Consider the following 144,179-nt stretch of genomic DNA (forward strand, 5'->3'; position numbering starts at 1 on the left):
TCACTGGTAGGACATGTGCTGGAAGCCTCAAAATTTCATACCAAGCACCATGTTAATAGCAAGGGTTTAAAGAAAAAAAAGTATCACTTGGCAATAAGTCAAGTAATTATAAGGACATGTCCTAATTGTTCTTTGTTTAGCCAAATTCCAGTACTTACAGGAAATGTACTCAAAGAAATGAAATTTTGCAAATGAAAGTGTTTCATTTTGCATAGTTTAGAAAATTAAAGTATGTACACAATAGCATAGATACATATTAAGGATTTCAATGGGCAACTGCTTCGATTTCTGAAAAGGCTGATTCTGTAATCATTCATTTATTAGACATTATGGCAATATGGAAATACCTGTACAAATTAAGACTATCAATATTCCAGCATATGCTTCTAGTAAAATTAAACACTTTTGCATATTACATCATAAAGCATATTATAGGTATACCATACAGACATTCAGGACAAAGAATTATAGAAAGATCTAATGGCACTATAAATGTAGGTCTAATAAACAGAAAGGGATGAAAAAGACTCCCCAGAGATATATTGCACAATCTTCTATAAGCTTTAAATTTTTAAATGCTAATCAGAAAGGAACAACAGCTGTGGAGAGACATTTGCTAATAGAAAAAAGCCACTGAACTAAATAAACCTGTATACTTTAAGGATGTGTTGATCTCAGAATGGAAACCAGGATACGTGTTACTCTGAGAAAGAGGTTTTGTTTTTTTTTTTTTTTTTTCTTTCCATATAAGAAGAAAAGCTATGGATACCATAAAGAATGATAAAGATTAGATTTGAACAAGAGAGGTGTCTTGATTAGGAGAGGTGACCATCAAACAGCTTGGCAATTCAGCCTGCCAAAAAAAGGAAAACTCTTGAAGTTAGGGTTGTGGCAGGGTTTTGTTTTGTCTTTCCAGGAGAAAGTATCCAACTAAGGAATTTGAAACCATTTGGACAAATGAAGTATCAGAAGAAGACAGGAGAATCATCCAGAGAAAATAAACCAAGAAAAGGAGGAAATTGTCATAATGGTATAGCACAATTCCAACAGGATAAAATCTCATAAATCTTTCAAAAAGTTTTGTTCTGCTGTTCTTTACAGACATGTTAGAAAGGTGGTCATATTGTAGTCCCAACTCAATTAAAAATTAAACCTGACTTTGGAGTTGAAGCATGGCTTCTACTTTAAACCCAAGAATGCTTGTGAAAAGAAAATCCATAATCTCTGTCTCATGTCAGAAGAGCCACCTGGTATAAGATTGAAGAAATCCAAAATAAGGAATTATCCTCTTCTCATTAATCTCATAATCCCTCCAATTTATTTTTACCCTAAAAGTTTTCTTAAGGTATAAATATTACCTCAAAATTTATAAAATTAATATATGTATATAAACTTTCTATTGTGATATTAATGGCCATATAGAGTACTAATTAATTTAAGATTTAGGCTTCATCTAGCTCCTCTATTGACTTCAGGATTGAGTCTAAAGCAAATAATTAGCAATTGAGTCTGTGTTTTTTAGTTTTCTTTAATAGATTATGGTCATGGTCTTATAACCTCCCTGAAATCTGCTGCATATGTCATTTAAAAGGTTTATGTTTTCTGCAGTGAAACATGATCATTCCTTTCAGTGACATTTGAAGTCTCCCAAAATTTGATGGGGTGCTATAGCAACAAATTCACCTGGATTGTGGTTATGCCTATAAGCTGACACACACCATCCAAAGATTAACTTTGGACTACACACTGCTCAGAAAGGTTTCAAGTTGCTTATCTAAGATGGTCTAGATAAATAACAATAAACTACTAAAGCTAGGACTTTAGATAACACTCATGTTATCACACCACACTGAAATTGGACAATAGCAGGTGTCTCTGTACTTGACTATTATCTTAAGTTTTTGAGGGTTGTCTAAGACAACCAACCCTTAGACAACAGAAAATAATTTTAAGAACAAAGCACCCACATTCCCAAGAGGTGGGGTGGACAGTTTTTGTTCCATAGGTGGGTTATGGATGTTTATTTTGGTTTAAGGGAGTAAGATACAAGTTGTTATTGGTCATGGTCAGGGAGGAAACTAAGCAAGGGAGGTTAGATACAAGGATCTCTTTCTGAAAAGAAAAAAAAAGGGGGACATAGGAATGAGGGGATAAAAGGTCAGGTTATAGGTTATTCAATATGCTTTAAACTAAAAAGCAAATACTAATCTCAAATATAGCACATTGTTATGGATTTTTATGTACTGATACAAATTTAAGGTTATTTTTATCAAAACATTATATATGTTTCTACTCTTGTTTATGATATTTTTGTGTTGTTAAAAGTTTAAAGTTACTTTTGTTATACTGAATTATATTTTTCTATTTTTGTTTAAAATATTATACCTATGCAGCTCGTTTATAAATGTAGTTTTGGTTCTTGAAAGCAATTTAGGATGATAAAGAAATATGTTAGTAGTTAGTCATCAATAACAATCAAGTTTATAGTCATGTTAGGTGCATTTTCAAGGTCAATCAGAAACATTTTAAATAGTTGGTATTCAAACACTTCAGAGACCTACAGAATATGGCATTTTAATGTTTTAATAACAGAAGGCATTTCATGACAGTGAGACCACCTGCCCCTGGCAGGTCCAATTTACTCCAAACGGAGATGACAAGCATTGAAAATCCTCCATATGGATTTTTCTTTCATTTGTGAGAACGTTAGCCACAGGGAAAAGAAATTGCCTTTGCTTTAACTGATGACAGTACTCTGGACAAATTGGACAAGCAGGACACAAAATAGGTACCTGCTGAACTTTGGGAAAACAAGGTGGGACAGTTCTTCAAAATTCCTCCCTTAGAGAAAAGTCTGTCTGGTGTTCTAAACCTGTAAGCTGAAGATGTGTGCCCCAACATTACATTGGAACCTTGGATGGATGTTCAAGCAGCCAGCTAATACTGTCACTTCCCATAGTTTTGGAAGTTGCTTGCTCTACACTTCCTGTTTACTCAGGTAATATTACATTCTTCTATGTCTTTGATGGAGTTGAGGACAGATAGCTATAGTTACAGCTTTATTTAGTCATGATCTAAAGTAAATTATGGGCAAAATTTTGGACTCATCAAGATAGGTTGGATAATGGAGTATTTTCTCTGAATTTGCCAAATAGAAATCGACTGGACATTGTCATTGTAATTCTTACTTGATAATTGTTCATATTGTATATAGTTTCATTTGCTAAAGTTAATATCTCTCTTTCTATTTAGACAATACCTGGTAATTGTTTTTATTGTTTACTGTTTTACTGTGTCAGAGTTGAAACCTTTCCTTTTTATTTAGACAATAAGGGGGAAATGGTGGGAGAGATCTGTTTGTGTTGCATGCTCCAAGACCATAAATAGAGTTCAACCTTATTTCAGAGAGTGGAGTCCACATTCAGCTAGACAGGATGAACCAAAGCGTTTCTGGTGGGCTCTGAAGGAGATAGAAGGACACATTGGGGAGAAAGAAGAAGAGCAAAGGTGTTGTGTTGACTGATTGATCTGGGGAGTAGAAAGGAAGGATCATGTTTTGCTCACTCTTTGGATCACTCAGGTATATTCCCCAATGTTTATCCTGAGTTTTATTTTTTAATAAAGTGATAAAAAGAATATCAATACACTGAACTCTCTCAGGATGCAGTTATGTAGATAGGAAACAGTATTGATTAAGATTATATATGACAGTAGAAGTTTTGAAAGAGAAATGGTCTCAGTTTCTATAAGAGATACAACATGAACTGTGAGGGTATTGGTTTTATAAAAATAAAAACTGGTAAGAAAATCTTGTTTTAGTAATTTGAGGATGGGATATATATTCAGAACAAAGGTTGTGCAAAGTACAGGTGTTCAGAGGAATGAAATAGTTTACTATCATACATTGTAAGTTTGGTAGTCAGAATTAACTAATAAATGAATTAGGTAAGAAGTTCAACTGAAGAAGAAACTAGGTTGTGAATATATGAGGAACTTCTCAATATCAATGCCTCAGATGGTAAGAGTGAACTTTTCTATGCAGGCATTGTACAGGTTGTAAAAGTAAGTGCTTAATGGGGGAGGATCAATTCTCTTCTTAAAAGATGAAGGTAAAATGGAAAGAAGATAAAGTTTGGAAGATAAATAGAATATGCCTAATAAATATTATTTAAGAAACACAAAATAGAAAGAACATGACTCAGGCTTATGAATATCATATACTTCAAATTTATAGACAATATTGTACTAAACAGTAAAAACCTCAAAGCATTTCCATTAATTAGGAACAGGACAATGGTTACTACTTTTCAACTGTTATTAAATATTGTGCTGCAAGTTATAGTGAGGACAATGAGATAAGAGAAAAAAGCAGAGGACATATTTAGGAAAGGAAGAAGTTAAAATAATCTCTTTTGTGTGGGCATTATCTGATTCTATACATGAGACCCTAAATAGTCCAGCAAAAAACTCTTAAGACTTTATAAACACTTTCAGCTATGCCAATATACAAAATTCATATACAAAATTAAGTAACCTCTCTATAGATCAATAAGAAACTGGCTGAAGAATAAAACAAGGAAATAATGTGATTCACCTTGGGATACGCTTAATCAATTCTACTACAGAGATGTAGTATCAATAATAGTATAATACTACCCCAGAAATAAATACATCTACATTAGTATAAGAGAATAGAATATCTAGACATAAATGTATGCAGATATAGCAATTTGAGTTTTGAAAACAACATTGGGCTGGTCAATTTTTTCCAACTTGACAAAAGTTACAGTTATTTGGGTAGGGAAATCTCCAATGTGGAAAAACTTCTATTAGATTCCCAGTAAGAAAGTATGGAGGCTATTCTGTTTCTTTTAGGTTTTCCAGTTTTGTGGAGTAGAGGTTTTTGAAATATGACCTTATAATTCTCTGGATTTCCTCAATGTCTGTTGTTATGTTGCTGTGGGATGGTCTGTATGTCAAATTGCTCTGATTGGTCAATAAATAAAACACTGATTGGCCAGTGGCCAGGCAGGAAGTAGGTGGGACAAGGAGAGAGGAGAATTGTGGGAAGCAGAAGGCTGAGGCGGAGAGACACTGCAGCCGCCGCCATGACCAGCAGCATGTGAAGATGCTGGTAAGCCTCCAGCCACGTGGCAAGGTATAGATTTATGGAAATGGATTAATTTAAGATAAAAGAACAGTTAGCAAGAAGCCTGCCACGGCCATACAGTTTGTAAGCAATATAAGTCTCTGTGTTTACTTGGTTGGGTCTGAGCGGCTGTGGGACTGGTGGGTGACAAAGATTTGTCCTGACTGTGGGCAAGGCAGGAAAACTCCAGCTACAAATGGCACCCAACGTGTTGGCAAGAGTTTCCACCTAAAACCTGAGAAAAGATTCTAAAACAGAACTAAAAACAGCTTCCTAATTGTCTCTCTCAAATGAGTGGCAGCCTGCCGGTTTGAGCTACTGGCAGGTTCCTAGCAAGCAAGCTCGATCTGCAGTATGGCAGGAATGAGGTCTCTGCAAGTGGCACATTAAGCTGCATGGTGGATTTAGCCTTTGCTAGTACAAAAAAAAGAGGTTTCTGGGCTACATGCTGCTTGGATAAAAGCACAGACCCACGATGGCTCCCAGAGCTGGCGGAAAACGTACCACCGCCATGTTGGGAAGCTGAAGTGGGTGGAGCCAGCAGCCACAGCGCCATTTCAGGCTTAAAAGGCTGAAGTTTAAAGCAATAGGCTCAAGGTAATATAAAACATAAGCCACATAAAGATGGCTACCACACAGAGAATCTGGATTATGTTCTCTTTGATATTTGTAACTGAAGAAAAACATTTGATTGCAAAAGCTGTTGAGTTATGCCAAAATGTGTGTTTTAAAGGTACCTTAACTTCAAAATTTGGATGTAAGGATATGTTGCTTTGGAAAGGAGGCTCTGCTTTTGTTTCCACAGAAAGCCAGAGGCTATGGTTTGTTCCAGATTAAGATACATCAGGTTTGACCAGCCAAGACCACCTGAAATGTCTCCAATGACACCATGGCCCAGATGATCCAACATCCAGAATCATTTCAAGGCAACTGGCTCAGAGGATACTGTCTCACGGACTACTCCATGATCCTAAAATTTTCTTTGTGTCCCCATAAGATACAGCGCCCCCCTCCAGCAGGAAGTAGTAAGAGAAGCTACGCCCAAATTCCCAAATATACCAAGCTGACTTTGGAGATGTGTAAAAGTTAAAACCTTCCTTTTAAAAAAAAGAAAGGGGAAGTGCTGTGGGACGGTCTGTATGTCAAATTGCTCTGATTGGTCAATAAATAAAACACTGATTGGCCAGTGGCCAGGCAGGAAGTAGCTGGGACAAGGAGAGAGGAGAATTGTGGGAAGCAGAAGGCTGAGGCGGAGAGACACTGCAGCCGCCGCCATGACCAGCAGCATGTGAAGATGCTGGTAAGCCACCAGCCACGTGGCAAGGTATAGATTTATGGAAATGGATAAATTTAAGATAAAAGAACAGTTAGCAAGAAGCCTGCCACGGCCATACAGTTTGTAAGCAATATAAGTCCCTGTGTTTACTTGGTTGGGTCTGAGAGGCTGTGGGACTGGCGGGTGACAAAGATTTGTCCTGACTGTGGGCAAGGCAGGAAAACTCCAGCTACATTATGTCCCACTTTTCATTTCTGATTTTGTTGATTTGGATTCTCTCTCTCTGTCTTTTGGTTAGTTTGGATAAAGCCTTGTCTATCTTGTTGATTTTCTCAAAGAACCAACTCTTTGTTTCATTAATTTTTTGTATTATTCTCTAGTTTCTAATTTATTAATTTCACCTCTCACTTTGATAATTTTCTGGCATCTATTCTTCCTGGGAGACTTTGCTTCTTCTTGTTCTAGAGCTTTCAGGTATGCTGTTAAGTCACTAGTGTGGGATTTCTCCAACTTCTTTATGTGGGCATTTAGTGCTATGAATTTCCCTCTTAACACTGCTTTCATAGTGTCCCATAAGTTTGGGTATGTGGTGTCTTCATTTTCATTGATCTCTAGGAAGTCTTTAATTTCTTTCTTTATTTCTTCCTTAACCCATTGGTGATTCAGTTGAGCATTATTCAGTTCCCATGAGATTGTAGGTTTTCTGTAGTTTTTGTTGTTGTTGAAATCTAACTTTAAACCATGGTGGTCTGATAGAACACAGGAGGTTATTCTAATTGTTTTGTATCTGTTGAGATTTGCTTTGTGGCCAAGTATGTGGTCGATTTTAGAGAAAGTTCCATGGGGTGCTGAGAAGAAGGTATATTCTTTCTTGTTAGGATGGAATGTTCTGTAGATATCTATTAGGTCCAATTGGGTCATGACATCAGTTAAGTCCTTTATTTCTCTGTTAAGTTTCGATTTGGCAGATCTGAACAGTGGTGAAAGTGGGGTGTTGAGATCTCCCACTATTAATGTGTGGGGTTTTATATGTGGTTTAAGCTTTAGTAATGTTTCTTTTACATATGTGGGTGCCCTTGTGTTTGGGGCATAAATGTTCAGAATTGAAACTTCATCTTGGTGGATCTTTCCTGTGATGAGTATGTAATGTCCTTCTTGATCTCTTTTGATTGATTTTAGTTTGAAGTCTATTTTGTTGGATATCAGGATGGCTACCCCTGCTTGTTTCTTAAGACCATTTGATTGGAAAGTCTTTTCCCAGCCTTTTATTCTTAGGTAGTGTCTGTCTTTGAATTTGAGATGTGTTTCTTGTATGCTTTCTTGTATGTTTTTTGGTCCTGCTTTCGTATCCATTCTGTAAGTCTATGTCTTTTTATAGGTGAATTAAGTCCGTTGATATTAAGGGATATTAATGACCAGTGATTGTTCATTCCTGTTATATTTTTGGTGGTAGTGTGTGTGTACTTCTCTTCTTTGGGGTTTACTTTTGTGGCGTTATCTATTGCCTGTGTTTTCGAGTGTGAATCTGACTTCCCTCGGTTGGAATTTTCCTTCTAGTGCTTTCTGTAGGGTTGGATTTGTGGATAGGTATTGTTTAAATCTGGCTTTGTCTTCAAATGTCTTGTTCCTTCCGTCTATGATGATTGAAAGTTTTGCTGGGTATATTAATCTGCGCTGACATCCATGGTCTCTTAGTGTCTGCATTTCATCTGTCTAGGTCCTTCTGGCTTTCAAAGTCTCCATTGAGAAATCGGGTGTTATTCTGATGGGTTTACCTTTATAGGTCACTTGGACTTTTTCCTTGGCTGCACTTAATATTCTTTCTTTATTCTGTACATTTAGTTGTTTAATTATTATGTTTCGAGGGGACTTTTTTTGGGGGTCTAGTCTGTTTGGTGTTCTATAGGCTTCTTGTATCTTCATAGGCATTTCCTTCTTTAAGTTGGGAAAGTTTTCTTCTATAATTTTGTTGAATATATTTTTGTGCCTTTGAGTAGGTATTCTTCACCTTCTTCTATCCCTATAATTCATAGGTTTGGTCTTTTCATGGTGTCCCAAATTTCTTGGACATTTTGGTTCATGACTTTGTTGGCTTTAGTGTTTCCTTCGACTGATGAAACTATTTCTTCTACTGTATCTTCAATGCCAGAAATCCTCTCTTCCATCTCTTGCATTCTGTTGGTTATACTTGCATCTGAAGTTCCCAATCTTTTACTCAGGTTTTCTATTTCCAGCATTCCCTCTGTTTGTGTCTTCTTTATTTTTTCAATTTCCCTTTTCAGTTCTTGGTCTGTTTCCTTTGTTTGTTTCATTGCTTTTTCATGATTTTCTTTCAGTGCTTTATTGTTTTCTTGTAGCACTTTATTGTTTTCTTCCAGGACTTTATTGTTTTCTTGGAGGGCTTTATTGTTTTCTTCTAATTTGTTTGCCCTTTCCTCTAGTTGTTTACAGCGTTCTTCCAATTTTCTTGTCTTTACCTCTACACAAGCCTCTACCTTCTTCGTGAAGTTACTCATAAGGCTACTTTCTTCTGCTTCTTCCAATTTTTGGTGTTTAGGTCTAGTTGTTGGAGGTGGGCTAGGTTCTGGTGATGCTGTATTGCTCTTCATTTTGTTGTATGTACTTCTGCCTTGATGTCTGCCCATCTCCTTGTGGTTCCTTCTTGGTCTTATCAATGTACTTGTTTCAGAAAGAGCTGACAGATTCAGGAAGTCTCTCTCTCTCTCTTGTCCAAAAGGGAGTTCTCTTGTCCAACTCTGGTCCAGAAGGGAAGTCAGGGGCAGGATGGGAGCTGGTGGCCGGTCTCTAAGTCTCAGGAAGTGGCTGGGGTCTCGGGCAGATGGGCGTGGGGGCAGGGCGCAGAGATTGCAGGGGCTGTGGGGGGCTTGGAAAAGGGGATCCCTCCCGGTGGGGCTAGAAGGGGACCTGCCCGTTGGCCAGAACCTGGGGCCAAGTTGGGCAGGTCTTCCCGGAGTGGCTGGTGCCCAGGGATGGGGTCCGGGTTGGAGCCAGATACTCACCTCGAGTCCAGAAGGGAAGTCGGGGGCAGGATGGGAGCTGGGGGCCGGTCTCTAAGTCTCAGGACATGGCTGGGGTCTCGGGCAGATGGGTGTGGGGGCAGGGCGCGGAGATTGCAGGGGCTGCCGGGGGGCTTGGAAAAGGGGATCCCTCCCGGTGGGGCTAGAAGGGGACCTGCCTGGTGGCCAGAACCTGGGGAAGATGGACAGGTCTTCCCGGAGTGGCTGGTGCCCAGGGATGGGGTCCGGTTGGACCCGGATACTCACCTCTCGTCCAGAAGGCGATAACTAATATTTATAATACACAGAGATTTCAAATTAAACACTAAAAAACCTAAACAAATTGTGGGTTAAGGAGCAACATTAAGAGATGGTCTCAAAAGAAGAAATACAAATGAACGAGGTATATTTTGTAAGGTGTTTAGCATCATTTTGTTATCAGGAAAACACATTAAAAATACTTCAAGGTCCCATCCTACCCCTATCAGAATTGCTGTTGTAAATAAATATGAAATAACAAAAATGTTTTGAAGACACCACACATTTTGATTGCAGAATACAGAAAAATGAAGCTAGGACTGAGATGGATGCTCTCTTCCTGTTAAATGGTGTTCATAGGGCAAGGAGATGCTATCCAAACTCATGACAGATAAGTCATCAACAGCATTATCTAGCTAAGAATATTGTGTTCTGTAACAGTAACCTGCTAGACAAGGTAATTCCCCTGACATGACTTCTGTGTGGTGGTATTGTGTTCCCCCAAATCTTGTGCATGCTAATAAACTTATCTGGGGTCAGAGAACAGGATAGCCACAATATTAAACATAGAGGATAGGCAGTGATAGCACATGCCTTTAATCCTAGCAGTCCAGATGCAGAGATCTACCTGGATCTCTGTGTGTTTAAGGATACAGCCAAGCATGGTGACTCATGCCTTTAATCCCAGAAAGTGAGCCTTTAATCCCAGGGAGTGATGGTAGGAAGCAGAAAGGTATATAAGGCGTGAAGACCAGAAACTAGAAGCAATTAGCTGGTTAAGCTTTTAGGCTTTTGAGCAGCACAGTTCAGCTGAGAGACACCCAATCTGAGGAAACAGGATCACCTGGGAATTGGCGAGGTGAGGAACCTGTGGCCTGTCTGTCTCTCTGATCTTCCAGCATTCACTCCAATAACTGGCCTCAGGCTTGATTTTATTAATAAGAACTTTGAAGATTCCTGCTACACTTGTGTACAATCAACTGGTTCCTGCTTGGAGATAGAAAACTCCATAGAAGAAAATTCATGCCTGGTATTGTATAGGTGCAAAAAACTTAACAAGTCATAGAAAAGATGTGGAACCCACTTACGATTGTTTGCTAAGTGGACATGTTATTAAAATGTCTTCTAAATTCTAATGTCTAAACTCACAGATAGTGCTATTCTAGGTCTTGGTTAAATAAGCTTGTTTTTGCAGTGGTTAGTAGTTAACAAAGAGTCATGAATGGCCAAGGCTAAGAATAAATGACTGTTGAGTGCTCAGCCTTAAAACAGGTATCTTTATCATCCCCCTTCATGGCCCATGGAATATAATAGAAGAGGGAAAGAAGGTATATACGGTATATACGAGTCTAAGGATATGGAGGAGTACTGTTATGTGCTATCTTCTAAATGTAGTATGGCTGGTGAAATCATGATCAGACAGTAGTACAGGACCTTAAAGAGATAGAGGTAGTTAACATCTTGTCATGGATAAAAAGAAGATTCTAGTATCTCCCCTCTTTCTTAATGAGCTATAGGAAGTCAGTGGGTTTCTATGCGATCTTGAGTCACATTGTTCATTGGTGTAACCAGTGGTATGTTTCCCAACTCTGGTAACCTTCTTCCCACTCAGAAACTCAGTAGATAATATTTTTTTAAAGATAGAAAAATAGGATAAGAGCTAGTTGTAAACATAAGGAGATCAAGAAAAGAAAGAATGACAAGAGAGATTAATAGAAGTGAATATATCCAAAACTGTGGTATACATGTAGTAATTATCAAAGATACACTAAATACATGTAAGAAATTTTAACAAAATTAATTTAAAAAAAAATTTACTTTCCCTCACCCATATCACCCTACTTCATTTTTTTGAGGGAACTCACTAAGTCAGAGATATGCTCCTGCATCTTTGGCATAGGGCTCATATTTAAGGAGAGGCAGAACATTGTAAGAGGAAGAAAATCACAGTGTCTTGCTGTGGATATTGCTCTGTATAAATAAACACTGATTGGCCAGTGGCCGGGCAGGAAGTATAGGCGGGACTAACAGAGAGGAGAAAAGAGGAAACAGGAAGGCAGAGAAGGAGACTGCCTAGAGCTGCTGCCACGACAAGGAAGATGTAAGGTACCGGTAAGCCACGAGCCAAGTGGCAAAGTAAAGATTAATAGAAATGGACTAAATATAAGAGTAAGAGCTAGACAATGATAGGCCTAAGCTAATGGCCAAGCAGTTTAAATAATGTAAGAGTCTGTGTGTTTATTTTATAAGTGGGCTCTGGGACTGGCAGGACTTTGTAGCTGGAGCTGGGAAGAAATTCTCCAGCAACAGTGTCTTCAGGGTAACTGACTTTCCTAGAAAGGGATACATAAAGAACACCAGAATGATGACAATATCAGTAGACATGCTAACATGAAAAACTGAAATTTTGACAGGGTCTCATCCCTACATAGAGAGCTATAGACAAAAAAAATGCCTTCTGAGAAAGAAATAATTAGACTCTCATGAGGATAAATGCATGTACCAGTTATCCAATACAGAGTGCTCAGTCTTGAATCATACACAAACAATAAAAATGGAGAATAACAGAACCCATTTGAAAAAGTGCAAGAAAGCCACTGGAGTGGACAGGGAGAAGGATGGTTTGAGCTCAGGGAATTGGTGAAAGGAAAGACTGAAAAAAAAAGTTATGTATGAGAATAACATAAGAAAACCTGCCAGTTTCCTTATTAATTTTAAAACAAGCATTTTTTCTTTGTTTTCTGTAATAAATTGTAATTAGGGGGAAAATTAATTAGTACAGCCTTAAGCAACAGAAGCCATTTTCTCTTTATTTTCAATGTGAATGAATTCTAATGCTGCTTGCGGACTTGGTTTTCACCCTTCTTTACAGGCATGCTCTCAGGAACCTTCAAATTCATTACAGGGTTGGGGGAAGGGTCATCGAGGCAACAGGGCAGTAGAAGTACCTGTAGAGTCCCATCATTTCCCTGACTCAATGTTGTTTCTGTATCTAACCTGTAAACACTTGTCATTAATTTAGCCCTCCATATACATACATACATATATATATATATATATATGATTTTTAGATACATTTATCATATGACAATAGTTTACACATGTAACCTTTACTATTTAATATATCAAATATTTTAAAGGACTTTTAGTCTTGTTCTTAATTGTTCTTTAGCTTTAAATTCCATCTGTTGTATTCTTAATTCATTGCCACATTTTAATATTCTAACTGGAAAATGTGCTACTTTTGAAAATCAGAATGTTTTTTATTTGAATTCTTAACCTTGTTCATGCTGTTAGCTCATTACATGAATTAGCAAATTCCCTTAAGGCTCCCTTTCTCTCACTCTTAAAGAATATTTGATAGTTATAACCTCTCTGCTACCTTCCAAAATGACCCTTGGGCTTATATGTAGGAGTTGCTATGTAGATATATCATCTATATTGGGCTCCAGATCTCTGTGTTTTCATTGATTGTGGTTTTTTATAATGGTTGAACCAATTAACCACGAGATGCCCCTCTCCAGAGATAACAAGACCAGACCCCGGAGATGAGTTGTAAAACTCCTGACAGGGCAAACAGATAAGATAAAATAAGATAAAGTCCAGGCCCGGGAAAAACTTGACCAATCAAGGATGGACCCGTACTAACCCCCTCCCCTCTAAGAAATTTTATGGGTTTTGCCTATAAAAACCAACTTCCCCAAGAAAGAGGCACTCCTCCCTGCCTCACTGTATTGGGTGTAGGAATGAGTCCCTGTCTAGACTTGTATCTGCAGAATAAACCTTGCTGTTGCATTCTGGACATCCAAGGTCTTCGGTGGTCTCTTTGGGGGGTCACAATCTGGGCATAACAATGGGAGGTTTTTGGTTGTTTAATGAGTTATGAATATTGTCATTGTTTATGATGGTTGGTTACAAATCGTTAATTGTTAATGGTCAGGAAAAACGCTGAACAAGGAGATTAGATTCAGAGTTTTTGTTTGAAGAAAAAAGAAAAAAGAATATAGATATGAGGTAGACCATCTAATCTATTCTGAGAATAAAAGATAAAGAAATAATAGGATAAATGGGTAGATCATTGAATCTACACTGAAAAAGAAAAAGAGGAAGATATAAAAATGATAAAAGGTAGATTATTGAATCTATGATGAAAAAAAAGGGAGAATATGGATATGATAAAATAAAAGGGGAGATTATGGAATCTACTTTTAAAAAGGAACTACTTGTTTTAAATAGGATAAGTAATGATTTTTTTGTCTGAGTTTATCACATGTTACTGGACTGGACATTGTTATATATTAATGGAGTTTTTGTCTGAATCTGTCAAGTATTAATGGATTAGACATAGGTAATGTAATCTTGACTGTATATATTGTATATACTTATTATTGGATATATTTTTTCTTGTATTAGTTATAAGCTTTTTTTAAATTTTAGAACAACAAAGGGGAAATGTGGTGGCATTGTGTTCCCCAAAATATTGTGCATGCCAATAAACTTATCTGGGGTCAGAGAAGAGAACAGCCACAACATTAAACACAGAGGATAGGCAATGGTAGCACATGCCTTTAATCCTATCATTCCAGAGGCAGAAATCCTCTGGATCTCTATGAGTTCAAGGCCACATTGGAAACAGCCAGGCATGGTGACTCATGCCTTTAATCCCAGAAAGTGAGCTTTTAATCCCAGGGAGTGATGGCAGAAAGCAGAAAGATTTATAAGGTATGAGGACCAGAAACTAGAAGCTTTTAGCTGGTTAGCTTAAGCCTTTTGAGCAACAGTTCAGCTGAGATTCATTCTGGGTGAGGACTCAGAGGATTATACTCTGAGGAAACAGGATCAGCTGAGGAATTGTCAAGGTGAGGAAGCTGTGGCTTGTTCTGCTTCTCTGATCTTTTAGCATTCACCCCAATACCTGGCTCAGGTTTGTTTTTATTAATAAGACCATTTAAGATTCATGCTATATCTATGCCGAAGAAATGATCCATTCACATTGTTTTAAGTTCTTGGAGAAATTATGAGAGCACACATGAAGCTCATATAGGAAGCAGCTGATATATTAAAAACCGAATAACACCAGATATTCCTTGAGATTTGGGTTCCTCTGGAGAAATTCCTTGATTCTTCCAGGTATAGCTTTACCATATTTAGCTGAATTCTTACTATATTCATGTGGCTCATAGCATCTCCCATTTTTGTTTAGTTAAAAAAAGAGAGAGTGTTTAATTCTCTTCAGAGAACAGAATAATGTATGCAAATTTAAGTTTATGTAAGTTTGGAGATGACTGGAAAAAAGATATGTAATGGTTAATTAATATTGATATTTAATCAACATTTATATCAATAATATATATTAATAATCAATAATCTATATAGATGGAAAACTGAGAATTAGTTTAATCATCTAATATGTATAGTTGTAGATGTATATATAGCTGTATATAGCTGTATCTCTGTCCCAAAAAGGGAAGCAGAGGAATAACATAAAAATCTACAATTAGCTAGTATATCATAATATGGTCAAGTATGCCTGAATATTATGATTTTGAGTTATCAAAAAGAGATGGCTAGTTAACTCTATTAATCTCTGATTAGTGGTATTATTTGGTTAAACTGTATTTTAAAGAGGCATTGTTAGATACAGAGTTACCTGAATTAGTCATGAGCATCTGTTGAAGCACAGCTGCAGTTGAAGCTGACCTAGTAATTCAAATTTGTAATCAAGGAAATATTAAACCATTTAGCCATGAGAGGGCATTAATAACCTGTGTCAGGGTATGCATCCATTTCAGGATCATGGCCAGAATTTATGCAATAAATAATAGAACATATAAAATAATAACAGAACACACAAGCCACCACCATCATCACCAACAACAAAATACCAGGAACCAATGGTCATTGATATCTATCAATATGAACAGTTTCATTTCCTGAAGAAAAGACACAGACTAGCAGAATGGAGAAAAAATAGGATCCATCCTTCTGCTGCATCCAAGAAACTTACCTTAACATCAAGAATAGTCATTACATCAGGATAAAGGAGGTGAAATGGATACTACAAGTAAATGGACCTATCAAGCAAGCTAATATCAGGTGGTATTTGCAAATGACTTTAATACCAGTACTCCAGAAGCAGAGGCTGTTGAAACATTGAGTTCAAGGCCTCCCTGGTCTACAGAGTGAGGTCCAGGGCAGCCAGGGCCACAAAGAGAAACCTTGTCTTGAGGAGGAAAAAAAAAAAAAAGCAAGCTGTTCTAGTCACTTTAATAACTTTAATATCTAACAAAATAGATTTCAAACATGAAAAAATCAAAAGAGAAAGGGGTAGACAATACATCCTAATCAAAGGAAAAATCCACCAAGATAGCTTTTCAATTCTTAGAATATATGCCCCAAATACAAGGGCAACCAAGTTTGTAAAAGAAGCACTAGTATAGCTTAAATCACATATGAACACTCAATCACTGATAGTTCATTACCTTACTCTCACCAATGAACAGGTCATCTAGGGAAAAAAAAAAACTAAACAGAGAAATACTGGAGTAAACAAATAAACAAATAAAACAAATGGGCCTAGCAGGTGTTACAGAACATTTCATCAAAACACAAAACAATATATCTTCTTCTCAGCACATTATGGAACTTTTTCCAAAGTTCATCACATATTTGGACACAAAGCAAGTCTCCACAGACACAAGAAAGCTGAAATTTAAATATCTCCCAATTAAAACTGAAATTTTAATAACAGGAGATATTTAAATATCAGAAAACCACAGATTAACAATAGGTTTCACCAACAACAGAAATAGCAGAAAGCTTAAAAACACATGGAAACTGTACAAATCACTCTGGAAAGATGTGGTTGATACATTGTGCTTCCCAATAAACTTATCTGGGAGTCAGAGAACAGAATAGCCAGGTTAGGCAGTGGTAGCACATGCCTTTAATCCTAGCATTTGGGAGCCAGAGATCCTGGATCTCTGTGAGTTCAAAGCCACACCAGAAACAGAGCCAGTCATGGTAGCACACATCTTTAATCCAAAGACTATAGAGATTTCATGCCTTGCTTGGGAAAGATACATTCCTTTAATCCCAGGAAGTAATGGCAGGAAGCAGAATGGTATATAAGGCCTGAGGACCAGGAACTAGAGGCTTTTAAGCTTTTAGGCTTTTAGCAGCAGTTCAGCAGACATCAATTCAGATGAGGACTCAGAAGCTTCCAGTTGGAGGAAACAGGAGTGACTGAGAAGTTGGTGAGGTGAGGTTAGCTGTGGCTTGTTCTGTCTCTCCTATCTTTCTGAATTCATCCCAATATTTGGCTCTGAGATTTTAGTAATAAGACCGCTTAGCAATTCAGCTAAAGAAAGAAACATGGGTCAAGACAAAAATGGAAATAAATTAAAAACTTCTTAGAATTCAACAAAAGTGAGTATATAGCATACCAAAACTAATGAGACACAAAGAAAGAGGTGCTTAAGGGAAAGTAAGTTCAGAGTACTACGTGCCTTCATTGAGGAAAAAAAATTGGAGAGATCTCATACCATCAACTTAACAGCTCACCAGAAAATTCTAGATAAAAAAGAAATAAGAGTACCCAAGAGGCATAGCCAGAAAGAAATGATTAAACTGACGGCTGAAATAAATAATATAGAAAGAAAGATAACAATACAAAGAATTAATGAAATAAAGAGTTGGTACTTTGAGAAAACCAACAAATTAGAAAATAATTATCCAAACTAAGTAAGAGGCAGAGAGAGAATACTTAAATTATCAAAATCAGAAAGAAAAAGGGGGGCATTAACAATAAATAGTGAGGAAATACAGAGAACCATAAAGACATATGTAGCTAGAGTTTTCCTGCCTGGCCCACAGGACAAATCTCTGTCACCCTCCAGTCTGACAGCCACTCAGACCCAACCAAATAAACAGAGAGTTATATTGCTTACAAACTGTATGGCCATGGCAGGCTTCTAGGCTTCTTGCTAACTGTTCTTATATCTTAAATTAATCCATTTCTATAAATCTATACCTTGCCACGTGGCTCGTGGCTTACCAGTATCTTCACATGCTGCTTATCATGGCAGTGGCTGGCAGTGTCTCCCTAGCCTTCCTGTTCTCTCAATTCTCCTCTGTGTTAGTCCCGCCTATACTTCCTGCCTGGCCACTGGCCAACCAGTGTTTTATTTATTGACCAATCAGAGCATATACAGACCAAGCCACAGCAGACATACTTTAAAAACCTGACTCCACCAACAGGAAAATCTAAAAGAAATGAATAATTTTCTCAATACATACTACTTCCCAAAGTTAAAACAATGTCATGCAAGCAATTTAAACAGAAGTATAACCCATTGTAAATTAGGAGAATCTCTGTCTCTATGTCTGTCTTTCTGTGTCTTTGTCTGTCTGTCTGTCTGTTTCTGTCTCTGTCTCTCTCTGTCTGTCTCTCTGTCTGTTTCTCTCTCTCTCTCCCCCTCTCTCTTTCTCTCTCTCTCACACACACATAAATAAATAAATAAATAAATAAATAAATAAACAAACAAACAAACAAATAAAAATCCCAGGACCAAATAGTTTTAGCAAATAATTCTACCCTACATTCAAGGAAGAGTTAACACCAATACTCCTCAAATTATTCCACATACTAGAAACAGAAGGAACATTCCCTAATTCATTTTATGAAGCCACAGTTTCCCTAGTACACAAACCACATAAAGACTCTACATAGAAAGATCAATTTCTCTTATGAACACCAATGCAAAAATACACAAAATAATATTTGAAACCCAATCCAAAAACACACCAAAAAGATCATTCACTATGGTCAAGCAGGCTTCATCCCAGGGATGCAGGGGTGGTGATACAATATATGAAAATTAGTAAATGTAACTGACTATATAAGCAAACTGAATGAGAAAAAAAACCTGCATGATTGTCTCATTATGTGCAGAAAAGCCCTTTGACAAAAATCTAATACTCTTTTATGACAAAATTCTTAGACTGTTTAGAGCTACAAGAGACACATCTTAAAAACAGAGGCAGATTATATCAAGCCTATAATCAACATCAAATTAAATGGAGAAAAACTCGCAGCTATTCCAGTGAAATGAGAAACCTAACAAGGTTTTCTAATCTCTCCATATCTATTCAGTACAGTACTTGAAGTTTTAGCTAGAGCAATAAGATAATTGAAGGGAACAAAAAGGAAGATTTCAAAGCATTTTGATTTATGGAGGATACATGAGGAGAACAAGACACTCTGAATCAACCAAGCAAGACTGATATGAACTCACAGAGATGAAAATACCAATCACAGAGCCTACATGGGTGTATATGAGGTCCCTCAATATATATTATAGCTATGAATTTAATATTTTTAAGGAACTCCTGGCTATGAGAATGAGTACATCTCTGATTCTTTTATCTGCTCATAGAAGTCTTTTGTTCCTGTTACGATGCCTATGATAGATGTGTGCTTTGTTAGTTTTTGCATCATCTTATTATATTAGATTCGTCATGTTTTGTTTTTTTTTTTTTTTTTTTTTTTTGTTTTCTCTTAGAAGTCTGTTTTTTTCTAATGAGAGACAGAAAGGGAGTAGATCTGGGCAGAAGGGGAGGTGGAGGTGGGGAGGAACTGCTAAGAGTAGAGGGAGAAGAAACTAGAATCAGGATATATTGTATGATAAAAGAAACTAATTTCAACGAAATAGTTGGAAATGTGTTATAGCCTTGTTTCATTCTATGAGAATCAAAGAAGGTCTTTATCCTCTATGAAAATTCTCGATGCCTTCTAATAATATTAGTCAAACATAATATCCATGAACTTTAACTTAATTTTGATAAGCTATCCAATTCAATTTTGCTGTCATTGTAGTTAAAATATTAGATGTTTTGATCCATTTATGTACACTACTAATTTTATACTACATAAACTATATAAGTATAATTAGAACCTTAGCATATTAATAAAATTACAATATAGTTTGAAGATGTTATTAAATATGAAAATATAGTGGGGGAGCCAAGAAGACTGGAAGTGGGGGAACCTATGATTGAGATGCAAAAATATATGAAAATGTTAAGTGAACTTCAGTACGATGAAAAATTTATTTATTTTTGCAAATACATATAAATATAACTTGCATATATGTATATAAAGAATCTATGAATATCTGGGTTTACCCACTTATGTTTCCATAGGTCTGTGAATGCAAAATGTCAATAAAGGCTTTACTCTTAATACTTAAATGATGTAATTTTAAAAAGCTCAATTTTGCTCTCAAAAATTATTTTTTGACTCCCTGAGAAACAGATTGTTGAACAAATATGAGGATGCCAAATGCAACTGTAATTCAGTGGAGACCAGTCCATGATACTATCAAATGATACTTAAAGTACACCCATCAAACCACACAAATGCAAACAACCCAGGTGTCAAGAGAGGCAAGGCTGACCAACACCAGTGTTTTCCTTGTGAGCAGATATATTAGAAAGAACTTGAAAGAAGAACTGTGAAAAATCCTAGTTGTTCTTAAATCCATAGCTTATAATGATGGGATGTTTAAATATAGTTTTTACACTGTATTTTTTTTTCAAAAACATATGCTGTAAGAAAATTCAAGCAAATATTTGAATATAATCTAGTAATAGGTATCAGCGTGATTATGATCTTAGGCTCATTGAATTTGTAAAATCTTGTTCCAATAAAATAATAGTAATTGTGGGAAATTATTATACAAAGCTAACATTTTAATAATTGTAAAAACTTAAGTATCATTATGATGTAATAACAGAATCATTAAATTATAAATCATTCATATATAAACCATGGTATACAAATACTTCCCTTTTTTGGGGGGAGAGGGTTTTGAGACAGGGTTTCTTTGTGTAGTTTTGGTGCCTGTCCTTGATCTTGCTCTGTAGACCAGACTGGCCTTGAACTCACAGATATCCACTTGGCTCTGCCTCCCGAGTGCTGGGATTAAAGGCATGCACCACCACTGCCCAGCAAACATGATAGTTTTTGATATTTGCCTCTTGATATGTTATTGACTTCAGATCACTTTCTGTCTCTGTATCTGTCTGTCTCTCTGTCTCTGTCTCTGTCTCCCTCTCTTTATTTTTTCAAGACAGATTTGCTCTGTGTAGCTGGAACTTACTCTGTATATCAGACTGGCTTTGAACCCAGAGATTTGCTTGCCTCTGCATCCTAAGGGCTGCGATTTAAAGCATGTGCCCCCATAACTGTCTACTTCTCTTTTTAACAAGATTTAGTTATTTTATGTTTAGGGTATAAGTTTATTTCTGAATGTATGCATGTGAACTACAAACATACTTGACACCCATGGAGGTGAATAGAGCATATCTGATGCTTCAGACGTAAGTTATGGATTGCTATGTGCTGCCACATATGTGCTGTGGAACAGATCCAAATCCTCTTCAAAAACAAAACTTACAATTTGTAGGTAGAAGATTTTGTGACTGAGTTCATGCCCCAGTCCTACCACTGGAAGCCTTGCCTGCTTACAGAAGATGGTCAGTTCAGACTCTTGCATCCCTGATTACTAGGAGTCTTCACTAGGGTTACGCTTATAGATTTTAGGGATCTTACATTGCATGAGTTTTCTGCATTTCTTCCCAAGGATGCCCCCCCCAATTCCAGTCATCTCTTCCAGTACCCTCTCCCTCCACCCCCATCAAACATCTCCTGTTCCCATACTCACCCACTCTGCACATTATTCAAGTCCAAGTGGATCAAAATCTCAACATAAAACTAAATACATTGAACATGACTGGAAGAGAAAGTGAGGAATAACTTTGAAGGCATTAGGACTGGAGAAAACTTCATAGGAGAACACTGGCAACACTGTGCTATCTAGCCACTAAGATCTGCAGTTAATAAATGAGGTATCATGAAACTGAAATGTTTCTGTAAAACAAAGGACACCATCAATAGGACAGAATGTGAAAAGATTTTAACCACCTCCATATCTGACATAAGGCTAATATCCAAAATATATAAAAAGCTCAAGAAATTAGACATCAAAATGACCAACAGTCCAATTAAGAAATGGGCTATAGACCTAAACAGAATTCTCAACAGAGGAAACTCAAATGGCTGAAAGACATTTAAGGAATTGCTCAACATCCCTAATCATCAGGGAAATGCAAATCAAAACAACTCTGAGATACCACCTTATGCCTGTCAGAATGGCTAAGATCAAAAACACTGAAGACACTTTATGCTGGAGAGGATGTGGAACTCGGGGAACTCTCCCCCACTGCTGGTGGGAATGCAAGCTTGTACAACCACTTTGGAAATCAATATGGTGCTTTCTTAGAAAATTGGGAATCAATCTCCCTCACGATCCAGCTATACCACTCTTGGGCATATACCCAAGAAATGCTCAATCATACCACAAGAGTACTTGCTCAGCTATGTTCATATCAGCATTGTTTGTAATAGCCAAAACCTGGAAACAACCTAGATGCCCTTCAACTGAAGAATGGATAAATAAATTATGGCACATATACACAATGGAATACTACTCAGCAGAGAAAAACAATGACATCATGAGCTTTGCAGGCAAATGGATGGATCTAGAAAAAATCATCCTGAGTGAGGTAACCCAGACTCAGAAAGACAAATATGGTATGTACTCACTTATAGGAAGATGCTAGATGTGGAACAAGGATGACTGGACTGCTATTCACATCACCAGTGAGGCTACCTGGAAAATGGGACCCCAAAAAAGACACAGAGAAATGGATGAGATCTACATGAACAGCCTGGTCATTAGTGGGAACAATGAAGGGCGAGAGTGGAGGGAAAGAGAGTGGGAGATCCTAGCTGGATCAAGAAAAGAGAAGGAGAACAAGGAATAGGAGACCATGGTAAATGAAGACCACATGAGAAGGGGAGGAAGCAGAGAGCTAGGGAGGCCCACGGAGATCCACAAAGATACCCCCGCAAAAGACTGCTGGCAATGGTCGAGAGACGGCAGGAACTGACCTACTCTGGTGATGGGATGGCCAGACACCCTGATAGTTGTGCCATAAACCCCATCCAAGGACTGAGGAATCTGGATGCAGACATCCACAGCTGGGCCCCTGGTGGAGCACTGGGAGTCTAATTAGTGAGAAAGAAGAGGGTTTTTATGAGTGAGAATTTTGAAACCAAGGTTGGATAAAGTACAGGGACAAATAGCCAAATGAATGGAAACACATGAACTATGAACCAAAGGCTGAGGGGTCCCCAACTGGATCAGGCCCTCTGAATTGATCTCTAAAGTATTCAAAGGCCACCTGGCCAAACATCCCAATTGTCCTGCTAAAAACCCCATCCAATGACTGAGGGAACTGGATACAGAGACTCACGGTCAGGCCCCAGGTGGAGCTCCAGTCGTCCAATTGGTGAGGAAGAGGAGGGTTTGTATGAGTGAGAATTGTTGAGACCAAGGTTGGAAAAAGTATAGGGACAAATATACAGATGAGAGGAAACATATGAACTATGAACCAATAGCTGAGGAGCCCCCAACTGGATCAGGCCCTCTGGATAAATAAGACAGTTGATTAGCTTGATCTGCTTGGGAGGCATCCAGATAGTGGGACCGGGTCCTGTCCTCAGTGCATGAACTAGCAGTTTGGAGTCTGGGGCTTAAACAGGGACACTTGGCTCAGCCTGGGAGGAGGGGGCTGGACCTGCCTGGACTTAATCTACCAGGTTGAACTTAATCTTCGCGGGGGGGGGTCTTTGCCCTGGAAGAGATGGGAATGGGGGGTGGGCTAGGTGGAAGGTGGAGGTAGAGGGTGGCGGAGTGGGGGGTGGGAGGGGGGAGAACAAGGGAATCCGTGGCTGATGTGTAAAATTAAATTTAATAAATAAATTTTAAAAATGAAAAAAAAGAAACTAGAAACAAGAAAACAAATAATTCAGTTTAAAAATGGAGTATAGTTCTAAACAGGTAATTCTCAAAAAAAAAAAAAAGGAATCACAAATGGACGCGAAACACTTAAAAAAATGTTCAACATTCTTAGTCAACAGGGAAATGGAAATCAAAATGACTTTGTGATTCCACCTTACTCTTGTCAGAATGGCTAGGATCAAAATCACAATTGACAGCTCATGCTGTAGAGGTTGTTGAGCAAGGGGAACACTCCTCCATTACAGGTGGGGATTGCAAACTTGTATAGCCCCTTTGGAAATCAATATGGTCATTCCTCAGAACTTGAAAATCGATCTACTTCATGACTCAGCTATACCACTCCTGGGCATATACTCAAAGAATGTTCCATCCTACTTCAAGGACACTTTCTCAACTATGTTCACAGCATCTTTATTCCTAATAGCCAGAAAAAAATATGTGGTACATTTACACAATGGAGTATTACTCAGCTGTGAAAAACAAAGATATGATGAAATTTGCATGCAAAAGCATGGAACTATAAACAATCATCCTGAATAAGGTAACCCAGACCCAGAAGTACAAACATGGTATGTAGTCTTTTATAAGTGGATATTAGCTGTTGGGTAAAGGATAACCAGACTATAATCCAGACCCAGAGAGGCTAAATAAAAAGAAGGGCTCAAGGAGAGACACATGGGTATTCTTAGGAAAGAAAATAGAAAAGCAACAAGCACTCTTAACTATTGAGTCCTACCTCACACTCTGGTGTAAGGCATCTTGATTTTCCCTTGTAAAGAAACTATAGAAAATTGATAAAGACATTAATTTTAGATAGTATGTCTTTGTAGATGAAGAGAGTTCAAAGGCAAATTCTCCCTATAATTTCTGTATTTCAGTTGCTTTTACATTAATGCAGACAAAATTTCAAAGTGGCATATTTTTCACTTAAAACATTTCAAACTTCAATACCATGTTATCATATTATCTATGTTTTTGAAAAATTAATGATTTAAAACATGCAACTATTTGTATACCTATGTAGAATATGTCAGGATAAAATAGCACTGGAAGAACAATGTTTGTATCAACATTGTCACATAGATATTTGATAAAATATTTTATATCATACATATGTATATTCGTATAATCTTCTGTCCTATATTTCATGTCAACAATATGTCAAAGAACATTATATTCAGTAAAAATAAAGTTAAAATAAGTATGGAATTATATTATTCTTATATTTCAGAATTTGAGATGCAAGGTATTTTTATGCAAAACTGGTTGACCTGGCACTCACTATGTAGTCAAGAGTATCCTTAAAGTCACAGGAATCCTCAAGCATCAATATACTTAGTGCTACTGTTAAAGGGATGAATTAATCAAAACTTTCCCCTCAAGGGTTAGGAAGCTCTGAAGAAAAAGGCAGAAATATGTTAAGAGCCAGAAGTGATGGATCACTCCAAGAAAAGAGTGTGTTCCAACACAGCAAGACAGATCACATATGAATTCACATAGATTGTGACATGTACAGACTCTGAACAGGTTCAAATCCAATGGTGTTCCAGTGCTGAAGGAGGGAACTAGACACTGGCTCCCATCCTTAACCCAGAAGCTAAGTCCAATTGACATCTGCTTGTAAAAGAAAAATTGGTCTTCACCAAAAAAGTGTCACAGTGTGTAATAACCACATTTTTGGCCAGGTGCCATGATCAGTAGTATATGACCAATACAAACAACCTCAATGGTATTTTTGTGGACCTTTTGTCTTAAATTGTTTTGCCATTTTTTTGATATTACCAATATTGTATTTTATTGATTAGAGTGTATGTGTGTTCATGTGAATGTGTGTGTGTGTGTGTGTGTGTGTGTGTGTGTATTTTGCCTTTTAATTATGGACTGTTTGCTATTTTTATTATGTTTATTTATTTGTTTTCTAAAAAGAGAAAGGACATGGAGTTTTCAATTTGAGAAGATTTAGGAGGACTTGGGAAACATGTGATTAGAATATATTGTATGAAGAACATTTTCAACACAAAGATAATGTGCTCAGCCATTTATTTATTCTTTTTTGTTTCTAAAATTCTAATTCTATTATATTTTTGGTCATCAAATTTCATAAAAGACCAAATATCAGGTGGTATATTGCACATTTATTCAATGGAGTTCTATGTACAAAATAGCCCATGATGTTCCTGTTGGGGAAAATACTTTGCAAGTAGTATATAAAACTCAAGAAGTAATTATTTACTACTGATCACTCCAATATTTTTTTAAAAGCATTGTGATATTTTCTCAATCATAATAGTACATTTTCCAAGAGTAAAACCAATTAAGTAGCTTGAGAGAATCATAATGTAGGTTATGAGGAATGAAATACAGTTTTCTTACTAAATCTAACTTAATATAAAATATTTCTCTATTATAAAATTAGAGACCATTGTGATGTTTATTCTTGAAAACTTAGATTACAATCACCATGAAAACACTTCTAGTGTGATATTGTCAGAAAAGTTTAAGACACACTACTTCATCTGAATGTGGAGACAATCACTGAAGAAGTTGCAGGGGGTCTTCGACTGACTACAAAAGAGAAATAGTGTTGAGGCTCAGGATTCACCTCTCTCTGATTTCTGGAGTATGGATGCAATGTGGCCAGCACATGTGGCTATGCTTTTCCTACCATAATAGACTCCATTTTCAAAATGTGAGACAAAAGATCCCAGTCCTCATTGAGGTTGCCTCTGACGTGGTTCATATCACAACAACAAAAGCAATGACGCATTTTATCTTCCAAACCCCTCTGTCTCTTTCTCTTCTGGCTTCCCCTCTATGCTACCTCTTTCCAGCTTCCACTGCTAAGCCTGCCTGTTTTCCCAGCGCACTATCTCTAAAAGCATAATGCTCTCTTTTCCTTATCCATGCCCCTCTTCCCAAAAGCTGTTCAGATTCATATCTCCCTGTCCTGTTTCTTTTTTCCTGAAAAAAGCGCTAGAAATGCACCTCAGCTTTCAAATCGTTCTGAAATGAAATTACTTATCCTGACTTAAAATATTACATGTAAATATTTCCCTCAATGTTTAATGCCTGAGTGTGATAAATGAAATGTTATCTACTGCTTATGCAGAAAAATGTTAGAAATAGTATGACATTTTACTGATCTCTGTGAGTTCAAAGCCAGCCTGGGCTACCGAGTGAGTTCCAGGAAAGGCGCAAAGCTACACAGAGAAACTCTGTCTCGAAAAAAACAAAAGATAATAATAATAATAATAATAATAATAATAATAATAAAAATTAACTGTTTTTATTCATAATTTGAAAGACCATTATATTCACATATTTGTTTATTAAATTTAAATTTGAATTTAACTGTACTGGGTGATGAGGGAGAAAACTTAAAGATACATTTTATAATACTTTACCATCTAGAATGCAAAATATATAATTAGCATACACTCTTAATTAACTATATTGGATAAAAATTGAAAGCCAACCCAAGATATCAAAACAAATTTTAAGGTACATGAGATAAAAGTTAAAGATGAATATACCAGTATAAATGAAACATTTATTCAATATGTGAAAAGGAAATTCAAAGTCTGCGGGATGTAGCTCAGAAGAAGTTGAACTGCATAAAATGTACAAAACTCTAAATTAAAACTATAGTGTTGAAACCAAAAAGGAAGGAAGGAAGAGGAGAAGGGGATGAATGGAGGGAGAGAAGGAACAAGAAAGTGAAAAAACGAATAGCGAAATTGCTCAATAGTTAAAAGCTTATTTCAGCAACACAAGGGCTAGAGTTAGGATCCAGCACCCACAAAATAAATCAGGCATCTGACAAATGCCGGTAAGCAGTGCGAACACATTATTGGAGGTCAGGCAATTTAACAAACAGGTAAGGAAAGAAAATCACTAGTAATTAATGTAATTCCCTAAATTATTTTAGCAGACAGCACACAGATAAATGTATGTGTCACTATCTGTGAGAATTATAGCAAAGCGTTTATTCATATAAAATAGAATTTGCACTTTGATAAAATGCATAGGTCATAAGATTGGGCATCATATTTTTTCTTATCTTTTTGTTATTTTGTAGAAACACAAAATGAAATAATTAATATGAAAATGTTAAAATGTTCTAATATACTCCTCTTTAAAAGTAACAGTGGTTTTCATTTTGTGCTTTTAAATTCTAATGAAGCAGTTAACATAAATTTCACATAACTGAAAAAATTACTTTATTGCCCATATATTTCTCAATGATGCATGTGTTTTTATACTGTAATAATGATGTAGAAACATGAATAAGTCAAATTCATGCCAAAATAAAAGGACCCTTGGCCACAATTCTAACTAAATGTAAAAGTTGGGCTTGAATTCTTGAGCAAATTTCAACTAGTAGTTTGTTTTTACCTTAAAGTAATGGATAGAATGTTTTTATGTACATTTTCTATGTGTGAAATACTTTAGATATCCAATTTTATTAGGCAAAATTGGAGACATGGACCATTGTATAGAACTTTCAATTCCATTTTTATAGTGCACTATCCTAAAAGATTTATTTAAAGTTCTATTGAACACTGAATACATAATTAATGATATGTCAGTAAATGTTCTGTGGAAAAATGCATCAAGGTATCATAGATATGTAAAATATTTTATATTTTGGGAAGTTAAATAGAATTAATTGAAACTGGCCATCCTACTAAAATTTATTTGTAAACCTAAAATGAATAGTACTAAGTGTTTGCGATCATTTGAAGATAGGGAAAGCCAGGGATACATCTCAGTCACATCACACAAGTTTCCACTGAGGCTAAGCAGGTAAGCGCTGCCATTTTGACTCAGTTCATCTTCACAACTTGGCAGTGGACAGAGATAGTCTTAGGAAATATAGGGTCATGACACATATCAGCCAGGTTCAGTTCAAGAGAATTTCAGTCCCAATTCTCTTAGGTCTTGGTATGAGGTTGTCTCATAGAGGCTTTTGCATAAGGTTGTAGGAAATATAAAAATTAAAGGTGTTCTTGAATTCTCTTTTAAATTATATTTTTGTTTTAAATAGAATTACGTAGCTTTCCTTTCTCTATATTTTTATTTTAAGATATTTATTATTTTTTATTATGTATATTTTTAGTTAGTTATTCTCCTATCATATATTATAACCCTACCAACGTTTTCCTTTACTTCTACCAGCACCCCTCCCTTCACATTCCCTTTTCCCAAGATCCACTTCTACTTTATTTTCCTTCAGAAAAGGGAAGACATCCCAGGGATATCAACCAAACACTGTTTAACAAATTAAAATAATATCAGGCAAAACCACTCCTATCAAGGCTGGACAAGGCAACTCAATCAGGGGAAAGGGTCCTATGATTAGGCAAAAGAGTCAGAGATACCCCTCACTCTTACTATTAGGATTCCCACAAGGACACCAAGCTACACAATCAGAATCTAGAGGCAGAGGATCTAGCTCAGACCCATACAGGCTCTGTGATTGTCTCTCCAGTCTCTGGATCCACTATGCACTTTGCCTAATTGATTTTGTGGGCCACTGTCTTGTGGTGTCCTTGATCCACTTGACTCCTATAGTACTTTCTCCCCTTCTTCCTTGGGATTACCTGAGCTCACCAGAGACCATCACAGAAAACTACAACTGAACACAATGCAGAAATCAAAATATCTCAGGGAATTACTGGGGTCTTAACAATGATAGACCCTCTTTGTTTTTAACTTTTGGCAACACCTGCAAGATGAGATGGTACACCAATACCTACTTCTTTGCTGAAGGTATAGAACCAAGTGAATTTCAGGGATTTCCTAGCCAGTGAACTAACAAGGAGAGATACATCCTGAAAAGATTTTGTGCCATCAAGAACAAAACTTATCACAGGGATTCTTATCTCTTAGAAGACCTTTGATAACACTTGAAAGGAAGACAAATAAAAATTGATATTATTAGTAAGAAAATCAGTAGCTCATCCTCTGTGTTTCAGATGTTTTGAAAACAAAAATAAAAACAAAACAAAACCTAAATGCATATATGCCACGCCAAAGCTGTTTATTAATTTAAAATAAAGCAGACCTTAACTTCAACTACTTAATTAATGAGCTTGTTCATAAAACCCCATGAAATTTATTAAAAATGGACTTATTTGAAATTCTAAAATGAGACAGACCTTTAGTTCTGGCTTAATCATTCAATGGAAACCAAAGATTGACTCACTGGAGACTCTTCTTTTTCCACTATACATTGGAAACAAAGTAAAAATTGCTGCTAATACCTTGCCTTACTGTGGAGCATACAGGGTGTTTGCTCAACTATTGTTAAGAATTATCATCATAACAAATGATTAGAAATAGCTGTCTTTGATTCTTTAGCTCCCAGTTCAAGCTTGCGCCTTATCTCAATTGTTATTTATTTTAGATTCTAGACCAAAGCTGTACACACTGAAAGTCCGGGTTCCCTTTTGTCTCCTTTCCCTCCTCTGTCATCATTACAGCTTCCTTCTCTGTGCTGATATACACCACACGGAGAAGAATTTGCAATTTCTTTAGCTGTGTCTGGTCAATGCTAAATGATGCTAGTCTTGCCTTCCATTGCTATCTCACCTTTATTTGATAAGCTTGCATTTTCAAAACATAATTTCTAAACAATAAGTTATCTTAATCAGTATTTTCTTTTCTCAGGAATGTTCAATTTCATATTTTTAAATTTTTTTCTGAAATTAAAATAGAATTACGACATTGTTCTCCATATTCCTCCTCTTATTGGCCTGCAACCCTTTCTGGGCTCTTTGTCTTTAATTGTGTACACACACACATACACACACACACACACACACACAAACCTAAATACAAAAATAAAATCTGCTCAGTTAGTATACAGTTACTTGCATGTATTTTTTTTTTTTTTTTATCTTTTGATATTGAAACCTATTAGCCTTTCTTTGTCATTATCTCCTGTCATTACTGAGGATGCCCCTCTGGCTGCCCCTCTCTACTCCTTCACTATTTTCTGAATTTTCCCTGAATAGGTCTAAAATGGAAATGGCATCTGTGGTAAAGTCATTATGTTTACATCCAGGCAAATACTAAGAAGTTTTAGGAACGTGGTTCGCACACGCTACTATTTCTCACTATTTTTCAAACTGACATTTCTCTGATTGGATCTCTGGCCTTTGACTGGCTTTGGTTCTGCTTCTCTAGCTACCGGAGACTGTCTTGGACTGAATGGCCCCCTGTGGTCAGCTGAGTATAGTTATGTCCCCAAATGCTTTATGTTCCCTCAGAAAAATAATATTTTTCCATGCATTTTTCCTGCATTTGTCCTTCAGCAAACTGCCCTTATCCTCCAGTTTTCTTGGGTCAAAAACATAATGTGTCTAGCCTCCTGGAGACAGTCTGTTTTGTTAATTTTATTGTTTTTAATTTTCAGTCTTGCTATTTCCCCTCTGTGTTTGCCTCTAGGACATGAATTTCATTTTCATTGGTATGGCTTGGGTAGGCCTAGGTTTTCCTGTAATAACACTGAATCCTTGCAAAGACCTGAAAATAGAACAGTCTGTATTATAAACCTGAATTCTCCTCTGATTTATAGGATGGACCCTCCAGATTACTAAAATCTAATGCAGTATTATGTAAGTTCTTCCTACAAAACCATTTCTGTCTTATTGAATTGCAAATTTCCTCAAAGTTCTATATTCCTACTTTTTATTACATGAAGTACTAAATTGAATGAGACTCACGTAGTTCTTCATGTGTTTCATTTTCTCTAATTTTAAGAACTGTGTGTATTCAATGCACTAAAATAAATATAGAAATACAAACTCTAAAATGAAAAATATGTTATCCTATTTTAATTCACCCTTGAGGAAATAAGCTAAAGATTAAAATAGTCACATATAATTTTGCAAAATATTTTAATTTTATATATATATAATATATATATATATTTATATATATATATAACCTCTCCCAATATCATTATACTATTGCACAGTTCAATGAGGAGCCTATTATCTTTCATATATCAATAATATGAAATTATTATTAAATTGTTAAAAATAGTGCAAATTATTAAGGTGGAAAGCATAATATATTTCAGAAATAATGCTATTCTCTTTTGCAAAATGATTACTCTCAAAAAATTCATTTCTGAATAGCATGCGGAATACCTTTTAATATCAGATCAACTTGATAAATAGCCTTCAGCTAACAATCCTCCTTATTCAAACTCACAAACTGAGTTACAGGTTTACTCTATCAATCTTAACTAAAAACATACTCATTAAGACAAAAAAAATCAGTCAGAGAGATATGATAGTTTTAGTGAATGACATCAGAATTCAGATAAACAGGTATTAGTAAATTTCACTTTATGTAATTATGAAATATACAAAAATTAAGTGTAGAAGTTTTATGAAACCTACAAGAGTCATGAAGAAACTGCTATGTCATCTCTTAAAATCTTCTGACAAGATAACTAAAGAATGTATGACTAGATTTCAAGATGTATGCATAAATTTCTTCTCCCCTTCAAACATCAGCATTGAATGCTTTTGAGACTTTTAACAAACTACTAAACATTTTTTAAAGTCTTGCTGTAAAATTTGTACTCTTGGTAACAAATCATGACCTAAGTATTCATGCAATTACACAAAACTAGACTGTATCCCAGAAGTATATTTAGTTCAGTGTAAGATGACCTTAGAAATAGCCTTTCTACTTGTCACATCTTTGCTTTTTCCTTTAGCTGAGGCAAACATTTTGTATTTTTAAAATTCCAATTCTGGGTGTTGTACATATTCCAAATCTCGGTAGAAATGACTGCTGCATCCTTTTTAGAATCTCAGTCTACTTGAGTGACTTTTAAGACTTTTCTATGAACTAGATAGTATAGTTCTTTTAAAATAGCAATAAGTTCTGTTATTATTTAAAATTTTAAAAATCCAATTACTTGCAGTGTTTATGAGTCCATGACAAATATATATAATACTATGTTTTAATACTTTATTATTATTATTATTTCTCAAGGCAAGTTTTCTCTGTGTAACCAACCTGGCTTCCTGGAACTTGCTTTGCAGACCAGACTGACCTCAAACTCACAGATACCTACCTGCCTCTGCCTCCCAAGAGCTGGGGTTAAAGGCATGTGCCACCAATGCTCAGTATGTTATAGTTGTTAAAATACAATGTGGTTTTCATTATATACATCTCCTTAAATAAAATGTAATTACATATTAACTATTTACTCATATATTTTGTGACTTTTGTAGAGGAGATGTGACAAAATGTCTATTTACACAAGATTGTACACCAACATAAGACCAAAGAAATTAATCAACATAAATATATCCTAGCAAAATATTTTATTTATTGGTGGTACTTACAGAAGTATTGGTGAAACATTTCCCAGAAAAATTGGATATTCAAAGGCAGCTGCTACACTGAAAACCCTACTCAAGTCTAGGTGAAGAGTCATGAAAGCCATATCAATGGAGCTCCTTGCAGGTCTGGTAGGTAGTTCACTCAAGAGTAGCCTCTGATAGCAATTGATAATGTTTATGCATCCTCAGGAGGGGGTGTTTTGATATTGTTAGCTTTTGGAACTTCCCAGGGGCTTACAAATTGTTTGTGCTCTTTGTGGCTTGTGATTTTTATTTACTGTCTGAGTGAGCATGAATGAGAGTCTTCTAGGTGGACCATATTAGTTTAGAAGAAATTTCTACACACACCAATTGGAAATTAGAAATAGATACATGTATCAATTAACAGAAAACATTAGTCCTTTGTGACGTAAGTGGACATGCAATCTCACATTTCTTTTGGCATTTTAAGGCGGAGAGTAAATGTAAGAAAAAAAATTATGTCACTAACATTTTTATTAAGCTGCGTTATGTAAGGACTAGTTATCATTTTCCTTATATGTTTGTGAAAGCTGTTCTGAGTTAGAGAAATATTTTTATTTTAAGTTTTTGAAAATAAACTGATATCATTATCTGATTCCTCCTTCCTTTCCATCCTACTATCCTGCTCTTGTGACATCCCACTTAAAATGGTAGAAGAAATATGGGATTGCATGTCCATTTACAACACAAAGGACTAATGTTTTCTATTAATTGGCACATATATCTACTTCTAATTCTCCATTAGTGTGTGTAGAAAGGAATTACAATACTATAATATAAGCACATAATTTAAATTTTGTGTGTAGGCACTAGAGAGATTGCTCAGAGTTTAAGAGTATTGTCTGATATTGCACAAGACTTTTGCTGGATTTTCATCACACACTTGGCACTTCTGAAATCTACAGAAACTACATGAAGGTGATAACCATGCATTCATTTCCATAAAGCTAAATAAATATCTGAAAATAAGATCAATAAAACTTTATGTAGTCAAAATGTATTTTTCCATCATCATTTCTGATTTACTTAAGATAAAAAGTTGTATAAACTACATTATTTAAGGATTATGTGCAGTAAATATGTAATTAATTACTGCTGTATATCCCCCAAACCATGTGTAATTAAAATAAATACCTTTAAAAATTAAATCATTTAAGTTGAAACAGACGCTTTTTTAAATATTTCAGGATTTTATTCTATAAGATATCCCTTGACATTTTAGGGATTTTGAAGTCATATCTCTTTATTTTGTTTTAATTTATTCAGTGAGAATATCATATACAAAGTGTATACACTTCATATAACACTGAAGAACATGGTTAAGATTGATTCATCATTCTTGAATAAAATTCAGTGAAATAAAATGTGCGCATTTTAATAAAGAAAAATTACTACCAAACATCAAGACTATCAGGGCCATAATAATGGTATCCATAACTTCATAATGAAATTTTAGTGTTGTTTGGTGAAGATCTCAAATATAAATCTGTCCCCATTTTAATTTTTTGAGTTTCATGCATATTTATAGATAATTTTGATAACCTTTATCATGTCTCTCTTAATCATGCTTTGTGTTGACACTACTTTATTCTCCACAAATTCCCTCCTCCTTTCATAGCTTCTTTGTGAAGGACTCGCTGAGTTCAAGTTGCACAGTTTCAGAATTAGTCTCAGAAAAATCTGTACCATTCAACAGTTTGCTTTAGAAAAGCAACTCTCTTTTTTCTTTTTAATTGCATTTATCTGTTTATTTATTTTGTATGATATGTTTTATGCGTTGGGGAGAGGGAGCACACACTCCGTAATAGAGGACAACCAATGGATTTCAATTTTCTGCTTACATCTTGTTTCTGAGGATGTAATATAGGTCTTCAGTGTTGGTGATTCTTGCTTTTACCTACTGAGCCATCCATCCTGCCCTATGCAAAGACATATTCTAGTAAATCCCAATCATGACACAAAACAATAATAATACAAAAGGTTAATAGTGAAAATAAAACCAACTGGAAATGAAAAGAGATCACAAGAGAATGACAGATTAAGACAGAGTTGGAGGGTAGAAGAATGGCAGGAAGTGAGCAAGACGGAGATAGGTACTTACACAAGGACTTGCATGAATATATTGTATATGAATTTGTATATATTTGCTGCAGTCATCAATACAGAGCAAGTGTGAAATGTGAAATTTTCCCTTTGAAAAAAATGTGCATGTTTAGTACATGGAAGAAAAAAATATTTCTGAAATAGCAGGCCTGGAGGATGCTAAATATTCAGACATTTTGTCCTGAGAAGACACTGTCTCTGTGAGATAATTACCTTCTAAATCTGTAGTTACTTAAGTTGTAAGTGAGCTAAAATAGTTAAAGTAAGAAGACTTGACAGGGTGAGAAGTTGACTCTGCCAACAACATGCTGATGGTGCAACATGGGTGCCTGAGGTTGCTTCTGAAGCAGCCACAGAAAAACTAAGCATGGTGAAACACATCTGGGACCCGAGTGTTAGAGTAACAGAGAAAAATTGCTCCCCAATGCTCATTAGACAGCCAACCACGATCATCAGAGAGCCTTAGGTTAGTAAAGAGCTTGTTTCTAAAAGTAAGATAGAAAATCAGCCGAGGAAGTCTAAAATAATTCACTTCCATATATACTGAGCTAGGACTTACATGTACACTAATCTTTCTTCTCCACATGCAGTACAAATAAACACACAACTGTGCTCACATACTGTAAATAAATACAACAATAAAGAAATGTATTTCAAGTAATATGTAGATTCCACTATTTATTGCAATGCTGCCTCTTATTTTGTATTCACTTAAAAAATTACAATTTCTGGAATACATTTTAAATAAGAAATTACGTTTCTGTTATTTATTCTATACTTCAATATAGAAGATTGATTTAGTGGACATATGAATGGGTTGTTATTTTAGTTCTTTTTCTTGCTGTGATACAATATCATAAACAAAATATTTATAAAATATAGAACTTTTTTGTCTTATGTGTCTAGAGATATATAAATTCTTCCTAGTGTGGAGACATGGCAACAAGCAGGAACAGCCACAGGAATAGGTGGAGAGATCACATCCTAAGCCAAAGGCACAAAGCAGAGACAATGAATTCTAAGTAGGGCAATGATAAGAAATCTCAAAGCCAACTTCCAATAAACTAATTCTTCAAGAATGGCCATGCAGTCTAAACCCCCTAACAGCACTAAAACCTGAAACCAAGTGTCCAAATGCCTGAGTATATGGTGACAGTTCTCACTTAAACCACCAGAGTTGTGGCCTGTGTAAGATCTACACATTAATCATGGCTAGGTCACTTGTACTTAGGAAGCTTTATTGGGGTTGGGGATTTAGCTCAGTGGTAGAGCACTTGCCTAGCAAGCACAAGACCCAGGGTTCAGTCCCCAGCTCTGAAAAAAAAAAGAGACAAAATAACAAAAAAAGACGAACAAAAACTAGGAAGCTTTATTGAAGGAATTTAAAATCTGGATGTCAAACCCTTTATCTAGCAAAAGTATTTTAGAAATGATAAACAAGTCAAGGGTGGGTTAGCAAATTATAAGAAGTTATTTTAATATATTGTTTACTCAAATACAGTAAGTTTTCACTAATATTTTTCTCAATAGGTTTCAATTTTAAGATCCTTAAAGCCAAGAAATCTATCACTGCACTATCAAGTGTCTTCCAATCCTCAGATTTGGTAGTTACTTTGCTTATCATTATTCTTCATTTTTAAATATTGCTTTTTTTTTTTTTACTCAGTGAGTATGATTATTTGCCTGCATGCATGTAAATGTAACCATGTTCATAGCTGATGCCCACAGAGCCAGAGATGGCATTGTATCCTGGAATAGTAGGTACAGACACTTGCGAGTTATCATGTGTGTTCTGGGAAAAACATGTGAGTCCAGTTCAAGAGGAGCAAGTGCTCTGGCCCAAGCTCCCACTATACTTTGTTATGATGTAATTTTTTTCAAGTCCTTCTTGGAATCAGTATATATATATATATATATATATATATATATATATATATATATATATATATATATTCTGAGACAGGGTTTCTCTGTGTAGTGTTGGTGCCTGTCCTGGATCTCACTCTGTAGATCAGACTGGCTTCAAACTCATAGAGATCTGCCTGGCTCTTCTTCCTGAGTGTTGGGATTAAAGGCATGTGCCACTGTCACCTGGCGAAATCAGCAAATATTTTATGGTCCGATTCCAGTGATTGAAGGAAAGTTCCTTTAAAGACTCAAAATGATGTGATGTCAAATAGTGACATGATTCTGTGAAATGTAGTTAGAAATGACTGCAATCTTTCTGCATTAATACAGCCAATATCAAATATTTGATGACTAGAAGTACTTTCTCATCTAACTTAACTTAGTCCTTATTCATTTGACTGGTTAATATCTAGTTAGCTAGATATTAAAGAGAAAAATCATTCTTATATCGTACTCATTTGCATAACAAATGGGTTCTACTAAAAATGAGCTTAGAATGTAAACACTTATGATTCCATAACCTCAACAATTGTAAGGAAGTCAGACTCAATTTAGTTTACTTTGTAAAGTAAGCAACTAACTGTGCACTCGGTAACCGAGAAACTGCTCTTTGTAGATGGGGACTGCCTTCTGCTATCTGTACATTACTCTTAAACTGAGTGTTTTAGTTTTTATTTAAGAAGTGAGGCCAGCATAGTCAATTTACTATGCTCTTACAGCCAGGCATAGTAAGAATACCCTATAATTACAGTACTCTAGAGGCTAAGACAGGAAGGTAACAAGGGAGGGCGCATTGTTAACATGCAAGCCAGTGTGAGTTACATTGTAAGTTCTATGATTGTGTGAACTACTACATCAAAATGAAGCAAAATCACAATGGAAAACAAGGAGAAAGTTACAGCAGTATAAAGCAGAAATGGGAAGAGAAAGAAGAGGTACTAGATAGGTGAGAAGCAAAGAGAAGGTAACTGGAAGTCTAAAGAAAACTAGTTTGGTTACCTGAGTTCTTCAAATTTGACTCAAATGAGTCTTATATCTATCAATCATTACTAAATATCTCAAAATATAATGTAGCTGAAAGTTTTTCTGTGTCCCTCCAGGTCTTTGAAGATGTTAGAAGATGACCTAACTAACTGAAATCTATCTATGTATATATAGAAAACTTAATTTGACTATAAGTTTGACTATCATAGAATACTAATTATTAATCTGTATTTCTTAATTATCCATTACAATTTAAATGAGTTATATAAACATAATACCTTAAACGAGAGTAGAAATATGCATACAGTATAACAAAATTAACTTTAAATTTGTACCAATAAACTAAAATCCTTACCAATGTAAAACATTTTAAGCAAGTTGCTCTTTAAAAGTAGATTCAATAATCTACCATTTCATCCTATCATATCTATATCTGTATAACGTTGATACTTAGCTTTATTTTTCAATTTTATACAACAGTGAATTGCTTGAGAAGAGAGTCTTAATGAGGGACTGTTTACATTGAACCAGCATTTTAGTTTCCTTAATTAAGTTAATTGATGTAAGAACATCCATCCATTCACCACTGTGGGTGGTATCATTCCTTGGATAGTATGTGTTGAATGATATATGAATGGAGAAATTGAAAAGAACACAGGAAAGTGAGCAAGCGAAATGTAGCTTGCATTTCTCTATGTTCTTCACTGTGAATGTGCTGAGTGTCTGTTTGTAGTTCCTGCTATGATGGACTGTAACCATCAACTGTAAGCTGTACTGCATCCTTTTTTGTCCAGGCATTCTTTTTTTTTTTTTTTTAACAACAACAACAGAGTTGAAACTCCAAGAATAATGGTGAACTACAAGGATGTTAACATGGAACATATGGATCAGAGATATCAAAAACAATTCTTGAGTTTAATTGTTCACTCATTTCTATATGGTCTTGAACTAGAATTCCTCTTATTTTGAAGATTTAGATTGTTCAAATTAAATTTTGTTTTTCTTCACACAGCAGGGACCATTTCTATCACCAAACATGTTCATTTTATATGGTCCATTATTAAATAACTTTGGCAACAGTTAATAAATCAGCTCCAGAGACTCTAGAGTCTATTTACAACAATTGATGTGTATGGGATCAACTTGACAAGTATATTATAAAGATAACTTCTCTTTCTTTATATAAATATCATTTATTTTCCTGGAGTTCCTATTGAAAATATTAAAGTTGACTGCTTACCCATATTCCTTTGCATTGTGGGCCAGTTCACAGTGGAGGAGTGAAGGATGATTGGATTCCCTTCTCCTCCGATAAATCACAATTTTGTTTTTACAGTTGGTCTTTTGCTTGAGATTACAATGTAAAAGAAAACCAAGAGGGCTTCACCTAAAAAACACAAAGTACAAAATGTGGGAAAATACATGAAGCCAGAAAATCAAGTGTATAAATTTGTATTATCTGTCTATGAAATTAAAGTGTTGATCTATTTTTTCCTGACTTTACCTCTTTGTATTTTCATATCCTCAATCAACCCTAAACACATATATGAAGAGAATTTTACAACTTGTGTGAGATGATTTGGGTAAAAAGTTTCTTTACATTTGGTCCATGACAAATTAATACATATATATTTTCAAAATTTTTTCTTCAAGGAACTCCATCCATATTTTATTACTCTCCTGTAAATTTATTCAAATCTCTGCTCCTGAATTGTATACTATATATTTATACTGTAATAATGTAATGGTGGTCAAGCATACCGGGATCCCTGTTTGAAATCGCCACATATACCAGGAAATATAATACAATAAAAAGATAAAAATAGTAAACAAAATATAGGTGGAGATTAATATAGGTGATCACTTGTGCTTTGTGAGATTTAAACAGTTAGATATAATTATAAGCCCATCACTAGAGAAAATATTTTATGTAAACTGAGCAGAAACTTGCATAAGCTTCAATTTTGAATGGATAAAATTAAAGCAATGTTTTTCAATGTGAATGGAATAAAGGACGTGAAAAGAAGTAAAATGATGTGAGAAGAGGAAAGACAACTCTGTTTTTTAAATTATTATTCATGTTACATACCAACCACAGTTCCCTCTCCCATCCCTCCTTCTGCTCCAGTCCTCCCCTGACCCACCTCCTTATCCACTCCTCCAAAAGTGTAAGGCCTCCCATGGGGAGTCAACGAAACCTGGTACATTAAGTTGAGGCAGGACCAAATCTCTCCCTCCTGCACCATGGCTGAATAAATCAACCCACCATAAGGAATGAGCTCTAAAAAGGTAGCTCATGCACCAGCTTTCATTAAATTAGTTTGGTTGGATTTACTTCTACAATTGATGGCCTTTGAAGTGTTGTACACATTATGATTTCATGCCTGAATTTATCTTTTCAGAACAGAAAACAAACCGTTTCCATAAAGATATGAATGAGACATTGTGTTAAATATAGTAAAATACATCTTTCATGTCTTTATTTTGTTATGAAAGAATTATTAGTGTGACAGAGAATGAATTAGTCTATATTTTCCATGTTTATCTGATCTTAGACTTCCCATCATCACCCAATTTCATAACTCTCAAGGACTATTGTTTTCCAGTTTAATCATGGAGGAAACTAGCTATTCCTAGATATAGAAGTAGATTGAAGAAAAGAAAAATTAAATCAGAAAAATCACTATCATTTTAATCCAATGAAGCATTACTAACAGGATAAACCAATATATAGATGGAGAGATCTAAATGCAAATGGATTTGAGGGATATTAAGGATATGAGATTTCAATAGCAGAGTGCTTTTCTACAAGGATTGGCATGGGTTACTTGAAGTACCTTTCTAGATAATTTGATAACATTACAGGGATCACTGTTTAAGTTGGCTACAACTTCACATGTGCTAGGTTGTGATCTTGTCTTCTTATCTTTTGTTCCCACTTCAAGATAAGAGGAGACATCCAACAAGCCAGTCACATCTACACACATTGATGACTTCTAAATGTGGATTAAGCAGGTCTTATTCTGTCACCCATTTCTGTTTTCCAATTGAATTGCTTATCTTAGATGTCAGTAACTCCTTTCTCCTTCAGGGGAAAAGGTTTGGCTCTCACCCTGCCATTCCATACAGTTTGCCAATATAGACTGCTATAATCCAGAAACCACATAGCCAAATTACAGAGTAGCAGAAAGAGGCAATAGTCATAATGGGAAGCTGTGGCTTTTAGTCATTAAGTCACATTTTTTATTATCAAAGATTGGAGGAGGAATCTGTTAGTATCATATTAGTTTGTGATACATTCTATCACAAACTGTAGCACAGACACCTATTGACAATAAAAAGTAATGAACTTATTAAATTTTTGAATAGATAAGTAAAAGCAAGCTGTGAGAATCCTAGACCCTCCCTTCTTGAATTTGTGCTTCTTGTTTTCTATTCTTGTTGTACATGGGAAGGCTAGGTTACAGATGAAGAATGGAAAGGGGGAGATGTACATGCCAAGGCTATGACACAGATGAGTAGTGGGGTGGGAGAGATGTGCAATGTGCCTAGGGACAAATGAAGAGTAGGGTGGGAGAGATATGCATGACATGGCTAGGCGACAGATGAAAAGTTGGGTAGGTGAGATACTTTGCATGCTGATAAATATGTTAAAGTAATTTAAGTTTAATGTGTTGCTATTGCTATTCAAGCTTTAAGACATGAAATATTTTAAAAACTAAGATTCCAAATGTAAAAAAAAGGGTCTGATTTCTAAAGTAAGCAAAAATGAGGTATATTGAGGAGAATTTTAATGAAAATTTTAATATTAAAGTACTTTCAATGCTGAAAATAAGAGCCATATAAACAAGGGAAGAGGGGACGCACAAATAGGGACAGAATGCTACTAAACTCATATTTATTTTATCGATAGCTTCCTTTAGAACTGTGTTTTGTTTTAAAGTGCTCTTCAGAGTATGATTCCCTGGGAGAAATTATTCATAAATGGCACTAATGAGTGTCAAGCTGTATTTCAATGCATTTTGAAAATTGTCCTATTAATTAATGGTGTAATTAAGCTTTTGTCAGTGACATATCATATTTCTGACAGGAATAGATGGCCTGTGTAAGTCAGTGCCAGGCAGCCATCCAGACAGCTGCTGTGTATAATGGATGGTAGCAATTTAGAGCAGGTTTACAGGGAGGGGACCACCTACGTGGGGGAGGCTGGCAGCTTGCATACAAAAACACTTCTGCACACTGTACTTCAGGAAATAACTGTAGCTGAGATTGATTTGACCCCCTTCCTAGGACGACACATTAGCCTTTTACCATTAACCATAAATAGTGTTTCCCTGAGCTTTTGTGACAAAAATGTCAATTAGCTTCCAAATTTCATTTTCATTTAATTCTGTATTCTAGTTCTATCTGCATATTAATGTGAGCAGGGTAAAGACCAGCTAGATTAGGATATCTCACCAAAACTACTAGGATGCAACACACTCTCCTTGAGGAAAGTAGTTGCGCACATTTCAGTCTTGCCCCACAACCACACATCTCTTTGTGCAGGGTTTATACCATTGTCAATGCCTCACTAGTACCAGTGTGTCACATGCAACAAGGTTTAATTATCAGGACAGGGCCATAAAAGAGCTGAAATTGAAAGAGAAGAAAGCTCCAAGTTCAGCCACATCAACACAATTAAATATAAATCATTTTATTCTGGTCCTCACTCGGCAGCAGATCTCTATTAATTCTAGGATTAATAATTTACATTCTGGCTCCAACTATCAAGGTCTTAAAATTGAATCAAATTCAAATACAAGGATAGAATTTCCCTGATAGAAATATGAAGATTCTATGCTTCAAATTACTGTTTTTTAAGTTAAAAACTACATTTTTTTCTTATAAAGTTTTATATTTTCTACATTTCAATAATTAAATTTTTTTGTTATTTGAGAAGTGTTTGAAGAATAAATATAAGTTTATACTTTATCTTACATAATGTATGGGCACATTTTCCCCAGTATTTTCCTTGTTTACATGCAATGATAAAAGGGTTAGTTGGCAGTGATTCAGAAATCAATGTCACCATTCTAAAATAGTTTGAAATAAGACAGGACATTAAAGATCACTTATTTCAACCCACTTCATTTTACAGAAGAAGAAAATGAACCCTGAGAGATTATGCAATCCACACAAGGTCAGGCAACTAGAAATGTCAGGCAGGACCTGCTAGCCACAACTCGACTCAGAGGTTGTTTTCAAAGTCATCTTATTGTTTTTAAATATAACCAGCTTAGATTTAAACAGAAGTAGAATGCCAAGAGAAGGAAGGTGACAAAGTGGGAGAACATGAAGGAGAAACAAAACCAGAGACGGTTAAAGGAGAATAGAGGAAGGGAGTGGCAGGTATAAAGAAGGAAGCCGAGGAAGGAGGGAGGCAGGGCGAGAAGCGGAAGCCATGGACTCTAATGAAGATTTGTGTGACTCAAAAGGGTTCCATTCCAGTCCTCTCACAATTCCTCAATAGTTTGATGTATAAATGGTCCATTTTGGGCTTCAAGGTTGGATTTACCGCATTTTACATTAAACCTTCAAGTGATATGTTCAAGAATCTTATTTTCCAACGTTTTTTAAAGATACTTTAATCATGGTTCTGAGGTTACACAAGTATATTAGCAATACTTTTTTCCACTTCTCATATGGTGTAAACGTCCCATGTCAGAGATGCCCAAGCTGTAAAGATAAGTATGATTTTGAGGATTTGTAGTGCATTTAAGTGAGGCTGGCAAACATGGCTGTTCAGCAAAAGAAGACAACAATCACCCAGAGGCAGTTTCCTGTTAATTTGTCCCAAATGAGCTTCGGAAAAGACAAAGTGCTCCGTGAGAGCAGGAGGAGGAAGGTTAATTGCTGGTAGATTTAGTATTTTTCCAAGTGGCCAGTGTACTGCAGCTTTGTCCTGGGATGTGCTTGCTCTAATCACCAAATACAAACCCTCCATTTAATCCAACTGGTCTTGAAAAATGAGTTTAGATAAACCACTATGGCACAGTCTCTCCTTCTTTGGAGTCTATCCTATTTCAAAATAAAAACTAATGTTTTTATTTATTTGTTTATTTGTTTGTTCACTTATTTGTTAAAAAAAATTATTTATTTTGTTGCAGGACATTTCCCCTATAAAAATTTTAGAAATTAATTTAGCATTCCTTACAGCAAAAACTAAGTGATATGATTCCATGCTAGAAAAAAATTACAACTTTCTTAAATGCACAGAATCATTTCTTCTTAAAGTGATTTTCTACATACAAAGCATTAAGATTATTTTCAAGTTACAGGTACAGATAGGAAGATACAAATATTAACCCAGTTGGCCAAGACAGCAGAGATGCAGTTCCAATGACTAAGACATCCTCACTCAAAGATCCAACAGGAGATGTCAGCATTGCCTGATGGGAGAAAAAACAGACAAGTAAATACACAGGTAAATTAGAACAGATGTCAAAAATAGTCAACACTGTGGATAATGCTGACTCTGGGAAGAATAGTTTTTATTATGCAAAAATTAAACAGAAGTGTTGGGGACACTATTATGGGTAGTCCACCAGAGATAGCCTCTCAGACACAGTTTGTAGACAATTAAAATTCTATTCCAGTAAGCTGGCACCACACCCTGGTATTCAGAAAAATAGCTATGGCAGCATAGCTATTTCTCTTCCACAAACTGTCCTTTAGCCATTAAATGAGTTGTGTTATGGTCACTCCCCTCCCAATGTAATGAAATAAAAGATTGAGTGGACACTCATTTTATCTACTAGTGTACATGCAATCTCTCCACAGGAAAATACCCACATGAACACTTAGATATATGAAATATAAACGAACAGGTTTGGGATATCACTCAGTACATGAAGTACTTGCCTTTCAAACACAAGGTTGTAAGTTCAGCATCCAGTTTCCATTTAAAAATGTAGGCAGGATGGTGTACACTTGTAATTTTAGCATTAGGGATTGGAGACAAGAGAATTCTTAAGGTTGTTGGACAACTTAGTCCAGTCTACTTGGTGAGTTTATGGTCATGGAGAGACCCTGTCTTGAAACTAACAAACAAACTATTGTAAAATCTTTGGCTTTGTGTGGCATCTTAAGTAGTTTATCTATAAATCACCTTAAAAAACAATAGTTTCATTCTCACCGTGATTATTTCTCTCTGAATCAAGTTTCCTCCCACAATCAGACCCTTCCACTGGAGGTAAAACTCTAAGGATGGTTTTGTGTGTTGTTCCTTGTGTATCATCTGTTTTTATTATAAATATTTCCCAGGACTTCTTTTGTGTCTGAGACTTAATTTTTTTCCTTTCCCTGAGAGTTTGTCCCTGCCACACTTTTACACACGTCTCATTTCTTTATCATTTATTAATTATATAATTTCTTCTAAAAATCAATAGAATTATTTCTTCTGGAATATCCAAAACACCTAACATTCTGAGTAAAAAGATTTCTTGTGCTTCAAGAGTACCTTGCCTTCCCATTGGTGAATCACAGTGTGCTATGACTACATGCTCATTAGCTTCTTTCTCAATTAGATTATAAACATACCAGAGAAACAATGATATCTTACTAATCATCTCTTTCTGAGTATATTATGGCTTTTTTTTTCACTATAAAATCAAACCACTGAACCAACCATGAAAGACCACCAAGGTCATGTGATCAGTACTGAACAAGAATCTCCGCAACTCCCTACTAAACCTCCTTTATTGCTAGAATAATGCTTCATTATCAGAATATTGTCACACTTTCTTCTTTCAACAAAAATGTTTCAAGAAGATAACAAATGGATTCACAGATAAGAAATAAAAAAATATGATATAAAAATATTATCCACGAGAGATTTACATTTATTAATCTTTTATCTTGTAATTTGAGACTCAAAATAACTTTATCAGAATAAAACTCTCACAGGTAACTTTTGAGGAATTTGGTAATAATCACTTCAGTATTAGATGCATAGAAAAAGAACTCAACATTCATTTGGTTAATATCTAATATATTTAAATTAAATTGTTAACTCATTATCATGATTAAGACATAGAATTACATTGTCATAAATTATAGGTAATCTGTAGTTTCACATTAAGTCTATTACCAGTAATAGCGTTTTAATGTGGTACTTATACTTTGATAAAAGAGAAATCATGTTGCCACTAAAAAATATATAGGACATGAATAGAGAAAAAAATGGGTAAGTGCAGGAGATTAAAGATGTACTAGAGAATGAAGAATTATAAGAAAAGACATAATGACTAAAGAAATAGCAACAGGGAAAGTCAAGGGAAGGGAAAATGAATCAAAAATAGTTGTGGGATGTGCTAGAGCTATATTAAGAAGGATTGCTGCAAAATGAAGAGCAGAGAATAAGAGAATCAAAACTAGTGAGGATATTATGAAATATCCATATATCCATGAACCCCTATTATTCTGGGGAAATGAAATGATGTAAACAGAAATATAGACACTAAGTATAATATTTGCATAAGTATAAATGATAATTTTTCCCATAAGTAACAAAAATAGAAGAGAATATTAAATTTTTTTTAAATAAATTGTTAAACACCGCCAATCAGCTAGATTTATAGTCTGAACTTGAGAATCATGGTTGGAAAGTTATAATTGAGAAGAGCTCTCAAAACTGTGTGAAGACATAACATTCACCGGATCCTATCAAATTTAATTTTATAGCAGTGAAATCCAAGTCCCTTTCTTTAAGTCTTGCTAAATGCAGCAGAAATATATGTCCAAAGTCAGGGTAAGGGATAAGGAAGGGTAACACATTCATTCAATTAAATGTTAACAAAATTCTTGCATGAGCTCCACTTTATAAAAATATTTTTCTCTTTAGGAATATAATACTTTATTTTCCCTAATGACTTTTTAAAGATATATTTTATATTTCAACTCTTATACCTTTGTGATTCACGATTTGAAAATTGGTTATAGAACAAACAATATCAATAATAAAATATCAATTGTAGATTTCCAGAATCAATGTTTTGGGGGCTTATTTTGGGAAGACTAAAGAAAAGGAACTCTGAGTTATTTACTGTCCTTCTCACATGACCAATTCCATAGTGTGCAAAACTGAAAAATAAAAGTATAATCTAAAAGCATGTAAATAAATTATGATGCTGAGATAAAGAATATTCTGTATATATAAGAGAAATGGCCATTGAATGGCCTGGTGTTTGTCAAATCCTGAAACGTAAGTATTGAGTCCAATATCTATATTCAAATGGGTTCTAGGAATTAGCAGTATAAATTTGATAAAATATTGATGTATCTTACATTTTCATATTTCTGCTGGTAGCTTCATATTTTTGTATGTAATTTTAGTTCTTCTAAAAGTTTTTTTTACATTTAAAATTTCTGTTCTATTTTTCTTTTATTGAAATTTTTTTAAATCATACAATATATTCTGATATGTTTTCCCCATTTGCAACACCTTCCAGATCCTTTTCACCTCTTCTACCATCTAAATTCACACTCTCTCTTGTTAGAAAATATACAAGCATCTAAACAATAATAATAATATAATTTAAAACAAAAACAAACATAACAGATTAGGGGAAATCAAACAAACAGAAGAAAAAAAGCCAAAGAAAGAGCAAAAGAAACACATGTAGACATAAAACATTGATTTCTACACATGAAAATCACAAAACTAGAAAACGCAATGTATACATAAAAGACTTGTAAGATTACAAAAAACGAAAATACTTCCCAAGGTTGCCATTGAGTACATTTTGTGTTGGCTATTTATTGCTGGATATGGGGCCTTCACTTAAGAGTTGTTCGTATCCCTCAGTCGTTGGATGGGGTTTCTGCCAAGACTATTAGGGTGTTTGGCCATCCCATCACCAGAGTAGGTCAGTTCCAGCTGTCTCTCGACCATTGCCAGCAGTCTTTTGTGGGGGTATCTTTTTGGATTTCTGTGGGCCTCTTTAGAACTTTGTTTCTTCCTTTTCTCATGTGGTCTTCATTTACCATGGTCTCCTATTCCTTGTTCTCCTTCTCTGTTCTTGATCCAGCTGGGATCTCCCGCTCCCACAGGCTCTCTTTCCCTCCACCCTTGCCCTTCATTACTCCCACTCATGTCCAGCCCTGGGTGGAGCTCCAGGAGTCTAATTGGCGAGAAAGAGGAGGGTTTATATGAGCGAGAATTGTTGAAACCAAGGTTGGATAAAGCACAGACACAAATAAACAAATGAATAGACAAACACATGAACTATGAACCAAAGGCTGAGGGGCCGCCAACTGGATCAGGCCCTCTGAATAGGTGAGACAGTTGTTTGGCTTGATCTGTTTGTGAGGCATCTAGGCAGTGGGACCGGGTCCTGTGCCCATTGCATGTGTTGGCTGTTTGAAACCTGGGCCTATGCAGGGTCGCTTGGCTCAGTCTGGGAGGAGGGGACTGGACCTGCCTGGACTGAGTCTACCAGGTTGATCTCAGTCCTCGGGGGAGGCTTTGCCCTGGAGTAGGTGGGAATGGGGGTGGACTGGGGGAAGGGGAGGGGGGCAGGAAGGGAGAGAACAAGGGAATCTGTGGCTGTTATGTAGAACTGAATGGTATTGTAAAATAAAATAAAAGGAAAAAAATCAATGTTTCCTACAACATAAGTTTCAGGGGTTGGCTAAAAATATACTCATATTACTGTAACAACATTATATTTGTCTTTGTAATTGGAATCAAATGCTTCAGTTATACTAATATGAACCTGCAATTATGTGTTTAACACACTGAGAGAATTTGAAAAGAATTAAAATATCTTTGTGGACAAAAAAATAAAATAAAATAAAACATGTGCCCTCATGCTTCCTCAAAAAAAAGTAAATAAATAAGGAGCTGTTTGCATTCAAAATGAGAATCTATGGTAGATATGAACTTTTTATTTACAAGCAGTTATCAATTAGCAGTAGCCTTTGGGTTAGGAAACAGAGCTGGTGTCCACTTCTCTTTATAATGGGATCCGATTTGGCCCACCTGTGCAAGTCTTGTGCCTGCTCTACAGTTGCTGTGAGTTCACATGTGCTGCTGTGTTTAGACGGTTTTGTTTCCTTGGTATCCTCCATTCCTTCTGTCTCTTATATTGTTTCTTCCTCTTCTTCTGCAGCGTGTCTTGAACCCTGTGGGGGAGGCTGGAGACAACACATTTGGGACTGAGTGTTCCAAGGTATCTCATTCTCAGAACATTGTCCAGCTCTGGGTCTCTGTATTTGTTCTGTATCACATAAGATGAAGATTTTTCTGATTTATTTTTCTGAGATTACAATATAACTGCTTAAATCTTCCCTTCCCTTTCCTACATCCAAAGGCTCCCATATATCCATCCTTTCTCTCTTTGAAGCTTATGGCCTCTTTTTTTCCTTAATGTTGTCAAATACATATGTGTATAAATATATTCATATATATATGTATATATATATATGTATATATATATATATATATATATATATATATATTTCAAACTTCTCAGTCTCTATAATTTTATTTGTATGTATGTTTTTATGGATGACAATTTGGTTTCAGAAAAATAATTGATGTTCGACTCCTTGAAGAAGGACATTCCTCCTGCTCTCAGCATTCTTTAGTTGCCTGGATTTCTTTTGGTAGGGTGAAGGATTCTGGAGCCTCTCTGATGACTTCACTCTAAGTTATTTTGCTGTTTTCCTTGTTCTGATCATGTTTAGGCAATCATGACTTTGGGGACATCACTTATTACACTACTAGTAGATACAGCCACACAGAAAGCACCCCAAGTCTCTGATGCTTTAATCTTTCAAATCCTCTTCTGCAACATTTTTTAGGACTTAGGTGCAGGTGTGACTTTGTACATGTGTCTTTCGGGACTTGGCTCCATTTCACTTCATTTTGATTGGCTATATGTTTTCTGTAATGATGTTTGGATGTTACAAAGAGAAGTTTCCTTAATAAGCGGTTATGACAGCACTTGTCTATGGATATAAGGACTGATGAAATTTTTAAAAATTCATATGCATAGGAATATTGCTGTGGATATCATTCTATATAAATAAAACACTGATGGCCAGTGACCAGGCAGGAAGTAGGTGGCCAGGCAGGAAGTAGGTGGGACAAGGAGAGAGGAGAATTCTGGGAAGCGGAAGGCTGAGGGGGGAGACACTGCAGCCACCGCCAGGAGAAGCAGCATGTGAAGACGCCAGTAAGCCACCAGCCACGTGGCAAGGTATAGATTATAGAAATGGGTTAATTTAAGATATAAGAACAGTTAGCAAGAAGCCTGCCACGACCATACAGTTTATAAGTGATATAAGCGTCTGAGTGATTATTTTATAAGTGGATTGTGGGACTGCGGGGCTTGGGGAACCTGGAGAGAAGCCCTCCAGCAACAAATGGCGCCCAACAGCTCGAGTTTCCACCTTAAACCTGGGAATATTTAATAACCATTTCTAAACAGAGCCAAAACCAGGTTCCTGCTTCTTGTCTCATAAGGGCAGCTAGACGCTGCAAAATGCAGGTTTGAACACTGGCGGGTTCCTGGCGTGTGCGTTTGACCGGCAGTATGGTGGAAATGAGGCGTCTGCCAGCGGCACATTAAGCTGTGTGGTAGATTTAGTCTTTACTAGTATTTAAAAAAAAAAAAAAAAGAGGCTTCTGGGCTACACGCTGCTTTGATAAAAGCTTAGACCCACTATTTCTGAGACCTGATGACTCCCAGAGCTGGCGGAAAATGTACCACTGCCATGTTGGGAAGCTGAAGTGGGTGGAGCCAGCAGCCACTGAGCCGTTTCAGTCTTAGAATGGTACAGTTTAAAGCAATAGGCTCAAGGCTCAAGGTAATATAAAAAATAAGCCACGTAACGATGGCTACCACACAGAGAATCTGGATTATGTTGTCTTTGATATTCGTAACTGAAGAAAAACATTTGATTGCAAAAGCTGTTGAGTTATGCCAAAATGTATATTTTAAAGGTACCTTGACTTCAAAATTTGGATTTAAGGATATGTTGCTTTGGAAAAGAGGTTCTGCTTTTGTTTCCACAGAAAGCCAGAGGCTGTGGATTTGTTCCAGATTAAGATACATCAGGTTTCACCAGCCAAGACCCCCTGAAAGGTCTCCGATGACACCATGGCCCAGATGATCCAACATCCAGAGCGGTTTCAAGGCAACTGGTTCAAACAATACAGCCTCACGGACTCCCCTTCTTGGGTCTCTGAGGGAGTTGAAGATTAGTTAGTTATGGTTGAAGATTAGTTAGTTATAGTTGAAAATTAATTAGGATAGAAAGTACATTAGATACATCTTGGATTTACCAAAATAGGCTAGATAATGGAATTAATTTCTCTGATTTGTCAAATACCTCTTTAGGTATTTATTACTGTATATATTGTATATAGTTATTGTACTTTTGTATATAGTTTTTCTTTTGTTAGTTATAACCTTTTGCTTTTTTTCTTTTTATTAAAATAGAAAAGGGGAAATGTGGTGGTAATCTAATTGTACTGAAATGTGATTTTGATTGTATGTTAATAAATAAAGTTGTCCGGGGGTCAGAGCTATTAGAGCCATAGCAAGAGTGTAGCAGTGGTGGCACACGCCTTTAATCCCATAGAACTCTGTGTGTTCAGGGATACAGCCAACATTGGAGACATATACCTTTAAGACCTAGGGGGCTGTACATTCAGACAGTGACGAGGCAGTCACGTGTTTGGGTTTACAACCAATGAGAAGGCAGAACAAAATACTATAAATAGACGAACAGACAGGAAATAGGTCTCTTTCGGGAAGCTGGGACACCGCAGGCGGAAGGGTGAGATTTTAGCTCTGAGCTCTGACCTCTCGGCTTTCTCTTTTACATTGTTTCTGTGTTTCTTATTTAATAAGATGGTTAGTTACATCAATAGAATATAGTAGTTATCTCTGAACACTAAACTTCAACACATGTTTTCACATCATTAATTGATAATTCTTTAATTAATATACTTCAGTTATATAAGAAAACTCATACGTGTGTGTGTGTGTACATATTTGGGTGTGCATATGTACACTTGTGTGTATATTGGACTCATATTTTTTTTTTGACACGTAGAGATAGTTAATTGTCATTATTGATTGGACATGGAGGGAAGTATAGTTTCTCAAAAGTAATTTATGTGAATACATGCATGTATCAGGCCAAAATATTTGGTCTCATTCACATAGTCTTTTTATTCAACTTTAGGTTTGTAAATGAAAAGCTACAGGCAAATATATTTATGGATTGTACACAATGCTCTTCTTCCCATTTTCAGCCAATTAAAATAGCCTACACACCTGCATTTTCAGACAAGAATTAGACTAAATGGTACAATCTTTTTTAAATGACTCTGTCCTCCTGAGAAAGGATGGACATTAGCACATTAGCAGATAATTCACTCAAGAGACTTTTGTAGCTATAAATATTCAGGTTAGGATTAATTCTCTGACTATTCGCTTCTTTGCTATAGAATCCCTCATTAAGGTCCTTAATTGAGGAAATAAATATATCATGATATTGAGCAGGTGTACTTTCTATAGCTTTGCCTTCACCCAAAAGAATTATAACTTTTAAAATACGATGTCCTTGCAAGCTTTCCTAAGCAAATGTGCCAAGCAATCTTGCAGCATACTTTCACTTCTTATATATGCTATCTTCTAACAATGTATACATGTTATGGTTGTTACTGTAATTGTCTTTGTATTCCCAGGTGTTTAAAATCTTCCCTATATGAAATCAATTTTCTTTTGCCTATAATTAATATTGTTGCTAGATTATTTTATAAAGCAGCTGCAGAGAGAGCCAAGGTGGAGAGAAAAGAAAGCCTGGTCTAACTTAAGGAGGGACCATATTTACTCACCATGAAGGGGTATCTTGGTCACCCAATGTATATGATTGTCCACGATGTTTGCAGTCACTAAGAGAGGTATAAACAACCTCTATATTCTGCAAAGGGAAGCTGGGAAATGCAATATTTCAAGAAGAATCTATCAATTATCATTAACTCAAATTATCATTAGATGAATTTGAATGATTCACTACACTATGAGTTTTGCAAACATAAGACAATGATTTAAGTTAAAGTATTCAGGAGATAGGAATGAGAAAATAGTAAATACTTCTTCCAGATGAGAAGATCCTATTAGGACAAGAGTAGTGAGGTCACAAGATCTATGCAAATTATAACAACAGAAGATAATAAGAATTTATTGTTCACTCCGACAGCCAGATGACAATTCAGTGGGTGGAGGTTCTTGTCTCCAAGCTAAGCACTGGAGACTAATTCTCAGAAGTCACAGAGTGATAAAAAATGAGAACTTATCTGTACAAGTTTTCCTCAGATAGACATATTAATGACATAGTTTGTGGCCCCCAAAAGCCTGTAATAAAAATAAATATAAAATAATATATTAATCTCTGGCCTAAATGATAATAATGTGAGGAAGGTGTCCTGAAAATTAACCTGTACTAGCTATTTAGTAAATCTACCTCATTTTTAAAAAAAATTATTGTTCAAAAAATTATAATTTTATATCTATTATAAATACATATTGCTGTTACAGTCAATACTCATATCAGTCAGAACTAAAATATTTTGACAGTTATTTTATGTTATTCATTCTTTTTCATATTTTGTAAGTTAATATTAGGTATTTTCCAAAATTCAAGTTAAACTACAAATTTCAGTAACTGGGTCACACAATTGCTCAGCAAACAAAGACATTAGTGTTTAAGATATGTGCATGAAATTTAAACCTGAAATTCTAAAACAGCACTGTATTAATTTTCCTGCATTTCTACCAGAAATAATTGACCTTGCATGTAGAAAATTTATAACTTGATACGAGGTATGATCTTCATTTGTGCTTCTAGTCATTGTTAAATTTACATTCTTGAGAAATCCTAATTTTATTTTACTGACAGCAGTTTCAAAATATTATTCAGTGAATAAAATAGGAATGTATATATTCACCTACATGTTTGTAGATATATGTAACTTCTCATCATTGTTAAAGAAAATATGTTTTTATTGTCTTCTTAAAGTTATATTCTCATTCTATGTTGATTAGAACAAGGCTAATTAGTTCATAGTCACATAATTTATTTGTCATGCAGCAATTCCTAAGAAAGCATTTTATAGTACATGCAGGTGTTCAGTGGCACTTTAAGACATATCCATGATTAAAAAACAAATACTGAATGTGATACTGATGTGATAAAACATCTGCTCATATACTGCTTCATTCCAAGAAAAAGTAAACAGAAAAAAGCCACACACACACACACACACACACACACACACACACACACACACACACAAACACACCAGTTCTTTGAGAAAAAAGACTAACCAATTTATTTTTTTCCCATTAGAAAATCAGGGGAAAAAATGAAAGGAAGTGCTTTACATATTGCACAGGGGTCTGAGTTGTAAATACTTGTCCTTCCTCACATTCCAAATTTCAAAAAATTACACTGGCAAATAAATCAAAAAAGAAAAAATCAATAACACATACAATATCAGCTTCTTGTTGTTTGTTCAAGGACAATGTAATCAGCACAGTGCTTTCTTGTTATCTCTGGAATCCAGTGGATTAATCGCCATTAAAATGATGCATTCCTCATCACTTATGGCTCGTGGGTAGCTGTTAAAGAGCTTCATTTTTTCATGATAAAATTTGTGCCCAGGGGTTAGCATATTTGGAATTTTAAAGAGAGTAATACATACTTAAAGTGGTAACTTGATTTATAAACATATTTAAGGAACCATTGAAGCACTGATAAATGTACTTACAGGACAGAAGCTATAGAAATGTTAGCATAGTTATTGGATGATGAGAAATAGTACTAGAGTTAATTTGTGAGATCAAACATAACAACAGCCAAAATGTGAACACAGCAGTCCAAGATTACCCAAAAAGAATATCATGTCCCTTCAGAGCACTTCAGAGTACAGACATGCAATATAACATAAACACAGTGTGTGTGTGCGTGTGTGTGTGCGTGTGTGTGTGTGCGTGTGTGTGTGTGCGTGTGTGTGTGTGTGTGTGTGTGTGTGTGTGTGTGTGTATGCTGTAACTGGAGAGAGCTATTTACTGACCTTAAAAAAATAGAAGAATCGAACACTCCCCTCCATAATCTTCCCTCAGTGGTCCTCATGTGATAATTCAGAATGCCAGCCCTCCATATTACAGAAAGAATAATTAGAACTAATTATTAATTATTGTACTTTTACTCAATATACCAAAGAAGGTTTACATAGTTTATAATATTTTAAATATATCTACTATACCACTGCTAGTTTAGATATTTTTAAATAATTTTCTTCAATAGAGACATACGAATAGTTGGATGCCATATTTTCTTTATTTTTTTTCTTTTGGTTTTTTGAGACAGGGTTTCTCTGTGTAGCTTTGCGCTTTCATGGAACTCACTCTGTAGCCCAGGCTGGCCTTGAATTCATGGAGATCCACCTGTCTCTGCCGCCCAAGTGCTGGGATTAAAGGCATAAGCCACCACCTCCTGGCCATATTTTCTATAAATCAAGTCCTGTCCATATTTGTACACTGTTTAAAGTAATTTAACCAATAAACTGTGAGTATCCCCACTACATTATAAATTCCATCTCTATTATGAAATGAGCTGTTTTAACCTGAAGTTATGCCAGTTTGAACCATAGTTACTGTCTTCATATAAACAGTGAAAGGAATGTTCTGTTCTTAGTCAATTCTGTCTGGTAACCACACATTAATGCAGAAAAAAAAAATGTGACCTACACTATTATCTCAGTGTCTTTGTGTTTTTCAAGGTGCAGGGTCTTTTAAGCCTTGTTCAGTATAACTTACAATATTAAATCTCATTTTAAATGAAATTATAATAAAGCATAAAATTCAAAACTGGAAATTAAAATAAAAAATAATCATAGGTTTGAGTAATATCTTTTTGGATATCTAACCACTAAAACTACCAACCAAAATAAGCAGAGAATAGAGGTACATGTTTCTCACAGACACTCAGTAAGCAGATGTAAGAGGATCACAACTGGGACCTGTACAGTTTGGTCCTGGACTGACTGTGGAGGGGAGGGTCTAGTGACACAAGGGTAGATACACAGATGCACATACCAAAAAGCTGAGATTGGGTGGGCTGAGTTCACCCGTCTGACACAAGAACCCATTACCTCTACACTTACTGAGCAGATCACTGGAGGAAGAACTCAGTAGTTCCAGCAGGAGGTTTGTAGGGTGCAGACTCAGGCTGCAGGCACCACATAAAACAGACTCCTCAGAGATTGTTGCAATATCCCTTGTACAAATACAATTTTTCATGTCAATGTATTCTGTTCCTAAGAATTAATCTAATTAAAACATTCATTAAAATTTCATATTCCATATCCATCTAGGTAATTTTGTTTGTCATAATTTCCAATAAGATACCAAACCTGTGCAATATTGACAGTTTATTATACATTATTAATTGAGAAATGACTTAAGGCATGTATGAGAATGTGTATCGGTGTATGAAAATACTTTGGAATTTTGTGTAGGAACCTCAATCATGGCAAATTTTTATATCCCTAAGTCTCTTGGGAACATTTCCCCATGGACATCAAGAAAAAAATGATGTACTTAAAATAATTTAACTATGGATCTTGAAGAGATATGTGGATTCTTATGTTCTTTCTCAGTAGCTAAAATGTGGCCCATTTTGTCACTGGCATACGCATGTTATCCCAGCCCTTGGAGGCTGAGGGAACAAATTTCATGAGTATGAGTATGCCTAAGACTCTGACTGCTTCATAAAGCTAAACTATAGAATCAAGCTACCATGGAATTCTATTCAGTCCTAGTAGAGAGGGAAATATTTAAAACATGAAATTACTAAGCAACCTGGAGGTCATTGCTCTAACTGGTCAATTATGAAAAACTGAATACTACTAGCACTTGCTGCTGATACAAGCAGCAGAAACTGAAGTCTGAGGAAAAAGCATGTAGAGATTATTCACAAATGTAAATGTGCATTCAGTTACACAGGGTGGATAATATCTAGGTATGTGTTATACACTATTACTTTTATTTTACACTACTGTGTAAACATATTAACATGGGTTTAGAGGGTCTTTTTATTTTTCTTTCCACACTTAACCTATATTTTTATAAACACACCAACATATAAAATCTAAACATATAAAACATAGACATAGAAATGTATAAAAGCATGCAGGTCACTGAACTTCTTGGGGTCAACAATGGAGAATGTGTAACCATGTCTTTCTGTCTCTCAAAACGACATGAGCATTTGAATTGCCCTCTATTGTTTACCTTGCTACTAGGTGCTGGTAAGCTAAGACTCAAAGAATGTTCTTTCCACTCAGCATTCTTCTGCTGCTGGCCAAACCTCTCCTTTAAACAAATGAGAAATCTGTGGCAATGTGGAGGAGAACAAGCCCCAGTCCACACCACAGACCAGTCTCGAGCAGAGGCAGAGCATATTATGAAATTCATAAATATTTGAGCCACCAGAAGAAAACCAAGCATCACACCCAGGACTTCACGGGCAACACATATTCGGCTCAATATGCTACACATAAAGTTGGTGAGTAAGTGTTTTGGTTCTTGGAGGAGTTTGGGGGGAAATGTATGTGAACAAAAGACATGATGTGAATGACTCACACAACTGATAAAATAAATCACATAAACTATCCCAAGTATTCTAAGAATGGTCACTAAAATAAAACAAAAATTGAATCTCTCCTAAACTATTGAATAAACGTGGTAAAAATAGGATTCTGTTTTTGAGCTTTGAGAGTTTTTTAATTTTTTTTAATGTACATATGACTGAGGCAAACATTCTGCAATTCTACTGCAAAGAAAACGTCTGCTTACATCCAATCCTAAAATCAAGAGTACAGTTGAAAGCAAATCTCTAAGGGACAACAGCACTTCTCTCATGTGAAATATAACATGAAACATTTGAGTATGTGTTTAAGATAGTGATGCTGACTGGTGATTTCCTCACAACAGTTGCAATGGAATGCTCCTGGGAAAGAGGATGAGGAGACAACTCTCCTTCTGTGCTCATGTATCTTTCCACAAATAAAAGATGGATTTCTTTTAAGTAGCAAAAGAGAGATTAAAAGCATTTCAAAAGCTTATATATGTTTACTTAGCTGTTCCAAGCAAATGCCATATTTATGAATGTACTTTAATACAGATTAATGAAGATTTATTTTTTGTCATAAAATTTTTAGTATATTGACATAGTTATTATTTTTTTTTTCTATTGCTGGTACAAAGTACCATGACCAAGACAACTTGTGAAAGAAATCATTTTATTGGAGCTCCTGGTTCCAGAGGGCTTGAGTCCATGATCACGATGGAGAGGAGCATAGAACCTGGCAGAAAAAGCCTGGCATTGGATCAATAGCAGAGAACTTAATTCTATACAAAGGGAGGGGCGGGGCATTAGAAAGAGTGTCAGCTTTTGAAACCTCAAAGTTTACCCCCAGTTAAACACTGAAGAGACCACACCTCTTAATTTCTTCTAAACAGTTCTACCAACTGAAGACTAAGTGTTCTGATATATGAGCCTATGGAGGCAATTTTTATTAAAACTAAAAGCATATGAGTTCATTATATCACTTATCTTTTATAGATTACATTTTATTTAATTTCATCAATAAAAGACAGTATAAACATATATGAAAGATAGGAGATATATATTTACTGCCAGAATATTAAATCCTATAACTTTTAGTAGAATTTATATCAGGGTACATCTAGTATAGTTATTTTTTTCCATATCTGAGGATATTTTAAAATTCATACATGAACATACTGATTTGATTGGACTTAGTACACGTGTATTTCTAAAAAATTGTTTTTAAAATTAGGGCAATTTCTTAGTTTTCTTACTGTCTAACATTTTAAGATACAATTCTAAAATATCATACAAATATGTATAATGTCTGTTAACCTACTTTACTGCTTTAAATTTCCCTGCTCCTGCCATCTTTTGAGCCCTGCCCCCATTCCTTTCCCTATGGCATAGTTTCACTTCAAAATTAATGTCCTACATACATACAGGATTCACTGTGTTTATGAACATTAAGGAATCCCCAGTTAAAGACAAAGTCTAAAAACTTGAAAAGAGAAAAATAAATGGTGTAGGGTTAAAAAGATACAGACAAAAAAATTGTGATAGTATTATTTCCAGAGGCATCTACTTTATTATAATCAGTCAAGCTTGCCCACACACAGATGTTATTTGCACGTAAGGATTTGCTAAGTATTTCTTCAGGGTGTCAACATTCTCACAGGATCCTTGTGTTTATATACGTTTGAGCTTTTTAGACATTTCTATAACTGTGGGCTAATTGTATCATCAATCATTTCCAGCTATAAATTTCTTGGTGATATCAAACACTTATACAGGTGAAAATATTTGAACATATAACCTAATAGTGATTTTTTTCTCAAGGATCATTGGTATAAATGAGTTTCCACATATACACTCCGATATTTGAACATATGTACAAACAATTCACCCTCGGTAATAAATAATTTGAAGTATAATGAGTAGCCACAAACCATTTAGTGAACAGTGTAGATTTCCCCTACTCACACACACACACACACACACACACACACACACACACACACATTATGTATATGTGTGTATATATATATATATATATATATATATATATATATATATATAGTCTCCATTCAGTCTCAAATAAAAATATTTTGAAGGGTAAATACAAAGCAAAGATATAAATGAAAATATAATCTCATTTTAATCAAAAGATACCTATGGATACAGTCTTCACTGAACAAACACAGAAGAATATGCTGGAAGAACACATCCTCCAAGAACAAACCCCCGATTGTTAGCACTGTGAAATAAAAAGCAACAGTGTAATGCTGGCTGAACTGAACTCACAAGTGATGACTCCAGGATGCAAAAGAGAATCATTGATCACTATTGTCTGACGTCTCTGCATTTTGGAGGGAAGGTCACTTTGCCGTCGTCTATAGCTTGTAGGAAACTATCTTTAATTTTAAATGTTTGTGTTTTTTTTTTTTAATTTTTATGTGTATGGGTGTTTTTCTGTTAGTATGTCTATAAAGCACATGCCTTCCTGGTGTCCATAGAGAGCAGAAAGCAGCCTCACACATACTGGAACTGGCATTGGAGAGGGCTGTGATTGTCCTGTGGATGTTGGGAATTGAACTTGTGTCCACTGAAAGAGCAAATAGTGCTCTTAACTGCTGGCTATATCTCCAGACAGACACTGGTTTATCTATGGAACACCAAGTGTCATTAAATGGAGTTCTTTGTGTTGGAGGCTCATTCCTCACTGTCCATTCTTGGCTTCCACAACATTTAAAAGTAAGTATACACCCTGAAAAAAAAAACTGTAGAGTAATTCCACACTGAGAAACACACTAACTGGCATGGTAATACCCAGTGTGCACTGTGCTTTTCTTTTTTTTTTTTCCCCTGGGAAGTGGCTGACACTGCACAAGGAGAGCTTGTCTACCACAGTACACTGCAAGTTCAAAGATCCAATCACACACTGGGGACTCAATACTAGTACGACAGGCCACTGCAGAATGCCAGAATATTTGAGAGAAATTGCAACAATAAAATATTTAATCAGAATAAAAGGCAAAATGAAATATTTAAAAAAATGAAAAACACAAGAATTAAGAGGAAAGCTTAAAAATCATATAAAATTGGTATTTCATAATGAAATACTAGAAATTAGAAATTAAATCATTGGATTCAATCATGAGCTTGAAATACAGCAAAACGAAGACTGAAAGGTGGAAATGATATGATAATGTTAAGATCAGTGAACTAGCTAATATCACTGGGATTTCAGAAAAAAAGGAAGGCAGGACGGAAGGCAGGTTATTATCAATATAGTAATATGAGTTTTATTTCCAGGCCTGGATAATAAAAGTTTTTGGAATAAAAGAACCCAGAGAGAGCACAAGCAAAATAAATTTTAAGATGGCCTGTAACGAGACAAATCATTGTGAAATTTCGGAACAGCGGGAATAGAGAGAAAATCCTGAACGCTTCTGGAGACAAAGATTAAAAAATGTAGGTCATCAACAGAAGAGCATAAAACGAATTGCATTTTTTAATAGCCACCATAGAATCTAGATTTATGAGGGCACAATAGGCTTAAGGCTTCTATCCTGTTATTTTAGAGCCTGTATAAAATAAACATTATGGAGCAATCTGTGTATGCATGAAAGAGGTGGACTAAGTTCTGGTCCTCAACTTCTGCTATGTCAAAGGCTAAACTTACTGTTTGCTAAACACTGCTATATGTATGCATGAATCATTACCTCTTAAAGGCTAGTTTTAGGTGGATTTCTGTCATCAGGAAAAAAATATATTTTGATAAATATAAGTTCATTTATCACGAGAACATCGAAACAGGTATGTGCATATATGTGAAATATTTATCATTTATTGCATATTTAAAAATTACAAGCCGGGCGGTGGTGGCGCACGCCTTTAATCCCAGCACTCGGGAGGCAGAGCCAGGCGGATCTCTGTGAGTTCGAGGCCAGCCTGGGCTACCAAGTGAGCTCCAGGAAAGGCGCAAAGCTACACAGAGAAACCCTGTCTCGAAAAACCAAAAAAAAAAAAAAATTACAGTGTTTGTCTCATATCAACTTAAATTCACCAAGCCACCATCTTGAAACAACAAGTATGTTTCTTCAGACTGAGGTGATGGAGAGTATTTCACTGGTTACTTTGACTTTGATATGTTAATTGCTGAAGTAAACATGGAAATAACATCTCATGAAGAGACTTTCAGAAGTGGAGCCTATATCAAGTTGTTGGTAGAATGATAGTTTTTATATTAAAGGATTCCCCAAAACTTACTATTTAGAAATTTTGCCTCTAGCTTGGTACTAATGAGAGATGGAGTAATTGTTAAGAATGGAGAATTCTCTGGATATCTTCTGAACATTAGAGAATTTCCTTGAATGTCTAGTCTCCTTTTTCAGGTTTTTAAAATTTATTTTATGATATGCCTTATTACTAAAGGCTCAAATGGCATGGAGATAATTGATCAAGAACTCAAACTTCTAAAACTGTAATCAAAAACAAATTCTTTGACTTGATAAGTCGATTAACTTGGGTATTTTATGGCAGTAGTGGAAAGCTTCTCACACACTAAGCAAATGATACATTAAGAAAATTCTATTTTGATAGGAAACAGCTAGGAACTAATAATATAATATAGTAAAAATACAAATTTAGCAAGGTTGTTATCTCAGGCATGATCTTAAGATAGAAACTACTACAATTATAATGTTTGAAATGTCACAGAATTATAGCTAGAGAATTTCTCTCCAGCTCCCGCCAAGTACTGCCAGTCCCAGAGCCCACTTATAAAATAAACACACAGATGCTTATATTATTTAAGCTGTTTGGCCTAGTGGCTCAGGCTTATAGCTATCTAGCTCTTACATCTTAAATTAATCCATTTCTATAAATCTATACCTTGCCACGTGGCTCATGGCTTACTGGTATCTTCACATGCTTCTTGTCATGGCAGTAGCCGGTAGTGTCTCCCTCTGCCTTCCTGTTCTCTCAGTTCTTGTCTCTGTTAGTCCTGCCTATACTTCCTGTGAGGTCACTGGCCAATCAGTGTTTTATTTATTGACCAATCAAAGCACACATTTGACATACAGACCATCCCACAACACAGATTTTTTTTCTTACCTTTGCTAAGTTATTTTCAGATTTTTCATTTGGTAATTCACACAGAAGATATATATTTTCCAGGCACTTCTAATTTTCTGGATTTGTGTATAATGCAGGTTTAGCAGCTACAGATTTTGGCTGTTCATAAAAAGTCACCCTAAAGCCCTATGATACAAAAACATGGTAATCAAAATCACGGGAAGACCAGAAGTGGATAAGGTAAGGTATTTAATGTCTTGTGGTAGTAAGCAGTAGAAAGCCTGTGGTGTCTAGGTGTAAACAATCAATTCAGCCTTCAAGAGAGGAAAGAATGAGAGCAACACAGACCCAGGTAAGGACTTGTGAGATTAAAGATCCTAAGGAGTCTGAGAAAACTCCTACTTCCTTTTTGTTCATGTGTACCTGGGACCTGGAGGGGACTGGGTTAGAATTTGTGCTTCTTCTATTACACCGATTACAGTACCGTGGGGTTAGAATCAAAGCCTATTTGGTGAGTGGTCAGTCTTTTAAGCTCTATGTTAACAGAGAACATTTTCTAACCTCGAATCTTTAACCTTCCTCAACAAGCTGATCCAGATCCCATGAGAATCTTCAAATTCTTATTATTCAAAACTGAACTGTAACTCTTCATACAAAACTTTCTTCCTTTTGCTCTGATGTTGTGAAATGAACCAATAAACACTCCATGATTCCACTGGGAAATGGGAGCAACCATCCTTGAATTTGTCCTAATTATCTCTGCTAAATCTGGTCTCTCTTTATTATGTCACGCTTCATTTCAGTTCTCCACATGACCACAAGAGATGATTTTTGTTCTTTTTTAAGCACATATTTGATTATATCACTCTTCTAATTAAAAATGTTCATTGAGTTCCTACTGATTCAAAACTTAAAACTCTATCTCGAGTCTCCTAATTCCCTACCTGCTATTTATGACATTATTTTGTTTAGCATAGTGAATAATGTTCAGGTTTTTTAGTACTGTTTCTGTATGACCCTTTATATAGTAAGTGTACTATAGACTTCATCTGAAAAATACTTGTTATCTGATTTCCCCTATCTATAAAGGTGGAGTATTTTATTGGTTTTAGGGGGCTGGGGTTATACTTGTAAATTATTCTTTTGTTGTCCATCTTTCTCCACTGAATAAGAACTTTTTAGTTGTTCCTTTTATAGGATGTATTAAAAAACTTCTTAGTCTTGCAATAATTTTATAGTACATTGATTTTGTAATTTTTTGTTATCATGACCAAATTGTAAAATATCTAACAGTCAATGAAAGTGGCATATACATACAGTTTTGACTGACACTGTAGTGCATAATGCTGAATAACAATTCAAGGAGACTTGGAAAGAATTTTAGTCAATTATCTAAAATATATTCTTACTTTTTTCCTTTTTGAAACTATGAGTATGATTTGTGTGTGTGTGTGTGTGTGTGTGTGTGTGTGTGTGTGTTTTCATTTTCTTTCCATTTACTTTGATCAGTGATAGCTCTTGGGCAATCTAGTGTCATTGAATAACCTAATTTTCATTGCGCAATTTTGCCTTCTGTTTAGAGCAAAAGCAATTATTGAAAAAGCACCACAGTCCTTAGTTGAGTTTCTCACATTTCAAGACAGTTCCCAGCATGGCAGTCATTTATCATACTCAATGGTAAGCACTTTGGGCCTGTAGTTACTTTACAACACCTCAAACAATCTAACAGTCTATGATGTAAGGACACGCTAGTGATAACAGAAAAACACTTGTGCTGAATATTAAGCATTTGTTCAGCTCAAAACTGTTGATGGGTAAGGTTTTTCTAAGAGACCCTTTTCTACATAGAACAGATCAATCCTAAGGAACTTAAATGTATATGTAGCAATACATGAGAGGGATTATTGGTGAAATTATTAAGGTCCACATAGTTAAAAGGGAGGTTTATTTTGTGGGGTAACTTAAAGTGAAGGGATAGGTAACAGGGTTGGGAAAGGTGGAGCACAGTCCAGCGGTGTTCTCTGGAAAACTCTGCTTGGTCTACCCCCAGTGCCCAAGGTCCATGAACCAAGAGAGCCAGCTCATCCAGATCTCAGGTCTTCAGGGTCCTCTCTTGCCCACCCCCTTGTAGGTGTGATAGTTACCGAAGCCTCAATGGGGGTTGGGACTTCCAGAACAAAGCTGGAATGGCTACCCACCGCAAGGGATCTCTCATATTCATTTCACATAAGGCATGATGTCACCCACTAACTATTCTTACTGATTTCCTCTTCTACAGGTGCCCCCCCCCACACACTCATACACAAGGGTGAACATTACATACTTTGTTTTGTATAATATCATAGTTCCATGGAAGAAAGAAAATTATTAAAACTAAAGAAAGGACAATACTATGAAGCTTCATGGAATATAGAGAAAATTCTGAATTTAAAAAAAATATATATTTACATTTTTGTATTGTCTCCTTCAGTTAAAGTGAATAAAAAAGGGAAGGAAGGAAATAAAATTCTAGTTCTAGGGACACTAGATTCACATCTCTAGCTTTATAAATGAAAGATTCCACAGACTGTTTTTTGTTGTTGATTTTTTTTTATTTGCTTTCATTAACTATTTTCATGGACATAGCAGAAATCTCATCCCTATAAGCCGTATATTTCTATAGTTGGAAACTGTATTCTGTCATTACACTATGCCAAATTCTGGCCAAAATAATATAACAACAGCACAGTAACTACTCAGTAATCATTTTGAAAAGTGAAATATTCTCATCTAAATGTCAATGCTTCTGTAGTCTGCTAGCAGAAGAATTTGCATTGCAGTATAAGTCATTCATTTATTATTTTGGAATTTGGGATATACTAATAAGGACTTAAGACATGTATTTCAACTAGAAAAATCCTCGTAGGTTAACAGCTTCAGACAGTTTAGGAAAACTACAAGAGTGACTGTCTCCAGTCAGGATAGACGAGGTCCAGTGTCTAACTTGGGCGTCCACATAGCAAGACTAAGAGAAGATAACTTTCCCTCTACTTGATTTCTATGGCCCCTAACATTTCCTAATAACTCATTAGTTATTGAACATTTGAGTTTTCCTTTCTTTATCCTTCCTAAATACATGAGGGGTGAAAAAATCCTGCCAGTGCAGTTATCACTACACAGGATTCCAAAAAATATGCAAGCATTCAGGAAACTCCTCCACTCTCTCATTATCAGTTACTTTCACTAGATACATATGCATCAGAGGTAATTTGCCTTTGCCTTTTTCATTTATTAAGAGAGAATAAATAGGCTTGGTCAATGATGCATATGAATTTTTTATTTTAATGTGTGTGCAGATATAACACACATGTGAAGATTCAAAAGATAACTTGTGGGAGTCGGACATGTTTTTCTACCATGTGAGGCCTGGAGATTGAACTGCAGTCATCAGATTCAGTGCAAAGGATCCTTACAGACTGAGACATGGTGCTAGACCCATGCAGAAGTGTTGATATACATGTTCCTGCTGCCAACACTCTCATTTGACTTGAATAAAATCATCATCCAGTTTTAAAATAGAATAGATATTTGTCAGTGTAAACTAACATTGAAACACTTATCAGTAAAAAATGTGGTATTAAAAGTTCATATGTATTCTATTTAGTTAAATGTGAATACAAACTCCTATTTTATATTTCTTTCTAAACTTAAAGATTCCTAGTGTGTGCATTTCATATTCTTTCCATATCATTCATTTGCAAAGGATTTATTCACTGCTGTTTTCCTGATAAGAAAAGCTTATCTACAACCATTTAGCTTCCTGAAACTTTATTTTTTAGGAATTTCATGTGTCTTAGAATTCAAATGCCAAATAGGTGAAAATATATGTCCTAGCAATCAGTTGAAGATATGCTCTAGGAGAGGGAACAGTGAATTTTGAAATTTATATAAGGAAGTGATAGCAAACTTGTGTCTAGAGTTCATGTTTTATTTAATTGGTAATATTTCAGATGGAAGAGAAATGTGGCCATAAGTTACCTACTATCAATGAAAAATTAATATTTTATTTTGACAGCACTGCATGACATAATATTGAAAGTCTACATTATATTTAGTTCAAAGTTTCTGACTTTCAAAAAACGACAACAATGTATTTATCTATAAATCTATAAACTCTGATACTAGCTAGAAATTTACATTTTATCTGTCTGTTCTGTTATTTCAATGTTATTTTTGTGGTTATTAAATGACACATTCAGATTTAAAAGTAGACAGACTAATTGAAAGAACCAACAAATATATTTAAGGTTGAAAGAAACTAATGCCTTTACACAAATGTAAGCCATTCATCAATCACATATAAAGGGTAACTAATACTTTCTCTTTCAACTATAGTTTAATAAAAAGTAAGAAAGTATTTTGGCTTTTGACTTTTTAGTATAAAAGTAAAGGTCTTGTGGGAATAGTAAATTTACTGGATTTATACAATTTATAATTTTCATTTTAAATGCTAATTTGGTACCATTAATATTTAATTATTTATAGTAATATTACAGAGCAAAAACAGTGTGTTAAGAATGGAGGATTCTATAACTAAAATACTAACAAATCATCACTTGAAATTTTCATTGTAGTTTAGACAGGTCCTTTCTAAAATAAGTTTCTTATAATTTTTGGATTTATAGACAGTAACACATGAAAAATCAAATATATTTGCTATAACACTGTTTGAAATTAAAGATCACCTTCTCGTGGCAGCCAAACATTGTAATGTAAAATTAAAGTTAATAAAATCTGTATCTTACACCATCCAAGAGAAACATAAGGATAGAAAAATGATAGCATGACCTCAGTCATATACTTCCATAACTATTAAACTGCATATGAATAACTATAGGACAGTAACATATAATCAACTTGGTCAATGTATAATTGTAGAATACCAATGAGGTGGCAGAAAAATGTATAGGAACCAGGAGCGCAAGAATCTAGATCTGATTCTAATGTCCAATAATGGTTTAGCAAAAGTTTATGCACGGGGGAGAAATAAACCAAGTTTACCTCTCCTCCTAATGTCCAATTACAAATCAAGGAATGATTCCACTAAACTGTATTGTGGGGAATCAATGCGTTTATTGGATTTACTTGCAGAGCATAGCTTACAGTTTACCTACAGGGTGTGGGTGCTCCTTCCCCGAGCACCACACTGAACTGTCTTTATCCACAAGGCCTGAAAACTTTCCCAAAATCCTAGGTTTGCCATGAGATATATTCTAGCCTAATGGTCTTCACCCTTTAATATAGTTCTGACCATTGTGGTTCATCCAACCACATTATTTTTATTGCTAATTCATAACTGTAAATTCGCTACAGTTATGAATTGTAATGTAAGTGTCTGTTTTCAGATGGTCTTAGGTTATGCCTGTGAAAAGGTTGTCTGATCCATCAGAGGGGTAGTAACTTATTTGTTGAGAACCACTGCTATAGCCCTTCTGAAGTTCATCTGCACTTTTTAACAGAGTGTTGCATACATCAGTTGGTAGGCAGAAACTAGATACACAGGTTTTGGGATTCTTTCTACCATCCATGAAGAGATGTAAAAAGTCAATAAACCTAACTGAGGTAATATTTTTACAAGGAGTTAGTTATAGTTGAACTCCTCAAGTTAGTGGTTCCTTATCTTGGAGAACAGTCACACATAACAATTGGCAACCTTTAATGATCACTCTATATTACCTATGTCTATCTTCTATAGAAATAAACAGTGACTGATGGAGGACTACAGGGTTATAAAAACTATACATATATCACAATTTTAAGCTTGCAAAGCCATATAATATTAGATATATTGTGGAAAAATAATGCTTTTAATTATTCACTACTCTTTACAAAAAAGATTCTAGAGCTCCTTTAAGAGAAATATATATCTCAGTTATTGAATCTTGACAGCCAGAGCTCCTTTAAGATATATATATATATATATATATATATATATATATATATATATATATATATATATATGTGTGTGTGTGTGTGTGTGTATACATACATACATATATATATATATATATATATATATATATATATAATCAGTTATTGAATCTTGACAGCCTGGAGACTTTTTTGACAAATAGAGGAAATGTATGTTTTATTATTGTGATTTTGGTGACTATAGTGTTTGGATAGTCACATATATTCTGGATGTCATTGGTGGAAGAATGATATTCACATCTTCTTCCCATCCTCCCCAGTGTTCTGTTTTATTTTCTTAAGAACAAGATCCAGGTTTCAAGAGAACACAGGTTCTGATCAATTTTGAAACCTTCAGGAATGACCAAAGTCTCCTGAAAATTTACGTGATGGCTCACAGCTTGACTTAGCCTCATTATTGCAACTTGTTCATGGAAGACATCATATTACTAAGCTGAAACAATGACCGACAAAGAGAATGATTCCCTTGAAGTATATGACTTACCAGCTTGTCTATGTTTATTCTAATAGTTCTAATAGTACAGTCAGACCTCCAACAAAATAAGAAACCATTGCCATATGCCTCACTTAATCTCATTGATTCTTAGGTATCTTTGTCAAAAATCAATACCAGTCTATTTATGGACTCCTAACTGCAATGTGCAATCTGTATCACTACTCTTTATACTGCATACATTCTCATAGTCATTTTTATAATGTAGTTACCCATAACACAAGGACTAACTTGTCCAAAATTATTATATTGAAAAAGTGTGATATTTATTCTAGGTCTTCTATGTGTCATTTTACCTACTAAAATTAGGAAAAACCCATTTTTTTTCTTACTCTAACAACTGACAAAGATTTTGATCATCAGTGTCTTACTTTCCTCACACATTTTAGTATATACATTATTTTTATGTATGTGTGAATGCCTTGTGAACATGTGTGAAAATATTTTTCATGTCGGTGTGTATATCTATGTATAATGAGTCATTCTCTGTCCTCCAACCAGCTCCCAAATAACAACATGAAGACTTATTATTAATAATGAAAGCTCTGCCTATAGGCTTAGGCTTGTTCCTAGCTGTTATAACTTAAATCAACCTATTTTTTTTTTAATTAATCAGTGTTCTACTTCATGGCTTTTAGCTCTCTCCCAGTTTGTGTGTCTGATTCCACATGTCTCTCTTCATCTCCTTCTCTTCTTCTCTCTGCACAGAAGTCCTGATTATACTTTCTGCCTAGCTATTGGCTGTTCAGCTCTTTATTAAACCAATAACAGCAATATAGCTTCACACAGTGTACAAATATCCCACAACATCCCTGTGGTTGCCAATTCATATTGTAAGATCCTATTCCACTTTTGAAACCTTTTTATTAGAAACTTAACCACTGGAATTTAAATATACTGCAGTGATTTCTAATATGTGTCTAAAGAGTTTGTGATGCCTCATGCTGAGTTTTCAGTTTTATAAATTGCCACAGACCAGGACTATTTTTACACTGGAGTTTACCCAAATAATAAGAATGTTGGAATGTTGAAAACATTTAGATAGAAGTTTGTGGCATTCTTCATTTTTAGTCTTCGATACTAACAACAGTGGTGGAATATTATGTTTTATTCACTATGTCATGTCTTCAGAATATATATAGCAAAATACTTAAATTTTCTTCCAACCTTTTTTGTTTTTTTGGTCTTTCCAGGAAGAAATTCTCTGTGTAACAACCCTGGCTGTCCTGGAACTCATTCTGTAGACTAGGCTGGCCTTGAACTCACAGAGATTTTCCTACCTCTGCCTCCTAAGTACTGAAATTAAAGGCGTGTACCACCAACACCAGACTCTCACAACCATTTCAAAGTGATTGAATTAAAAAACAAATCATCAATTCTCACTCATATAAACCCTCCTCTTTCTCGCTAATTAGACTCCCAGAGCTCCACCCAGGGCCTAGCTGTGGATCTCTGCATCCAGATCCCTCAGTTGTTGGATGGGGTTTCTAGCACGACTATTAGGGTGTTTGGCCATCCCATCACCAGAGTAGGTCAGTTCGGGCTGTCTCTCGACCATTGCCAGCAGTCTTTTGTGGGGGTATCTTTGTGGATTTCTGTGGGCCTCTCTAGCACTTTGCTTCTTCCTATTCTCATGTGGTCTTCATTTACCATGGTCTCCTATTCCTTGTTCTCCCTCTCTGTTCTTGATCCAGCTGGGATCTCCCGCTCCCCCAAGCTCTCTTTCCCTCGACCCTCGCCCTTCATTACCCCCACTCATGTCCAGGCTGTTCATGTAGATCTCATCCATTTCTCCGTCATTGGGTGATCCCCGTGTCTTTCTTGGGGTCCTGTTTTCCAGGAAGCCTCCCTGGTGATGCGAGTAGCAGTCCAGTCATTCTTGTTCTACATCTAGTATCCTTCTATGAGTGAGTACATACCAAGGTTGGATAAAGCACAGGGACAAATAGCCAAACAAATGGAAACACGGGAACTATGAACCAGTGGCTGAGGGGCCACTAACTGGATCAGGCCCTCTGAATAGGTGAGACAGTCGATTGGCTTGATCTGTTTGGGAGGCATTCAGGCATTGGTACCAGGTCCTGTGCTCATTGCATGTGTTGGCTGTTTGAAACCTGGGGCTTATGCGGGGTTGCTAGGCTCGGCCTGGGAAGAGGGGACTGGACCTGCCTGGACTGAGTCTACCAGGTTGATCTCAGTCCTCGGGGGAGGCTTTGCCCTGGAGGAGGTGGAGGGTGGGCTGGAGGGAAGAGAAGTGGGGCGGGAGGCGGGAGAACAAGGGAATTCATGGCTGATCTGTAGAATTGAATTATATTGTAAAATAAAATTTTAAAAAAAAGAATGTAAAAATAAATAAATAAATAAAATAAAAAACAAATCATCAATATTAATATACTTTTTCAACCTAAAAAAGGTACTTTCTCTTAAGAATTGATCTATGGAATGACATAAAGTTTTATTTGATATATCTTATGAGGAATTTATTGTTCTTTAAAAACTGTGGTCAATACTTCATGCTTCACAAAGTTGTGAAAGATATGGAAATCCTTCATTCTTTTAAAACTGAATTCCTATATACACTAGAAGCAAAAGAGGATTTAGCAAAGGCTGATTTACTTCTGTACTTCTCATTCTTTGCTCATGTTTGTGGCAATCTCATCATCACTGACATCACATTGGTGTTCAAGTTGTCCATTATGATTGAAAATTAACTATTAATTTCCATTAAAAATAAAATTTTAACAGTAAATTATCACAGAGTTTTGAATTAAATACATATATAAAGGAATGCTATCACATAAGACCATTTCCACACTTCTGTAATATTGTTTATTTGTTACAGTACAATGTGCACACATTTTTATATGCAACATCTTTTAAAATGTAAACAGTTAACAATTAACAGTTTCTTTCTTTGGTTGCCACCGAAGGTACTTGGTTCTTCTGAGGAAGCTAAGGGCATGTTGGGATGAGGCCCTCAGTAGCAACATGCAGGCAGTCTGCAACATGGCCTCTGTCTCCAAAATCAGCCCTCATCCTACCAAGAAGATGATGGTCACAGAAGATAAGATCAATGCCCTCATTAAAGCAGATGGAGTCAATGAACCTTTCTGGCCTGGCTTGTATGTAAGTACCTGGCCATTATCAACCTTGGGAGCCTCATCTGCAGTGTAGAAGCTGGAGGGCCCGCTCCAACAGAGCCTAAACTGCAGGTCCCGCTGCCCCCTCCACTGCTTCCCCAACTCAGGAGAAGAAAGGAGAAGCAAAGAAGGAAGACTCGATGGAGTCTGCTGATGACATGGGCTTTGGTCTCTTTGATTAAACTTTTGTTTACATGTCCGATAAAAAGCTGAACATCTTTTTTTTTTTAAATGTTTAGAATAAACACAAACAGAAACAAACACATGCTAACAAATCAATGAATATGTCCTGACATATGCTATTTATCATTCATATTATATATATTTGATAAGTTGGCAATGAGAATACAGAACACTTAAAGACATAACTCTTAATTTTTGGAGAATTTGCTTGCATGCTGTCTTTTTGGTTTGACAATGGTAATTAGATTTTAGAGACTGTCTCCAATTAAGACAGAAGCGTTCCTAAGACATAATCGATTCCTGTGGATAAGTATACATTATGATTTATGAAACAGACCTGAAGTCTACTTGAATAAGTTATTATCAATCCTTTATGTCCTCAAAATGGTTCAAACATTAAGAAGAAACATACAAATTTTTATCAAAAGACCTAATTTATGGAATTCATACATGTATTTCCTCAAACTCTGAAGCATATATAATAGAGCTAAGAATTAGACCCTATTTTGGAATAGGCAAAAAATTAATCTGAACTAAAGGCCTCAGAAACTTTGTGATGAGAAAAAAAATAGTGGGGGGATCCATGTTCCTTGGATAATATTATGGATCTTTAAAATATTAATTTTTGATATCATTATTTTTTTCAAGCTCTATGGGCTTCCAAACTTTTAGATGAAGGTAATCTAAATGGAATCACCAAATAATAGGGTGGAGACAGCTGGGGCTGAACATCTCTTATCATTGAGCTAATCCACCATCTCTAGAAATGGATTATATGTAACTGAGTTATAGGCCAAAGGTACCCCATGAAAATGCCCAAACAACCCAGGCTACTGACAGTACTATTGATTGCTTTCTACAATCTGATGGTGAGGCACAACTCCTGAAATAGCACTTAAATAAACAATTGAATTTGGAGAATTGAGCTGGTAACTACCCAGATCTTTTATCTCAACTAAATAGTTTTCATGGTACTGGAAGGTAATCTGCATTCTAGCAAAGGAAAAAGGTAAAGAGCAACCCTGATGCAAACCCTTTGATCTACAAGGGTATCCTGACTTCAGATTGCACTAGTACAACAGTATTACAAAGCTTTTGTGAGTAACCCACCAATATTTGATTAGACTTTAAATTTTATTAAATTTTTCATTTATTTTACATACCAACCACAGTTTTCACTCCCTCTTCTCATCCCATTCTCTCTTCCCACCTCCCACCTATCCTTCCTGCCCAGTCCACTCCTTCTCCATTTAAAAAAGGAACAGGTCTCCCATGGGAGTCAGCAAAGAATGTGGTATCATGTTAAGGCATGACCAAGCTCCTCCCCCTGCATCAAGGCTGGGCAAATCATCCCAGCATGGGGAATAGGTTCCAAAAAAACAGCTCATTCACCAAGGACAGGTTATGATCCCACAGGTAGGAACCCACAAACAGGTCAAGGTACAAAACTGTCATCCACATGGAGAGGGCCTAAATTGGTCCCATGCAGGCTCCCTAGCTGTAAATTCAGAGTATGTGAGCTCCCATTAGCTCAGGTCAGCTGTCTTTGTGGCTTTCTGTGTCATGATCTTGACCCGTCCTGGCTTATATAGTGTGTTCGTTCTCTCTCTCTCTCTCTCTCTCTCTCTCTCTCTCTCTCTCTCTCTCTCTCTCTCTCTCTCTCTTTCTCTTCAGCTAGACTCCCAGAGCTCAGCCCAGTGCTTGGCTGTGGATCTCTACATTTGTTTCCATCAGTTACTGGCTGAAGGCTCTCTGTTGACAATTAGGATAGAATTTGTGTGAATTTAAGGTCTGCCCCATGAGATGAAACTCAAACCCTGACGTTGCTTGTTTGGTCCACAAACAGAGATTGGATAGTTCTAATAGTGGACAACTAGATACTATTATTCTGTTAAAGTAACGTAGCAATAAAATGACTCCTAACCACATTTTGCTACACCCTTAGATCAGTGTCTTGGTCAGCTATCATCAGAGAAATGTTCTCCTGCAGTAGATGCAAAGAAAAAAGGAAACTCACAACAAGGCAATATGCAGAGTCTGAGAAACCTTGGAAGAACTCAGTCAAAAATGAGATACCTCAATTAAACCTCTCCCCTCAGGGCTCAGGGAACTCTGAAGATGAAGAAGCAGAAAGACTGTAAAAGCCAGAGGGGATGGATGACAACAAGACCAAGATTGCATTTCCCAAACACAAAAAATCTGGGGAATAGGTGAACTCACAGATTGTGTCAGTAAGTACAGGACCTCCATAGGTCTGAGACCAATGAAGCATCATCTCTAAGAGAGAAATAGACACAAGCCCCCCTTCTACAATAGACACTATTTCCAATTGATAGCAGGAAATACAAAATTAGTTTTCTCCCACAGAGTCTCACTAGGTTTAAAAATCACTCATGAGGGCAGGCTAATCCAGCAGTAGATAGACAACACAAAACAAACTCAATGGCATTTTTGGAGGTTCTTTTAATTCATTGTCTCATAATCTACTTGGAAGTTTTTTTTTTCTTACAGATGCTTTGTGTATTTATTATGACATCATGTTCTTTGTTATTAAGAGATTTATTTATGTGTCTACAAGTGTGTGTTTCTGAGTCTTTGTGTGTTTCTTTTGTTTTATCTTTTGCTCTTTTTCCTCTGTTTGTTTGTTTTGACTTATGTTTATTTTTTAACTTTACTATTATCCTGTTTGTATTGTAATGAAAGACAGAAAAATAGGTATAGATTTCAGTGGGTGGGAAAGTGGGGAGGATCTTGAAGAAGTTGGAGGAAAGATAACCATAGTCAGAATATGTTATACAAAAAAGTTATTTTCATTTAAAAAATAATTTTTAAAGAATTCATTGGATATCTAGAAAGTTCCCTGGGGTAACTCATAAGGGAAATCACATTGTTTGCTGATTTCATGACATAGCTCCCAGATAGCTGAAGTAGGGAACAGTGTATCTGAGGACCAGGGAAAATATCAAATTTGAATAGCTCTGGATCAAGGAGGAATAGGACAAATGCTGGTTCTTGGGTCTACTCTGTAGATAAATGTGGCCAGTACCCTGAACCTTATTCTTCCCAGTCATACTCCAGTTCTACAGTCATCAGAGAACTTGCTTTTTATTCACTAAGTCAGAAACTATAAATTACAGACATGAGCAGTGAAGTCTAGTCTGCCATTGTGTTGCACTATACCATGTCTGTTTGTGCTTGCTCATTTGCTACAGGAGGATATTTATGTGTGATAGCCTGGGAGTATAGGACTGCAGCTTTTGATCTCTATGGAGAGTACTGTTGCTGTGTTTACATAAAATTCCATGCATATCTCCGCACTCTTTTATCTTGGAAATGATAGATGTCTGTCTTTTTGCTAGCTCTTTATATATTCTCCATTCCTCTGTGATTTCAATTTTAATATGAGTCATGTATTTTGATCACCATTAATATCATTCATATAATAAATTCATTTAATCATGCATTTAATAAATTCCATTTTTTGCTGAGTAAGGGACGTTAGGCTTCACATGTTGATACCTAATAATAATGAAATCATTGAAATAATTCATCTCATTAAAATTATTAACTGAAAAGTTTTTGAGACATATTCATAGTTATGTCCATTTCCTGGGGATTCCAAATGGATTGTTAAATCATTTAAAATAATATTCCCCTTTTAAATGACTGGAAAATCTAATTGGCTTGAAATCTAGAAGCTCTTTCACACTTGTAAGTCTAAGGAATAAATCTCCAGAAGTCCAGTTGAAGAGAAAGAAGCAGCATTCTATGAGCAAGGGGCATCAAGATCATGATGGGGAAACCTACAGAGACAACCAAACCAAACTAGTGGGAGCTCATTAACTGTGGACCACTAGCTGTGGAGCCTCCATAGGACTGGACTAGGCCCTCTGTGTAGGCAAGACAGTAGTGTAGCTTGACCTGCTTAAGAGGCCCCCTGGCAGTGGGATCTGTTTCCATCCCCATTGCATGAGCAGGCTTTTTGGAGCCTAGTGCCTAGGGTGGGACACCTTATATAGCCTTAGTTCAGGAGCAGGGCCTTGGACATGCTTCACCTGAATGTACCAGGCTCTGTTGACTCCCTGTGGGAGGCCTTATCTTACCTCGGAGGAGGTAGAAATGAGGGGTGGGTTTGGGGGAACACTGCAGGGCATGAGGAGGGAGGAAAAGGGGATCTCTGGTTGGTATGTAAAAATGAATGGAAAATTTCTTAATAATAAAAGACGAGGAAAAAGTAGGAGAAAGGTAAAAGTAAGAATGTCTAGAATATTAAGAAAATGGCATTCCTACTAACTATTAGCTGAATCTGAGAGGGAATGGTTAACTTTGATTAATTCACCATTTAGATCAATAACTATTTTACCCCCCAAGGACAAAACACCAGGGAAACTGTTTTTTAATCTTTGAAAATTGATGTCAATACTTCTTTGTATTTGCTGGCATAGATCATTTTCACAATCAAGGCAGCTTGTGACTTGAATCCAGGAGTAATCACCTAAGATTTACTGTGTCTTGAGAACTTATAGTACCTTTGCCATAGTTTCACAAGCAAGAATCATAATAGATTACTGGACTAGACAGGTGAAAGTTCATTGCCTAAGTGAGAAACCAGTGTCTTAAGTAGCTGATATATAATAATCTAAACTTATTAACTTATTAAAATGAGTTACAATTCCAATCAGTGTTAAGTCATGCTTCCTTGCAAGCCATGTTGTTTACCACTAATTTTATTTTAAAATGTTTTGGATGGTGTTTATGCTAATGTTTTCTATAATGCATATATTAATATAGAAAAACTTAAAGCTGGCAGGGGCCTTTCTTTTCCTGTATGCTTTAGTTAAGCACAAGATTCAATAAGGGAAAAGATAGTTTGATTTTATGCCACCAGTTCTTTGGATATGTGTGCAGAAGGGGCCTTGCTTGAATTATGCAACCTGAGGAATCACTATTATATTAAAACTCAACTATAATAAACATACATTTCCAGATATATTTTCATGTCTATTAATGTTTTCTTAAATTTCCTAAAATCTCTTTATATTTATTCTTTTCACTGATGTTTGTATTTATTAATTAGTTAAAGCATCTCTACTAAATCAGGAACAACTGTTTTACTGGGTGGACTTACCTTGCTCTTCAGAATTTGCAGTGGCAAGTCTTTGGCCCTGAGGTCCTTGCTCTACAGGCTTCGTTATGAATCATTTCGGGAATTTTCCATGATTATTGAAGCACAACCAAGAAGCTAAGGAAATGGTGAAGTAAACTAGCAAATAAGTGTTGGGGATGGTGATGGTCATAAGAATGTCAAAGAAGGTCAGGGAACATCAAATCAGAAACACTCTAAACTCAAACACTGAGGCCATTATCACAGACACATTTCCAAAATATCAGTGTGAGAAAATCTATGGTGTATCAGTTCTATTCTCCTACATTAATTAGTTTTCTTAATATCTTTAATTAAGCAGATAAATAGTTCTAGAAATGGAAATACAGGAGCAGTAATATTACAAAATGATCACAACGCTTGCCTATAGAGCAGAGGGTGGTCACTAATCTTGGCTGTGAACTTGACTGGGTGCTCTTCTGATGGGTTTTCTCTATCACACTATTTGAAGTCGGAAGACCAACAGAAATGTGGGTGATGCTGTCTGGTGGCAGGCCAGATTAAAGGAAATGGATATCAGTATTTCTGGGTACATGCTGGCATGCTTAATCTTTAGAATCAGGAGAGGTTGTGACATGAATATAGGAGAAATGACCCAAGGTTTATCATTTCTTGAGATCTTATAGTCCCTTTGGCACAGTTTAACAGACACAAATCAAAATAGATTTGTGGACTAGGCAGGAAAGAATCCATTTCCCAAGTGAAAAAAAAAAAAGCAATGTCTTAAGTAGCAAAAACACATAATAAACTGAAATTATTAGCTCATCAAAATGTGTTAAAATTTCAATCGATGTTAAGTTCTTTACCTTGCAAGTCATGTTATCACTAATTGTGTTTTAAAATGGTGATATAGAATTCAAGATTCCAAGAACAGGAGAGAGATTACTATTGTCATTCAACCAGTAAGACAAATTCATGTCATAGTTCTAAAATTCCTTTCATTGATCATGGCCAGTAAGACCTCTATCATTTCATAATGTTTTGAATCTATATGGTTAGTAAGATAACTGGAAGTTTAATATTTCCTTCCTTTCTGCACTTCATAAAGGTGTTGAAATACATTATATGTGTTCAGATTATTCTGGCTTCAGGGAAAATTAAGCATATTGGATTATCTTTACCCAATGTAAATTGTTTAGGAAACTTTTATATCCTCTAAATTGCAACAAGTTTGTTTGTCTGATTTATCAGAATAAAATAGCCTGTCTCTGAAAGTGATCATAAGTTCCATTCCAAAAATGTCACAGAACAATTAAAAATGCTGTTTTTATACTCGTTTCGAAAAACAATGTCACCTACACTCTTTGGTAACTAGCAAGTAAGACAGATGGAATTCATATAATAAAACAAATTGAAATGTTCAGTATAAATTCATGGTTTTTAGAAACGGGCAAAAGATAACACAGATCTGTGGTCCAGATCTGAGATTTGTATTTTTTTAAAAGAGCTTATTTTCAATTTTGTGTATATCTCTATATACTCTTAAAAGATCATTAACAACTTCTAATGGAAAATTTACAAATGATTGTATATAATTTCTCAATAAGGAAAATATCCATGTCTTCAAATTATGTGTTGACATAGAAATAGAAGTAAAAAGTCATTGGTTTATCTGTTTCCATGGCTCAACAATGTTGTTCAACCCCCAAATAGATTCTTTCCATATTATTTCATTAAAGGTGTTTAATACATGATATATGTCATATATAATGACTTAATAAAAGAAAAGGAGAAATAGTTCACATTGATTTTCCTAAATCTCTCATTGTGAAGAAATGACAGATGATACCAAATAATTTTAATAAAATTGAATTTGTGGTCTCGTAATGTTAAGGAATGTTCCCCCATGCTAGACGATAATTCTTTAATGGTAAAGATTTGCATCCCATACAGGCTTTCTTGTGCAATGTACTTATTGTCCTTTATTCATATTAGATACAAAGGTGATTGTATTCCTAATGTTACTTAAATTTATGCTCTTTTAATAAGACTAGAATAATTGTATTTAATTAATCCAATAAAATAGATGATTATAAAACAGATTTTTTTCATAATATCGGAAAGTAAACATGTCATAGACATCATGTATAACAAGTACCTATCTTAGTACTAAGACAAAGTTAATGAGCAGGCCTTATTTTCTGAACATATAAAAGAGCAAGCAAGTTGAACAAAAAAAGTAAATGAGAAGAAACCATTCTGCAGCTGAAAGAAGGGCCTCACCCCACTGATGCCCTGAATTCAGACTTCCAGATTCAAGATATCAGTTCATAGAAAGTCACCCAGTCCATTGTATTTGTTTACAACATCTCTAATGCTTAAGATGGTGACTTTATGCTAGAATTATCTCATGGTCTAAATGGCCTGTATTGTCCCTCTAGACCACTAGGCAAGTGTCCCGACCAAGGAAAAAATCTGATCTGTGTTAGCCCTCAATGAACTAAATTTGAATATCATTGCAGTATTTTCTTAGTATAATTTAAACTCTAAATATGTTTATTTACTTATTAAGAAAAGCAGTCCCCAACGTGTTAATTAACGCATAGATAGAAATACTTTGCTAAGCAGAAGAATGTTCCCCAGTGATTTCCACATTCTAACATCTGAGAGCAGCCAATTTGCAAATAAGTGGAAAATGAATCAAGCAATGGAGGAATATTTCCAAATTATTTGACTATAAAATATGAAGATGGTTTCTGAACTAACTGCCCAGAGATGGGGTGAGATGGACGTGAGTATGGCATGTCATCACAAATGACATCATGAATGAAAAGAGAAAAGTAAGAATCTTTAAAATGATTCATTATGAGAAATACTAGATCAACCACTACTGCATTGAAAATACAGTTGATCTCAAGCCAAGGGAGATGGCTAGCAGCCTCTTGAAGCTAGAAAATAGACTCTTTTATGCTATCTGTATAGTTAGAGCAAACCCTTAAATAGCCTAGACTTGACTATTTGCCATGTGACCTGGTAATTAAATCCAGGCTTACAGAGACATATGCCTATATTCTTCAATATTTTATGTGCTCTTGTTGGGTTAGGCAGCCTATGTCTGAATTCTTTATAAATTGGGATACCACATATCTTCATTTAATTATCCATACTAGGAAAACATAAATGCTATCTAATTAAAAGTTTATGATTATAATTAAATCATTTAATATGTGAAAACTGTTGCTTACAATAACATTTGAGATGAAGAAACTTTTGGGATTAGCTAGACTACAATTTCTTCTGCCAATTCTCAGAAAAAAAGTGCATAGAAGACTTTTGTTAGTAGATATGAGGTGATGGCTGAGACAACAATAATCATGTATAGCAATACCTCATCGTCTAATATGACTTCTGAAAATAATGAGATTTTAATTTACTGAATAGTGTATTCACACTCCAAGTATCAGTTGACTAACTTTTGAGGATATAACTTCATTACAACCATTTTATAGGTCAAACAACCAGAGTTCACATTCAAACTCTGCCACTCCATGTGCATTTTCCTTTGGAAAAACTGAGTTAGTGTTTCTCTTGTATCATCTGAATAATAAAATAATTAAAAATAAAATAATATTTAAAAGAATAACATAAAATATGCTAGAATTTTTCACTGGTAAAGGAAGTTTATAGTTGGGACACATTTAAAAAAGTTATTGTCATAGCAGTATCTCAGAGTTACAAAAAATATCATATTATCTAAAATTTTCTTCTAAAAAGTCTGTTTTTTCACAATACATTTTTAAAATATTATTAAATTTTAGAATTAATCAACAGTATAAAGGAAGTCATTATGACATATTATGGCTAATATTATTTACAACTTCATTTTACGTTGCATTTTATTTAAAATAATACAATTTAATTTTCTGTGTATGGCTTAAAAACACAATCATAAATATGCACTCAATTTTCTTTATCCACTCATCTATTGTGTGCATTAAATCTTGTTCTATTCATTAGTTATTTAAATAGTTCAGCAATAAACAAATGTGAAAGTGTATCCATTGTAGGAACCAAATTTCTTTGGGCATATGCCAAGGGATGGTAGATGGATCAAGCTTATTCCTATTCTTATTCTTTCTTTCTTTCTTTTTTTAAAGAAACCCTGTGCTGGTTTCCACGGTGACTACTTCTCTTATTCCCCCCCACACACACACAGTGTAAGAATTCCTCTTTCCCCAATTTCTCTACCGAATTTGTTATTTGCTATTTTCATGTTTTCCATTTTGATTTGGTTGAAATGGAATCTCATTATCTGTATTAATAAAAACAGTCTTCAGATTCAACAGAATCCCTTTCAACATTCCAATGATGTTTTCACAGAAGTAGGAAATCAAAAAATAAAGCTCATATGGGAAAAAATGACTCATAATAGTTAACATAACCCTAAGCAGAAAATGGTGCTGAAGCCACCACAATAGATGATTTCAAATAATCCTACAGAGCTTTAATGACAGGGCATCCTGACACTGGTGCAAAAACTGTTGTGTAGTGGCATTGCAGACAGGAGGCAGAAATAAACTTACACAGTTCCAGTTAATAAATTTTATGACAAAATTGTCAAAAATATAAATAAGCCAAAAATAGTCATGTCAAAAACTGTACTGGGAAATATAACATGAATTGCTAAAAGGTCTTTGTGGTGGTATTGTGTATTCTAATAAATTTATCTGGGGTCAGAGAACAGACAGCCACTAGATACAAAGGCTAGAAAATGGTGGCACTCACACCTTTAATCCTAGCATTCCAGAGATAGAAATCCCTCTGGATCTCTGTGAGTTCAAGGCCACATTGGAAATAGCCAAGCATGGTGACACGCCTTTAATCCCAGAAAGCCAGCCTTTAATCCCAGGGAGTGGTGGTAGAAAACAAAAAGATATATAAGTCGTGAGGACCAGAAACTAGAGGCATTTTGGGCTGGTTAAGCATGTGGCTGGTTAAGCTTCTAGCAGCAGTTCAGCTGAGAGCCATTGGGATGAGGACACAGAAGCTTCTAGTCTGAGGAAACAGGACCAGCTGAGCAACTGGCAAGGTGAGATAGCTGTGGCTTGTTTGTCTCTCTGATCTACCAGCATGGACCCCGATAACTTGCCTCGGGTTTGATTTTATTGATAAGAACTTTTAAGATTCCTGCTACATCTGGCGCCCAACGTTCGTGGTACGAATTCATGAAAAAGCTGTTTGCCTGTGGCCTTGTGAGCTCCAGCTCAGGCCCAAGCTACACTCAGCCAGTGGTGGTGGCACACACCGGTAGGATTTGCTGAAGGAGACAGAGGCAGTAGGATCCCGAGTTTGAGCCCGCCTAGGAGGTTTGGGAGAAGCTTTGGCCCGGACTGAACCACAAACAGTGGTGGGACCATGGAAGCAGTGGCTACTGCTCCACGTTGCCAGCTCCTTCTCATCATGTTGTTGACTGCGGTGATGCTGCTACCTGGGACGAAGGGTTTACTGCTGCTGGTTCAGAGAAGAATTGCCAGGACCATCGTGTTCCAAGAAAGCATCGGCAAAGGTCAGTTTGGAAAAGTTTGGCAAGAAAAATGGTGGGGAGAAATTGCTGTGAAGATTTCCTGTACTAGGGAAGAATGTTCATGGTTCCGAGAGAGAGACATTTATCAGACTATGATTGCTCCAAACCACAGAGGAGGCAAAAAAAAAAAAGTCTGCAGGAAACCATGACCATGCCTAACAGTGACTTTGACTTTGAAATCTTCAAAAAGATGACAGGATTCTACAACGATGATTCCACATGGACTATGATAAAGCCATTAAGCCGATTAACACCATGGAAGAATCGACTTTGGACTACAAACTGGTCAGGACAATTTCGAGAGGACTAGTTGAGATGATACAGCCTGACAGACTACTCGAACAAGGACTTGAAACAAGCCCTGAGCTTTCCTATTATGCAGAGACTGGACAAATGATACAGGACTTGATGATTAACCCAAAAATTTTCTTTTCAAGATTCCCTAAAGATATCTTCACCCCTAGAAAGCAAAAAGAAAAAGAGAATATAGATATGAGATAGATCATCGAATCTACTCTGAGAAAAAAGATAAAAAGAGAATATAGATATGAGATAGATCATCGAATCTACTCTGAGAAAAAAGATAAAGAAATAATAGGATAAATAGGTAGATCATTGAATCTACACTGAAGAAAAAGGGGAAGATATAAAAATAACAAAAGGTAGACTACTGAATCTATTATGAAAAGAAAAAAGAGAGAATATGGATATGATAAGATAAAAAGGGAGATTATGGAATCTATTTTTAAAAAGGAACTACTTGTTTTAAATAAGATAAGTAATGAAAATTTTTTGGTCTGAGTTTATCAGATGTTACTGGACTGGACATTGTTAATATATATAATGGAGTTTTCATATGAATCTGTCAAATGTTAATGGACTAGACATCATTAATGTAATTTTTGGCTGTATATATTGTATATACTTATTGGATAGTTTTTTCTTGTATTAGTTATAAGCTTTTTTTAATTTTAGACAAAAAGAGAGGAGATGTGGTGGTATTGTGTATTCTAATAAATTTATCTGGGGTCAGAGAACAGACAGCCACTAGATACAAAGGCTAGAAAATGGTGGCACTCACACCTTTAATCCTAGCATTCCAGAGATAGAAATCCCTCTGGATCTCTGTGAGTTCAAGGCCACATTGGAAATAGCCAAGCATGGTGACACGCCTTTAATCCCAGAAAGCCAGCCTTTAATCCCAGGGAGTGGTGGTAGAAAACAAAAAGATATATAAGTCGTGAGGACCAGAAACTAGAGGCATTTTGGGCTGGTTAAGCATGTGGCTGGTTAAGCTTCTAGCAGCAGTTCAGCTGAGAGCCATTGGGATGAGGACACAGAAGCTTCTAGTCTGAGGAAACAGGACCAGCTGAGCAACTGGCAAGGTGAGATAGCTGTGGCTTGTTTGTCTCTCTGATCTACCAGCATGGACCCCGATAACTTGCCTCGGGTTTGATTTTATTGATAAGAACTTTTAAGATTCCTGCTACAGGTCTTATTAATAGAAAAAAGCTGGAGCCATGTATTAGGGTGAAGGGTAAAAGCTGAAAGATCAGAGAAACGGAACAAGCCACAGCCAGCCTCACCTTGCCAACTCCTCAGCTGATCCTGTTTCCCTGAATCCTCAGACTGAAAGCCTCTGAGTCCTCACCCCTGAGGGTCTCAGTTGAACTGCTGCTTAGTTCCTGTCTTTCATGACTTATATACTGTGCTCTACCCAGCCATGTCACTTCCTGGGATTAAAGGTGTGTGTGCTTTCCAAGCAAAGGCGTGAGATCTCAAATGCTGGGATTAAAGGCATGTAGTACCACTGCTTGACTCTGTTCCCAGTGTGGCCTGAACTCACAGAGATCCAGACAGATCTCTGCCTCCCAAGTGATAAGATTAAGGGTCTTAATCTACCACTTTTTGTCCTCTATGTCTAATCTAGTGGCTGGCTCTACCCTCTGATTCCCAGATAAGCTTTATTGGGGTGCACAATATATCTCCACATTTAGGGTACACAATACATCACCACATTTAGTGTACGCAGTATATCACCACAGGGAAACTAGTTATCCACATTCAAAAGAACAAATTCAATTCCACATTTCTTACCTTGCACATAAATTAATCCAAAGGGATCAAAGAATTTATACAATACCTATACTTTGGCCCTACTAGAGAAAAAGATGTAGAAAATATTTTAAATATAGGTATGCGTAAGAACATTCTGCAGAATATTCTTACAGCACAGGGGAGAACCTGAGATTTGACAAATAAGATTGCATGGTATTCAATATCTTTTTCAGAGCAACAAAAACAATCACCCAAATGAGGAGACAGTGCACAGAAAGTGATATTGTTTCCAACTGTATACCAGGAAAAGGATTAGTATTTCAACTATTTTAAAAACTTAGAAGGAAACATTAATACGCACAGACGTCCAAACCAGTAACTGAACTAGTGATCTGAATAGACAGTCCTCAAGTGAAGACACAGCACACAGTGGTTGCTGCAGAAAAGAACAGACAGCTGTTGTCATCACGCAAATGCAAATCGCACTAAAATGTCAGAATGTGACTCTGTCAGATGAGAGCACAACACCAGTCCTGTATTCCTGAGAGTCAAGGTCACCTACAAGGCAACATATTATAGGCATATTCGCATACTCCCATATTCACTCACTAGTTCAGCCACGAGCATGAGTTTCAAAGATCTTGGTGTTTCAAAACTAAAATTCAACCCATGGCAGAGGAATGTTTATGAGAGCTTTAGTTATATATTCTTGTGCATGAAAAAAACAACTTTCTAAAAGCTAAGTGGTTGCTTTATTTGTTTTCTGTCACACATTGTAAATGGCCTTTAAAAGTCAGTAGCTGTTACTCAAGAATAATGAGGTATATTATTTTCTCAATGCACATGCAAATCTCCAATTAACACTAATGGGATTTATGTCAGTGAACTAAAGGGACAACTACTTCAGTGTTTTAAAAGAAAGAACCTTTATTTTTTGATAACTACCTTTTTACCATCTAAGTGCAGGCTTGCATAAATAAACAAATTAGTATTAAGTAGCAATTTGACACTTCCATTCATGTTGACATTCTGAAATACTGTCTTTAAAAGGTAATGCATTTTAAAACTGAGATATAGCTTTAGATATTAGTTAAAATTTTACTTGCAAATACCTCCTCTGGCATTTATGTCAGAATTATAAAGAATAAACAGGAACATCTTGAGGAAATATAGAAATGATAGATTTTCAAATATGTATGGTAAAAAATCTGTTTTTATCTTCACACAAATTCAGAGCTCAGAGCTGTATTTTCTGTGTGATAAACAAGTATATATACTACTTTAGTAGATATTTCCTTCTTAGGTGCCCTAAAATTGTAGTGTGTTCATATAGTTAATTTTCCAAAAGTCAATTATTATATTAAATATTAAAATCATCATCAAATATTAGTAATTGAAATATCATTTTGTAGTATGTTTTAAATTGCATTTTTTTAAATTTTGTGGGAGGAGAAGGATGCTGGTGATATGGGCATACTCAAGGGACAACAGACAACTTGCAGGGTCACTTCTTTCCTTCTATGATGAAGGTACTGGGAATTACATCAGCTTGCCAGGCTTGTCAGCAAATACCTTTACTCTCAGAACCATCCTACTGGCCCTCAGAGACTACTGTCTAGGCTATAAGAGATATAATAATATAGTTATTTTTATTAGTGTAAGTAAAGAATTTTTAAAATGACATGAGACCATATATGTGTGTTGATATATTTATGATTGTGATGTAAAAGTAAAAATATTAGATTAAATTGTTAAAGTATAAATACTTACATAGAAAACTTATAGGAGAGCTAAAGCACCATTTATTCGAGTTAACTCAAGGGGCATAAAAAACAGGAGAAAAAAAAAAGTTTGAGTTGATACAACCAAAAATTACTCTCTTGCTTCATAAACAAATGCTAAAGTGTTTCTGAGAAAAAATATTATAGCACCTATAATAAGTAAATATTTTAAAGCAGAACACAAACATCTTCTGAATCTAAAATTAGTTATTTTCCTTCCAAAAATCTTGGCTTATTAAGTAGAATGCCCTTGGTGCTAAAATATTTACCAAACATCACCTCTCTAAACAGAGTATCATCAAGTATTGGACAGTATTCAAGATTTTTAGTTTATTTTTAGCAGTTTTAATTCAATGAATGAGTTGGTATTTTACCAATTTCATCATTCTATGCTACCCCCCAAAGAATATGAAGATATTTCATGTAGTTCTTTTCAAATAGCTAAACGTCCCCCTCTCTGAATTTAGATATCAATATACTGAAAGGTTTTGGTGAATCTAAGATACTTATTAGAACATAACTCTCATTTATATATGTATGTTATAATATATAAATACTATAATATATGTATATGTTATATTAAACAAAAATTTAAATTTATTATTATTTTTATGTGTATAAGTATGTTGCCTGCATATATGTCTGTGTACTACATGCATGCCTGATGCCTGCTGAGGCCAGAATAGGCTGTCAGATCTTCAGGACCTAGAGATACAGCATAATGTGAGCAGTCAGGCAATAGTTCATAATGACTCTCTGTAAGAACAGCCAATGCGCTTAACCACAGAATCTTGTCTCCAGCCCAATGAATATTAATTTGTGAACTAAGGCCTCAGCTTAGATTTTTTGTAACTTGAACCCTTCACAGGTATCTATTTTATTACTTCATCATTCTAGAAAAATATGCCATCATTATTCATCTTTTTTCCTTTTTATTTATTCTATGTGTCTTTTACATAATATAACTTGATCCCATTTATTTCCTTGTCACTTTGCATCTACTTTCTACCCCCTCCTCTCCTGCAATAAAACAAAATTTAAGAGATAAAAGGAAAAAAAAATAAAATTTTCGCCCTGAAAGTTGCAATGTGACACAGTGAGTCATGTTGTAAAACCCTTAGTCCATATATCTTTATGTAGTGGGTAGCCATTCCAGCTTTGGTCTGGAAGTTCCAACCCCCATTGAGGCTTCAGTGACTATCACTCCTACAAGGCGGGGCCAAAAGAGGGCCCAGAAGCCCCAAGATCTGGATGCACAGTCTTCTCTTATTTTCTGGACTCTGTAAGCTAGAGGGAGACTGAGGAGTGTAGATGTAACCAATCATCTTATTAAAATAAGAAACACAGAGCCAATGTAAAAGAGAAAGCCGAGAGGTCAGAGCTCAGAGCTAAAATCTTACCTCCTCCAGTGCTCCTAGCTTCCCCGAGCAAGCTTCTTCCTGTTTGTATGCCTTTAAATAGTCTTTCTGTTCTGCCTTCTCATTGGTTGTAAACCCAACCACATGACTGCCTCGTCACTGCCTGTAAGTACCGCCCTCCAGGTCTTAAAGGCGTATGTCTCCAATGCTGGCTGTATTCCTGAACACACAGAAATCTACCTAGCTCTTCTAACCACCACGCTCTTGTTATGGCTCTAATAGCTCTGACCCCAGGGCAACTTTATTTATTAACATACAATTAAAATCACATTTCAGTACAAATAAAATATCACCACAGAGGCGAGCTCTCCAGACAACACCGCCTGGACTGAGCTACGCCTTTCCCAGACTTTTTAAACTATCCATTCACTTATAAGTTACGCCACTAAATAAATCTCCCTTTTAACTATGTGGAGTGGCCTTAATAATTTCACCAATATCTTTTCTTGCAAGTGTTCACATCAAAGGGTCATTGGTCTGATTCGAGGCCTCTGGTTTCTACTACATTCTCGATGTTGGACCCTCACTAGGACACTCCGAATATCCTGTTGTTTCCCTGTGTTGTGGATTTCTTCAAGCTTTGAGTCTGCAGGACAGGTCTCTTCAACTGTTCCTGTAGTGGGTAGCCATTCCAGCTTGGATCTGAAAGTTCCAACCCCCATTGAGACTCTGGCAACTGTCACGCCTACGAGGCGGGGCGAGGGGAGGCGCCCGAAAGCTGGATGGGAAAGAGCTCTCTCTGTGCTGGGACCCTGAACGGTGGAGGTGGACTGAGCAGAGGTCCAGAGAACACCGCTGGATTGTGCTACACCTTCCCCAGACCCTGCGACCTACCTTTCCCTTTTTGTAAGTTGCCCACTAAATATATCTTCCTTTTAACAAAGTGGGGTGGCCTTAATAATTTCACCAATATGTTCCAGCAGATCATAGATGGATAGATGGGAAGGTTGTTGGGATGGGCCAAGTCATAACGCTGGATCTGTGCCTAGGTAGCTGTAGGGTTGTTCTACCAGCCATTTCTGCCCTGTCCTCACTAAGAGGGTGAATATCTCCAGCATTACCCTGGCTAATTCAACTCCTGCAGCAATGAGGAGTGAGTGAGTTCAGTTTTCTTGTTTTCATGCCCTCAGGGTCAGCTCTCCCACACCTCCACCATTGGGCTAGCTCTATTGTGTTGCCAGGTGAGGTACAGGGGCCACTCTCCTGAGTACTGCAGCTAATGAGGGGTAGAGACAGCCCTCTGTCTTATGACCACAAGGCCAGTTCCTCTGCCTTTCTCGGGCATTGATGTGTGGGAAGCAGAGGGTGGGCATGGCTCTTCCACCCATGGTATCACATGTCAAATGAGTAGTGGGGGCAGCTCTCCCTTGTTCTCCGCTTTGTGGCTGGCTCACCCACACCTCCACCAACATGGTTGGCTCTGCCGTGTTGTCCAGGCTAACTGCAGGACCTGCTCTCATGAGTGTTGCAGCTGGTGGGGGTCAGGGATAGCTCTTCCACTCTTATGACCACAGGGATCTCTCTCCCATCTGCCCTAGATGTTGATGGGGGATGGAGGGTAATTCTTCCCCATCCATTCTCCCAAATAACAGAAGGGTAATGGGGACAGCACTCCCATACTCACAATTTTGGGGCTGGCTCACCCATACCTACACTAACAGCTTTGGCTCTATTGTGCTGCCCAGGCAAGGTGCAGGGCTTGCTCTCCAGTGTTTCAGCTGGCAGAAGTCAGGGCCAGCTCTCCTGCTCTTATGACCACAGGGCCAGCTTTCCCATCTGCCTCAGGCATGGATGGGCAGGGGGGTAGGGAGGAGAGTAGCTCCACCCTGCCCATGCTACCTCAAGACAGATGAGTAATGGGGACAGCTCTCCCTTGCTCACAAATTTGGGCCTAGTTCACCCACACCTCTGCTAACTGTGTTGGCTCTATTGAGCTGCCCAGGCAAGGTGGAGGGGCTGTCTCCTTGTTGTTACAGTTTATGGGGGACAGAGACAGCTCTCACACTCTTGTTACCTCAGAGGCAACTTTCCCATCTGCCTTAGACATTGATGGGTGTGCACATGGGAAGGGCATCTCTTCCCAGGCAATGCCGCCCTGAGGCAGATGAGGGGTGGAGCTAGGCCTCCCACCCTCATGTTCTCAGGGTTGCCTCACCTGTGTTCTCATCAAAAGATTTGTCTCTGCTGAAATGCCCAAAGTACAGGTGGGTTGTCACTGGTTAAGGGGTCAGGTCCCTCATCATCTCAGTCTGCTACCTTCCTCTCTCATCTCTGCAAATATGCCTCTGCCCACTGGACCTGAACCATTCTCCCTCTCCCTCCTCCTCCCTCTCCCTCCCTCTTCCTCCCTTCCTCCCTCCCTCTCCCCTTCTCTCTTCTAACAGTGCCCATCTCTACCAAGTGGGCTCATGTTTTCTCCTCAGAGCCCAGGGTAGACAGCCCCAGGCCTGGGTGTGAATCCCCTTGTCCCACTCAGGTTGCCTTGACACCGGGCTGAGCTGTGATTTCTTACCATAAATAGATCATCGTAGTGCACAACCACCCAGCGCCATAGGCTCCTGGTTGGTACATTTGCCTGTGTTCCATCCAACCTGGTCACATGGCATGGGGTGTGGGTTGTGCTGGAGTCTGACTGCAGGCTAGGGTTAGAATCCCCAGGCAGTGCTTGGCTGCATTCTACCTGCCCTGGCCTGGTGGTGTGGGTTGGGGGCTTTGATCCATGATTCATCTTTATACGGCCATTATTTCCCCACCCTACTATAAGTGTCTGTAGTGAAAATTTTAGAAGATATTAATGGGGATTGATCAGCATTCAGTATTCTTTAGAAGATTCCAGAATAATTGCATTACCATTCAAAAAATTATTGTGTTTTGCCTTTAGATTTAGTTACTATGATCGGGAATTCAAGATGTTATATTAAATCCTTAGGTAGAAAAGAAATGTAAAATGTATTTCACAATTATTAAATGAATTGGAAGAGAGCTGTAATGTTACTTATACCAACACACAACACTCTCTGCATTAATCATAATTGAAATATAAGCCATATAATTTTGTAAGTTACACAGTGGATGAATAAGGACAAGGCCTTGTGGTACGGAGAGCTTCTCATGTTCTGGGTCCTCAAAGTAGAAGAATTTCACATCAAAAATAATTTGTACTGAATTGCTCCTTAGTTATCTTGCTCAATAGCTCATGATCCAGAAATATAGAGACAACTAAGGAGGTGTTGCTTACATAAATTAAGTATATTGTTTTACTGCAGTAAAGAGACATAATAACCAAGGTAATTCTTATAAGAGAAAAAAAAAGCATTTAATTTGAGGCTTATGATAGCACTTATGGACATGAAATTGTATACTTTTTCACACTGTTACATCTCCAATGCTTCCTATTTTTCTGTCCAAAAAACTATTGTTCAATTATACACCCAATTATTGCCTTTTCCAATGAAATTTTATTTATAAATTCAGAGTTAATATCTTATTGAATTATGCAATGAACACATATCGAAAAGTATGACAATACAACTTGAATAGATTTTTAAATTTTAATTTGTTAATTTTAGCACAATCAATGGAATATAAAAGTTTCATTATTCTTACTATAGAGAATTCAAAATATAATACCATGTTTATTTGCCTATAGTAAAGTATAATTTTCTTTACATTTCAAGATTTATTTTTATGTGCATGTGTAGGTGTTTCTATGACCATTTGTGTGCTAGTACCCACTGAAGAAGTGGGCATCACCCACTCAAGAGCTGGAGTTAGAGATTGTCAGGAGCCAACTGACCTAGGTATGGGGAACTTAGTTTTGCAAATTAACAATGAGAGTGGAGCAGAGCTGTGTTATTTGAACACTGGCCACCTCACCATCAACACTTGTGTGTGTGTGTGAGGGGGGAGTTTATTGGAAATGCAGTATCTCTCATCTTTGGCTCTAAGCTAGTGAATCAAAAATTACACTTTTACAAGATCTCCAGGTGATTCATAGATACATTAAATTTTAAGCAGCTCAAGCAAAATTACTCAACCATCTTTATGTCTCCAGTTTTCGAAATATAAAAACCATTTAAAAATCATATCCATGCCATTACATTAGCAATAATTAACATTTCAAACCAGTATGTACCCTTTTGTTTACCTAGAGCTGTGTTGCCAAATGTTAAAAGGCATAACTGAATGAATCAATTATTTTAATCTGTTGACTAGGAGTTTGTATGGTATACCAGGAATGGTTACTATAAAGGCTTAAAGTTTGTGGGGTACTTTACCAATGGGGGTAGTGTGGCATCTGATGAATTTATCACTCATTAGTCTGGCTTCCAGGCTGAGATGACTGCAAAGTTAAACGAACCTGTTCTGAATTATTGACTGTAATATTTTCTTGCCTCCTCTCAAGAAATCTGATTTTAGTGTACTGAAATCTTGAGGCAGTAGGGCTTAGAATATCTCACAGCTTCAGGAACAAAAGAATCCAAGTGAGCAGCAGTTCAGGTAGATTGACACGTGAGTTTTTATAACTTGAGTGTTTGAATCTGCAAGACAATGACAAACATCCATTTAAAGTTGATGAAAAACAGATTTCTCATTTCTGTGGAAGTGTCAGAGAATTTCAAGCCAAGTTTTAAGCTTGCACATTTTTTTGCTCATATGTGAATACTGCTCAGAAATTTTTACAACAAAACATATCCAATAAAATTTAATGTTGCAAGTATTACCATTTTCTGATGATAAAAGGAAATATTATGAAAAGGCATTGATTATTATTTAAAAGTACAAAATGCTCCCATCAGTTAATAATATTTAAGGTGATTTCTGTATATTATAAGCATGTACTTATGTTGGATATTATTGACTAACTCAAGTTCAAATTTCATTATGTATTTTTATTTGTTCATTCTGTTAACCATAACATTAATTAAGATTAATGCCCCCTTTGGCTATTTTGTAAAAAGATGATAAATATTTACCTATGCTCTTATCTTAGGATATTGTGTGATGTGTAGAATAAAGTTTATATAACTCAATTTTGCATGCATAATTATACTGTTTTTAAAAATAAGCATCAGAGCCAAGAGCCAATATAATAGATATTTTTACCAATCAAACTTTTAGATTACTACATAACTCTCTCTCTTTATATAATACTTTATATATAGAATATATAAAGCTTCAAAAATGGACAATGTCCTACACATTACAAAGTGAAAATATAAAAGTCTTGTACTTTACTATATTGATAAAGATGAATTGCTATGACTAAATTTCTAGAGTATTCAATATCATGACGATATGGTTCTACTTGTACTTTACCCCCTGAAGTAAATATGTATATACTAAGATTTTAATAAATACAATTAAATAGATTTAGACAATAGTAAATTGGTTGGGAGCATGGCTTAGTCAATAAGGTCATTGTAATGCAATCATGAAGACCTGAATTAAGTTCTTGGTATAACCCCAGTGCTATGAGAGGCAGATTCTTAGAGTTTCCTGGACAACCAGATTCACTTATGCTATGAGTTGTCACACAAAGAAAGGTGGCAGAACAACTGAAAGAGACACTCAGTTTCAACCTCTACCTCCCATATACACATGCAGATCATGCAGGAACACATAAATACACACACAAAAAAAATTATAAACAAAATTAACAACATCTTGCCATATAACCTTATATAACACTTTAAAAAAAGAAAGTTTAATGGGAATTTCAATTCCCAATATCTTGTTTGATTACTTTTCAAGCAAGTTTTGTAATTTACTATCTTGGCTTTATAACATGAAACTACATTTTGCAGATGGTAAACTGTGAAAAATATCTAAAATGTAGCATTACATTAATTTACAGCACTTACAAATATGCCTATTTCCTACATCTCAAACATTTTCTTCTAATAAAGTGTAAGTGCTACTTCACCAGTGTCTGATCTTTTATTGGATATGCAGCTTATTCAACAGATACAAATACAAAGTTAGATTAATTTCTTGAAGGTGGAAATGTATTGAAAAGATAAATCATTTTCTATTTTTCATCTGATGAATGAAAGGAAAACTTGGCTTTGTATTTTGTACAGCTTGAAAATGAGGAAGAACTATTACTGTATTGTCTAAACTTCCTAACAAATGACAGCATTTTGAAAAGAGAAGAAACTTTCTTCTCTTCGAGCATTAACATTTTGACTGTTGGGATCTGAACACTTTTCCAGTGCATCAGGAAATGGATATGAATAGCAAAAGAACAAAATGATGGAATAAAACAAAAATTTCTGAACGAGCTGTCAGAAAACAGCAATTCTTGATCATAGGCACAAACTCTTTAGTATCAACACAATATGCTATTAGCCTTGTTTTCACATTTAAGATAGCTCTGTATATTTTCAAGGTGACTGGGAATCACAGATGTTGCTTTTCCACACTGATGTGTTGGTGGAAATGATGCTTGCATTTCTTATTTACCTCTAAAGTGGAAATCTTTTAGAATTCCACACTTAAAGTCATATCCTCTCAGACACTGACAATGCATCTTAGCAGGAAATGAAGGAAAAACATTTTAATATATTTTATTACACTTGATCTTAGCCAAAAGGCCAAGAAGCGATATTAATATATTTTATTAAGAAACACATCTTCTTTTATGAATTGGTCATTTTATCACAATATACTCAAAACTGGATGAAGTAATGACTGGAACTCTGTAAAGTCACATGATATCTTATTGATAATAATGTGCTTTAATTTTGACTTTGAATATCTCTCAAAGCATAATTACTAAAGATTTGGTATTCAGCTCTTATAACTATTGGGAAGTATTTGGATATCTGAAATAAAGGACCGAGTTGAGTTAGGTCTTTGGAAATATGGCCTTTAAAGTAATGTTGGAATTCTAGTAGTCATTTCCCTTTCCTTCTCTATTCTCATCCAACATGTAAGAAATTTCATCTCTCTTATATTTCTTGCATAATTTACTGCATGATTTACTACCTGACTAAAGGCCACAAAACTAAAGACCAACTTACTGCAGAGACAGGCACCAAAACCCAATCAACAATAAGAACAAAATAAATTTATGACTTTTGAAGTCCATTCAAGATATTTGTTATAATAGTGGTAAGTTAATTGACACATATACTTACACGATATTCAGAAGAGCTATAATAATTTTAAGAAAAAAATATATATCATTTTAGTAAACTATATATGTCTTCTTTAGTATAATGTAATATAATTTGTGAATTTTAATTTTGACCAAATACATGAAACATATCTTCCAAAGGAAAAAAAGGAAATATCACAAATGTAATATTTATCTGAATAATATTTCATTTACAAATGAAAAAAGACAAATGATCCAGAGAACAATTTTTTTTGGGGGGAGGGGGGCTTGAGACAGGGTTTCCCTGTGTAGCCTTGTGCCTCTCCTGGAACTCATTCTGTAGCCCAGGCTGGCCTTGAACTCACGGAGATCAGCCTGCTCTGCCTCCTAAGTGCTGGGATTAAAGGTGTGTGCCACCACCGCCCAGCAAACAAATAATTTGATAAAGAATGATATGTATGCATATAACTAGGTAGGTAGACAATAGATAATCAGTTGATCCATCAATAGCTAGATGTATAGTGATGATGATGATGATGATGATGATGGTGGATAGATAGAAAGAAATGATGGAAGAAGGGGAGAAATTTATGGATATATTATCGGCAAATTATGTTAGCTAGCATCATCCATATACGTCAATTCACTCTTGAAACACACACTTTATTTCTTCATCAAATGGTGGTATCTATTTCTGTCTTTTTCCCCATCTTAACCTACAGTTGTTCCAAAAAATAAATAAATAAATAAAATTAGTGTGGAAGTGGTTTTAATAAGGTTTGGAGCAGGAGAAGCAGCATGAGCGTCTTCTTCCTGACCCTCACAAAAAACTCTCCTTTAACAAAGAAAGATAAGAAATATGAATGTCTCGAATGACCATCTGATTGAACATCATACCAAATTTTAGGGGGCAAAACACCAATTATCGTGTGGTAAAATAGTATGAAGGCAACAATTCCATAGTAAAATTCTTCACAATAAATTTGTATCTGATAGAAACTCAGTATATGAAGCTCTTGGTGTCATCTTATGTCATTTGCATTTGAGATACTAAGAGGGAACTTTTAACTCTGTGTCATCCAAAGAATGAAGAAGAGATAAAAAAAAATACTGTTATTTTAAGTTACTATGTTTGCAAACATGTCATGGTCAGCAACATTTCCAAATTAAAATAAACTTTGCTCAGATAAGTTCTTTTACGTATATCAGCACTGAATGTCAAGACCCAGAGATCCTGCTCCCAAAATGTAAGACATTCAGATGCTGATGGGAAGTGAGCAATTTATTTTTTTATTGACTTAAATATGGACAAGAGAAAAATACTATTGCTTAAATTCTGCTTTAAAATGTGGAAATCCTATATTAAACACAACAAAATACATGAATACCGTCCTTAGAAAGAAGAATGAATAAGAATTTAGTACAATATAACCACAAAAATATAGGAGTTTGTCTTAGAGTTTCTATTGCTGTGAAGAGACATCATGACCAAAGCAACTCTTATAAAGGAAAACATTTAATTCTGGTTTCTCACTGATGGTTTGAGAGGTATAGTCCATGGTAGGAAGCAAGACAGCATGTAGACAGACATGGTGAGACAGAAGGAGCTGAAAGTCTTACATCTAGACACACAGGCAACAGAAAGTGGCCTGAGACATTGGGCATACCTTGAGAATATATGGGACTTCAAAGCCCTCCTCCACAGTGACACACTCCCTCTAACAAAGCCAAACCTCCTCTAACAAATCCACACCTCCTAATAGTGCCACTCTTATAGCAACCAATTACATTAAAACTGCCAGAGAATGTAGAGTGGAAAAAAAAATAAGACTGGAATAGTACATGGTTGATTATGGCAAAGCCAGTTCATCTAAGGAAACAGCTGTCCTTGACCATTCATAAGGGATTTGTTCAATGCTCCCTGAGTGTATTAAATATCTTATGATGCTCAATTATGTAATACAATATGCAATATTTGAATATAACCTACACTTTCATCTGAATAGCCTTAAAATTTTGCTAAGATGCTCACTCTATCTAAGACCACAGTTTTTGTTGTTGTTGAAATCTAACTTTAAACCATGGTGGTCTGATAGAACACAGGAGGTTGTTCCAATTGTTTTGTATCTGTTGAGATTTGCTTTGTGGCCAAGTATGTGGTCGATTTTAGAGAAAGTTCCATGGGGTGCTGAGAAGAAGGTATATTCTTTCTTGTTAGGATGGAATGTTCTGTAGATGTCTATTAGGTCCAATTGGGTCATGACATCAGTTAAGTCCTTTATTTCTCTGTTAAGTTTCGATTTGGGAGATCTGTCCAGTGGTGAAAGTGGGGTGTTGAGATCTCCCACTATTAATGTGTGGGGTTTTATATGTGGTTTAAGCTTTAGTAATGTTTCTTTTACATATGTGGGTGCCCTTGTGTTTGGGGCATAAATGTTCAGAATTGAAACTTCATCTTGGTGGATCTTTCCTGTGATGAGGATGTAATGCCCTTCTTGATCTCTTTTGATTGATTTTAGTTTGAAGTCTATTTTGTTGGATATCAGGATGGCTACACCCACTTGTTTCTTAAGGCCATTTGATTGGAAAGTCTTTTCCCAGCCTTCTATTCTTAGGTAGTGTCTGTCTTTGAATTTTAGATGTGTTTCTTGTATGCAGCAGAAAGATGGGTCCTGCTTTCGTATCCATTCTGTAAGCCTATGTCTTTTTATAGGTGAATTAAGTCCGTTGATAATAAGGGATATTAACGACCAGTGATTGTTCATCCATGTTATTTTTGGTGGTAGTGTGTGTGTGTAATTCTCTTCTTTGGGGTTTACTGTTGTGGCTTTATCTATTGCCTGTGTTTTTGAGTGTGTAACTGACTTCCTTTGGTTGGAATTTTCCTTCTAGTGCTTTCTGTAGGGCTGGGTTTGTGGATAAGTATTGTTTAAATCTGGCTTTGTCTTGGAATGTCTTGTTCCTTCTGTCTATGATGATTGAAAGTTTTTCTGGGTATATTAGTCTGGGCTGACATCCATGGTCTCTTAGTGTCTGCATTCCATCTGTCCAGGTCCTTCTGGCTTTCAAAGTTTCCATTGAGAAATCAGGTGTTATTCTGATGGGTTTACCTTTATAGGTCACTTGGCCTTTTTCCTTTGCTTCTCTTAATATTCTTTCTTTATTCTGTACATTTAGTTGTTTAATTATTATATGTCGAGGGGACTTTTTTTGGGGGTCTAGTCTGTTTGGTGTTCTATAGGCTTCTTGTTTCTTCATAGGCATTTCCTTCTTTAAGCTGGGAAAGTTTTCTCCTATAATTTTGTTGAATATATTTTCTGTGCCTTTGAGTTGGTATTCTTCACCTTCTTCTATCCCTATAATTCGTAGGTTTGGTCTTTTCATGGTGTCCCAAATTTCTTGGACATTTTGGTTCATGACTTTGTTGGCTTTAGTGTTTCCTTCGACTGATGAAATTATTTCTTCTACTGTATCTTCAATGCCCGAGATCCTCTCTTCCATCTCTTGCATTCTGTTGGTTATACTTGCATCTGTAGTTCCCGATCTTTTACTCAGGTTTTCTATTTCCAGCATTCCCTCTGTTTGTGTCTTCTTTATTTTTTCAATTTCCCTTTTCAGGTCTTAGTAAATTGTTGCTATCCCATAGTGGTAGGGTTGAGCTAATGCCCAAGCAGTTTCAATTGATATAAGCCTCTGTGTGTTTACTTGGGTCTGCATGACAACGGCCTGGGCAGGATACAGGAAAACTCCAGCTACAGATTGATTCATTTCCTCTCTAAGGACTTTTTTCATTCATCATACAGTTGATTTTGAATTCATTTTCTGGTGCTTTAGGTTTGTTGGAATATTCAGGGCTTGCTGTAGTGGGATGGCTGGGTTCTGGTGGTGACCTATTGCCCTGGCTGTTGTTGTTTGTGTTCTTATACTTAAGCCACTTATGTTTAGGCTTCTGGAATTGGAGTGATTTGATAGGTCTAGGTTCCAATTTCTTGTTTTGTCTTTCTTGGATGGGGATTTTCTTCCTTGGTTTCTACTTTCTCTTTGTTCTTCTGGCTGTTGTGACCTGTGGCTGTGGGCTGGACTTGGGATGTTCTGGATGGCATCTGGTCTAGTAGGTGCTTGCTGCTCAAGTTTGGGGCTGAAATTTTGGCTACGTGCATGGCCTCTGATCTGGCTGGGGTCCCTACGCTTCTGGATGTTGGTCTCAGTTTTGATGGAGTAGTAGGATTCTGTCTGGTTTTCAGGAATTTGGCCTTATCTTTGGTTTACAGGATGCTTGTTTGACCTCTGGAGTTCAGGAATCTGGCCTGGGCCCTGATGAGATAGAAGGCTTCTACCAGATAGGTGGGCATGGATATGATGATGAGGGGAAGCTGAGCAGTAGTAATTATGCTGGGCATTGGAGGGTGTGGTAGAGGAATGTCTTACTTGGGGTTCAGGATTCTGGCATGGCCTCTGGTGGAAGAGGAGGCCCTACCACAGGTGTGGGCTGGGATGTGGTGACATGGAGAGGAGCAGTATTTGCAGTTATGTTTGGCAGACAAGTATGGGTGATCTTATCTGTGGTTCAGGATGCTGACCTAGCCTATGGTGGAAAGGGAGGCTCCTGCCAGAAATGTGGGCTAGGATAAGAGGATAAGGGGATTTTTTTTTTTTTTCTGGGGATAGAAAGCAAGTAAATCTTTATATCAAAACCAGTCTTTGATTCATGTTCAGAGTAGCAGTCTGTTTCGTCTTTAAGCACATGAAAGTCGTGTTGAGACATCTAAACTGAGTGTCCAACATCTCAGAGCAGAGGGGGTGGCTAGATTGGCCCTGCCTCCCCGAGCTGCTCCCAAGACATCCACAGTGTCAGAGCTTCCCAACTGAGCATTTGACAGGCTATGTGGGTGGTTTGGCTAGGCAATGGGATGAGGAGGATAGGCATATGCCCTTAGGAGAGAGAGACACGGGAATGGGGAGCCAGTACTCTGTACCTCCGAGCAATGTGGGAGTTGTCACTGAGGTTTGGTGTTCTGAAGTAAGGAAGACATGGGACAATTTCTCAGCCTTTGAGCTGTCACACAGACCGAGAGAGGCAGGCCCCGGGAGAAGACTAGAAACAGTGGTACCTGCCCAGGGCAGAGGAAGGGTGCAAATTTTAAGGTGGAAATTTTAGGGAAGTAAACCTGTCCTCACCACTTGGCTGGACAGCAGAGCCAACCCATGACTGACCACCAAATCCACTTTGGGCTTATGAGCTCACTGAGGTTGGATGTATACCCTACAGGTTCCCGGGCAACTCTCATGGGCTTGGATCTCCGTACGTTGAACCTATTTGGAATCTCACAAGAGACAAAAAGTCTTGTCTTAGAGACAAGTTTTTAGAAGACTGAAGCCACCATTATCCACTCCATTCCTCCTCTCATCCCAAAGCAGAGATTCCATATAGTGTCATCCCTGATTCAGGGTCCAGGAACCACCTGGACCTAAGGCCACTGGGCTGTGCTTGTGCTGGGGTGCCCAGAGACCTTGCCTGGCACCCAGACTTTGACCTTTTGTCAGGTGATGGCTGGAGTCTTGGAGTTGACAGAGTACATCTCTTGTGACAGTACTGTCCTGATTTGCCATCATGGTGGTCTGGCCCAGCCCTTCAGCAACTCACGAACAGATGGAGTTGGGCTAATCTTCCTTGGGCCCCTCCACAGTGAGGAACGGGTCCACAACTGTGCCTTGCCATTCTGGGTCACTGGGGGGCACATGGGGTTCTCCTGGGTAAGCACAGGCAGGAGTGTGTGTGTGGGGGATGGATTACCTGGTCTTCAGGGAGCTGGCCTGGCCTCTGATGGAGTGGAAGGCTTCCCCCAGAGACGTGGGCCACGATGTGGTGAGATGAGGAGAAGCAGTTGGAGTGATGCTGGCTGAGAACAGGCAGCTTGGGAGGCAGTCTTACCTGAGGTTCAAGATGCTGGCCTGGCCCATGGTGGAGTGGGCTGCCTCTGTCAGATATCTGGGCTAGGATAAGGATAAAGTGACCTCTCTGTTTTTGATCTGTGTTCAGTTATACCTCAGAGACAAAGAGCTTACTCTAAGATGAAGGGTATAGTTTAACTGTGTTGTTCTAGTAGAATATTTAAACTTATGATAAATTAGGCCTTGGAGTACTCTGACAATTTTTATATTTATGAGACTTCATAAAGGTTCCTAATTTCTTGAAGGAAAAAAAAAGAAATTCCTGTTTTTCTTTTGTATTCTCCATATTCACATAGAGCTCTTTATATTGGCCCTTATAATTATTCCATGATCTGCAAAAGCATAGCAAGCAATTTGCCATGCCCTGTGGGTACCATTAACATAAACCAAAGAAATGCACATTCTGGTGAAAACTAGCCTTCATTCAATACATGCTGCATTAAAATTATATATTTACCATTTTCACAGACACTTTCAATTGATTAATTATCCTCACATTATTTCTACTTCAAGAAGCCTTATGTTAAGTAACACTAAAATTTACTTAATAAGAAGTAGAAAAATAACAACTAGATAAAAGACTAAAAATTTAATGCAAGCAACTTAATTCTAAAAGTTATCTCCTAATTTGTGGAATAAACTGTACCATGACTGTTGAAATGCACAGAAAACTGAGAATATACATGGAGAATCACTCCCATTTGGTAATCTTCCACCAATTGTATCTACTATTTAATGGCTTGCAGGTTTATAGGCTGGGACTGGCTTCTCATAGACATTGCTATCTACATTTTTACTCATTTGGCTTTCTGCAGTGTTCTCCATCTTCTGTATAGCAAAGTTTCTTTGATGAGAAGTGAGAACTTTTCCTATCTATTATTAAGAATAAATATATAGAATGCACGTAAATATTTTACTGGTTTAGGAAATTGGCAATAGTATGTTCTCCTCTAGGTACCTTGGCCAAAAGAGCCATGGATATTTGGCTTTGATCACAGTAGTAGGTCTTCATTTAATCTTATTTCGCAGGTCTTAAGTACAAGTAGGTATGTGTTTGTTTCCACAAAGATGTAAATGCAACTGTCATCCCTTGGTGATATTTTGCTGTGGGAGTATTTGTTGTTTTTCATGTCATATAGCTGGAGATGACTGTAGATTGCTTTCTTCCCTTGCATAGCACCTTCTGATACAATGAGAGCCAGTGCTCAGGGAGGAAGCTTCTGGGTAAGATCCACCTCAATTCATGTAAGTCTTGTGTATGAATTGCACTGTGTCTTCAACATTGTTAACTTACTTTCAGAATCTGTGAGGAAACAAAGGACAATAAGAGTGACTTTTATTTTAGTGTGAATGGATTCCTATCTCCTCAAAATAAACTTCAAAGGTTTCTCATATCTAGTCATGGAGATTGTGTTAGATAGTCTAAGAATATTGTCAGGAGCATTGTCAGCTCAAGTGGCATAGCTTCATTTAAAAAGTATATGTATATGTTTACATAAATGCAAATATATACACGTATATGTAACTTTTTGTCCTGATCTCCATCTACTAAAAGGAAAAGATTCTTTTATGAGTAGTGAAACTTATGCACCATTACTTATGTATATATATATATATATATATAAATTATATGTGTATATTATATATACATGTTTATATATTATATGTAGTTATATGTGATATATATATATAATTTTACCATTCTCTCACAAATACACACACATATATACATATAATATATATATATATATATATATATATATATATATATATATATCCTTCCTTATTGATAAGACTTCATGCATGCAGACTCCCCAACATTTCTGGGACAACACATCCCACAGAAAACTTCCTTTTCCCCTGATTCTTACAGTCTTTCCATCCACAGTTTCTTAATGATTCCTGAGCCTTAGATGGAGGAATTAGTGGGCCTGGGCAATCCATGGAACTCTTGTAATAAGAACAATTAAGTGTAGCTGGAAAATTTCTGACCAGCCCCCTCCAAGTTCTGCCAGTCCCGGAACCCACTTATAAAATACACACACACAGATGCTTACAATATGTAAACTGCTTGGCTATTAGCTCAGACCTATCAGTGTCTAGCTCTTACTCTTATATTTAGCCCATTTTTATTAATCTATACTTTGCCACGTGGCTCATGGCTTACTGGTACCTTACTTCTTAGGAAAAAGAGGCTGTGAATTCGCAACTAGTGTCTGCATGAGAGGACTCTGTAGGAGGAAAAGGAAGGGAAAATGGAAATTATGTAATTCAAAAAATAAAAATTACTATAAAGGGTATTCATCTCCAGAGAAGAGTAACCCCACCGAATGTCTAATACCAAATGGTCAGCCCTGAAAAGATGCACACAAGTAACATATCAATTGCATACATTGAATGTTCCTAATATTTAAGAACATATATTTATATACATATTCATGAACATGTATACATAAAACTATGAATAATGAAAATAGGCCATGAATTTGAAAGAGAGCATGGTGAGGTATATGAAAGGGAGAAGTGTTGAGACCATGATTGGAAAAAGCACAGGGACCAATAGCCAAACTATGAACAAATAGATGAGAAGCCCTCAACTGGATCAGGCTCTCTGTTGGGAGGCCTCTAGGCAGACCAGGATCTGTCCTTAGTGCATTAGCTGGCTTGTTTGAAACCTGGGGCATATATAGGGATACTCTGCTCAGCCTGGGTGAAGGGAGGAGGGGACTGGACCTGCCTTGACTGAATCTACCAGGCTGAACTTAATCCCCAAGTGAGTCCTTGCCCTGGAGGAGATAGAAATGGGGGGTGAGTTGGGGAGAAGGCGGGGTGTGGGGTCGGGAGGAGGGAGGACAGGGGTATCTGTGGCTGTTATGTAAAATTAAATTAAATTATAAAATTAAAATAAATAAATAAAATTAAAAAAGAAATGGTTTGGAGGAAGGAAAATAAAGGATGAGATTATGTAACTATATTATAATCTTTAAAATATACATATATGAAACTAAAGTGTAAAATGATTTAAAATTATATCTTTGTGGTGAGATCCAGAATTGTGCATACTTGAATTGTGCATACTGAAGTTCACACAATGAAACACACACACACACACACACACACACACAAACACACACATACACAATTAAAATCAGAAAAATGTATGTTATTGCTATATATATTTCCAATGTATGAATTTTGCAAGTTTAATTTCTTTTACCTATCTTCAATAGTTCTGTGATATGTTCTCAATTTAACAAAGCATAAATTCTTTTTTAAAATATTTTAATGCATGTTAGGGTCATTTACATTTATTATATTTTACCATTAAATGACTACTGAATGTTTTATTTTACTCCTTAGGCTTGATCATGACACTTAGATTTATTACTGGCACATCTGAATAAAATCTACAGTTACCTTTGGTTTTTGGACAGGAGGCAACAGGAGAAGTCCTATAAGACATTATGTGTGAGTGTCTAGCTCACAAATTTGGTGCCAACAGCTTAAAATCCTTCATAATATTTGAACAAGGTACCCTTTAATTCCATGTTGTATTATACACTGAGGCATTATGTAATTTGTTCTTAGTACTGTAATAATTGGCAAATGTATTGACATGTGATATAATTCATAATTTGCTTTCAAAGGTTTTGTATTCTGACCTGTACTACTTGTTTCTTTATAGTCACTTTATTGATTAACTACTTCGTGAATTCTGTGGCTTAGACACTATTTATATACTGGTGGAAGGTGTTTATAACATTATATAATCCTCCAAACATCATGCTTTTTTGGATGAAATTGACAACTAGTTAAACAGATGAAATTACTAACTCAAAAGCCAGGAACATAAGGTATCTCTTGCTACCCCTCATTAGAAGAGATATACCTCATTTTAGACATAAGTGTAGCTATCTCCCACACAGACCAGATGTTATCTGACATTTATTATGGTAAACTTTTTACAACAGAAAGGCTGCCTTGTGAAAATATGTATACAGAATTCCTCCTTTATGCTAAGACCATAACTATACTAATCAAATCACATTCTTCACACTGTCTATGTATTGTTTTTCCTACTCAAGATCACAGATTACCATCCTCTCTCTTTGTTTATCTAAGGAACTTAAAGTGGTATATAGTTAGGGATGTGTTAATAATAACATATTGCAATAAATACATGTCTACCTATAAAAGAAACAATACATTGAACAGAAGTTCTGTGTTAAAGGTGAGATTAAATAGCTAGGAATGTTTGTCTCTGAAGAAACTAACATAATAGACCCTGAAAATGCTGCCTTTCTCCAATTTAAACAGTTTGTTCTAGAAAATACATTTGTGTTTTGAGAAAATTAATTTCGAAGAAAATTATTTACAATAGTATTGTCAGAATCAGTAATCATTTGACTGCTCTATCATCTATTTATTTATCATTGATCTATTTATTTATCATCTATCATCTATCTAACATCCATCATCTGTCTGTCATATATCAGCCTATGAGTCTATCAAATATCTTTCTATATACCATATATTCATATTATTACTTCTTTCTTCAGATATAAACTGTCTGAAGCTTTGGTAGTGCATTTTATTACGTATTTTATATTTTTCTCTTTTTTCAGTGAACTCCATCTATTAATAAGATACTGACTGAGATAAAATGCATACTAACCACTGCACAGCCAACTAAAATCAATAAAGCTTCATGACAAAAAACTTACACAAGAATGACAGAAGGTTTCAACTGGGTCAAGTGTTAGATATGAAGATTCAAAAAATTAATTTGAAGAAGCAAAGCAGAAATGGAGAAATAATTTGAATTCATTAAAATATTTAATATGCTTCGTATGCAATTTAAAAATCTCAATAAATGTCATTTTTGACAGCTGTAATATGTGCCTATTTTTGAAATAAAATAAAGTGTTTTAAATATTTATTTAAGAATGTACAAATGCATCCATTAGCTACTGGCCACTGACTGTCTCTTCTGGAGAGCTACACCGTTGGATCTAAATCCTGACTTCATGTTAGAATTGCCTGAGGGAATTACAAATGGGCACCCAGAGCAATTAAGACAGAATAATTGGCGGACCCCAGTTTTCTCATGTCTTTAATGATGCTTGGGTAATTCCAATATACAAGCACATTACAGAACTAATGTTCTAAATCAGTGTAGCATTAATTCTTTTTTTCCCAGCTGAGTTTTGTAGTTGCCAAAGTACATTCCATCTTACATTATCCATATATATGATAAAATGCAACTATTCTAAGTGTAAAGTTTGAAGATTTGACAGTTGTAAACATATATGGAATTTATATAGCCTGGTAACTATATTGATTTTTCAGTCATCTCATTTTTAACTCATTATTATTTATATCTGAAATTATCTAATTTATTATACTGTAGATTAGTTGTTATTTTGGAAGTTAACATTACTTAAATTTTTCTTTTCAAAAGTCATTAATATTATTACTATGTATAACATCATTTTTAGTTTTATTCTCACATTGACTTATGAGTTACTTTCTATTTTATTTTATTTTGTTGTGTAAACATTTTATAAATATATAATATAATATATATTGTTTGCTGTGGAATAATCCTCTTATACACTATAAAATTTGTTGCTCAAATAGGTTTAAAAAAAGCTGACAGGCCAGTGGCTGGGCAGGAATTTAGGCAGAAAAGCCAAATAGAGAATGATGGGAAGAAGGATGGCAGAGTCAGGAGTGGCCAGCCTGACAGAGAGGAAGCAACATGAGAAGGCCCTATGGAGAAAAGGTACCAAGCCACACGGCTAAACATAGATAAGAATAATGAGTTAATTTAAGTGGAAAAGCTAGTTTATAATAAGCCTAAGCTACAGGCTCAGCATTTATAATTAATATAAACCTCTGAGAGATTATTTGCGAGGTACTTCAGGACACAGGAAAACTTCTGTTTACAAACATTTGTTCCCAAACTTTGTTATTGGGAACAAATGTCATCATAAAAATTTTTGCAAAAGCTTTAATGATGACATATGTTCTCTCTCTCTCTCTCTCTCTCTCTCTCTCTCTCTCTCTCTCTCTCTCTCTTTGGTACTCACCAATCTGATTACCAGGGTAGGCTAGATCAGGCACCCTCACCACTATTGCTAGTAGGCTAATCTGAGGTCATCCTTGTAGATTTCTGGGAATTTCCCTAGCATTAGGTTTCTCCCTTACTCTATAATGACTCCTTCTATCAAGATATCTCCTTCATTGCTCTTCTATTCCATCCATCCCCCAGATCAACCATTCTATTCCCTCATGTTCTCATCCCCCATCCCCTCCCCTCTGTTGCCCCCCTCATCCCAGTTTACTCATGGATATCTCCTCTGTTTCCCCCTCCCAAGGCAATCCGTACATCCCTCATAGGGTGCTCCTTGTTTCCTAGCTTCTCTGGAGCTGTGGGCTGTAGTCTGATTATCCTTTGCTTTATATCTAGTATTCACTTATGACTGAGTACATGTCAAATTTTTCTTTCAGAGTCTGGATTATCTCACTCAGGATGATATTTTCTAGTTCTACCAATTTGCCTGCAAGGGACACTATGAAAGCAGTACTAAGATTTCATAGCTCTAAATGCCCACATAAAGAAATTGGAGATATCTCATACTAGCAACTTAACAGCACACCCAAAAGCTCTCAAAGATAAAGAAACACTCAACCAGGAGGTGCAGACACCAGGAAATAAAAAAATTGTTGGCTTAAATCAATAAAATAGAAACAAAGAGAACAGTACAAGGAATCAATGAAACAAAGAGTTGGTTCTTCGAGAAAAACAATAAGATAGACAAACTCTTATCCAACCTAACTAAAAGGCAGAGTGAGTACATTGAAATTAACAAAATCAGAAATGAAAAGGAGACAGAACAAATGACAGAGGAAATCTAGAGAATCATCAGGTCATACTTCAAAAACCTGTACTCCACAAAATTGGAAAATCTAAAAGAAATGGAAAATTTTCTGGTTAGGTACTATATACTGAGATTAAATCAAGACCAGATAAACAATTTAAATAGGCCTATAACTTCTTTTTTTTATAATTTATTTATTTTATTTTACAATACTATTCAGTTCTACATAACAGCCACAGATTCCCTTGTTCTCCCCCTTCCTGCCCCCCTCCCCTTCCCCCCAGCCCACCCCACATTCCCACCATCTCCAGATCAAGGCCACCCTCGAGGACTGAGATCAACCTGATAGACTCAGTCCAGGCAGATCCAGTCCCCTCCTCTCAGATTGAGCCAAGCATCCCTGTACAAATCCTGGGTTTCAAACAGCTATCTCATGCAGCGAGCCCAGGACAAGGTACCACTGCCTAGATGCCTCCCAAACAGATCAAGCCAATTAACTGTCTCACCTATTCAGAGGGCCTGATCCAGTTGGGGGCCCCTCAGCCTTTGGTTCATAGTTCATGTGTTTCCATTCGTTTGGCTATTTGTCCCTGTGCTTTATCCAACCTTGGTTTCAACAATTCTCGCTTATATAAACCCTCTTCTTTCTCGCTAATTAGACTCCCAATGCTCCACCTGGGGCCTAGTCGGGGATGTCTGCATCCAGATTCCTCAGGACTTGGATGGGGTTTCTGGCACAACTATTAGGGTGTTTGGCCATCCCCTCTGGTTTCTCTTCAGATCGTATAAATCTTTCGCCTTTTACTATAACTTCTATGGAAAGAGAAACAGTCATTAAAAATCTCTCAAACAAACAAACAAACAAACAAAAGCCCAAGGTATCAGTGTAGAATTCTACCAGAATTTCAAAGAAGAGCTAATGTCAATACTCCTCAAATTGTTCCACACAATAGAAACAGAAAGAACATTGCCAAACTCTAACTATGAGGCTACAGTTATCCTGATACACAAACTATACAAAAATGCAACAAAGAAAGAAAATTAGAAACCAATCTCCCTCATGAACATCAATTCAAAAATACTCAGTAAATTACTGGCAAACCAAATCCAAGAATACACACACACACACACACACACACACACACACACACACACACACAAAATACCATCCACGATGGTCAAGTAGGCTTCATCCCAGAGATGCAGGGATGGTTCAACATATGAATCTATCAATGTGATCCATCATATAAACAAACGGAAAAAAAAAACATGATCATCTCACTAGAGGCTGAAAAAGCCTTCAAGAAAATCCAACACACCTTCATGATAAAAGTCTTGGAAAGATCAGGAATACAAGGAACATACTTAAGCATAACAAAGACAATTTACAGGAAGCCAACAGCCAACATCAAATTAAATGGAGAGAAATTCAATGCAATTCCACTAAAATCAGGAACAAGGCAAAGACAAGGCTGTCCACTCTCCCCATATTTATTCAATATAGTTGAAGTTCTCAATAGAGCAATAAGACGACAAAAAAAGATCAAGGGAATAAAAATTGCCAAAGAAGAAGTTAAACTTTTGCTATTTGCAGATATGATAGTCTACATAAGTGACCCCCAAAATTCTATAAGGGAATTTCTACAACTGATAAACAACTTCAGTAATGTGGCAGGATATAAGATTAACTCAAAATATCAGCACCCCTCTCTCTATACACAAATGATAAGTGGGCTGGGAAAGAAATCAGAGAAACATCACCCTTTATAATAGCCACAATAATATAAAATACCTTGAAGTAACTCAAACCAAACAAATGTGTTGTGGAATAATGCTTTTGTACACTGGTTAAATAAAACACTGATTGGCTAGTAGCCAGGCAGGAAGTATAGGTAGGATAAGCAGACAAGGAGAATTCTGGGAAGAGGAAGGCTGAGTCAAGAAGGAAATGCCAGCCCACCGTCCATGGCGTGCATGTAATGGCATACAGGTAAAGCCATGAAAAATGTGGCAACATATAGATTAACAAAAATGGGCTGAGTTTTAAGTGTAAGAGTTAGTCAGTAGGAAGCCTGAGACAATGACCAAGCAGTTTTAATTAATATAAGCCTGTGTGTGTTTACTTGGGTCTGAGCTGCTGCAGACCGGATGAGACACAGGAAAATATTCAGCGACAGGTAGCACCAAATATGGGGCAAGAATTTCCACCCAAAACCTGAGAAAGCTTTAAAAAATGATTCTAACATGGAGCCATTATGATGGTTCTGAATTAAGAAAAAGAGTAACCAGCAAAGAACAGATCTTGTTCTGTGCCTTATACGTTAAGTATTTTATATGGTATGCAATTATGGTAACACATAAGTGTAAATAAGAATGTATTGAGTTGAGATAAAGAGGTCCACAAACAGTTCTAAAGCTATATAAATGTTAGCAAGCCTACGTGTGGGCATTGGTCCTGCTCTTAATGCAGCACATTTCTTTGCCTCTGTATATCCTTTTAGTTTTATTTGTGGAATCTTCTGAGAATAACCTGCATATATATCAGATATTGCCTCCAGCTTCTCAATTCTTGCTAGACCAAGTCCTTTTGAGTATTTTTATTCTGTGAAAGTACCAACTACTAAGATGGTATGAAGATTTCATTGTGATTTTGACATGTTTTCTAAGCAGAGCAAGGACAATTACTGAAGTTTGACAAGATACACACGGATTCATTAAATGCTAAGTGATGGCTAGCATGAGTGATATTTCTGAGGCAAATTTAGAATGAAGAAAATATTTTGAAAGTGGTGCTTGAAAAGAAAGGGGTATTAGGGAAGATTAGGACTGCATTCTCAGTAGCACGGCTTTTAAGGGTCTCTTTGCATAATTGTCTTTTTGTGTCTCACTAAGAACAAGAGCAGCCCTTTATTACTTTGTACCTGACTTAATCACTTCATTTCCAGGAGCTTTCTCTAAGTAATCCAATTGTCTCCTCATTAGATTTACTTCATTTGTGTTTTGTTGTTTGGAACACAGGAACAGTGATTATGGCTTCAATTGCTCCTGCCCACATTTACAACCTCCTCTGATAATTCTCCTTCCACTGACAGCTGTTGAATGCAGTCATCGGCACATGTGTGAGAAAAACAACAACAACAAAAACAAAAAACCTTGCATATTTTCTAAATTTACTCACTGGAGCCTATCAATCCACATTGATATTGCTTTCAACTGCTTGTGGAAAGAGAAACTGTTTTCAAAAGGGGATAAATAATTAACACTATTCATGCCCAAAGATATTCTTTTTGAGACATTTATTTGGTGAGATGGGTGGCTTATCCTGTATTCCACATCTCATCCTCAGAATAATATGAATCATGTCACTTACTGACATTCTCACTTTATAACTTTAATATATATTTAATACATATAATAAATTCAATATAAATAACAATTCATTCTAGTTAAGCTATGTATTTGTCAATGTCAGTTCAGCTATCTCTTTGACAATATTGACTGATTTAATTAATTGACTAATTAATTAAGTGTTCAGTCTTGCTTCATGAGGTGTTAGAAACTGCATATAGCTTATATTATGGTCATAAAATTCTATTATTGAAAGAGGCTTATAGCTCATCTTGCTCTTTCTCTCATTTACAAAAATAAGAATGTGTTGGCCCCTAGGTTTTAAATGATTCTTGCCAGCTCAGTTTGTAGAAATGGCATGAATTGCCATTTGTGCCTTTTCAGCACTTTCCTGTAAAATTAATGTTTTAGTAATCATATCTAGAGAATGAATGTGATGATGGTATTTCTGATTTCACACATTATTCTATATAGTGGTATAATGTGCTTTTATTTCCATGGAATTGAAACATGGAAGGGAGACTTAAAAGTCTATAAGGCTCTTATCCCAGGATTATAATGGCGGAAAAGACACAGTGGAGAGAAATTTCTCAAGTTGGAGTTGCTTGCCTTATTTGTAGGAAGTGCCACAGACATATTATAAAGATGTTTTTCACATACTTATATACTTAAAAATGAAATAATATTATGCACATTTCAATATAGAGAAGGTCACCTCAAATTTGGACAAGTATGATACTTTAGGTTTCTGGTTTTCATATTTTGACTGTGATTTAAAAATTACTACTTTTACCTAATGAATTGTGTGTAGGGGTATGTATTTATGCATGTTTCCATTTGGTAATCAAAAGATAATTTCTGGGAGTGCTTTTTCTTTTTCTGCTATGGGAGTTTTTGTGACCCATCTGCAGCTTCATGGCAGGTTCAATAAACTACCAACCACCTTGCTGGTTGTAGAACATTTATTTTCTTAAAAGTACATATATATTTCAGTGCTTGTAAGAAGTTATCAATCAATTTAATTCAGGATATCTTATGACCTATCTATTTGCCTCTCATTTCTGGGCATAATCATGCATACACAGCTAAGGTACTGAGGAGCACAGAGTGCTTTACTGCCATCTCTTGTTCCTGTGGTCATGTTTAAGGACATTCACTCTTCAATCCATTTCTGTAGATTCCTTGGGTGGCACCAATTGATCCTGATGTCTGAAAAGTATTCAAAATCATATATTGGCTGTGTTTGTTGTTCAAGGGCTAAAATTTTCTCTTCCTGCCCTACTCCTTTCCAACTGATGGCTTGGACCCAATTTTACATATCAACTTCCTTACAGATTGTTTCAGGGAAACATACAGAGCTTACTTACTTGTTTTATAGATATATCCAAGTTTGGAAAGGGCACAAACCAAGAACATTCATATCTTTTTTTTACTTTCATTCTTACCCATACTATCACCTATGTAAGTGAGTCTGAAAATTGACATGAAGAAATAATCTTTTCAGGTATTTCCACTGTTCATTTGTATCTCTCTTGTATTCATGATTTGCCTTCTCTGTCTTGGCCTATTGTAACTTTAAAAACACTAAAGAAAAATTAGGCACATCTAGAACACTTCTATAACAAATCTAAACTACCAAATATAATGTTTGATGTGTCTACTTGTGGTGGCTAATGTGGGTTGTCAAATTGACTACATCTAGACTCAACTAAAACTTAAGCTTCTTGGAACTAATGTTGGAGATATTCCTGATCAGATTATGTGGGATAGGAAACCCCAATCTAAATCTGGGCCATGCCTTCTAGTGACAGAGCAACTAAAGGACACAGAAGAAGCAAGCAACAGGAAGTCAATGCTGTAGCCAAGCCGACTACAGAGGACTAGCTCAACAGCCTTTCTTGGGAAGCAAGAACTTTTAACAGCTTCTGGCTTAAAGGCCATTCCTGTCATATTTTGGCGAATAATCTGTCTGTCTCTTGTCCTTGTCCTAAAAATTGGCGTAAGCAAAATTTAAATGTAGCATTTGAGAAAAGACAACTCAAGGCATCTTAACATTGACTTTGTCTTGTGGTTTCAAGGCAAAAGAGCAAATAGGACAAAAAGCAATGCAAGGTTCGCAGTTCAAGGAGCAAAGGGGAACCCGGAAAACCTAACATTACAGCAAGGGCTTGTGAGATAACGAGATTAAACAGAGGCCTGTTCTCAAGTGGAATGAAGGGAGGAGTGTCCAGAAGAAAAGACCATACCCAGCTAATCTTCCAACATGTGAAAGAAAAGGACACAAGGAATTAATTTGCTGCCACTAGAAGGGAAACCCTATTGCCATTGTGATGCACAGGGTCAGACGAACTTGGCACTGTTTTCCACATCTCACTAGCTTTAGAGTCATGAACACTACATGAGTAAAATGGATGGGGAATTTTGTCTCCATGGTTTCAGATAGCGGCTGAGGCCAGGAGTGCAACAGAGTGCATGGAGAACCTGAAAATGTTGTTGTAAGGAGTTTTGGAAGTGAAGCTTGGTGTGCTCTGAAGAAGCCTGAACCATGAGATTTCTGCCCAGGAGAGAAGCATGCAGGGAGTGAAAGCAGCCTGAGAGAGACTGCCTGGAGTCTCAGAAGATTTGAATTGTTGGCACTATGGGGATTTTTTTGATTTGGACTAAATGTCTTTTGTATTATGATACAATGACTAGACCAGTGGTTTTCTGTCACTAGCATAGAGATTTTTTTTCCATCTCTATCCTCTTCTAGAGAATCTGGTATTGCATAAGACTTTAAGGTTTAAAGAGTTATTTCTAGTTTAGATGGAATTTCTATTGATTGATGTTTAATTTTTTTATTTGTTTTTCTCTTACATGGCATCATGAATGCACTGTTGAGTATTCTTGGTCCATATTTACATTTCACTTATATGTATATTTCTAAGACTCTCTGTTGATTCATTATGTGATTTTTCTATTTTTACAGAAATTCACTGTTGAATCATTCTTGTGTTTATATTTAATTTTCTAAAGATGACATGCTTTATTGCTTTAACCATATTTTAATGTGATTTTTATGTGTTTTCTTTCAAACTTACATAAAAGTATTCCCCATGAGACTGTAGCCAGTGAAAGCTTTCTTTTCCTTAACCTTACTAAGGCCATAATTTCCTAATATTTATTAGTCTGATATTTTATTGTGCATAAGAATAAGAAACTTGAGCTAATTTTAAAAATGTATCTTTTTCCCTGTGGTAGCAAATATTGTCAAGTGCCAATTTGTTATTTTCTAAACTTTGCTAGATTTTATCTATAATGTTAGTTCCTACTGAGGGAGGTATTTGACCCTCTATCTCTCTATTCAGCTTCATTTGTTGTTGTTGTTTTGTGTAGATTTTTGATTATTTCTTCTCTATAGTTTGGGGGTGAGACAATGAATTCAATGAATTTTTATTAAACCTTACCAAGTTTCTCTGTTCTGCTGAAGTATCCTTGCTTGAGTGTGTAAGCAACCTTCAGGTACCTTTCTAATCCTCCAGAATTTATTTTCTTCAGGCTATCTTACATCTCCATTACAAATTCATTTTTGAATTTGTATTGGGGTATACTCTATGGCTTTCAAGTCCTTATATGCATTTATGATATTCTTCCATGGCTCTTTCTGATGAAGATTTTACTATTAAATGTCATGATCTGGTTTTGTCACTCATGTTTTGCAGGACCCATCTGGTCACTAGTTACAAATTTTTCCTTCGTGTTATTTTATTATTTCTTCTTTTTCCTCATAAAACCTGCAAACTCTAGGACTCTACAAAGTCTGGGACTTAAATTACCAAAGTACTGTTACAGGAATGTTTAGGGAATATAGTATAAACCTTGAATTAATTTCTGAAGCTTTGAAATTGGCATTGAATCTCTTGTTTAATTTTATCATCCATTTTTAAAGTTTCTAGGTAGAACATTTACTTTTCAGTACTGAAAGTACTAACTCTAAAAATTAATTTTAAAATGCAAATATGAAAAAATAACACAATGTTCCTGCTGATTTCCTTAACTTCAATACACATAGGTCATTTTAAGTATTGTTAAGATGAGGCTGGGAGCATGGATGAGAGGAACAGAATGCACAGAGTATATGGAAAAGGAAACATTAAAATAGAAACCTTTCACTGCAAAGATGGTATGGTTTAGAGATTCATTGTCTTGCATAAAGTCTTATGAGAAATTTCACTTGGTGACCCAGGAGATGTCAGTACTCAAATTTTTGCCTATAATGATGCAGGTCTTTCTAAAGGATGATTCCTGGTTTCCCTAGAACAACCATCACACACTTGCCCTTTCGAAGTACAACACATATCAGTTCAATCGTTACACAATATTCAAGCCAAAGTGCTTTTTTGCTTTTTGAATATAAAATAACACATGGGTAAAAAAGAAGCCTGCATGATGACTCTATGAAACACAAAATTTAGTTAAATCATATATTTATTATATTTTTATCTGTTTATATATTGTGTGATCTTTACATATATTATTTAAACTATATTAGACAATATAAAATATATTTTAAGAGACATGAAAACTAAAGGAAATGGCTGATGCATAGAATGCAAGTGAACCAAATTACTTAATACTATTCAAACTTATTCTTCATTTTCATAGTTCAATGAATATGAACTTTCAGAAAGAACTTGAAATAAGCATTTCTCACTGAACTATTCATAATAAGCTGGGGTTTTTTTTGCTTAATGCTACAAAGAATAAAAATGAGAATGGTGACATGTTTGAAGCTTTGTTTCATAAAAACAGCTAATATTTAGATTATTATTAAGTTGTTTTAAGGATTGCAAGAAATGATTTATTGCTCTATTAAAATTTTAAGCTATCTAATTTCCTAAAATTGTCTAGTAACAAAGTACCAGTCACTCAGCAATATTTCTCAAAGTCTAAATAGAAAATGATGCAAGTTCAAAAAACCCTGCTGCTAGGAAAGAAAGCTCAAGATCCTTATAATATCTCTCAAAGAGCAGTGGGGCAAAGTCACACAACATCAATGGGTTGACAAAATCTTTATCTCATTCTTGTGGGGTAGTTTTAGTTGAAGAAGTTCTATCAAACAGCCCCTGCTGTTTTAAATTATAGCACACAAGGGAAAAGAAACTTCATTTTTCTATTGGTTCACGGTTTGTATAAGAAAATCCTGTTGTGTCTCATACCCTTATTTCTAGAGATCACAGTAAAAAAAAATTCAAAATGCCTTGTTAGTTTGTTTCACTAAGCTGATTTTCTCACATTTTGATTTAAGTCTTTAAGCAAGTACAACTATAGAAAAATAAAAAAAAAAAAAAACGTGCTCTTTAGTACATTTGTATTAGAAGAAAACCTTTCAAGCACACATTTAATTCAAAGAACAATTTAGTCTCATTCAAACCTGTTAGGTGTTTGGCTCTGATATTTACTTTAATGGAATGAAAGAGCCTTTTCCAAGTGAGAAGCAGATTTCATTTGCATGTGAATTTTAGGGGACATTCAGAAAAGTTTCAAAATGTACTGAATTCCTTCATTTTGTTCATTTTTCTAAACTATCATAAGTGACTTTGTATTTGAATTATAACTACAGCAGGACTTGTTAAACTGTCAATATGTTTTGGATTTGTCTATTAATAACTACTCAGAACTATTTCAGTTTATTAAAATGTACAACCAAACACAGTATTACAAAAATAAAATCATTCTGTGTACCAGTTGTCTATTTACTAAGAATTTAATTCATTAAAAATGTATTTAAATGTGTATAAAGGAATTAGATTATATTTTCATTGAGTAGAGAAAGACTAAATATTTTCATGTAGAGTTGCATTATGATCATTTCAGAAGCATTTACAAAGATAAACAGACACCGTCAAATCACTAATTCAGAGTACCTATGGTGGTATTTAAGAAGCAGTTTTTTTAAAAAAAAAAGTTTTCTTCTCATCTTTTATTTACTCCATAACCTTGCTCTTGTAATATAATGATATATGTTGCATGTCACATAGACCTTAAAGTGTGCAAAATGTAGGACTTTTAAAAACTTTGAATTCTAAGTATGAAACTGTCTTAAAATCTTGTTTTCTATTTGTCTTTCTGTTACATTTGAGTCTAATGTCAAAATTTACCCTGGATTTAGATATTCTCACAAAATATTTTTTATGGGAAAATGTAACAGAATTAAGCTACTTACTAAGTTCCATGTAATACAATTGTTCAAAAATATATTATAAATAATATTCACTAAATGAAAAATATTATAACCTCAGTTTGCCCATATTGTTGCCCATAGGTTACCAAATACTAATGAAATGAATTAATGTCACCTTTATTATTTGTCATTAGATCATCAGTTCAACAATTGAAGGAACAATGAATTAATGCATCTATTTACCATATCAGCTCCTTTCTCACTTGGGGACAGTGTAGTTGCAATCACCGAAACAGCTAACTCTTTCCATCTAGATCAGATAATCTGCATGGGTTCTTGTAAGACTTTTGTGAGTCCCAGCAATATAAATGGATTTATGTAAGAATTTTAAGTTGTGTAATTTAAAGACATTTTTCATTGGCAAAATATAACTTCATTTCAGAAATGTTCATATCATCCTCTTGTTTATAGAAGTTTTTCTATGAAATGACTATACCCCAGATATTATATTAAATTGAGGTAATAACATTAAATGTTGATGGTGTGTTTCTTATGTAGCAATACAGTAAATTAAATCTACATATAATTTACACTCTTAAAAATAAATTCTTATATTGATCTGATTATTATTAGAAAGATAATAATAACATTGAACCTCAAAGTATTTGAGAAACAATTAGGAAAATTAACCATGTAATTAGTTATTCTAATCAAATTTATAGCGGTGTGGGATGATTCTTTGCAGGAAGGATTTTTATAGCACAAATAAGGTACTGGATTCAATGAATAGAACTATAAAAATAGATAATATAGATCTCAAACATATTAAAAGATAAACATCGCCATTACTATGAATCTTGAAACTTATATATCTGTCATAAATTATTGACATATTACTTTTAAAAATGACACCTGCTTGTCCTATTATCTTTTTCTTTTACAATTACCTTAAAATTAGTTTCTCGATTTTGTGAATTTCAAACATATGTACAAGAAATTATAATCATATCTAACCACATTTCCCCCTCCTAGTTTACATATGCCTGTAACACATCCATTTCCAACTTTGTCTTTTTTTAATGAAATGAAATCCAATTACTGATGCCCGTGTTGACATAGATGTGAGGTCATCTATTTGATCATGGGAAATCTACAAGTGACCACATCCTTAAAACAGAATGACTCTCCCTCCCTCATACCTATCAACCAATAGTTCTGAGAAGGGGATAAGGTCTATAAGATCATCTATGGGCAGTATGTGTTGGGTTTTGTTTTGTGTAGGTAACCACAGCTGCTTGGATTCATGATGAATAGCAACAGGCAAGCCATGTCCATCTTACAGCACTTCACAGCACTCATCACCATCCTGTGGCTCTTACAGTCTTTCTGCTTCTCTCTTGGAAATGATCTCTGTGGCTTGGAGGTGTGGTTGGTATAGATATCTTATTTAGAACTGAGCACAAAGTCTACAATTAGACTAGTTATGCATGTCTCCATTGATAGTTTCCTACATTGAAAAGAAGCTTCTCTGATGAATGTTGAGAGCAGCTCAGCCTATGAGTTTAACTGTAAATATTTATAAGGGAATTATTTGATAGCATGACTGTTAAACAATAACAACAAAGCAAATTATATCCTAATGCTCGTCACCTCCTGAGCCATAAGATTTTGACCAGAATTACAGTGTTAGATGTGAAATTCTCTCCTCTGGAGCAGGCCTCAAATACTATCATAAATTGATTGGTTATCTCATAATATACATGTTGCTTTTTACCAGTAGGCACCCTTTGCCTGGTAGATTGCTTAGGAGCATGTAAGTTTCAGCAAAGGGTGAGAACAATAATGTCTTTCCCCAGCAATTGCTTTCCTAGCAACTTCCCACACTGTATATGTGAGCCAGAAAGTATGATGTTTCTTGGTCCTTTTACAATTGATTTTGTTATGTCCTATATTTAGAGTGTGTACTGTCTCCAGCAATTCATGCTTACCATGTAGTGGTGGGTAATAAAGGAAATGACAATAAACTATGCTATTCTGGAGAACTCGGGGCCTTCTGACCTGGTAGAGATGTAGCCTATGTCTTATATGGTGATTTTCCTTTAATAACCAATGTCTTCTGGGAATAACATTCCCCGCCTGTGCTGGGTAATTTCATTCCAAGATTCATTAAGTTGAATTTTAAAATTAAGTTATTAACTAGTGCATTTCCATGATGCTGTCTGATAATCTTTTAATTAATCTGCCCAGTAAACTCTCCTATTCCAGTTCGCTGCCACTTAATCCTTTAATCTGCAGGATTCCACTGCTCATTCTTTTCATAGATGCTTTACTATACACCGCTTCAGTTTTTTTTTTTTTAAGTTGGGTTGAGAAGTAGTAGGCTTTTCATGTACTCTTCCTTTGAGTTAGTCCTCTCCTTCACCCCTTACTCTGTACATGCTGCTACATCCATCAGTCTTCAACAGCCTCACCTTAATATTTCAACTCACCACTTTTGTTTAACCTATTATCATCTATGTCCCTTCCCTGACATACACCTTAACAAACAGAAGCCACTTTCTACTTCCCTGGCTCCTGTTTGTGCTTTACATTAAAAAGACGAAATCGGGAGGAGGGAAGACAGGGGAATCTGTGGCTGATATGTGAAATTAAAGTAATTATAAAATTAGAAAAAAGACAAAATAAAAGACTTGAAGCTTGAATGCACCTATGGAGAGAGAACATATATAGTATATGTGTTTCTGGGCCTGAGTTATCTCATTTATTACAAAACTTACGGATTCATCCTTTTACCTGTTTGGTGATTTCATTTTTTTTTTTTTTCGAACACCTGGGCAATGTTCTATTTTGTTCAGGTGTCACATTTTTTCTGATCCCTTCATCTGTTTGAGAACTGACATGGATTTTATTTGCAAGAGATTGTAAATAAAGTAGGAATTAGCATTCCTTTAGTAGCATAAAATGTTCTTTGATAATTTGTCTAGGTTTGGTGTTGCTGGGTCATATGATAGTTCAACTTTTAGTTTTTGCAGAAATATCCATTATTTCTCAAGAAATAATTTCCAAAGTGGCTGCAATAGTTTACATTTCTATGAGCAGTGTATAAGAATTGACCACATCCAGACTAACATTCACTGCCATTTCTACTCATGATGATGGCCTTTCTGACTGAAGTGAGATAGACTGTTTCTGTGGTTTTTAATTTGCATATTCTTGATGATAGAGTATATAGAGAACTTTTTAAAGTGCCTTATATTTATTTGCATTTTCATAGAATTTTCTATTCATATCTAAAGCCTTCTTTTTAATTATACTGTATATTCTCTGACTGTTCAGTGTTTTTAATCTTTTCTTTGTTGTAGACATCAATCTTCTTCCAGATGACTTCACAGTAAAGGGTTTTCTCGTATTCTGCAGCTGCCTATTTATGTTTCTTATGGTTTTCTTTGTTGTGAAGAAGCTCTGTAGTTTGAAATCACTTTGTTTATTGTTATTCCTACTTTCTATGCTGCCAGAATCTTACTTAGAAAGTCCTTACCTCTACTATAGGTTGAAGCATGATCCTTACTTTTTTTTCCTCTAGCAGTTTCAGGGAATCAGATTTTATGTCAAGATCCTTAATGAATTTGGAGTAAAATTTTATGCACTGAGATGACTAAAAATCTAGCTCTATTTTTCCCATATCTACATTTATAAAAATATCTTTGGAATTCATTGACAGTATCTATAATGAATAAAATTTAATTATTTTATTTTTTCCACAGTAGAATATAATTGTGATAATTGTGCTTTTTATAGTATAAGCATCATATTCTGAATTTATGAAAAAAACACAGACCTCATCCAATTTTGAAAGACTTAAAACCTTCTCCTTAACTAAAATGCAACTTAGCTAATGAAACAACAAAATCTGAGCAAACACCTATAGACTCAAATAATATAATTATAAGTAACACATACTTAAGTGCATTTATGATATTTTGAGTATTAATATAGATAAGCATCAAATAGCTAATACTAACATGCAGCCATGTGTATGTGTGTGTCTGTGTGAGTGGGGGCTTATGCACACATGGAAAATTTGTGAAAAGTATTTTAACAAATTTCTCTTCTTTATTTTCTATTTATTTTTATTTGTGTCTGCCTGAATATACACATAAGTGTGAATGCAGAAGCCAGAGTAGATTTGTATCACTTTACCATTATTCTCTTGAGTCAGGGGCTTTCATTGACTCACCCTTTAGACTATGCTGACTGCTAATCCTCCCTAGAGGTTCTCCATCCTCACTGAAGCCCTGATACCACAGGTGCCTGTGGTTATGCGACATTGGAAGAGGGTGCTAGTGATCTGAACAGACGACACGCCTGTGTAGCAAGATTTTTTTTTTTTTTTTTTTTTTTTTTTTTTTTTTTTTTTTTTTTTTTTCCGAGACAGGGTTTCTCTGCGTAGTTTTGCGCCTTTCCTGGAGCTCACTTGGTAGCCCAGGCTGGCCTCGAACTCACAGCGATCCGACTGGCTCTGCCTCCCGAGTGCTGGGATTAAAGGCGTGCGCCACCACCGCCCGGCGTGCAAGATTATTTTTTACCCTTCAAGACATCTTTTCATGCCCCAAAACCTACTCTGTAAACTCTGTAAACATAGCACAAAGATCTGTTTGCAGTATTCTACATGTTGACATTCAGTTATGCCAGCATCATTGGATGAAGATGCTTTCTTTTTTCCATTTTACAGTTTTGGCTTCTTTGTCAAAAATCAGGGGTTCATAGGTATGTGGATTAATGTTAGGATCTTAAATTCCATTCCTTTCATCCACATGTTAGCTTTTATGACAATACAAAGCTGGTTTTATTACTATAGCTCTATAGTAGAGCCTGAACTCAGGGATGGTGATGCCTCCAGATATTTTTTTTTATTGTAAATGATTGCATTAGATAGCATAAGTTTTCTGTTTTTCCATATGAAATTGAGTATTGTTCTTTTGAGGTCTGTGAAGACTTGTGTTTGGATTTTTATGGAGATTGCATTGAGTCTGTAGATTGCTTCTGGTAAGATTGCAAATTTTATTATATTGGCTCTACCTATTCATGAGCTAGGGAGAGTTTTCAAATTTCTGATATCTTGTTCAATCTTTCTTCAAGGACTTAAAGTCCTTGTAATGTAGGTCTTTCACTTGTTTAGTTAGAGTTACCCCAAATGTACTTTATATTATTTGTGGCTATTGTAAATGGTGATGTTTCTTTGTTTTCTTTCTTGGTCTCTTTATCACTTGTGTATAAGAAGGCTACTGATCCATATCTATTGTCATGTACAGAACTCAAATTCAAATGGATCAAAGTCCTCAGCATAAATCTAGCTACACTGAACCTTACAAAGAAAAAAGTAGGAAGTAGCCTAGAATGCATTGGCACAGGAGACCACTTCCTAAATATAACACCTCTAGCACAGACACTGAAAGCAACAATTAATTAATGGGACCTGCTGAAACTGAGAAGCTTTGGTAGGGCAAAGGACACAGTAAATAAGACAAAATGACAGCCTATACTACAGAATGGGAAAAGATCTTCACCAACCCCACATCTGACAAAGGGCTAATTTCCAAGATATATAAAGTACTCAAAAATCTAGATAACAAAAGACCAAACAATCCTATTAAAAATTTGGCTACAGATTTAAACAGAGAATTCTCAACAGAAGATTCTCAAATAGCAGAAAGACACTTAAGGAACTGTTCAACATCCGTAGTCATTAGGGAAATGCAAATAAATAAATAAATGAATAAATAAATAAATAAAAATAAAAAAGATAGCAAAAGGAAAGCATGACCTTCAGATGATTAAAAGATGAAATAATCAAAATTAATTCTGAAATCAGATACTTTACTGTTAAATTCCTCTGGTCATCATACTTTATACAAACCTGACTTCAAAAAAATAAAAAAGGCAAGACTACCTACATGACTTGACACAGTCTGTACACAAAAAAAGTGATTAAAAAAGCAATGAAATGGGGGGCTGGAGAGATGGCTCAGAGGTTAAGAGCACTGCTTGTTCTTCCAAAGGTCCTGAGTTCAATTCCCAGCAACCACATGGTGGTTCACAACCATCTGTAATGACATCTGGTGCCCTCTTCTGGCTTGCAGTCATACATGCTGTATACATAATAAATAAATAAATCTTAAAAAAAAAAGCAATGAAATGTAAAATTTTATATATTATCTTGAGAATTTTTATATTAATATGCTAAAGAGATATACTCGATTAAAGTACTATGGTGTATAATGTTAATAAAATAGATTTATTTTAATAAAATTTCTTTTGTTCTGGGATTATCAGTATTATTATGCAAAAGTGAATTTATCCTAGGTCTCTGTGTCATAGGTAATGGGATCCAGGGGCGGGTCCGCATCTGGACCAGTCATTGACTGGCCACTCCCACAATCTCTGATTCACTTACAGCTCCCCCATACATGCAAGAGGCAAGACGTACTGTAGGTTGTGTGGCTGGATTGGTGACCTATTCCCTCCACTGGAAGTCTTACCTGGTCACGGGAGATAGCTATTTCTGGCTGCCTATCCACTATTGCTAGGGGGTCTTAGCTGGGGTCATCCTTGTAAATTACTGGGAGTTTTCCTTGCACCAGGTTTCTACCTGACTCTGAAATGCACTCTGCCCCCCATTTCTGGTCCTCTAGACTAGAACCAAATAGGACTGAAGAAAAAAAAAGTCAATGTAATAATGCCTAAAAATATTCTGCTATAACAATATATTGGTGACTACCGCAGATATCATCAGAGAGCCTTCTTCCAGTAACTTACAGAGACACACAGCCAAACATTTGTCAAGCTCAGGGAATCCTGCTGAAGGGAGGGAGAAAGGATTGTATGAACCAGAGGATCAAGGACATCACAAGGAAACCCACAGAAATGATGAATGTGGGCTCATAGGAACTCACAGAGTCTGAACTAAGAACCAGGGAGTCTGCATGGGACCAACATAGTCCCTCTCTATGTATGTGACAGCTGCATCCCTTGGTTTGCTTGTGGGAACCCTAACAGTGCAAGCAGATGCTGCCTATGACCCTTCATTAACTCCTTAGAACCTATTTCTCATACTGAGTTGCCTTATCAGCCTCAATACAAGGAGGGGAACATAATTACCTCAACTTGGTATGCTGTGCTTTGTTGATAGCCATGGGAGGTCTGCCTGTTTCTGAACAGAAACAGGACAGAGGACGAGAGGATGGGGTGGCAGTGGAGAGAATGGGAGGAGAGGAAGTGGGGAAGAGAATAGGAGGAGAGGAAGTAGGGAAAACTGCAGTTTGGATGTAATATAAATAAATAAATCTAAATAATAAAAATAGTAATAATAATAATAAAAATAAAAAACCATCCTATGCTGCCAAAATATAAAATATAACAAAATGAATTTAAAAATACAATCACGAGCTGAGCGGTGGTGTGACACACACCTTTAATCATAGCACTTGGGAGGCAGAGGCAGGCATATCTTTATGAGTTCGAGGTCAACTTGGTCTACAAAGCAAGTTCCAGGACAGCCAGAGCTGTTACTAAGAGAAGCTCTATATTGAAAAAAAAATGCATAAGTAAGTTAATTAATTAATTAGTTAACAAATTAACTAATAAATGTAGAATCTGCATGAGGCAGATCTCAGTTGTTATAATGTAGCTGACAATACCAATTTATGAGAGCCACAGAATTATTTCTACTCATGGTTTTGGTTTCTTTGTATACTGATTTCTAGTTCGAATGCTATTGGCCTGTCCCAAACCAATTACCACAGTGAAAAGTACATGGTGGAAAAAACAGTTGATCTTGTAAAAGATGGTAGGAAGAAAGAAACAGGAGTCAGATGTTTTAATTATCTTCAAAGGCATACAAACTTAAAACTAAATTTGCAAATTATTCAGGCCCATTTTCTAAAATTTCCTTTCTCAATAGTGCCATAGAGTGCTAACTAAGTCTTGAGTATGTGGATTTTTGGAAAACAGTTAATGTGCTAAAATAAAAGCAATATTTACAAATAATTTGAAATAAGATTTAATATATACTAAAAAAGCATTTCATACAGTTCATCATATTTTATGATACACAAATTCTTTATGAATAAAGCTAGAGGGAAATCCACTGAATCACATTAAACAGATAGAAGATTGTTATGCAAATTACTACATAAAATAGTGAAATATTGACCTATTCTGTAATATTATACTGATAAGTTGTATCTTTTCTATAGAAAGATAAACCCTGATTGCCATCCAAAATAGAACAATGAGAGGGCTAAATCTTCCTAAGGCATAGATACTGCAATGTGAAAAGCAAGATGTATTATTTCCTGATATTATGACAGAAAATTCAGGAATAAATATCCAAGTGCACCTGTGGGGAGACAATATACAAATCTGCAGCTCTTGGCATGGTCAGATATTTCAGAACAATCAATACTGATAACTTCATTTAAAAGCTGATTTGAAGGCAAATACACCTTGGAAATTAGATATAGTTTCTAAGGCCAGCAGTATTTGTTACTTCTCTCTGCTAAAGCATCATTCATGTGTCCAAAGTCGAGCAGTTCAAGGAGTTCTCACTGTTTGCCCATATACATTAAACCAAGAGGCACTGATATTGGAGAGGTTCAGCCAAAGATACATAAGCATCAAAATTCATAATTCTGGAGCTCTTATGTGGAGCAGAGAGCTTTTTATGCACAGTGTTTATAGTACTTTGAACAAGACAACTTGTAAATTGGCACCAAAAATATTCTGTGAGTAATCCTGTTTCCTTAATCCCAAAACATCATATTTCCTTCAGAAATTTAGACACACACACATTTATTCACCTCCATGTATATATATATACATTTTATATATATACAGCATACACATATATTTGTATATATGTATAAAAATATTCAAACAGTTATCACACATAGAAAACATAACGATATTACTATGTGAATAAATACATGCTGTTCAAATGATTTCAAAATACATAATTGATATAAAATATTTAAGGACGTTTTAATCTACCAATATAAGTACCTAGACATTGAATATTAAAAAGTTGACATAAAATTTTTCAAATACTTATAAATTTGACTTACAGAAACTGAATGCTTTTAAATTAGAAATTGTAAATTACTTCTGCAATATTAAGACCTAAGTAAATAATATATCAATGTGACTTATTTTTGGTTGTAAGATTTTATCTAGTAATTGTCTTCCAATCTGGGCTATGGATCACCATAATCATTCTCAAAGATTATTTTCAAAATTTCAAATAATAGTCTTTTAAAAATTACATGCTAATTCACAAAATCAAGGAGACTTGTCAGTCTAGAAAAACAAGGTCAGAGCAGATTAATGTATTAAAGTAAGTGTACAGATAACCTCAAATTCTAAAATTGAAGATAAGGTTAATTGCACGTATCTGAAGACTAGATTCAAAACAGGCCTATATCACTGTAGCACTTTCAAATATCTGCAGTTTCTCATTCAGAAAAAAAACATATCCTGACTTGATGGCCCTCAAGGAGTCTCACTCTCAGCTCACAGAATATGGTGCTAGTTAAGCTTCTCATGGGAATTAAATGAATTAAATCCCACAAGCTCTTCGTGGCCGTGCCTGGAAGAATACACAAAATCTAAGAAAGCTGGATGTTATTAGGCAAGGAAGTAAGTACATTGTAGGGAAATCCAAAGGATAGATAAGATGGGAACTGGGAAGGGGGTGAGTGCTGGAAGACTGGGAAGAGAGGGAAAGGAAAGCCTTCTGGGTTTAACAGTTATTCTTACTGATGATAAGTAATGACTATAAAGTCAATGCAATTGCAACTGGGAACCAATGGAGAAGTTTACAACATCTGCAGAGGGAGGAAGTTCTCTCAATTTATGGAGAAGAAAAGGTGGTGAAGCATCAGAGTTGCTAAAATTGTTACCAATTAGTATGATAGAAGCCATATCTAGTGTTGTTGTTTCCAGTCAAAATTGTGAGAAGAATCTCTATGTGGGTCATTTTATTTTAGAATTAAAACTAGAATCAATTGCAGACTATATAGAATGAGTAAAGAAAGAAAAAAGACAAAGATCACTCGTAAGTGATTTGTATCCATAATATGTGAGAATGGCTAGTAGTATTGACAGTCACAAAAAAAAAAACCGATAAAAAAAATGGAGTCACAGATAGATAGGAGTGAAAACCACACTTTAAACTGTGTACATTTTTTCAACTGTACATGTTAGACAGGTAGAGAAGATGATGAAAGCAAAGAATTCTGTCATATGGGTGGTCTTTAAAATAAAGTCTTTCTTCATAGATGTATAATTACATGTATCTTCCCACCAGAGACAGTACATGAACCTTTACATTCTTTCATTTACCTCCCAAAATACTCTGAAGTTTAAGTTCTACCTAGTGTCCAGTGTAAGACAAAAGGAAGCCTACAGTTAGAATTTTTCACTTATCACAAACAGGTAGAAGAACTATGACTGGAATTAGTGTTGGCTTTCATTAAACTTTCTGTCTCAATTACCTAATTTTTTGACAGTAAATTGCCCCTTCCATTAAAAAAACTGAGATGTGACTTTGTAATATAACATAAGGATTGGAAGTTTGTCACCACATTAACTTTGACATTTAACTTGTGGCACATCATACAAAACTTTAAATAATTTAAATCATCTTCTTTTTGAAAGAAAGTAATTCTTCTGTTCTATAAATGCATATTACAGTATGATATTGATAATTTATACTCTTATATAGTATCCATGACCTCTGTGTCCTTGAAGAAGAAAACTGAAACAAAATTTCTTTTTATTAAGGCTTCTGAAATGAGAAGCAACAATTCACCAGGAATGGTGGAGAGTCACTTAGTGTTCTTATTCAAAACAGTGTATCTCTCACATTGTGAAACATTGAAGAGTGTATCCACCTGCAATCAAAGTGCCCCTTGGTACCCTCCTCCTCCTCTGCATCCTGAGCAACTTCCATCTCCCACGTGTAGAATTCTGTCTGTCGTCTTTCTGACACATATTTTCACTTTGGCTCAACTGCTCCTGTTATTTTTTCCTTCTTCTGAATAATTGAATTTGGGTTCAAGACTCCTTAATTAAATCAGTGGCTACATTCATTCTTTCCAGTAAAAATATTGACCAAATCTGAAGGGCAGCTGAGTAATTTGAATAAGCAGCTGGGCATGATGTAGCTCTACAATTGAAGACACTTGCTTGACTTTGCATACTTACTCCGAATCTTTTATTTCTCTACATTTTGCCCCTAATGTTTTTTTTTTCCTTTTCTTATTTCCTTTCCCCTTCCTTCCCCGCCCCTTCTCTGTATGTTTGTTTTGCTGCATTGTGTCTCTCTGTTTCTTTGCCCCCTATAGTGAAAGAAAAATAGAAGAAACATTTTCTATGTCTTGGAGGTGATAGGATGCAGTGAAAACAAGGGATGGTGAATAATAAACATTATAAACATCAGAATAGGTTTTTTTTTCAGTTGCTCAAAGATCCCACTGGGAGCTAGGGAATATAATCAGATGTGCCACTGGTAACCTGGAGGAGTGCTGACAACCTGGCCACAGGCTATAGCTCAAGGTCTTAAAACCTTAAGATAAATGTTGCTACAAGGAGCAATAACAACGATTCAGACCCTGTAAACATGCTGCTATTCTTCTGAAATCTATAGGACCCCTACCTTGCCCAGCTAAGGAAGAAGGTCTTATCTTAGCTGGGAAAATGTTTCTTTTTGGGGATTATTTTTGGTACATTTTAATGTGCCTATTTACAAGAAACAACTTTGAAGAAACAAATATTTACCAATTCATAAAACATCCCAAAGTAGAAGAGGCTAAAATAGCAAATGGTGCATGTCTAAATTTTGCGCCAAAGATTTTATTTTGCTAGCAAAAAAAAATTCATTTCTTTTACTATAAAAGAAAACCATAAAAGCATGATTAGCCATCAAATACATCACACTCATTTCTACTGATTATATTCCAGTACAACTGCTTTCACTTCATCTAGCAAAGCAAAATGCTTCAGTTATAATGTTGAATTCCATGCTACTGTTTTGTACAGAGGCTTGTGAGCAGTATCCTAGGTTACTCTTAAGAATAAGTTGTAAGTAATAAGTTGTATTGTTGCTGTTAAGAGAAGAGACATTTTAGAGAAACAGCATCCATTTGTTCCTTGTTTTAGCATATGGTAAAGTAATATATATATATATTATAATACTGCTGGTGTCAGAAGATGCACCTGGGTTCACTTTTACCTTGGCCATTCTCCAATAATATTGTCTGTGGGAGATACCACAAAAATTTCAATTTAAATAAGAATAACCACACAATATTTTTTAAAACATTTGAAGGCAAAGATGATGTATCTATGGGGTAAGAGATAGAGCTTATTCCATGACTTACATTTGTGCCATTATTGTCTTTTAACCATAAATACAAAGAAGAATATTTTGCCCATGTTTTTATTAATTGTGTATCATCACATAAAGATTAACATTATAATATAGTCCTCAGAATTTGAAGTATTTTGGAAAATGAACAAACAAATACAAAACTATGAGCATACATGTATTATACCCTTGTCTCATAATCAAGGAGCACATTATGAAGAAAATAATTAGCATCTGGTGAGCAACAGCATGAAAGACAACAACTATCCCCTGATGGCTAGTACCTGTTTCACCTACATCACTGCTGTGTGGAGATGAGATCAATGTATGTACAGCTATGCATTTTCTGTGTTGAGAGTCTTTGTTAGTTTGTCTCAGCCAATTCAAACTTAGACTATGTCATCAGTGATAACTTGACAAATAGGTTTCATTATTATCATTAATGCTTGTTCTAGGATATTGCAAATAATCAATAATTAATCAATTCAAAATATGTGCCAAAGACAAAACACATTCCTGAACATTTCAGACGTGCAAAACTTTGAAATAAGGAGTGGTATTGTTTGAATCTGAAATATCTTCCATATGTCCATGCTTTGGTGTTGCTATTTTGGGAGGCTATAAAATTTAAGTAGGTTGGGCCTCCTGGGTGGTGGAAATAGGTCACTAGGGATGAGCTTTTGAAGTTTATCTGGACTCTGACTCTATCTCTATTCTCTCTGTTTCCTGGCCCACTACTATATGAATATGTTCTGACACTCAACCCAGCCACCATGACCTGAGCGGCCCAGCTCTGCTTTCCCTGCTGTGATGGACAGAAACCTCCCCAAACTGAACCAAACTATCCTTCTTTATTTTCTTCTTTCAAGCATTCTGCTCACAGTGACACAGAAGTTACAAGTGTAAGTAGTGAGTTAAATCTAGCCTCCTGTGCTTTTAAAACAAAAATGTCACACTCTTGGGATATGTATGCTTCCATAGATCACATTCAGTGCACCCCTACCTCAGTGACAGAGTTTTAATTTAGTACTAGAAATGAGTAAAACTTTAGGAATAAGAAAACACTGAAGCTTTCCAGTGTGGTAAGTCCTCAAGAAAAAAATGAAAAGCAAAGGTATTCTACTGACAATTAGTATGTAGTCTTTTGAATATATTTTAAGAAGTGATTCATTCTTTTTGGGGGAGACTGATTTGCACTGAAAATAAATTAGATGATTAGTATGAAGTACTTTAGCTTCAAGAAGAATTTTTATGCAAAGTTTCTGTGGGATAAACAAAACTGGGGAGAAAAAAAACATGTTTATCTGGAATATTTTCTCAAGAGAAATCCAATATGTCTAATCTTATGGTTTATTTGAGACACTGCAAGTATAATCAATTTGTGTATTATATATTTATCTCTCTCTATGGTGATATTTTATTTGTACTGAAATGTAATTTTAATTTTATGTTAATAAATAAAGTTGCCCTGGGGTCAGAGCTATTAGAGCCATAGCAAGAGCGTGGTGGTTAGAAGAGCTAGGTAGATTTCTGTGTGTTCAAGGATACAGCCAGTATTGGAGACATACGCCTTTAAGACCTGGAGGGTGGTACTTACAGGCAGTGACGAGGCAGTCATGTGGTTGGGTTTACAACCAATGAGAAGGAAGAACAGACTATTTAAAGACAGACAAACAGGAAGAAGCTCTCTCTCAGGGAAGTTAGGAGCACTGCAGGAGGTAAGATTTTATCTCTGAGCTCTGACCTCTCAGCTTTCTCTTTTACATTGGCTCTGTGTTTCTTATTTTAATAAGACGATTGGTTACATCTACATCTCTCTCTCTCTCTCTCTCTATATATATATATATATATATGGGTTCTCTGTGAATCTTTGCACCTTTCCTGGAACTCAATCTGTAGCCTAGGCTGGCCTTGAACTCACAGAGATCTGCCTGGCTCTGCCTCCCGAGTGCTGGGATTAGAGACATGAGCCATCACAGACTGGCTATATGTTTTTAAAATATTAATCACAGTCTAGACATATAAGGCACGTACATTGACTTTAGCTTAATTTTTCCCAATTTCCCTATCTCCTTGTATACAAGATGAAATTTCTAAGAGTTATATCTCTTCTTTTTTTCTGATTTCACATTGGTTTATTTCATGAAATAAATGGGAAAGCTTTCCATTAGCACTTTTTATAATCTTTCTCTGTGTGTATGTGTGAAGATGATAATGATAATGTGTCTGTGTCTTCAAGTACTCACATGCGGCAGCACTCAAATTTGGGTCAGTAGACATCTAGAATTTCAATCATAGCATCTACTTTGAGATTCAGTGTATCTTGCTGTTTAATGCTGTGTATACCAGGCTAACTGAATTGTTAATTTCCAGACATTCTTCTGGTTCTATCTCCTATCTCGCCAGAGAAAGACTGAGATAACAAATGTATGCTACCTTGCCTGTCTTTGTATGACTCCGGGGATCTGAACTCAAGTCTGTTAGTTTTCAGCTCTTTAATCACTGAGCTATCTCTCCAGCCTAATATAAAAGCAAAATTAATTCAGTACCTATTAATAATTTTTAAGCTATTCCATATAAATTTTTGAATGCATGTCTGTATTAATGATCAGGAGTGTGTTTGTCTGTACAGTTTCATCACAGTTGAAATATTGTAATTTGAATTGAAACTTTGATGAAAAAAATCTCTTTTCATTTTATGTTAATTATTTCCCAGTATACTATTTTAACAGCAAGAATTAAAACAAAAGTAAAATAAACAGTGTAAAGGAAAAAAATAGAAAATAACAAAAGCTGAAGAATGTATTTATCTATCTATGAAATATCTATATAATAGAGGACACTTTTATTTCAAATTACTTTAGTAATTAATTCATCTCTTCACACTTTGTACTTCTAAACACCTTCCTACATGCAAATATGCTCCTCATGTTTCTTCATCAACATAGAATATCTTCACTATTTATTTCATCACAATGTCAACAAAAATATAATCTAATATAAACTTCAGGCATGAATATGTAGCAACAATCTGTTTTATACTTTCAAAGTGATTCTTTCTCTAAAGCCAGCCATCTGCAACTCTCTTTTCCTGATTCTGCTCAGCTGTCATATCAGTTGACACAAGTCATAATCTTCTTGTTCTTTTCTCACATGCTCATCAAATCATGACAAAAAACTTACTGAGCCATTTATTGATTGCTGATGATTACATGCTTTTACCATGGTTACAACTCAGTCGTTTCATTTGTAGACACCTCTAAATTCATGATTGTGTCCTCAAGGTAGCATGAAATTGGAAGAAACAAAGCTCAAAAAATTGTTTGAATTCATTTCAATATTTAAAAGATATTCGTAGACCTTAATAATAAATAACTTTAGTTTATTATAAATTGTCATTAGGATTAACATCTCATCACCACCATTATATTTATCATTTGTGGTTCTGGTGAAGAGGCCTTTTAAAATTACAGTTATGCCCTCTAATTCTGCTTTTTAGGGATCATATGAAGCTTTGTTAGACAATTAAAATTAAAATTTAAAATAATAAAAATTATGGGCAGCACTAACTGATTTCGGTATCTTTAGGAAAAAGAGGCTATGAAGATTGGAAGAGAGGTTTTTGGGTTCTGAGAGGCAGTTGAAAAGAAAAAGTTAAGGATGAATATGAACTAGATACATTGTCTACTTATACGTCATGTACAAAGAGGAAAAAAAGAGCAAAATTCTTCAATATAATAAAACAAAACAATAATGTCTTGCTTTGTTTTTAATTTTAATTTTTTACAACTTCATACTGTAGTGTAATTATATCACTTCTTCCTATCTTTGTTTACGACCAATTCCTTCATTATTCCATCTCCTCTAGGGATTTCTGACATCTTTTTTACATAAAACACATTATATACAATAGCATATATGATATAAATTATAAAAATATATTGTTTATAATATATATTACATATTATATTGATATATTTTCTGTCTGATAATATAAATAATTATTTATCTAACTTTATATCTTTATTTTATAGATATATAAAGTGTGATATCTCCTCTCTCTTCTTTAAAGATTATATACAACCTACTACATAATATATAAAATATATTTTATTTATGTCATATATTTTACAGACTATATTTATTGTTTGTCACATGTGTAATTGTTTAGAGAAGACCATTTGGGATTGGATAAGCTGTCACGGTATCTACTCCTGGATAAAATAGCCCTTTTCTACTGTAAAAAGAAGATTCTTTAATAAGGAGCAAGAGCTATGCTTATCCCTGGGAATGAGACTATGCAACTAGAATATAGTCAGAATCTATATTCTCTTAAGGAAGCGATAGCAGGCAGTTCTTTCTCTCTTAGTAGGCGTTGGTTTCCTGTGGTTCTCAACTGGATGTGAGGACAATACAGACTTCCTCTATTTGCATTGACATGCTGTAGTTACTATGCAGGTATTGTTTAAGCAAACATATTGTTGAGAATCCATGTGTACAGTATTCTTACCATGCCTGGATTATCCAGACAAGATATTTTTCCAGCAGGAGGTGCATGATCCTCTGGCTCATATATTGTTTCCATTCATCTTTTATGGCATTCCCTGAGCCTTAAATGGAAAAGCTGTGTTATAGATATACTAAGTGAGGCTGGATACTCAATGTCACTGCAGTGATTTCAATGAAAATGGTTCTTATAGGCTCATTATTTTGAACAACAAATTCCCAGTTGGTGAAACTATTACAGTAGAATAGGAGATGTGCCCTTTTTTGGGAGAATAATAGGCTTTGAGCCTAAGAAAGAATCTTGTGATCCACAGTGCTCTTTCTCTTATCCTTGATTGTGGATCAGGATGTGAACTCTCAGCCTTTCCTTCACTATAAAACATTTTACTCTAACTCTCCATGACCATTAGCCAAATTAAACTCTTTCTTTTATAAGTTGTCTTTGTAATTTTTTTTTTTTTGCAGCCATGGAGAGTAAGTAAGACTGCCACTTGATCTCTGCATTTTTACTTCTTCTGTTCCTCATTAGTAGCCCTTAGCTATAAAAAGATTTTTTGATAAGGAGTAAGAGCTATACTTACCTAAGAGAATGAGACTATGCAATTAGAATATAGTCAGAATCTATATTCATTTAGGGAAGCAACATTAGTTCTTTTTCCTTGTCCATGATCTTTTCAGGACTGGGTAGTTAGCCAGGTTTAAAGATCCAGGTGTGAATTCCTTATAGTCAGCTTGTTGTAAGTGATAATGTGTGCTGACTCCATTGTTTGCATATAATATAATATAACATAACATAATATAATATTTTCCATACTATAAATCAGCTTTTTTCATATTTATATATACATATTTAATCCTAAATGAACACATATCATAACTATATAGAGAATGACTATTGAATTTTTTTCTACTTTAACAACTTTCAGTACCATGATTTCCCATATTCCAATATTATCACTAGCCAAAGACAATGAAAACTAGATGTTACTTAAAATCTGAACTTTTGTTTTAAGTGTAAAATCACAAGAATTAAATCTAGAATGTACTAAGAAAAAGAAGCAGCTATCACTCTCCAATGATTTATTTGTGAAAATGTAAGATTTAGATTCAATGCCTGCTAACTTTACCATCCATGGAATTTTTCAGCACCTAGTTCACTCATTCTTTAGAAATGTTAGGATTTATCTCTGAAGAAGCAAATCTTTCTTATAATCTAAGGAGTCACAGACAGGCTTTTCAAACTTTCCCATTAGATTAGCTCTAAGGTTACACAGGATGATTGCAACATTGCCCGAAATGTGAAGAAATATGACACGTGTTCCAACATTTTCAAACTAGGTTAAGACGAAAGAATTTTACTGTAAAAGTGTCCTGAAAACATTATTCAAAAGCAAATATTGCTCAGTTTGTTTAAAAAAAAAATTCAGGAAGTGTTTCTAGAGTTGGTCTCTCAAAACTTATATGAAAATACAGAGTCCTAATCATTTTAATTTAATGAGAAACAAAATTTTTGTTTTCCAAAGAAAAACAATAAATAGGAGTTCAATAAATAAAATGTCCTGGGTATGTCTTTTATTATAAGTTGTAAAGAATGAGAGATTACTAAAATTTTATCTTTTGTAAGTAGAAACAAAGTATTAACCTCACTGACTGTACTTGCTTTTCTCTCAGTTATTAGGGAAGGGATCCTCAATGCCTGGAGGACCACACTAAGACATCCATACATTTCAGATGGGAGGGATTCAACTTTCAATGACTTCTTTCCAATACACCCAATGCTTCCTTATTTTAGTCTGGACTTACTCCAAATGAATTGAAAACTGACATCTACTGCCATGTCTCAAGTATAACACCCCCAGTTTTAACAATCAACCTGGTTGCTACTGAGAATCCCTTAAAATTTCACCTCACGCATTTGATATGCTATTCAGTTCTTATCTAGTGGTAGTAGATATTGCTGTGATTTAATTACTATCATTAAAAGTGGCTGTTAAGACTGACTTCAGACTTATATTCCTTTGAGTAAGTTACATTGACCAGATCAAAGCAAACCCTCTCTGTGACCTGGTTCTTGTGTATATAGCAGTTTATTCCTCTACTGTAAAAAGAAGTTTATTGACCTGTTGAAGTCAAAATATGGTCGTTTTATCCTATTAATCAAGTAAATTTCTCTCAATTCCTACATTGCCTTATTTGGTCAAATTTTTCTCTAAAATCAAAGATAGTGACAGGTTAAATGTATTGCTTCCAATCATTTTACAGAGGACAATGTCATAATAGACTTTGTAAATTAAAAAAAAGTCCTTGTTGAATACACAATTTCACTTGAAATATTTTTATTTGAGTAGATTATTGAAAAGTGGTTGAATTTAAAATGTCTGACATAAAAAACCCTGAATTTGTTTCAAAGAAAAAAAAATACCTTAAAGAAAGGGAAAGAGGAACATTGCTGTGTTTAATTTAGATGCAAAGATAAAATCTTTCTCAGCAAAGAAAGGCATTCTAAAGCAGCCTTCTCAATGACAGGGTCACTAAATAAATATAAGTAACTGATAGGTTTCCATCAGATTACACAGACCAGGATTTGACCAACATTCATCTTAATCTTACTGAGATACCTATCAGAAACCGAAGAAAATAACTCTCAGATTCTACAATTCCTCCATAAAATACCTCTAGATGCCTCTTTTTTAATTTCTACTTCAGCCAGTCCATGAGATGGATGAAATCTCACTGGATAGTAGTGCTGACAAATGTAATGTGTTCATCAGTTGAACTCATTCAAAACTGGTAGGAGTGTTTCAAGTTAGGCCTGGTAGCACAGGATTGAGGTTACAGGGAGACCTTTTATAATAAGTGTCAAAAGAAAAGATGGGGATACAGACAGTGTTAAACACGTTCAAGGTCTTAGATTCAGCACTGGAGAAAATGAAACAATATAACCAAAAACATTCATCAGGTATTTGTGATGAACTCTCTTGTTAGAATTCACATTGTAGATCTTTTTATACTGTGCCCTCATTGAAAAAGGAGCTATAATTGAAAGCAAGTTTTTCTGTATAGATTCATCATGTATACTTCCATCATTACATTTTTGTGTGGAATGCTAGGTGTTAATAGTCTCCATGCTGGAAACGTAATGCTTGAATCATGCATATGCACATATGTTTACATAGATATTCATCTATTCAACTAATCCCATCCTTGGACCAAATTTCCTTATAATGATTATAAATCACTCTTCAAATGAAATTGTCTATATCTACCCTGGAAAAATAGCCATTTTAAATGTATATTATGTGCATATTATAGGAAGTTGTTTCTCTGATGGAAGTCATTCTACTAAAAAGCTATACAGAAACATTGCACTGAACTTTAGCAAAGAACTTCATCGATATTGTTTTGGACTGGAATACATTCAGGCCAATTTCAGTCAGTTACTTAAGATTGTTAAGAATTGTGTTGATGTTAAAACATCAACTTTTCAGGGCTAGAAAGATGGCTTAGTGGTTATGAGCACTGACTACTCTTCCAGAGGACATGGGTTTAATTTTCAGCACTCCCATGGCAATTCACAACTGTCTGTAACTCCAGTTCCTGAAGACTTGACATCCTCTCACAGACATATATACAAACAAAACACCAATGCACATAAAATAAAAAATAGATTATACAAAAATAAAACAGCTTCTCCTAATTGTGATTTTGAATATTTGGATAATAGCGTCGTTGAATTGTTCTAAACATCTAGGAAAGATTATAGAAAGGAGGAGAAAAATGACATGCTGACAGAAAACTAAATCACTAGTCAATAGACTCAGTGAATAAATTAAGTAGGGGAACTGAATAAAGTTGAGAAGAATTCTTGTGAGCTTGATGTGATATATCTCAACAAAATTAAAACTTTGAGCTGGAAATATGGCTCAGGAGTTCAGAGCACTGTTTTATCTACCAGAGGACCTTGATTTGATTTCCAGCACCCATGTGGAAGCATACTACCATTTCTAACTCCAGTTCTAGCAAATTCAATGCCCTCTTCTGGCCTCATAGGGAACTGCGCTCATGTGGCTTATAGAAGTAAATGCAGGCAAATTATACACATAAAATAAAAGATAATTACAATCTAAAGGAAAAATTAACAAAGCATCTTTGGGGCTCAAAAAAATGGCTCAGTGGTTAAGAGTACTTTTTGCACTGCAGAGGACCCACACTTGGTTCTCACCACCCATGTGGCAGCTCATAACCATCTTTAATTACAGTTCTAATTACAAAGGATTGAATGCAATCTTCTGGTTTAAGTGGGCTTAAGGCCCACGTGTGTATAACACGCATACATTGAGACAAGCACTCATGCATATTGTATAAAAATAAAATCTTTAAAGAATATTTTAGACATACATTTTCTGTATTATATATTATCTTTCAGAATAAAACAGAGGCATGCTTGGTCTCATATAACAAGATAATAACCTCCTTCAGTGAAAATAGTCAACTTGATATCCAAGTAAGGAGCAAGATTCTCTTGAATAAGAGACACATTTTGTGACAGAATCTAGTATATGTTTTGATTTGTACTGTGTGCACATGTATTTGCTCCTAGTACTTACCAAACAGCACAGATGAATTCAATGTAGTAAGGTTCAAGTTTATTAGCATGTGTCATAAATAAAAAAGCCTTTAGTCTCTAAGATGAATACTTTGTCTTCAACCAGGATCAATTAAAATGTGCCAAATAAGAACATTCATTTGCAACTAGTATAAAATATCAGACCTTCCAAAATTATTGACATTATGAGCTCATTATAGATGAAATACTTGTCTTTAAAACAACATAACAGACTTAAATATTTATTAAAGGCTTAATATCTCAATGCTATGCATATATGTTCACTATAAGAATATCAGCTGTAAAGATTATGGGTTTCTTTCAAAACCATAGATCCATCATCATAAATAATAATAAAAAATCATACTTTACCCTTACATTATGGAACATCTTTTAGTTATTTCTTTAAAACTGAGTAATGATAATATGATTTAATCTGTATCCCAGGAAACTTCACTTAATATTAGAAATTTTTTTCTGCTTAAAACAACTTGTAATAATTCCCAAGAAGAGAATAAAGCTGGTTTTTATAGTTCTATTAAAATTAAGGTCAACTTTGCAGCCACTCATGGATTCATTGGTCACAGGCTGTTAGCCTCTGAAAACCCTCACTGCCTCGAATCTATTATAAAACTTATTAGTTGTAGAAATTTTATGGATAGAGTCTCATTATGCCTTTCTGAATTACATCTTCCCATAATTCACATATTTTCATTTCACATAAACTTCCATTTTTGTTACTGTTATGAAAATATTTGAAATTGAAATTAAGTCTCAGTGTAAAAGCAGGATAACCTTATAAAAGATAGTATTCAGAATCTTTTTTAATAGTAGAAGACAAAGCCCACAATAAAGGCATGCATCTCTTGTAATTCAAGAATATAATCACAAATGTAGCAAGGGTCAACACATTATTAGCTCTTCAAAATTCCAGAAATAAATGAAAAAGAAAGTTAGAGAGGGGGTATATTCTCTTCAGAAACATTCATGTCTTTCCAAATTAACTTTGTAAATATTTACTATTTTGTTGTGCTTGTTCATAATTGTTCTAGAGCCCCTTCTGTTGTTATCATTAAGTATAACTTCAACTAAAAGCATTATACTGAAGAAAGCGATTCATTTCATCTTATGGGTTACAGTACTTTATTGAGAGAAATCAAGATAGGAAAGTGTGGTGGTATTGTGTTCCCCAAAATATTGTGTACTCTAATAAATTTATCTGGGGTCAGAGAACAGACAGCCACTAAATACAAAGGCTAGAAAATGGTGACACTCACACCTTTAATCCTAGCATTCCAGAGATAGAAATCCCTCTGGATCTCTGTGAGTTCAAGGCCACATTGGAAATAGCCAAGCATGGTGACACACGCCTTTAATCCCAGAAAGCCAGCCTTTAATCCCAGGGAGTAGTGGTAGAAAGCAGGAAGATATATAAGGCGTGAGGACCAGAAACTAGAAGATTTTGGCTGGTTAAGCATGTGGCTGGTTAAGCATTCAGGCTTTCGAGCAGCACAGTTCAGCTGAGAGCCATTGGGATGAGGACTCAGAGACCTCCAGTCTGAGGAGACAAGACCAGCTGAGGAACTGGCAAGGTGAGATAGCTGTGGCTGTTCTGTCTCTCTGATCTACCAGCATGGACCCCAATAAATTGCCTCAGGTTTGATTTTATTAATAAGAACTTTGAAGATTCATGATACATCTGGCGCCCAATGTTCGTGTTACGAATTCATGAAAAAGCTGTTTGCCTGTGACCTTGTGAGCCCCAGCTCAGGCCCAAGTTACACTCAGCCAGTTGTGATGACACGTGGGTAGGATTTGCTGAAGGAGACAGAGGCAGGAGGATCCCGAGTTTGAGGCCAGCCTAGGAGGCTTGGGAGAAGCTTTGGCCCAGACTGAACCACAAACAGTGGTGGGACCATGGAAGCAGTGGCTACTGCTCCACGTTGCCAGCTCCTTCTCATCGTGTTGGTGACTGCGGTGATGCTACTACCTTGGAACAAACGGTTTACTGCTGCTGGTTCAGAGAAGAATTGTCAGGACCATCGTGTTACAAGAAAGCATAGGCAAAGGTCAGTTTGGAAAAGTTTGGCAAGACAAATGGTGGGGAGAAATTGTTGTGAAGATTTTCTGTTCTAGGGAAGAATGTTCATGGTTCCAAGAGACAGACATTTATCAGACTGTGATTGCTCCAAACCACAGAGGAGGCAAAAAAAAAAAAAAAAAAAAAAAAAAAAGTCTGCAGGAAACCATGACCATGCCTAACAATGACTTTGAAATCTTCAAAAAGATGACAGGATCCTACAACGATGATTCCACATGGACTATGATAAAGCCATTAAGCCGATTAACACCATGGAAAAATCGACTTTGGACTACAAACTGGTCAGAACAATTTCAAGAGGACTAGTTGAGATGATCCAGCCTGACAGACTACTCAAACAAGGACTTGAAACAAGCCCTGAACTTTCCTATTATGCAGAGACTGGACAAACGATACAGGACTTGATGATTAACCCCAAAATTTTCTTTTCAAGATTCCCTAAAGATATCTTCACTCCTAGAAAGCAAAAAGAAAAAGAGAATATAGATATGAGATAGATCATCGAATCTACTCTGAGAAAAAAGATAAAGAAATAATAGGATAAATAGGTAGATCACTGAATCTACACTGAAGAAAAAGGGGAAGATATAAAAATGACAAAAGGTAGACTAATGAATGTATTATGAAAAGAAAAAAGAGAATATGGATATGATAAGATAAAAGGGGAGATTATGGAATCTACTTTTAAAAAGGAACTACTTGTTTTAAATAAGATAAGTAATGAAAATTTTTTGGTCTGAGTTTATCAGATGTTACTGGACTGGACATTGTTAATGTATATAATGGAGTTTTTATCTGAATCTGTCAAATGTTAATGGACTAGACATCATTAATGTAATTTTTGTTTGTATATATTGTATATACTTATTAGATAGTTTTTCTTGTATTAGTTATAAGCTTTCTTTAATTTTAGACAAAAAGAGAGGAGATGTGGTGGTATTGTGTTCCCCAAAATATTGTGTACTCTAATAAATTTATCTGGGGTCAGAGAACAGACAGCCACTAAATACAAAGGCTAGAAAATGGTGGCACTCACACCTTTAATCCTAGCATTCCAGAGATAGAAATCCCTCTGGATCTCTGTGAGTTCAAGGCCACATTGGAAATAGCCAAGTATTGTGACACACGCCTTTAATCCCAGAAAGCCAGCCTTTAATCCCAGGGAGTGGTGGTAGAAAGCAGGAAGATATATAAGGCGTGAGGACCCAGAAACTAGAAGATTTTGGCTGGTTAAGCATGTGGCTGGTTAAGCTTCAGGCTTTCGAGCAGCAGTTCAGCTGAGAGCCATTTGGATGAGGACATAGAAGCTTTCAGTCTGAGGAAACAGGACCAGCTGAGGAACTGGCAAGGTGAGATAGCTGTGGCTTGTTCTGTCTCTCTGATCTACCAGCATGGACCCCAATAAATTGTCTCAGGTTTGATTTTATTAATAAGAACTTTGAAGATTCCTGCTACAGGAAAGTATGCAAGAAAGTAGACAAATAAGAAAAAATGGTACTCACAGGTAGGCTAATACTAAGCTAACACTTTATTATATTCCACAATCTTCTGCCCATAGAATTGTGCCTATACACAGCGGACTGTTCCTTCTAACACCAATCAGTTACCATGACAATCCCTCATTAGGCATACCCACAGGCCAACTTGATCTGGAAAAACATTTAATGGTGAATCCTTTCTCAGCTAACTCCATTCTATATCAAATTGACAATGAAACCCAAGTAGTGATCTTAGAGACAAAAACTTTAAAAAAAAAAAAAAAGATAATTTGAATTATTCTTTCAGCTGTTCATTATGGGCTTATCATTATTATGAACTTAATAAATTATCAAATATTTTATGTAAAAGAATGACATGTGGTTTTATCTCAAGACTGTACCTTGCATTTATTTATTCTTTATCATCATGTGTCTAAAAAACTGCATGGCTATATTAGTCAGGCAATGATATTTATGGAAAAAACAAAGAAGGTATCTCAACAAACATGGTGATCTAGACCCAGTGAAGTCCAAGACCTGCCCTGTGGATACAGTCATAAAGAAAGGACACAGGCAAACAAACCAAAAAATCTAACAGCGCCAGTACCAGCACCAAGACATACCCCTAGTCCTTCCATTCCAAGTCCATCTAGGAATTCAAGTCTCAAGGGACATGCACCAGTATTCATATTATTCAACGGATTTTTCATGAGTGATTTTTCTCTTGAGCGGAAAGTTAAATGAATGGGTAACCTCTGGGGGGAAAAAAAATACCTCATTGCCTGAATCTGAATTTTCTGCCTATATCTCATACTTTTATTTCAAGTTTTCTAATGGCTAGATATACTTCCTAGATTCTAAAAAAAAAAAAAAAAAAAAAAAAAAAAAAAAAAATTGAATCACATTTGATGGGCTGTTTCAGTGTAGGTACTAAAGGTTTTAATTAGCATTGAAATTACTTTGGAAATTAAATACTAACAATGAACCAAAGGCCTTTAAAATTAACTGGAAGCAAGTGTTTATTGCTTTTAGAGGCCTTTACATAAAAATAAATGCATACTCACTAATTGGCTTTCTTATAACTGTAATTATTATATCCTGCTGAAATCATCT

At 35.6% G+C, this 144,179-nt stretch overlaps 1 pseudogene; it reads right to left on the reverse strand.

Annotated features, from left to right (window-relative positions):
- Nucleotides 1–94,960: 94,960 nt before the first annotated feature.
- On the reverse strand, nt 94,961–95,110 carry LOC114681631 (annotated as a pseudogene).
- Between the last annotated feature and the right edge of the window lie 49,069 nt (nt 95,111–144,179).

Source organism: Peromyscus leucopus, chromosome 9 (assembly GCF_004664715.2).
Source record: "Peromyscus leucopus breed LL Stock chromosome 9, UCI_PerLeu_2.1, whole genome shotgun sequence".
NCBI classification, from domain to species: Eukaryota; Metazoa; Chordata; class Mammalia; order Rodentia; family Cricetidae; genus Peromyscus; species Peromyscus leucopus.